This window comes from Odontesthes bonariensis, chromosome 1 (assembly GCF_027942865.1).
Source record: "Odontesthes bonariensis isolate fOdoBon6 chromosome 1, fOdoBon6.hap1, whole genome shotgun sequence".
Classification (NCBI taxonomy): domain Eukaryota; kingdom Metazoa; phylum Chordata; class Actinopteri; order Atheriniformes; family Atherinopsidae; genus Odontesthes; species Odontesthes bonariensis.
Window position 1 is genome coordinate 38701936 of NC_134506.1, and position 128307 is coordinate 38830242.

The following is a 128307-nucleotide window of genomic DNA, read 5'->3' on the forward strand; positions in this document are numbered from 1 at the left end:
CTCTAGAGTACATGAACGCGCACGAGCACGAAGGTGCACGAGCGCTGTTCTGACAGCAAGCATCGATCGTTGCCGTATTTAGTATTTAGTATATGCTAACTATACGTTTAATAATGCTAGGTGCTAGCCAAGCTGGCTCTAGTTTAGCTTCCTGCCAAGCTTCGTTCACGGAGCAGGGTACGCGCACAGGGGGAAGGAGGGGGAGGGAGGGGGAGGGAGGAGCAGGTTGCAGTTTGATAGACGCATCAGAATCCAATCCTTGTGAACGGTCCGTTCACAAGGATTGGATACTGTTTTTCCTAGATTGTACATTCTAGAGGCCACTAAAACTTTCCATATTTGTGTCAAAACTTTTAATTAATTGGTTGCAATGGGGGTGTGAAGAGTATTTCAAGCAATATGTAAAAAAATGCTTCAGAAAAAGATCCCCTACCCCACCTTTAAATTCCACCCAGTAAAAGGTTACTGTCAAAGCGAGGATGAGGTGGTTACATTAAATGATCAAAGCATATAAGCCTGTCGCTTCACAGCTTCATTGTTAAGTTAATCAAGGCTATGTATAGATATACATTAGGGATGCAGCGATACCACTTTTTTTCAAACCAATACGATACCAATACTTGGATCTGAGTACTTGCCGATACCGAGGACCGATGCCGATACTTCTACCACAAATAAATGCAATGAATTAGAAGACAGGTTTCGGTCTCACTAGCCCAGTGGTTCCCAAACTTTTTGTGCCCAAGGCACACCAAAGGACAAGTAAAAATCTCAAGGCACACCTATTATGCCAAATAGCCCTTATAACACGTGTTATCCCTCATATCATGTAAAATATCTGTAAATGTGCATAATTATTTACTAATGCCAAATACAATGTGACAAAGACAACTATATTACTCATGAAATATTTATTAATAAAATATTTAAAAAAAATAATTTGAAACTTTATCAAATTAGGCTTCATCAAAGCAGCAACACACTCATTTAAACCAGACAGGTCACAAAATTAAATTGTGAACAAGAGTAGAGAACGCCAACTCACACAGGCAGGTAGTGGAGAACAGAAGAAGTTGCTCAAGGTGGGAGATGCTTGGGTAGTTCAATGCAGAAGAATTAACTTAACTTAGCAGTTAATTAGTTAGCATTAGCTAACTTCTCCCGACAGGACGTACTCGGGCTGAGGATTGTTGACAACCCCGGTCCAACTGAAGCCATAGGACGGGTAAAGCCGGAGTTATAGTTGACGCGTCTGTCACGGCGGTGGCGGACCGTGACGTTTCAGGCCTGGCGCTTCCCTTGAAAAGACGGCGCAGCGCGGTGTCGTGCACCATTCGATTTTTGTAACTTGGCTGCGCCGAGAACAACGAACGGGATGGACCGATGTGAGACCGGCTCAGTCAGGAGGTGGCTTTGTACAGGCACCTGTACGAAACTGCAGTGAAACAGCACAGGGAGCACGTAAAGAGATTGGCAGAACTTTGGGGAAAGAGGGAGAGTTCTGTAAAAATGTGTGGAAGAATCTACGGGACAGATACGTGAAGGCAAAGAAGAGGGCAGACACTCTGTTGATGCCGGGGGCTTCAAACCTTCACCTATATTAACTGAATTAAAAAATTAAAATGATCCAAATACAGCAGCAGTATCATTAATTACAGTATTCCTGCTCTTGACAGTGGCATTGTTTTCTTCTCCACTTTGGCGGTTGTAGAATAGCGGTAACCTTCACGTAGCACCGCCACCTCTGTGACGGAGAAAATTGCAACTACTGGCGCATCGACTTGTGCCACTATATATTGCGGGCACGAAATCGTGACGTCATCAACACCGCTCGCGCTAGCAGATGCGGCAACCATGCTAGAGCCTTAACGTTCATGATACGTTGTGTTGACAGTTTTTTCCTCTTTTCTTTCGGTGGTGGGTTGTCGGCAGTCTGCCCTGGTGGTTGGTGGTTTGCTCCGCACCAGAAAGCGCTCCATTTTCCCTCTTGCGTGTTTCTCTGTTTTAATGTTGTCCTTCAGCCTTTGATGTGTCACAGTCTCATAATTCCCATCTGCGCAACTGCGTTAACAGCGAAATATGGGGTTCTCTGAGGATTTTTTTTTTTTAATAATTTTTTTAGGAATAGAGTTTTCCTCTGTTTTGTGAAATGAGTGCATACAAAGTACTAATATGGTTAATAAAAAAATAATTGTTTTTGTGTAGTTGTATATTGCAATAATAACTTATGGTTTTCACAAAATCCCATGGCACACCACGACTTGGACACCCAATGATCGCAGTCTTCATGCAATAAATTGGTATGGTTCATGGTATCGGTTAACTTTAACGAGTATATTAGAATAGTATCGGCCCGATACCAGTATCGGTACATCCCTAATATACATATCTTTATTTATGTGTATATATCCGTTAACACGTTAAATTTGACATATTTCTAGAACGTGCGCACATTAATCTTGCCTAAAAAGCTATGTTTGCATTGAATAGTTAAATTTCAGTTAATTCCTCAGTTAATTTCAGTTAACTTTCAGTTAACCCCGTAGCGTAACTAACGGAAATTTCATTTCCAGTTGCGCGTTTGCGGAAATTACTTTTCCGTTCCGTAACTAATTTGACTGTGACTGAAATCGACCAGGCAGCGTTTTTCCAATCTTCTATTTTCCAGTTTTGGTGAGCCTGTGTGAATTGTAGTCTCAGTTTCTTGTTGTTTCAGACCATTCTCTGTATACCCTAGAGATGGTTGTGTGTGAAAATCCCAGCAGATAAACAGTTTCTGAAACACTCAAACCAGCCCGTCTTGCACGAACAACCATGCCACGTTCAAAGTCACTTATATCCCCTTTCTGATGCTCGGTTTGCACTTCATTAGGTTCTATTGGAAATCTCTACATGCCTTAATGCATTGAGTTGCGGCCATGCGATTGGCTGATTAGCTATTTGTGTTAACAAACAATTGAACAGGTGTTCCTAATAAAGTGACCGGTGCGTGTATATATGTATGAAATATATGTAAATACATATATATGCTCTGAAACAGTTAATGTGGCCTAAAACAGCAAATACTCATTTTAAAGCTTGTCCCTGCTGACCTGTAAAGATTTAAGATAAAAAAAAAAAAGAATATTTTTTTTTCCATTTATGAAAATCATGGCTTAAGAATAGCCTTTTCCTCAAATAGTGTACAGCTGTGTAGGGTATTAAACTACATCAAACAATGTAAGTTTATATTCATATCTACATCCATTTTATACAATGTAAAAAAAATTATAATCACTGCACAACTAAGACTATTTCTGTTTAGCATTTTAGAGCCTGTGCCATGGAAAAGGTTTCTCTTTTATATGACACAAAAAGCATATAAAACATCTATCAATGCATCTGACGCAATAAGACCAAAGTTTTCTCACGTGCCTCAGGTTTAGGCTTCACTTGGAGCACATTCATTTAACAAAAATGCCCAATTGGCATATTTACCTGTGCTTTGATGATATTGGTCAGTTGAACAATTTATGCATTCATGCAATCACATAATAAGTTTTTTTTTTATTCAGCTTTTCTTCCTACTTGGTTGCATCAGCTGTGTTGCTTTTCAGCCAGCCAGAAATATGAAATTGCACACACCTTAAAACACACCTCTTTTCTTTGGCTTTTACCACTGTCTAGGTTGTTTATTTTATGCGCACAGTTTTGTTTTTATGTTTTTATTTTGTTTATTTTAATGTACAGCACTTTGGTAACCTTTGTGTTCATTTAAAATGTGCTTAATAAATAAATTGATTGATTGATTGATTGATTTGTTCCTGACCATCTGATGCCAACTCTGCCAGTTCTGCATGAACATTTCCAGTGATGGAAAACCTGGGTTGCCTTACTGAGTTTATAACAAGCATCATTGTACCTCTCAGTGAGATCTCCCTTGTCAGGGTTAGTTAAGCCAGATAACCAGAAGATATCCTGGATATGTTCAACCTGCTTTATGGTTGAGGTCCCTAGATGTTTTGTTGTTCTTCACATGTTGCCTCTCATACCTTCCATTCAGCTACACTCACAGCCGAGCAACCTTATTCTACGTCATCACATGTATATTTTATTTAATACAGGTATATTACATATTGGGTAGTCTTTTTTTTTCCGATTGTTTCTGACAAAATGAATCAAAACAAAGCATTTCTGCTGTTAGATAACATTTATTAAAAGTGAGTGATGTCAGGCACCATCCCTCATCTGCTCAACAGCTGTCAGATCAGTAATGTTAATGATATACAACAGGACGCTGCCTAAAGACTGCTGCCTGACCCTATTAGACTGACTGACTGTCCACCCACTAAAACCTGTTCTGAAATCTGCTGAAACACATGATAGACTAACCTTGCTCTGAAGGGCATTAGAGCTTGTGAAATTTGCAATCAAATCCTGTCCATGATGTTAGACAGTCACAGTTACTTCACCAAGTTAATGAGATGTTAGTCCTGCCTGGGGTTCCAAAAATGTCGAATAACGTGATAGATTGTGTACGCTCAGATTATTGGCTGTATTTACTTACTGATAAATAATCAAAGAAAGCACTGTTCATGAATCAGCACCTATTTCTCTCACATAGAATAAAGCTGATAAAGTGTACCACTCGGGCTCTTTTTCTGTGTATGACTTTTAGAGAAGTGTGAAGTCCCCAACTGAATCAAACTGAAAAACACTTTTTAATTTCTATGGTGTAAGAAAAACATTGCTGAAAATATTGTACAGGCAGAAGAGTCTTCTTTAGTTTTAACACAGTGGAGAGTGAATTTGCGTTTTTTTCTGGGCAAAGCTCGAGAGTTTGAAGAAAAACAAGAAAAAAATATTGGAGGATTCTGCTAGCTATTCAGCTAAAGTATGCAAGCAATTGGAATCACTAGCACTATTCTAAATTAAGTTGTCTAGAGATGATTTATACTATAATGGATAATCCATCCAACCATCTTCTACACCCGCTTTATACAATTCAGGGCTGTGGGGGACACTGGAGCCTATCCCAGCTGCCATTGGGTGAGAGACAGGGTCCACCAAAGGGCCAACACTAAGACAAACAGCCAGCCATGTGTGCTCAGACTCACTGCTAGGGATAATTAACCTTTCACGCAGAAGTCAGAGTTTCCGAAGAGAACCCAGGCATGCATGGCAAGAACATACATGCAGAACAACCCCTGCTGGTAACCTTCCAGCTGTGAGGTGACAGGCTAACAAATAACACCACCGTGCAGCTGTTTCATGTTTTTATCATATTAAGACACCAAGCTCATAACTTTGAATCCTAGAGATGTGGCTCGCCTCCTATGTGTTTGTTCTCAACTTCACCAGATTAAATGGCAAAAGAATAAAAAGTCACATTTAAGCTTTAAGGCCGTACCTCAATGCTTCAATGCTAGAATTTATTTTTAAAAGAAGGTTAATGTGAATCTCATTTGGTTTTTGTCAGGATGTTGGTTTTAAGGGAGGACACGGATGCGGATATTCAAAAAACAAGGTAGATTTATTAACAAAAACAAAGTATCAAAAAGAAAGCGCGGCTGAGCCGGATAGAAAAAACCTGAACTGTGGAAAAAGGTATAACAAAATAAAACACTTGGCATATCATGGGAAAAAGACTTGACTTAGCTTAGCTTAGCTTAGCTTAGCGTAGCGTAGCTTAGCGTAGCGTGGCGTGGCGTGGCGTGGCGTGGCGTGGCGTGGCGTGGCGTGGCGGGTGACGGGAAAGGATCTCACAAGAAATGAAAGGAAACCTGGAAACTAAATACTGTGGAGGGTGATTAAGGATGGAGTGCAGCTGAAGGGGAAAACACAGGTGACGTGAATGAAACTAATTACAGGGAAACTAAAACATGGAAAAGCTAAGAACTAAACTAAGGCATGACTAAAAACGTGATCTAAAACATAGTCCATGACAGTTTTCTGGTTTGGTGATGGCAGTTAATTGTGGATTCAATTAACTTGAAAATTCTAATTTGTCCTTTTGGATATTTCAATTAAATTAATGATTTATTATCTATTTAAATTATTTCCAGTTGAAACAATTCACTTAAGTTGGATTTAATGCAGTTTAAGTGGTTTCAAAAAGACTTCTCATCATATCAGGCTAATTGATATTTATATTTAGGGTATATGAAGATTTTTAATCAACTAATTAAGTGTAATATTGGATTTTATTTAAGATTCAAACTTCTATCACAAAATACCCTGACTTTGACAGCTGCTTCGGGCTCAAAAGTTATAGATAAGAAGCATTTCTTTTTTATATATCCTGGAGAGCAGATATTCTTCACAGAACTCTTTATTTTGGACAGGAAAATCACTGCAGACGCCGCACCGATCCGTCTGTCAATCTCCTGCTTCATTCGTCCCTCACTCGTGAACAAGACCCCGAGATACTTGAACTCCTCAACTTGGGGAAGGATCTCATTCCCGACCCGAAGAGAGCATTCCACCCTTTTCCGGCCGAAGACCATGGTCTCAGATTTGGAGGTGCTGATGGTCATCCCAGCCGCTTCACACTCGGCTGCGAACCGCTCCAGTGAGAGCTGAAGGTCACGGCCTGACGACGCCAACAGAACCAAATCGTCCGCAAAAATCCCAGTCTCATAAATTTCAGTAAAATGGAGGGTAAGGTCAGAGTGTAGGTATTGGGATCGGGCCATAGAGGTTTATGCTTCTTCTTAAACACTGCATTGCCCTAAGGTACATTGTCTGGCACAATGCACAAAACAGCACCAATCCAGACTGTTTTCATTTATGGTTGCACAATTATAAAGATACATTTTGTCAAAGAAATTCCCTCCTAACACCTGACGTACCTAACCTGCACTTTTGTTGCACTTCTGTACCTGTTCTACTCATACACTGTCATTTAGATATATGTAGCACTTCATTCTTTGGCCAGGGTTTCTTACTGTACTGAAGCTTGTATGTTGTTCCTACCTTGAAATAAACTTTGGATAAATAAGCCTGAAACTTACTAAATTCAATGTAACAAAATACATGAGAGACTTGTCACTTAATTAAGTGTATCTGCAACCAAACACATGTTGTGTTCTTCAAAAAGTTCAAATAGATTAGTTGCAAATGGAGGCCTTAATATAAATAGCACACTGCAAGATTGTCCTCTTCACTTTTTGCTACCTTTTCAGTTTCCATCTTTTTATTTTATTCAGTCCATACTTTTATTTGATTTTTACGATCTTACACTTCAAATCTTCCTTCAATTTAGCTTTCTTTTTCAATATGCTACATTCTATGCCTCTTTAATTAACTGCAAAACCAGAACTTTATGCCTCTGTATCTAATTTGTGGATCACTGTTATTGTGTTTTTAGCAATTCAGATCCATGACTGTTATGAATTCTAGTCACAAGTTCTGTCAGCTTCTATGTTTGTGTGTTTCAGCTCTTTTCCAACTAAACAAATTTTATATTTCAGCTTTCAGATTTCCGCAGTGCAACTGGGTTTCCAGCTCACTTCACTACAATAGCAAGAGCCCTTCATCTTGAAGATACTTGATCAAAGCTGTTTGTCTGTCAGCAAGATTACTTTCAAAATCTTATGAAACCTGGTGAAGAGATAAAGCCTGAGCCAGCGAAGGTCTTATTAAATGTTGCTGGATTTGATTCACCTGTTAAATTGTGGAACACAGTGGTGATTTTGGCAGTGGGTGATTTATCTGGGTGGCTTTTCAGTTTAGATACAGCATTCCAGCCAATGTCAACAAGTATTTGATTTCTTTATTTCAAGAATGCTTGCTTCAGTTTTTTCCAGTGTTTTTAAAAAAATTTGGCAGAAAATGCGATTTCTATATATTTTTTAAATTAAATTTACTTTCTCTTCTCAGTTTATCAGTGTGTGCTCTGTGTTAAGTAAGAACACTCACATAGGTAGTTACTAAACATATTAGACCGTAAACGCAAACTAATTAAATATGGATTGTCTGGATCGTAAAGGAGGACCAAATTAATTAAGCCATTTATAACTTATTCTAACATAACTATCAATAAAAAAGTGCAGCTTCAAACATGGTTTAGCTTTTCACAGTTTTACTGTCACAGAGGAACTTCCTCTGTTTTTAAAAGACAATGAACATGAAAAATGTATTAATTTATAAATATATTTCATATTAATCCTAGGTCACCAATCCATTCTAAGCTTAACACGAAAACTAACGACCATGCAAGCTTGCACTCAGACCCACAGTCAATTTAGAACCACCAATTAACCTAACCTGAATGTTTTTTAATTGTGGAAAGCAAGAGAAAATTCAAGCAGAACAGGAACAACATGCAAACTCCATTCAGAAATTTGAACCAGTTATCAGGCAACAGCGACAACCAACACACCACCGAGGTATAGTAGTATAGCTATTCTGTATTTCAGCAGGACAGTTCTTTGGCAAAGTCTACCATGGAAAAGTCAGTGTAAATGTTATTTTCCTTTCTACATATTCATATTCTTGTCTTCATTTCATGACTATCACATTTTCTTCTCATTTTTATCTTTTGATTTATCATTTACATTTATTGTCATATTTCTCTGTCCCTTCCCTATCTCCATGAAAATTACAGTTAACTAGAAATATGTGCAATGTGAGAATTCTACACAAAGGTATTTTACATTTTTTAAATACATTTGTTCCACATGTGCATGATGTTTTTCCTGGATATTGGACTAGTCATTATCCAAGCCATGTATTTTTTCTTATCCCTAAAAATGTACTTTAGGTCCTAAATTTCACCAGGTGAGTTGAATGGTGCTTTATTTTTCCATACAGGAAAATTATATTGTTGCAATACCAACAAACAAATAATAGCCTTAGTCAGTAGTTGTTATTATCAATCTGGGCTGTTACTGTTGGCTGGAATGACTTCCTATACTGCTCTTTGCTGCAATAGACCCAAAGAAGCCTCTGAATGTCCTGCTTGGTTAAGTCCTAACATTAACCATCTATCAATCCATCTTCTATACTCGCTTAATTCAATTCAGGGTTACAGGTCCGCTGGAGCCTATCCCAGCTGCCATTGGGTGAGAGACAGGGTACACCCTGGACGGTTTGTCAGTCCATCACAGGGCCGCACAGAGACAAACAACCATTCATACTCACTCCTAGTCACTCCTAGGGTCAATTTACAATCAGTGTATTAAGACAGTGGGAGGAAGATGGAGTACCCAGAGAGAACCCATGCATGCACAAGGATAACATGCAAACTAAACATAGAAGGACCACAACTGGGATTCGAACCAGGAACTTTTTGAGGCTAACCACCACACATGTGCAGCCCCTTACCAAAACAAAGTACTACATTTTCTAAAGATAACCAAGTTCTCAATTTCATCAAGTAGCCTTAGGCTGCATATAAAACTGAAGATAATTTTAAAAAGGCTGACTTTCCACTTACTTGGATTAATAACTCAATTCCTCTCCCATGCGTGTATAGTGGGACAAGGAAGGCAAGCTGCAACCATAGCTGAACTCTAAGATGCATGTAACCGTGCTAAGTGATACGAATGAAAAAAAAGGGGGAAAGGAGAGTTTCCTGCTGAAGTGGAACATGGGTCTGTCAGATTAAATGTTGGATTTGTACCATCCCCCTCCCCAGCCCACTTGCCAAAAAGGTTCTTTTTATTGGTTGATGAGGCTGCATGACTCCAAAGTTTTTTGTTATGTGTCCAAAAAGTTAATTAAGCTGGTATGTGAGGCATGAAGACATTGTGCATACATGTGTGTGTGTGTGGGGGGGGGGGGTTTGAAATACCTACGTGTTTTTGTTTCCAGAAATGTAATATAGCAATGTATTTTTTTTAGTGACTGGTTTGTTTGCTGTTTCAGTCTTACCTCCCAGATGTCCAAATCTTACTGTGAATCACCTGAATCTCAAAAATAAAAACAATATTTTTAGAATATCTCCCCCTCACTCATTAATGCAATCACAACATAGACACAACCCAGCTACACACATTTATTACTCCACTACTTTGGTTTTGAAATAAGTTAAAATAAGTTGTACCTCTGGTCCGAATAAATAAAATGAATCATTTCCATTTTCCCCTCTTTTAGCTTTATGTCTCATCTTGTGTGCTCATCACTGGAACATGGATGCCATATGCCACAACGCAATGAGAAAAAAAAGAAAATGTACTACGCCAACCACCTTTTCCACCAGGAACTTGAAAGGACACATAGTGGAATATTGCCAGACTTGCACAGAATAAGGACACAAGGTCCATAAACATTCATTATACCTGAAGCTGACACACACATTATTAGGAAGGAGAGTAATTTTTCACACTTTCAGATAAACGAAGAAAGCACAAAGCCATTCTTCTGCTTGTCTAATTAACACCTCCACAGACATGTGTATACCAGAGCTCACACCGAACACAAAATATCCTACACAAGGGTTCATCAAGTTTATGAAGCCAGTCTGCATATTTATCATCTCTTTGATTAGTTACTGTGGCTTTTTATCTATTTTGCAACAGTCCTGTATCGTCTCTGCCGTTGGACACATGCCAGTACATCCATCTTCATGCTTATGTCACACCGACAAGGTGAAACTGGCTTATTTTAAAATGTAATTTATCTTGTGCTCTCTTTTGCAAAGCGCAAAACATCAAACTTAAAAGCATGATATCATTAATGATATAGCTATGGCGGGCAGTCATGGTAAATTTCCTTTGTTAGGTTAATGGGGTGTTCAACAAAGCTGCAAACAAATTACAAGATGCTGAAAGTTATTATTCCACTCCCCTTCATTGTTTGAAATCTCAAAGTTTGGATTACTAAAGGGTAATGTATTAGTTTTCCAAGCCGGCATGGCCAGGCTCAGCAGGCACTACAAGGTGAAAGAGATGACATTGCAGGTGGAAATCAAAACCAATTACAGCTTTGGCGTATTGGTTTTAGGGGTTAAACAGGTGGTGGCAGTAAGTGGGGAAAAGACTGTAAAAAAGGAGGTTGGATAGAGGGAGCAAGTGATGATGTAGATGACAGAAGAGGAGTGAGCGCCTGTGAAAATCAGAAGCCCCCTGGGAGACCAGCTGAGCTCAATTACCAGGAGAATACAGTTGCAAGGGGAAGCCGAAAGGATACAGCATCGATCTGTCACACTGTGACAGCGGGGAAGAGAGTGCATTCATAGAGGGAGGAGTGGGTGGCAGACTAGAAACAGGGTGAGAAAAAAAATTTAATTGGAAAAAGGAGCAAGTCAGAATTAATAGTGAGGTAAGGGAAGACTTAGAAAGAAGCTCTTATCAAGTTTTGGTGCTTAATGGTGGATAATACAAGCTAATTATGCTCATAGTCTCACAACTAAACATGAAATAATCACAAAATCTTCAGTTATTGATTACTGTCCACAGACACAACTTTCGCTTGCTTCTTTGTTTTGTTTTTTGAGCTATTAAACATGATGATAACTGTACAGAGGAACAAAGTGTCTCTGCATTTGGAAGTTAAAGAGGTTGGGTGGTGGAGCTTCCCGCACAGCTGTTATCAAGTTATCAAGTTTTTTATCAAGTTATCAGTTTCTGCTTTCTTGCCCTTTCAATTCCTGTTTCATTGCTCTTTTACGCATTACAAACTACTTGGTTAAGGGTTAGGCAAAAGAAGGCTAATTTATTTAGGTTAGACACTGAAAATCATTGCTTGCATTAACACTGTTTCAAAATATCCCATTCCATGATTACTGGCTGCTGACAACACAAAACTTGTTGGACACACACACAAAGATGTCCTACTGAAGTGCTTTGAAAACAATCCTTTTTTTTTTTACACAAATTCATGTTCATCAGCTCAACTACAAAGCTTTTTCTCACTGTGCTTTGACACTGGGCTTTGAGTATCTGCATACTTTATGCTGAATTTAGTCTCGGACAGTGTAGTTTAAGTAGTGGTTTTGGTTATCAGATTGCACAATAAGAAAAGTATTGCTAACTTGTTAAGTCCTTTTCCATACTAGCTTTATCTTGTTCAGGGTCATGGAGGGCTGGAGTTTATTCCAGCTGTCATGGCGCAAGAGGTAGATCATGGATAGGTCACTGGTCCATGACAGGGCAGATAGAGCATGCTTACACTTTTAGTCAATTTTGGACTATTGGAAGAGGCCATATTACCTGGAGAAAACACAGGGAATACACAACAACTCCACAGAAAGGCCCCAGCTGGGATTTGAACCGGGGACCTTTTCGGAGTGTAATGACGTGTGCACTATGCCACCTATATCTAACTGTGTAAAATCTCATGAAGTTTTTTTACGGTTTCACAGTCTAAGCATATCATCACAAATCCTGCCCAATAAATTTCCATAACTCAAAGGTTTGAAGACTTATATACAGCTGGGTGTTTCAGTTATCACACATGGGAAATAACCACAGTTAAGATAATTAAATGACTGAAAGCTGGCTCAGAAGCAGCAAAAAGGCAGAGGGTATGTGATTATTGATGTTGTTTTTTCTGTCTGAGTTTGCCTGATTTTCCAACAGTGTTAAACAAACAGAATCCCAAGAAAATTGGTGGACAGATGGCGCATGGACAAAGGAAGAAATCATTAAATTACGTTGCCGACTCATGTTACCTTCTTCCAAACTAAAAAGTGGGGCACTGACCTTGGCTAAGGATCTGCGTGCCTTTCTTGTTTGTTAAATCTGATCTGCAAGGTTGAAAAGAGGAAATTATATAAATTATGTGAGAGAGGAGCCAGAATCAAATCCAAAGAAATTCAAGACTGCAAATGAGAGACAAGAAAATCTCATAGGTAATAGTTAAAAAACAGACATGTAGATGAGCACTGGTAAGGGAAGGGAAGAAATATAGGCATGTACGCCACCTGCATTCACATATGTTAGTCAATTTGCACTACTTGAATCAATGCAGCACTCAGAAGACAAGATATAAAAGGCATTTTGTGTTCAATAAACATTACTTCTACCTCAAAGGTACAGGATCCATTTTTATTTCAGTGCTAAAATATACATTTAGCAGCTTCATTCTGTTATTTTCCTGCTTTCACAAAGGCACCTGTGCAGTATGAAAGTTTTAGACCTACATGTACTCGTAGAGAAGCAATAAAATCTTAAATTCAACCTCACAGTGAAAGAGAGCTATGGTATACACATGATATTTGCCATTTGCCAGAGCAGACATACAACAAGTGAAATACAATGCCAATCTTTTTTGAGTCAGAACTTTCGAACAAAGGCATGTTATGTTGCCATAGCAATTTCTAACAAATATCAGTTTAAAAACTGGACAGCCTAGTTTTCAGTGAAGGATCTCACTCTCAATAGCAAGAAGACTAAGAGACTGTGTGAGACCTCAGGAGGAATAGGAAAACAAACGTGTGTGTTTTGTCATCTCTACCATGAAGGACCAGACGTCTCTACACATGGTTATTAAGATGGCTTAGAAGATTATCAGGACTCAGCTGCAGGCTTGTGGGGACATTAATCAGGCCCAGTGTAGGAGCAAGGCCTCAGATATCATCTCTGACCCAACACACCCACCACCTCTTCCAGGCAGTCCTCTCTGTCAGTTGATACAGGGCAGCAAACACACACAAACACGCACAAAACGACACCAAAAAGACAGCTTTTTTCAAGTGGGTGGGCTGTTGAACATGGATGAACCCCCCCCACGTTAATGTTTGACAACTACACTCACAAAAATATTGCACTGTTTACACTTGCACTGTTTTTGTGATCAGCACAACGTACACTTTATTTAATATTCTCTGCTTTTACACCTGCCATTTGAAGCTTTGGGTCTTTTACATAATTTCCAGGTTTTTAAATTTTCCATTCCGTTTTGAATTTATTCTTTTTTTATTGTCTTTTTTTAAAAACTTTTTTTTAACTCAGGGAGAGCCATCAGAATTTTGTTGTATTGCTGTATTGCTCTGTAGTATAATGACTATAATGCTTTGAATGTACACTTAAAGGTTTGACTGACAAGTGTGCTGTGGCTGTATAAAACATACCAGAGTTGTATATTATAAAAAAAACATGGATTGACTATAGAGTCACTGTATAGTGATTTCTTCTTATTTATGTGATGGTTGGTAAACATCACTGTGTTACATTACAGTACCACCATCAGCTGCAAGGATTGTAGATAAATAGTTATACATTAACTTGCATTCGCACATTTTTTAAACTTTGTTAAAGTGGCAATGTTTTAAAACAATATTGCATCACTTGACAGCTTTGAAAGTAGTTTAATTTTTTACCAAAGACAGCTGATCGGTGAATGACAATGCATCTGCTATTAACCATCAGTTTGGACCAAAGTGGACAATCCGCAGCAGATCAACGCCGCCATGCACAGAAGCACGCTGCTTGTTTAAAGATTCATGTAAAAAAAATTCAACTGCCAAATATACAAACAAAACTGTTTTTTGTAGAATTTTCTTTTTTAATCATGATGCAGGTCTCTTCGGTCCTTGCTACAGTCTTGCATATGAATATGAATGACGTGGGTTTTTTTTAAGCCCCAAGGCGACAGAATGGCTGCTCACCAGGGCTGAGTTACAGCTGTCTGACTCACTGCTGAGCGTCAACTCACTGCCCTCCAAGAACTGTGGGTGACTTCTGTCTGCATTTACCTGGTACGAGTGATATATTCTAAGGGGAAATTTAATTGTTGTCTAATTCAATTGCAAAGATAAACAAAGTCAAAGACACAGGAATAACATGTTAACAAGGACTTAAACACTAGAAATATATAATGGACTAAATAAATTGATATTGCTTTTCTAAAATCAAAAGAAGTCTCACATGAAAATGTTGGCTAACGCTCATTCTCCAAAGCAATTATTATATCAGGAGGGTTTCTGAGTAATCATTTGCGGAAAATCAAATTTCATAGGGTTTTGATAGCACCCACTGTCGCAGCTTCCTAAAGCAGCAGATTTTTAAACACTCACTACTGTGTTTGAGGAGGAGACAGTCACACTTGAGTGGTGACTGATCCCCTGCAGCATGTTTTTCTAGCTCTAATGAGGTTGTCTGCCATGCAGTAATTGTCTAAACGGTCTTATTATTCAAGGTTCTTAAAGTTTTAGAAATGCATGATTTAGTTGTAAAAGCCTTCAATAAACACTGACAACAAGGACCAGTTGCATAAAACTCTACTTTTATAACTAAAAACGTGCGTAGGCAGAAATGTATATATGCCTTCAAGATTTATAAAGCCATGCTTTGATATGGTTCTGTTTTATAAATCTCAACCATCTCGACAATTTTAAAGCATGTACACAAGCATAATTTGAACCACCATTTTTAGCCGTGAATAAATGTGCACACCATCCTCCTTTCTGATTTAATCTTCATTAAAACCCTGCTCCACAACCAAGGAGACGTGACAATGAAAGCTGCAGCAAAGAAGATGCCAGATGTGAAACAGAAACCCCTGAGAAGTAGAGAATAGGAAATATTTACCTTATTCAGTGATCCCAGTTCTGGAATCACACACACAAAAAAAGTAACAGAAGTGATCAGCTAATTCTGTTATGATAATATATATATATATTTTTATTCATAAAGCACTTTACATTTGTAAAACAAATCTCAAAATGCTACACAACAGCAACAATAAAAACACACAACGTGCTTCATAGTAAGTAAGTTTTCAGAGTTTTACCAGACAAGGTGTTTCCATTCCTATTCAAATTATATTCATTTACAGGTATTTTCTTTTCCCAACCAAATAGATGACAAAAAGAGATAGCCGACCAACAACTAAAAGTAAGAAAAGCATACACAAAAAAAAATGAAGTTCTTGTTAACCTGGCACTGTTCCAATTTGATCATTCAGATTTCCAACAGAGGAGGCTAAGCGCTAGCTTGGGCGAAAGCCGACTGTTGACTCTGTCAAACAGTCTGGGAAAACCGAAGAGGAATCCGTTTCCATGGAGGGCGGGACCTTACCCAGCAACTTAAATTCATTGGAGTAACGGAGTTCCCTTAACCAATCATAATGTTTAGAAATGACGTTGGTTATGCGCCGAGGTTCATGCTTACTCTCGCGAGGCTCTAGCTCGCGAATCACGCTTCCCACATCCGCTTTCATTATACCGGTACCATTTGATAAATCAAACTTTTCCCAAAGCCAGTTGGAAGGAGAGCTTCGACATCCTTGCCACTAACAAAATTGACGAGGCATTCCTCTTGCTCTCGTTTTAATTGTGTAATGCTCTCCAGAGTTGAGACAACTTCATGGATAGCTTCTAGCGTTCTTCCGTCGCCATGTTTATTTCCGCTGCGGTTGAACTACAATTACATGGACTACAATGGACTCCGCGCGTGAGTTCTGCGTCACCACTTGCAACTGTTTGCTGATTGGCAAAACACTGAGCGAACCGAGGTAGGGGGATTTGGCCAGACTATGTGCGGAGCCAAAATCTTTGGGCGGAAGTACGTAGGATGGCGTCGCCAGGCTAGCTAAGCGCCACATCAATACTAATAGTGAGCCAGCACCTTGGAATCAGCTGAGAATAGTTACAGCTGCAATATAAGCTGCATCCACAATATTTATGGTACCATCTTTTTCTTTACTAGTTTAGAAAAGGACCTGCAGGTTTTGCATCAGATTTCAATCTCTTACTGTCCAAAAGCTAGAAAAGAAACACAACACCAACATTTATTCTTGTTTCGGCTCATTTTCTGGCATCTTCTGTCTTTGCTGCTGAAAATAGTTTCTTTGTGCTCATGGGTAGTGGTGAAGATAATGTTTACTCGTCAGGAGCTTTTGCTACGGTTGTAATTATTGTGCTTTTCACTTTCATGGCCATTATATACCTTGACATAGGTATCCATCTGTGTCGCTTCTCTGGCGCTGATGGACAGATGTGCAATCCTCCAAAAAGCTAACAACGCATGGGCTCTGGAGATGATGCTAAGCACGGATCGAATGCTGATTAGCTATAAAGTAGTCGGAGGTGTGCAAAACCAGGAGGGGCCAACAACTGATTTCAAAACAAAGGGATGAGGTCCCAAAAACCATATATAGCAAAGAAGCATATGAAAAAGCACAGACAACAGTCACTAAACAATTTTATTTGTCTTAAGTAAAGTAAAAGTAAGCAGCCTAAATAACATTTTATTCGTATGGCACCTCTCTAGATAAATATCACAAAGTGCTTAGTTTCACTTTGTCGCAAAGCAGCTCTATGTCCACTTTTATTTCCCCTATTCCACAGCACACCTAAGCTAAAGGAACAACGGCACTAACACAACAAAGAGTAGCCCACAGCTCAGATTGGTCAGCATATTCATGAAACTGCCACCGAGTGTAAAAAACGCTTTAACATGGACATGTGCATTTGCAAGGCCAGCAGTTTGTTCATTTGCTACTTCCAGTGCCAGTTACTGCTTCCTCTTCTTCTAATGTTGACTCAAGGGTAGACTAAGCACTGTGGTGACTCGTGTCCCATCTACTCATACAAAGTGGTAATAAAGGAATGTCCGTTCCGCTTTTTGTTTGTCAGTTGTATATCACAGCTGCACAGTATATTGCCGGTTTTTTATATATATATCTATATATATAGATTTATAATGTCATAGGTATACCTTTTCGAATGTTTTTATAGCTGTAGTTTTACTGTTAAAGTTTCAAGTTTGTTTTGTCTGCCAAGAGCCATTTAAACAACCTTTGGAAGCCTAAAGCAGTATATAAGCCAACAATCATCTTCTGCCAGAAAAATAAGTACAATCTCTAAATACTTACTGTATTTTTAAATTTGCATGAGCAAAGTCTTCTGAGACTTTCAAAGCAACCCTAATTGATGCATGGGTGCAGTATTTTAAGCACTGGCAGCTAAATGAGAGTATATCATAAAAAAAATAAAAAGCTTGTCAACATACACTATGATCTTGTTCATTGATCATTTTCACATCACTTCATCACGCTTCATTGTTCAAAAAAAGTGTGCATGCATAATGCATTCACTCTCAAAGCACATTCTTTCTTTAGAAATACCAGTTTTTGTAGGCAAGGTTGTGCACATAATCTTTTTCTACATGAATGTCCTCATTCATGTGGAATTTTATGACCGAACTGTCAATAACTCTTTCCTGCAGGTTTCATTTCAACCTTGAGGGTAGGGTTTTACCCACCAATATAAATTAAGATTTTAAACTGTTTGAAAAGTAGTAGAACGATTCCATTTTGGATCTGCTTCAAATTGGTAAAATACCTGATGCCACTGAATCCCTTGTTGCGCCTCCTGTTCATGGATTTAGTCTCATTTGCCTCTCTTTCTAATGCTATGGGCAGTGACAAAGAAAAACAAATCTGATTTATTGAGGGTTCATCTTAAATATTCCATAGTCAACAGAACACTGTAAAGCTGCTGCGACAATGCACTCTGTTGTACCGATGTGTTGTTTGCGGTACACGTACTCTTTATTGTTTACAACAAAAGAAATAAGTGCAAAATAAGCATGAGCCATACAGCAGTGGTAACCTTTGCGTCCACTTTGTTTCCTGACTGTGCCTCTGTAGTTCTACTTTTGGGTGTTCTATTATGCACTCTATGCAAAACTTTAAAGATTAGAATTCCTCACACAGGCAGGAGTCACACTTTGAAGCGGTTATATAATTTATTTGCTCACCTTTGTCTATTTTTCCCCCTGGTTGGAAAGACAACATTTGTCTTCGGCTCCAACCAACACAACAAAAGCAGCAACTATCAGGGATGCACACCATATGTTGGAGGTTCACTTGTGGTTTACATCACTGATTTGTGACAAGCTTCTGATGCATTTTTTGAATTTATGATGAGGTAATATGTGGAATCTCACTGCCAATTCATTAACCTCCTCCCCCTGAAGCCACCTTTGTTATGAAAACACTGTTTGACAGTTTCCAAGCATTGCAGATTCAGATAGATAGAAGAGGCTGCATACTATTGTCCAATTCAGGGTTCTGCTTGTGAGGGGAATGGCTGGAGCCTATCTCACCTGTCAATAGACAAGTGGCAGGGTACATTCTGGACAGATCACCAATTCATCCATTAATTCAAACTACTACAGGGCCCTGCCATTTATTACTATGATTAATATGAATGTAGCTTTTGTTATTGTTTGTTAGGTAGCAACATATGACAGGCATGCATATGTTTTTAATTCAAGAGCTTTAGTAGCATCAGTATTACTGACTCACAATTACTAGGTTGTTGTTTTCTCTCTTCATTTAAAGTTTTGATTAGGTGTAAGTAGAAGTCCAATTTCTAGGTGTTTTTCAAATCTCTTCCTAGCCTTTTGATGCAAATAAGGAGCAGAACCATCTCATGGTATAGTCCAAGTGTTCAACCACACATGGCCTTGTGCCTTTTGGGCCACACTTGGCAAGTTCTGAGTACATCTGAATCTCAGGAATGCACTGTGCATTTTTAACAAATTGAGGATACTTAAACAGATTATTCCAAAGGGAAGAACTACAGCACTTCACTTTGTTTACTAAAGAAACTAAGGGACCCTCGACAAACTGCGAGATTAGCTAAGAAGAGGAAAACATTTCAAAGCGTATTTATGCACCTCTGTGTCACAGGACAGACTAAGACGCTGTACACATAAACGGCTACCATTATAAACGCAGTTCTTCTACTCTTTTGCACCTATCGTCCACATGCAAATGCAGTTTCGGACGCTGAAGCCAAACTCTTCGAAAAAACACCTTCCATTGCGAAGAAAATGTGACACTCTTCCATTCGTTTACATGTCAGTGGCGGAGCTGTCCAGGACAGCACTGCTGCTATACTTGTTAACAACACTTTTTACACATACATTTACAGTTCCCCACCAACTATATTTAGTAGCGGAGGCATCAGAATAAGTAATGAAGAACACTGTCACAACAAACATCTCTCCAACAACACAGAACTTGACACCAATATTGCTAGATTTGGACTAAACCGGAAAACAGGTTTTCACTGAAGAATATGTTCATCTGTGCATAGCCTAAGTAGACTTGCCCTTCCATCAGTCGTAATGGGTCCTGCATTCAACCTGGATTGCAAGGATTTTTTAATTTGCCTCCAAGAATGTAAGAATAATGACTTTCACTTAACGCATGATGAGTCGGACTGATTTTAAATTTTTGTTCAACTGACAGAGATCATTGATAATTACATTATTTTTTTGTATAATTATTGCCTAATTGTTTGAAATGTTCCGTCTCTTGTCCAAAACATGCTTGTTAGGTGAATTGGTTATTCTAAATTGGCCCTGGACGTGACAGTGAGAGAATATGGTAGTTTATCTCTGCGTGGCCCTGTGATGGACTGGTGATTTGTCCACGGTGTGCCCTGCCTCTCGCCCATTGGCAGCTGGGATGGACTCCAGCCCCGTGACCCTGAATCGGATGAAGTGAGTCTAGAAAAGGGATGGATGTTTGAAATGTAGCCTATTCTGTATTAAACAGCCTGCAGTTGCTCTAGAGTAGCTACACAGATATATAAATATAACTGTAGGTCACGTTTCAAATATTTAAACATGTTTAGAAACATAAAAAGTCTGAATTCAAATCTGAAGTAAACTGCAACAGACTGGGCAGCTATGACAAAATTCAATACCTCATTTTATATTACAAAAAAAAATACAATTTGACTTTCAACCTTTTTATCTGACATCATGGCACACCCATGTCCTTACTCAGATCAGCTTAACGTAGCATATGCATCAACTACCAGAAGCAATCCAGTCTGACTTTCATTAGTATCCTCAGAACAGAAGTGATTGTTTGAAAGCCTACTCAACTAGTTTGAAATGATGTATTCTTAATCTGGACAGCAGGCTGTTCAGGTTCATCCAAACACAATTTATCATCAACGTACATGAACACCCCGCAAGACTGTGACTTAAACAAATTCAAAATCTGTATGTGCTACAACAATGTGAATATTGTGCATGTGCGTGTACATCCAAGCAAACGTTCCTCCTGCCTTAATTGAGAGTGCATATTTTCTAATGTGTTTGCCTTAAATACGACACAGACCAAAAAATATGAAAGAAGGAGAGATAGTTGACTATAAAACACAGAATAATGTAAATTAAAATTGAATGCTGCCATAATTCGCATTATTTGCTCTGAGTTATTTGTCTCTAATTTCATTGCAGTGCTAGACAGTTTAAGAAAGTTTACCTAGTTTGCCTTATATACAACATATAGAATTTGTGTTGTGAATGTCATAATCTCTATGTATTTATTTATTCGTTGACTGCAGGCTGGACAAAGAAATGCCCGTCAGGCCTTTTAAAGTTTATCTTACCTTACCATCACTGATTGCTCAGATGTTGCTCTAATCCCAGCCAACATTCCAGACATTTGTCAGCAGTAAAGTGTCACTATAAAGGCTATAGATTTGTGGAATTGCAGTGTTTTAGTTTTCGTGTTGTTCTGATGGAGTGGATGTTTCTGCTTCATCTGCCATTTTAAAAACACACCAGTCAGCTGTTTGCACCGTTGTAGGTGTTGTTCACGTGGTGACAGAGACACGGGCCTCGTGTATAAACCTTGAGCATGTAGGAAAAGGTCTCTAAGTTTAGAGCTCACTAAGTCTTGAGCAGTCGTGAAAGTGTGAAGGCCATCCCGCAAACTCTGAACTCTGTAAGTTGCTGACACCTAAATACAAAACACTGTCAATCGCAAAAGTCTCCAAAATAGCATTGACACTCTGGTTACTGTGCCATGTCTATGAAAATTCTGTATTATGCATTCAGATATGTGATAATAAATTAAAAACAAAATAGCAAAAACCCACCTGGTGTCAAACTTTCCAGTTTACAGTTACTTTATTTTAAAGTGTCTTTACTTTGAAAGTTGTGGAGGGCATGAAAAACATACAGATTTCATCTTCATCAGCACAAACATACTTTCATCTGACTCAGATGGGCCCGTAGTGGGGTCTACCTGGCACTGGACTCCCCAGTTTCTGCTTCACAATCTTTGACAATCATTATCATTAGATTGAGTTACTTTCTATAGCCTGGTTACTGTGCATGACTTTGATTTTTTTTTTTTTGTGATCAAATTTTTCTTTATTCAAGAAATTTTTATGCAAAAGGAAAAAAAAAGAGGACATGTCATAAAATGAAAAGCAAGTACATTAGCAAGTAGTAAATAAGGTAATCACCAAGATCAAATAAACAGAAAACAATAATGAAATCCATGGAAATAATCAACCACTTAAACTAAATCTGAAATCATATAAATTAACCCTTCCTCCCTCCCACCCACCCCCTACCTCAGGGAGCTGGTCGAAAAACACAATACAGCTTCAGTGACCTTCAGTGTAACACATTCTTAAGTTTCATAGAAAGAGAATTCCACATTTCGATAGTAGTCTCCTGTGCTCCATGTACACGGGCTGCGGATAGTTCTAAGTATACAATTTCCATATACATAAGAACCTTTCCCGAAGTGAAAGACAATGCGGTGGCTTCCACCTTGTGGCAACCAGCTTTTTGGCCGCCGTGAACCCAGCCAGCAGGGCACGGCTATTAGACAGTGACAACCCCAGGGTAGACAGATCATTGAGAATGAATATGATAGGTGACGGTGGTACCACAATCCCAAATAACTTAGAGAGACTGGAGGCAACCATCCCCCAGAACACTGACACTGGGGGGCAGTCCCAGATCATGTGAAAGAAGGTGCCAACAGCATCCAAAGAGCACAGTTTACAGTGGGGATCCGAAATTAGCTTCATGGAGCAAAGCTTCTTTGGTGTCATATATGTTCTGTGAACAAAATTAAAGTGTATCTGCTGGTGATCCGGGTTTCTGGAGGCCAGCAAAATGTTAGACCAGACTTTCAGCCAATCATAATCTGTATTAAGATTTGGGATATCGGCTCTCCATGAAATTTATAATATATATAAATTAAAATATATATATATTTAAAAAATATATAAAAAATAATATGTGGTGTGAGAGGAGACGGAAGTCTGCAATCTCCCAAAACAGATCTTAATTGAAGATAGAAATAAAAGGAAGAACGTGGAATATCAAATTGTGTGCACAAATCTTGAAAGGAGTGCAAACCCATGTCTCCAAAAATATCCCTCTCCCGCCAATGATGATATTGTATGGGGCGACCATCTATCAACAGTTTGGAGTTATCAAATATAGGTGAACGAGGATGCCACTCAGCGGGGAACCCACTCATCTTCTCTATAGCCCTCCAGACAGCGATCATCTGACAGACTACTGGGCCGTACGTTTCTCTGCGTTGTGCTAAAGGCACGTTAGAATACAGGAAGTCTTGAAGAGAGTAAGGATGTACAAAACTCTCTTCTACAGCCCGCCAAGACACTGCGGCACTAGGCTCAAACCAGGTTATTAAAGGTCTAAGAGCAACGGCCCAATAATAAAACTTAAAGTTCAGCAAAGATAGCCCACCTGTCAGTCTATCTCGTTGCATCGTGGTGAGCCTTATACGAGGGCGTTTGCCTTGCCAGACAAATTTAGTCACTGCAGTCTGTATCTTGCTCCAGTACTGGGCTGGGGGCGTGAGAGGAAGCTGTGCATGACTTTGATTTCTATATGTAGAATCGCAGCCAACCTCTCTCAATGTGCCTTTTGCCACACTCCGTAGAATTTACAATTGTTGATTGGACAATAGGTGACAGGAGGGGCCTGTTATAGTGCATAGTAATTTTTGTGAAGAGCCAAAGTGGGGTAATTAAATTATGTGTGTACGCTAAATTTCGTATTCAGTGAAATTTATAAAAGAAAGGTGTGCAGGATCAGGTATGCACATAGTTTTATACATGAGGACATTTCTGGGCGTACATACAGATTTTGTAACTAAATTCTCTTTCAGTATAAAACACTGTGCAGTCATTCATACATGAGGCTCCTGGTTCCTTTGGCTGAGAAATATACAAACACATTCATGCTTTCCAGAAAGCATAAAATGGCTACATCATTGTCAGGAGGCTGAGCTGACTATGCATACGTATGAATCCTACAGGCCACTGAATGGCTCTGCTTATGACATCAGGGACAATGATTGAAAATTTGATTTGGTTTTAAGCCATGATAGCAGCTCCAGCAGTGTCATTGTCATTGTGCCAGTTGGTCAACAACTATTAGACAGGCTGCCAAGAAAGTTTGTGCAAACCTTTGCGATTGGTGGATAGATCCTACTGACCTTCTGATCCTTTTACAGCTTCACATTTCTTAGCATTTTAATTATTTATTTGTCTTACAAGCAGGACTCTTGGAAAAAGGCAGGTAAAAGTAAACAAAAAACTATTTACTTAATTCAGGCAGGGACAGTAGCAGAAAAACAATCAAAGAAATCGGATTTAGGAGCCAAAGAGCAGAGAGGGAAAACTTTGTTGGGCAGGAATTCCACTGCAGTACAAAGACAGTCTGGTAATTGGCTATAGTTAAAGGTCAGACATATATAAGGGAATGACCAGAGGATTAGGATGAAGATGAATTATATCAACATCTAATAAAGGCGCAGGGGCATAATTTTATGCAGACCTTTGTGGATCCTAATGCCTCTTGTGATCACAGTGACCACATTGTGATTGTTAAATAGAAAAAAAAAAAACATATATACATATATATATATATATAGTTTATTTGAGGTTAAGACTGACACAGAATTTTAAGACATTTTGAGTCACTTTCCACACAAAAGTAAAATCTGATAATGTTCAATACTATGTTTTTTAAAGAGCATAAAAGAGAAATTTTTGTTTTTGAAATAAACAAACCCCCCAGCCTCTGTTTTTTGTAACCTTTTTATTTTACCATTCTAAGCACCCGGAACAAAGGCACAGGACAGCAATTACAAATCAAAATTCTTTACAAGCCACCAAGCATCTGGACAGCAGCAGATAAAACAAGGGTTCTGGATTGCATAATAGGATTAACCCCTTGTATACTGTTCCCTAAAAGCAATGTCATTTACAGAAACTGCAAAAGAGTGACTTTCATATTTCATATTCATATTTTGTAAACGGTCTTCATTTGCTGACAGCAATAAGACAATCTGTGAAAAAACAAGTTCACAATAATAATATGTTCTGGTTCCCCATGTTCCTCTTTGTTCCTCCAATGTGATTTGCTAGAATAAACTTTACCTAAGTTAACACCCCCAGGAAGAGCACGTAGGAGTCCCTGTTTGTTTCGCCAGCTTCACACTGGGAGCAGGGCATGTGGGGAACATGATGATTTTCATTTGGGCTCCCATGTTAATAGGTTAGAGCGTCCACACCAGCTGCTTGAACCTGGCATCCCGGCTGCAGCTCAACTGCACTGCAGCATTAAGACATTTAGAGTTTCAGGGTAACTGTCATAAAGCAGTTTTCAGCAAAATAGATAATAAAAATATTGTAAAACAAGAAAAATGTTAATGAATTAATAAAAAATGGCATGAAATAGAATTAAATCATCAGAATATGTGGTGACTGTAATAACTGCTTGAATAGTGCAGACAAGACGCCGCAGGCTTTTGCCATATGGACAGTGCTAGAACTGTTCTAAAAAATATATATGTTTGTTGAAACCACTAGAGAAGTACAGATATGTACAGAGCTTAGTAATAATACTGTTATTACACCGACATTTGTTCCCCATTCTCTTAGGCTTTGTTTTCAAGTAAATTTCAGCAGGGTGTTGGATGGTCAACATTTGCTGGAACCAAAAATAGGACTGTCTCTGTGACCTTCATCACTGACCCAGAAGCTCTTTCTAGAGACAAAGGACATGATTTACAGATAACAACCATGATCGCACACACACTGCTGTCCTTTCTGTCTGATTAACCATGAAGTCGATATTCACCAGTGCATGTCACTGTGTCTGGGGAAAGGAGACAAAGGTTAATGAGAGGGTAAAGGGGTAAAACGTCCCTCCCCTCGTGTGTGGTTTTGTGACCATTAAGTCCAGGGCAGAAAACAGGCAACACACCACAGATGGCCAAACAGGGCCAACAATTGATGTGCAGAGGCCGTGTGTGGATTTCCCTTTCATAATTATAAATACATTTTGTAATGATGCAAATGTAAATCTGTGCTGCATGAATGTATTCGTAGTTTTTGCTTTCACACTCCAAAGTGTTCAAGTAAAAATGTACTCAAAACTTCCTTGAAACTATAATGAAATTCCAGCTTTTCTCTACAAACTACTACTTTGTTCCAAATATATAAAATACTGTTGAGCGATACCAAAACAAATGTTATCATTATCGCACAATGTTATTTCTAACAGTGAAACAGAAGACAAATGAGGTGCAGGTGCAGAATCTCTACAAATGGTGGAATAATTAGCTGCTGGTGTAAAATATTTCTTTTGCCCTCCCTAATTACTTTTTACATGGTATGTCACATGAAAATGGGCATGCTACAAAGTAGCACTGGGAAATATGAATAATCAGTATCACTGCATGAGGTGACGCTCACTATAAGGCCATTTCATTGCAGCTATATTCTGAATTATTAAGCTATTTTGGCTACAGCAGTGTTTTCAAGATTCAAAGGAACCGTCCGAACTACAAAAAGCAGACCCGTCTTGAATCAAATTGGCTTTTTAAATGATGTCTGTTGACATTAAAGTTCTAACTAGTTTTTGTTAATTATTGCAAGTAGCTAAAATTATGCTGAACTTTTTGTATAATTTTGAGACCTCTATAGTAATACTCTTTCAAAGTACAGCTTTATAGTCATGTAAAATTTCTGTAATCAAATGAAAATTACACTACCCTGGAAAAAAGTCAAATATGGATTGCTGGCACATAATTGGTCAAGGTAGGTAGATAATATCTCTATTTGTGTGAGTTCTGGAAAGGAATTAGCTTTTAAAAACTCCTTTGAATATTTTACTGTGACATGTCTGTTCCAGGATAAAGACTCCAGCACTACAGTGAAAGCAGACTCCAGTTAGAAGCCCTGGTGGCTTTAATCCTCTTTAACTGCATCCTGCTTCACTCGGTCGATTAGAAACTAGCAGCAGCAAACCATTTTTCTACTCCAGAGCTCATCCACAAAGTCTTAAATTTGTCTCACAACTTTAATCAATTTAATCTTCGAGAGCATTAATTAGTAAAATGGAGACACAGAAAATAGCAGAAGAGAAAATAACATATTAACGGCTGAGCACAAAAAAATAGTGTGAAATGGCCACGCTTAAGGTCATGGGAAAATTTTAATCAAAACAAAAATGATTTCCTGAAGCATAGTTGTTGCTCTGTTATTGTGTGTTATTGTGTTGAAAATGGCAATAGTGACTATGATAATTAAGATGCAAATACAGGGGTAGACTTTCTGTTTCAATTAAAGGCAGTTTAAAGCTGCAGTCTGCAGGATTTGTTGTTGTCATACGTAAAGTCCTACTTTTTGGCATTTTAAGAGTTTACATGATATATCAGAACGCTTGAAGTTGAAAACGGTGACCTCCATAGTCGCAAAATGCAAGAAATGCTTATTTTTTAACCGAAAAATAAAAAGTTATTCAACTTCCTGTCCCGCCCCTTCAAAACACATGAGAACTCGTGCACGTCTACTTGCACGCCAGATGCGCCTACACGACTCCTCATTCATCAACTCACCTGTCATTTGCGATCATGGAAGACACAGTAAGTAGACTAGCCCGTAATGAAGTTCAATAGTCCAGATAAATAAGCGTGGGGACGAGCCTACCTTGTATCGCGCGTGCACAATCGGTGATTGACAGGCAGCAGAGCCCAGCTCGTAACCTGATTGGTTACCTTTTACCGGTCCGGTCTGCAATTTTGTAAACAAACCTGCTGGCTTTGGAGGGACCTAGCGGGACAAATAGGGGACCTAGAGAACTCTTTTTTTTTTTGTATTGGGGTATTTAATGTACTACTTTCAGAATCCCCGGACAGTTCCAGGCATTATGCTTGAAAAAGAGTTGCAGACTGCAGCTTTAACAGAAATATTGCATATAGTAGAATTACAGTCATGTTTAGAGCAGTCCCTCCATTTTCATCGACACAATATGCAGGCCAATGGACTAATAAGCAGTTTGACAGATTAAGGTGAGAAAGTATCTGGAAGTGAATCCAAGTATTGACTTTGCATTCGATGGCTGTTTCGTGGGAACTCTATGCAGTTTGAAGAGGTGTACGTGCAAGGAGAGAAGCTGTTATTAGACTGAGAAAAATAAGTTATCCGATCATAGAAATACCAGAATTCTTCAAAATAAATGATCCAACACCAAAAGGACTAATGGAAGGAAAGAATCCAATTAAAAGGAAGAAGTCAAGTGTTGAGGAAAATAAAAGCTCCACAACATCCTGTGTCTTTGTAAATAGTCGAGGCACCTTAATACATGTGCACGATGGGTTTGCCTTGACATGCAGACCCCTGGTAACACACAAGGATGAAAGACGACCAGGATAACCTTTTATCAAAATGACTGTCAGACAATGCTCATGGTTCAAAGCAGCACATCATCTCTCAAACATGGTGAAGGAAAGTAGCCATGTCAAATAGACCATATCAGACTGATCCAAAGGAATGAGTGAAACTGATGATACCATTGCAAATTGTAAGAAAAAATTGTATATTTTATAAGCATGCACCAACTGTGAAATTATGAGTCGATATCATTGTGAAAGATGATTTGTTTGACTGTCTATACAAATTACAAATCATTTTTGTTATTTATTTTCTCTTCACTGCCGGGGAGATTATTAAAAACAGCCAAACTGTTTAAAAGTATATCAGCCAATGTTCACATTATCTTTGGGTGAGCACAAATTCATTCACGCAAATATATCAAAAAACTTTGTTATAACCTTTTCTCATTGCCAACTGAATTAGATATTAACATTTCTCGTCAGTTTCAACGCAAAGTCAATGCAACACAAACCAGGACACACCAGATGAATATCTGCCACTGCTATCAGTCGATGTTATCCTATTTGCCGATAGGCTGATTCCAGTCAACAAGGTCAATATCGGCAAATATATGTCAGACTGCTATATCTGTGCATCCCTAATCTTTGTATACAGTCTATGCCAAAATCCCATCTGTGTTACTCTTATTTTTGCATCACATGAACTGTGACTGTGTACAGAGCCAAAATCTATGGAAACTCTTCCACTTACAAATATTTGTGAACCTGAATTATAAGGAGCTTTAGCTTTTAGTTCCCATTTATCAATATTCAGTCTACAAAGAATTTGACTGTATTTACAGTATATTTTAGTTGAATTTGAATCATTCTAAATCTTGTCTTGAGCTCTGTTAATCAGCCACTGCTTTATATATTTTTCAAATGACAAAGATTACTAATCTAAAGGGATAATTCATGGAGCATCAGAGGAATAATCCATCCATCCATCTTCCATACCTGCTTAATCCGTCGGTTGGGTCGCTAGAGCCAATCCCAGCAGTCATCGGGTGAGAGGCGGGGTACACCCTGGTTGCTAGTCCATCACAGGGCCACACAGAGACAAACCTCACACACACTCACTCCTAGGGACAATTTAGAGACACCAATTAACCTAACATGCATGTTTTTTAGCCAGAGGACCCATGCATACACAGGGAGAACATGCAAACTCCACACAGAAAAGCCCCAGCTGGGAGTTGAACCTAGAACCCTCTCGCTGTGAGGCGATGGTGCGAACCACCACACCACCGTGCAGCCTTGGATGGAATGAATTTAATCCATATGTAATATACCCTTCAAGCAACGCATTATGTTGCAAAGTTGTTCAGCTCTCTCCAGTGTTTTCTGCTACAGTGCTGCATGGTTTTGTCTCTCTGTAGCCAATTCCAAGCACCTATGGGTGTTTTCTTACTTTAGCTGTGTTGTTTTGCTGGGATCAAACTGTATAAATGATTCAGAATTTTCTATAGCCCTCAGCCAAATCCATGCCTTTTATCCCTTCAACGTCCCTTTGCACAAAACACGAGGTTACAACACCACCAAAAATAACTGTATTCATCATTTAAAAGTATTAAATGTGTTTGAAGGCCAGAAACTCTCAATTGGAAATAGAAGTAAAGCAAGCTTCAACTAGCTTTTCGTTGTTGTTCTGGTTACCTACCACTGTGAGAACATCATCTGGCCATTTTGAGAAATCCACATCTTGAGAAGACTGCCATGACAAGGTACTGTTGCTGTATTATAATTAGACAGTCACAGGGCAGCTCAGAAAACGGATTTGTTACTAATAAACACAAACCACTTGTGCACATTCATCCTCTGTTGTGAAAGAAATCCATTCTACCATCAGACCACAAATTTACTCTCTTGGTGTGACTTTTCCATCATACATGATGACAGTGTTGCCAGTAAATGTAATGGCCAGCTGGGGATATGATTACACCTCAGTGAACTATACTGAGTTTTTAATCATTAAGTATTTAATTTTTTGTGTGAGCATGATAAATATAACTGAAGATCATTTCTATTTATCAAGAATAGATAGGAGACTGGAGAAGGACCAAGGAACCCAGGTAAAAAAGAGAAACATCTGCCCTGTCCTTGAGAAATCCTTTGAATGGGTGTGTGTGCCTCTAAAATAGATTAAAGACACATTAGGATTATATGTTGACAGAGTAGTGTGAAGAAAAAGTACAAATCAATGTGTCCTCCTCTCATCTGTGTTACTGACCTCTGAAGATTGTTCATCATAAGATGTCAAGGGACATAGAGAGACTCAAAAATACAGATTCAACCTTGAATTTTTTCCTTTTTTTTAAATGAAAAAGACGAAGCTGGCCACTGAGGAAAAATAAGAAATTAGCATTTGTCGCTTTTGAGACCTAACCAAGAAAAAATAATCAACCATCTCCTCATCTGAAATTTGATGGAGAATTGAATACCTGCTCCGTGTCATTTCAGGATGTCCCTTTCAATGGTGATTACTAAGAAAAGGGATTATAACTCATTCTATGCAGTTATATAATAGAGAAGAGGATTTGGGCCGTTCTGCATTTGTGCGGCTGAGGACCTGAACAACACACTGAAAAAAAAACATTGTTCCTTCTTCATCCAGACTGGTAACAATATAAAGATGAGTAATAATAATAATAATAATAAATTTATTTGTATAGCACCTTTCACAGAAAATAAAATTCACAAAGTGCTTCACAATACGATGCAAGTCAACATTTCATATACACATCATATACACACATAAGAAAACACAGTAATAGCAGAAAAGCACGAGGCTACAGAGCAGATGGGCACTTTAAGAACGGATAAAAGCTATTTTAAATAGGTGGGTCTTCAGATTCTTTTTGAAAATGTCTAAAGAAGTTGCAGACCGTAGACATAGGGGAAGAGAGTTCCAAAGAGTTGGAGCCACTACCTCAAAGGCACGATCACCCTTTGTCTTTAGACAAGAGCGGGGGACAGTCAATAAGCTCTGGTCTGAGGACCTAAGAGACCTGGTAGTAGTATAGTCAATGAATACAATGAATACCCGGAGAGGGACAGGCTCTCTGCATTGAGATGTATCATCCAGCATGCCAATGATCCTGCAGTCTATTCTGTATCATACAGTCTAAACTGAAGATTTAACCAACAGCAGGAGCTTCTTTTCAGGCCAGTAAATAAAAAGTAAAACAGTAAACTAAAGAACAGTGATGACATTTATTACTTCTGTTTGCCTTGTGGTGGTTTCTAATGGCTAAATTTGTGTTTGTCTTGGTGTGGCCACACAGCACAATAAGCTGAACTTGGAGAGAAGAGCAAAAAATATGTAATGTAAAGTATATGCATTACAATAATTGTAAGCAAATTATATCGGTCAGAAAAGTAAAGATCTGATAGATTTTGTTTTTACAAAGCCATGATATCTCAATTGTTATAAATTATTATTCTCCGTTGCTGTAGAAATATTATCAAATGCTTGTGTAGATTTTGATGAAACCTCTCTTCTGTATCCATAAACCTGGATTCAAAGCCACTTATTAGCCTCAGTACTGCTATCTCAGTTCTACAATGTATCAGCTCTCTAGACAACCCTTGCACTATTAGTTATCCTGACCAAAAACCAGGCATCTATTTAGCATTGTTGGTCAAACAATTTGTCTTTATTGTGTTTGTTGTTTCTTTGAGTTAGTGTCACCACTTTTTCTGGATTTATTGCTTTAGTTCATTAGTATTAGTTTTTAGTAAGTAGATACTTCTGTTTAAATCAGTTTTAGTTGTTATCACTAAGTCACTCTTGCTCATTTGTTCTAAAGAAAAGCAATAGCCAACAGACAGTTGAGGATTCACGTGTTTATATGCCCTGAACTATGCACCCCTGGTTGCTTATTGATTAAAAAAATACACTTATTTCAGAAAACGTGACTTTCCAGCTCTTCTGCAAATCACTGTTGAATGTTAAAAAAAAGTAAATAGTCAAATGTTTATTGTACTTTCAGGAAATGGTTTTGAGAAGTACAAGCATGTCTGCTGAGGTGTATATTTTAAATCATAACTGAAGGTTCATGTTCTTGTTCTCTCAAATTCACCAATACATGAGCCACACAGTGTCATTGGCCCACATCTCACAACATGTTTGAGTTATTTTATTATTGAGGGGGGGGGGAGAGCCCAGTATTCAATGATGGCAGAATTATGCAAAAAGTAACACAAGCAAGAAAGCTCTTATGAGATATGAGGAATGGAGCTTAAAGAAAGATTTATTACTGGAGCCCTGGTGCAGCCTTTGGTGTGATATTTTGTCACCATCTAGTGGACATTAAAGTGTAGACAAATCTGGAATTTGCCAAAAGCATGAAGCATCCAGGTGTTTAAACACATCTTTGTAGGTATACATGAACAACTCAGCTTAGCCTTTACTAAATACTTTCGCCATTCTAATAACATTTGGTTTCGACACACAGAAAATGGCATGACTGCATTAAAAATGTTTTATTTTCAAAGATATGGCAAAAATCCCTGTTATTATATGAGTAAAAGTCTTTACTAATAAAGCTTTGGGAAAAGCTAGTTAGTTGATAGTAACATAGCTTTCTTTAGCAGTTTTTCATAATTCAGAAAGATGCATGGCTTTGATTAAGCATTTGTGTTTGTGTATTATAATGTGAGTATCTGTGTTATCTTACACATGGAAGGAGAACATGACTATTACACAGTTTTATCCTGCCGTTTTACCTCTCAGTGTGCCTTAAACAGGCCTTGTGATGGACTGGTGACATGTCTAGGGTGTACCATACCTCCTTCCCAATACAGCTGGGACAGGCTCCAGCTGCCACTCGACTCTGAATTGGATTAAGCAGGTTTAGAAAATGGATGGATGGGTTCCTTATACAAAGGGACATGCTTTACTTTCTAATTATATTTTTCTCACCTAAGACCTCAACTCGATTAAAGTTAAAACCCAAGAAGTATAAGCCTCCGTAAAACAAATCGCTTAATCTAACTCAGGGCCGCATAGAGACAAGCATCCAGCCATGCTACCACTCACTCCCTGGGCTAATTTAGAATCACCAGTTAAAGGTGAGGTATGAGATGCTTGCAGGAACCGTTTTTCCAAGATCTCAGACCCCACCTTTAACCTAACATGCATGTTTTTGGAAGGTGGGAGGAAGCCAGAGAACCCACGCACTTCAGTTTTATTCTACTTAAATTCTTGGGATTGCTTAAACAAGACTTGATGATAACATGCTTAAAGCGGCAGTCGGCAACTTTTTTTTAGTCATATTAGCTTGAACTGTCATGGGATTCTGGAAGTAGAATATTAAATAGGCTGTTTAGGAAAAATAACGAAATCTGTAGCTCCCTCTGAAGCCTGTAATCATGCTTACGAAAACCGAGCGCTCCCAGCTGTTTTTAACCAAACAAGTAAGGGTGGAGGAATCCTACCTGTCAATCACAGCTTGTGCACACGCTGCTGAGCGTGAGTCTGCCCCAGCTTGTGTGCGCTCACACTGGTGTGAACTCATGTGCACAACCTCGTCCACAGAGGGGGAGGGGTTTGGGGGGCGATTCGGAGCTTGTTAGAGGTTGGGGGAGGGACATGAAAGTTGTGTCAGTTCGAATTTTCCGACTTTAGACTCGCAATTTTGAAAACTTGCCGACTGCAGCTTTAAATATTTTTAAATGAGCATCTCATCACTTTCAGAATGAATCAGTCCAGCAGAAAGTCCATTATAAAAGAAAAAATCTCAACTTTGAATTTGTTGACTTGCTTTATTGCAGTTGTGTAATGGACACTTGTGTAATTATTTGTTCATGTATATAGTTCCCCAGTATAATTTCAATGGAATCACACTCCATAATATGTAGCCCGACCTCTCAGATAGTGTGCCAGTGTCACCATCTAGAGGATATAATCTGACATGGTAAATATACAGTGTTTCTATAGCAGCACAAACCAAAATATATTTTAAATCACTGGACATCTGTAACCTCCCAAATTGCCATTTCTTCTTTAAAATTATCTAGATTTGGAGTGCCGATATCTTACACAATAACCAATAAGAAATTATTCAGCTTTCTGAGTGACTCATAGCATGCCCAGGGTATGCTTCTGCCTCTTGCCTACTGTTAGTCATTTTAGATGTCTCCACCTTCACCCCATCCGGCTGTAATCACACTACTGTTAAAGGTTTGTCCTCAAAGCACTCTGCCCCAAAGCCTCACTACTTGCAGGGTGCCAAGGCACTATAAGAACATCAAATCCAGTTTGGAAAAGGGGGTCAAACACAGGTCTTGTGTTTATTTCTAGTTTTCAGTTAGTTTGGTAATGGTTAGGCATGGTTATCTCTTTTTTTTTTGTCATTTCAGGCCACCCTTTGCAAGTTGTTGCAAATGTGACAAATTTAAGGGCATTCAGTGTCCATCCATGAGATGTGTGCCATAATCACTGGTAACAGTAACAAAGCTACTTGGTTTGATATAGGCAAAACCACCTGATATAGTTTAAGGATTATGGTAGACACTTAACCTCATTAACCACGTCATCTCAAACTATTCTTGCTGAGAGGTTTCAAGGCAAACCTTTATTTACAAAGTGTGACAGAAGATTCCCTTTCTCTCACAGGTAATCTTGTTATTGGCTTTTCTGACTCGGTTGGGCTCAACATAATTGAGGACTGCCAGCCAAACACAACAACTACGTATGCCTAATTACCCTTCATGTTGGTTACCAGATCTGTTGCTTTTTCTTATTTTTTCAGTAACTGATATAGATATTTGAGAGTGTATATATTTTTCACATCTGACTTTTATAGTTATTGAAACAAATAGTACTTTCCTGTCAGAGGTTTGCACATTTGGAAAATGAAATTCTATTTTATGATTATTCATAATAATCATTCTACAACATACATTTGTAATGGTATTATTTTCTTGTATTAAAAATAAATATTGCCTTAAAATTCAAACATTGTGAAGTAGCCTAGGCTATTTTACACTGTTTCATGCAGTTTCCTGTAGAAAATTATTATAAAAATAAAATTGCCCACACAAATACAGCCAAAAAAAATGTTTAAATTTCAATTACTGAATTTAGTTTTTCTTACTTTTTTGTTGTTGACAACTTTGACGGGGAAGTTCGTTTTTTTTAAACTTGGACCTTATTTCTGGCAGAAAATACGTTCATCTACTCACCGATAACAGTTTGGTGAAAGTTGGCGTCCTTTGGACGCTATTTAGATCATTCAAGAGCCGTTTATATCCATATAACGAGAGAGAACAGGGCAGAGACAATACAGCCTCTAAATAAGGCATTATCTGTCTTTATTTCACCAATACTTTAAGACCAATGAATGAATGAACACGTACTATTTCACTGTTAGTTCAGAGCTGCCGTGTTGTTGTTATCCGGGGCTATCGGGGGCTTATAGGGGGCTTTCTACACACGTGTCTAGTGCGATGACGTCATCGACGTGCGCCGCTGCAGCACAGCTCATTCACTAGCCCAGACATTGGCATCATTCTTGTGGCCCTCCTTTGTCAGATAAGATAGATTAGCCTCCCTTCACCTTGAGGATTTAAGTGTGAATCACACAGTTAATAAAGTGCCTACAATCCAATTAGCGATCAGCATGAAAAGATTCACAGACTAAGCACAGTTAGGTTCAGAAATATTTCAACACATATTATGTTTGTGTTTGCACAACTGACACATTTATTTTGTCATTTAATATGGTTTTAACCAGAAAAAAATTATATTTTAATCAATTAATTAATATTTTACAGTAGTTTTCTGGCTTGAAGCACAATGAACAGGGTTACAGATACATGTATTCAGTTCAAATGAAAATGAAAAAATTAAACATAGAACAATTATGTCTTCTACAGAAACGAAGAATTAATCCCAGCTCATCAGTCAAAGCATCTACAGCCATATATTTCCCTCCAAGTCATTTAAAGCTTCTTTAAATAATTTCTTCAGCTCAGCTTTGCCATTCAGCTAATTTTCCATCTGACATCAGAGAGAACAGACAGACTGAATGACATCTTCTACAGATGGAGTGTTTTGGGACAACAGGAGTAAGTCCTGGGAACAGAAAGTAATACCATGCTCTGTTGGAGGATGTAGATCTGAAGGTAAGCTGGAACACTGGCATGTTTAAGTATAAAGGAGGACGAGGTATAGCTGTACCCTGCTAGCTTGCAGAGGTACCCTCTAAGATTTAAAACAGTGATAAATGTGTCTCTGCCGCTCCAAAAAAGGAAAACGTTGATAAAATACATAGTCAGTGTAGTAATCGATGCACATTACTGGTCAATATTTACCAAAAATGGCGTCGTAAATGTTAAAGTTGTTGTTTTTGTGCTCCGTCCCGCTAAGACCTGTTGAAACAGCGCTGTGACGTTTGGAACTATTGAGACTTACATGAACCATGTGACAGCCCTAGCGGCGACATCAAAGCGTGTCGTAATTCTGTATTACTCTATAGCTCTGGGCCCAAACCTAAAATTAGAAAAACAAGTGTCTTCTGAGACCTAATTTTGTATACTTGTTGATTGCTTTTTGGTCAGTTATAAATAGCACATTTTTACGTGGTATGACAAAGTATTTCTTTATTACTATTTTTCAAAGACTTTAAAGTTGTAAACCCTTTCCCCTAAGTTGATGTCAGTTCTCTCAAATTCAAAGTGTGAGTCTGCACTTTAAGCACTCTTTCATTATAAAACTTGAACTTAACCGCATCCCCAACAAAATCACAAGTTTAATGTTGTTTCCTGATGTTATCAAATCTGCAACAGTTTAGCAGCTAAATTGGTAAGTAGTGTGAACCAGCTCCTTCATGTAAGAGGTTACAGTTCTGTGCTATGTTCTTCTACTCTGCAGCTAAAGCTAACTGACGGGGGCAAACTCATGCAGAAGGTGCTTAATATTTCCAGGCCTACTTCATCTTAAGATGCAGGACATGACATTTCTACTTAAATCAACAGAACCGAAAAAAAACTTTTTTTTAACAAATTCAATAGACTCAAAATGAGTAGAGGTTAAACTCTGTAACATACACAGCAATAATGAAAAAATAGCTTAGTTGCTTCTGTAATTCATTACTATTACCATCTATACTACTATCTTTTAGTTCAAAGGCGGGACAAACTAATAAAACCATGCTGACTCCAACAAGTAACCGTTAACTATTTATCAGACGGTTGTTGTGGACCACAGCGAGAGCCCTGTCATTGCCCAATCATTTGTTTGTTTTCCTAGCCTATCTAATGCAATCTACTTAAAAGAGATTGATATAGCAATTCCTGATTAACATGACCTTGAGCACCTTAACTTCTTAGCTTATTTTCAAGAGCAACACTGAAACTGATTAGGAACAGCAAAAGACTTTGGCATAAGCTGTTAGGCTGATACCACTGATCTGTGGTTATAAAACATTGTGCCTGAGTAGGAGTTATAAGAAATTAGCACTTTTTACGACATAAAAATCAAAGCACACAGTAAGTGAGCTGGAATTATCATTCATTCTTTTAGATCAAGTATATAGCAAAGCTTTTGTCTAAATACTTAAGAATTGGACAAAATTTTACAAAATGATAGGAGGACATTTTACAGATCACAAAATTATGAAAGAGAACCAAAAAGGTGATCCCAATTCTGGCTCTCAGGAACAACCCCATGGTAAAATTAAATGTTTAAGCCTTCTTCTGGTTCCAGTATTACCTCTCAAGCAGGAAACAATACATCACTCTGAAAGGTTCCAACTCCATCGCTGCAGCAGTTAACCATGGCGTCCCCCAGGGGTCTGTCCTGGGTCCCCTTCTCTTCACCATCTACATGCTCCCCCTAGGACAAATTATCCGTAACCATGGACTCAGTTTTCACTGCTATGCTGATGAAACTCAGATGTACATCAGCACAAACCCCTCCTCTCAGCTCCCACCCATGTAACTCAACAACTGCCTGCAGCAAATCAAAGCTTGATTGACCTCTAACCTCCTCAAACTTAACAGCAGCAAAGCGGAGCTCATGGTGGTGGCCCCGGCACCTCTGCTGAAGAAGGTTGGTGATCTGGCCCTGGTCATAGATGGCTGTTCCATCTCTCCATCACCAGAGGTACGGAACCTGGGTGTCATCCTGGACTCCACTCTCTCATTTCGGTCCCACATCAAGAGTATCAGTAAATCTGCCTTTTTTCACCTCAGAAACATTTCAAGACTCCGGCCCTCATACTCAGTAACAGAGACCCTCATCCACTCATTTATCTCCTCCCGTCTGGACTACTGCAGTGCTGTCCTGTCTGGGCTACCCAGTAAGGCCCTTGACAGGTTGCAGTATGTTCAAAACTCAGCTGCCAGGGTGCTAACTCACACCAAGCCCTGGCAGCACATCACCCCCATCCTAAAGCAACTTCACTGGCTCCCAGTCAAAGCACGCCTCACCTATAAAATCCTTCTCTTGACCTACAAATCTCTCCACTCACCCGCACCTAAGTACATCTCTGATCTCCTCCACCCCTACTCCCAGTCGCGGCTTCTGCGCTCCTCAGACAAGGACCTACTTTCCGTTCCTCGCACCAGACTAAAAACATATGGAGATAGGGCCTTCTGTTCAACGGCCCCTACCCTATGGAACAATCTGCCACTTCACATCCGTTCTGCCCCCTCTCTACTACAGTTCAAAAAGAATCTAAAAACACATCTCTTCTCCATGTCCTACTCTTCTTAAACCCACCCCCCCAGCCCTACCCTTCCCCCCAGCCCTACCCTTCCCCCTTCTTTTCTCTTGTTAAGCGACCTTGGGTACCCTGAAAGGCGCTATATAAGTCCAAGTTATTATTATTATTATTATTATTATTATTATTATTATTATTATTATTATTATGCAGTTTGTATTTTATTGCAAATCATTGCCATGAAGGAATAAACTCAAGCTTAGGGACTAAATCATAAATCCAAATTTTCCAAATAACTGTAGTAGATAACTAAAAAATATATATCTATATTCTTTTAACTCTTGGTGACACAAAAAAGGACCCAGAATGGCAAGTCATGTGCATGTCCAAAAAGGTCCGTAAAAGCACCATAAACGTCCGTTTTCAAAATCATCAACTCACCGGAGTGGTTACTGGTGTGCACTGGTAATCCATATCAAATTTCGTTGCGAAAAGTTGCTTCTGTCGTGTTTTATTTGGCAGCTCGTTCATGCTCGTACTATTTTCTTAGCCACCTCACAGCAGTGGATAAACTTCCGCTCAGCAGTTGAATCTGACTTGCTATACTCCACACCACTAGATGGCGGAGTAATATCAACGAACATCCAGTCTTCAATAGAACTCAATGGGATTTACATAATATCAAATAAAACACGACAGAAGCAACTTTTCGCAACGAAATTTGATATGGATTACCAGTGCACACCAGTAACCACTCCGGTGAGTTGATGATTTTGAAAACGGACGTTTATGGTGCTTTTACGGACCTTTTTGGACATGCACATGACTTGCCATTCTGAAGAAGGTTGAGATGAATCAAAATTAGGCAAATACCGGAGACAGCAGTAAACATAAAAAAAGCGGTGAGGGGGGTTCTAAAACATTGCTGACGACTCAAAAAAGAGGCTTAATGTTGAAAATACCGCAGTTAAGTTGATGCAGACTCTCTAGAGGCACTTATGCTTAGACACAGACACTAAAATATGACATCTTACTTTATACACTTTTATCACTTACTTAACTTCATACATTGTGGAATAAAGAAGGGGGAATATTAGTCTACTTCTTCTATTCAAAAGCACAAATTCTGACTAGAAGACACTTTTTCAGGACAGGTACAGTAACCTGTCGGTTGTTACCAATATCTTGGTGAAGTGAACACACTCCTTCTTTGGATTTAGTTTTCTCTCTCATTGCATAAGTAATGTTGTCCTTAGTCATACCTGGCAATTGGAGTGCACTTGTTCTTATTTTTAGTTTGGCTTCGACCCACATTTGAGCAGTCCAATGTGAGGAACACCTACCTACATAACACCATGGTAATCCTGAGGCTTCAGTAATCACTTGGCTCATGCACAAACGGGAGGATTTCAGGAGGGGATTCCAGAGGATTATTTTAAAAGAAAAACCTAAGAGTAAGAGAAGCCTCATTTCAAGTCGGGCCGCTCTGTGATGGAGATTATTGTCTAACGGACTATGGACTGTTGTTTTAGTCATGGGGCAGACACAGCAAACAGAGAGCTGTGAGGAGATTGATGTCAAAGCCCTTCAAGATATGTATAAAAAATTTGTCACTGAGTGCCCAAGTGGCGTACTTTTTCTGCACGAGTTCAAGCGTTTCTTTGGCGTGGACCCGACAGGAGAAGCGGCTGAATATGCGGAGAATATGTTTCGAGCTTTTGACAAAAATGGGGTGAGAAAACAAAACTGTCACAGCCTGTTTCGCTGTACTTCTTCACGAGTGTTGAAATGTGACCAAAATGTTCCCTTTCAATCTACTTTGTAGGACAATACCATTGATTTCCTGGAGTTTGTGGCAGCACTGAATCTTGTTTTTCGGGGTGATCTGGAGCATAAACTGCGTTGGTCATTCAAGGTGTACGACAAAGATGGCAATGGCTATATTGACAGGACGGAGTTAAAGTCAATAATTGATGTAAGTCAAAGAGTCAGCTGCAAAAAATATTTAATGGCTGCTGCAATCGTGAAGAAAGGATTCTTTTTTTTTCAGAATGCAAGTTTCAGGTTTGAATTTAAGCAGCAAATTATGCAGTTCAGTATATATTTCATTGAATGAACAAGGACTTTGACATGTCTTCACCTGATTGTGCTTCCATTTTTGACGGCCACTATCTAAAATGCCGAAATGACTTAAATGTTGATATTACACCACATTGCTAAGCTTAACTGGAGTTAAAACTGTTAACATTTTGATTTTGTCATGTGGGAAAAAAATAATTGTATTACATACACAAGCACTTTTAAAACCATCACGTCAATATTGTTGCTTCAGTCAAATAATAATTCAAATTTTTTACAAGCATGTCTATTCTTTAAGTGGAGTACATATGTAGTATTAACTGTAGGACAACTTTTCATCTTCATCATGCTGTTGTGAGTATAAACTGGTGGTGCTGTTGCTAATCTAAAGAACATGATATCCCTGGTTCAAGTTTAAAACTTTTAAAGCATCATTTTTTCTACTTTTACACTCCTGGGGATCTTTTTTTCAACAGCAGTTTTCAAATGTTAAAATTTAAAGCTTATTTCAAATTTGAATATGTAACGTGATGGATAATCATCATAAGGAGATTTTCCCAGTGTGAGTTTCTTTGATGATAAATGATAAAAATAATATTGTTCCTCTTCCCCTTATCAAAAAGTGATGTATTCTAGTTTTACATTAAAAGTCAAAGTTAAAGCTATGGTAGGTAATCCTAGAGAGCTAGCAAGAGAGCTAGCAAGATTCGAAAGTGTCCCCTCCTCTAAGCTCCACCCCCCCCTCCCCATTCCGTCAGTGCTTCATCCAAAGCCGGTGGAACCGCATGCGCACATGGAGCAGGGAGCCGGCAGAGGGGGACATAGGCAGAAAGCAGAGGCATCTGATTGGTTTTTTGTAGGCGACAGCTTTTTCTCAGTCCTGCAGCTGCCACAGAGGTCTGATTATTTTCGTCCCTTTTTCTAAATACATCTTGTATAGATTTCTCTCAGGATAGACGGACCATTTCACCCAGTATTACAAAATGTGTTTCTGAACAGGATTACCAACCATGTCTTTAACATAACGCTCAAGTTGAAATTCCCACCTATTTAATCAAACCTTGCACTGCATCAGTTTAAAGCCAGGGCAGTTGTCTAGTGTGTAATGCTTAATCATACAGTGGATGACTTGATACCGAAGGAGTTATTGAAATCCAATATAATGTCTTCTATATCTTTTTTCTAGAGCATTTCTCGAATTAGGAAATGCTCAAAACCAAACTCGAATGATTCACAGCTTACAATTGATGAAGTGGTTGATCGAATATTAAAAGCTATGGACACTGACGGAGATGGTGAGTATGTAGTGTTGTGATGCTTACAAGATAGAGAAAAAAACTGTGAAGAGACTTCTGATCAACGGAATACATCAATCCTGTTTTGCTGTTGTTCTGCCTGCACAGGTATCATCAGCATGGAAGAGTTCATTAAAGGTGCCCAGCAGGACCCGTGGGTGCTTAACATGTTGACGTTAGACATGAACCCTGCCGCATGGGTGCAGGAGCACAGGAGAAAGAGTGCACACTTCTGAAGAGTCAAAGCACATTGGCCTTTTGAATATGTTTAGATATGTCTATTCAGCATATTCACCAAACCTTCACAATACTTGATTTGAGCATGCACGCTTTATATTCTCCCAAGCCACACCTGGAGCCATCTTTTGGCATTTTGTTCTGTAAAGGGATAAAAACAGTTTACAGTGATGACGAACATTATTTATGGCTGAATGTCATTATGTTTTTGTGACTATCATTCAAGCAAAATCCTTCCTTTGTTTTCAAGTGATCCGTAAATTCTACATATTGTTTGCTAATGCACCTCAGCAGCCTTCTTGTCATAAAGTGTCATTTTGTAAATAATTTATCGTTTCAATAGTTTTTTATTGGTCTTATGACAAATTATGTCATTACTATGTGTCTGAATCAAAGTATTATAGAATAATATTTATTTACTTCCATGTTGTTAAAGGCAGATTTTAAGTTCAATTAAAAGAAAAATTTATTTTTATATTGTAGTTATGTCATTTTTCGCACTAGTTAATAGAATGCTGGAGCATTACTATTTCTATGTGTGCACAGACACACTTAAGTCCTGAATTCTTCATTAAGTGACTGCATGTGAATCCTGAAAATCTCAATTGAGCCAGTTTATAATTGACAAAGCAACACATGGAATTTTCATGACTATCACCAACTATGTGTGCTGATAATTGGTGCATCTTGGTAATCTTCCTGTAAGATCCTTTCCACTTCTTTGCTCATGCTGCAGACATGTACATTATTACAGATAAAGAGAGAGACAGATGAACTCATCTAGGGTTATTTGGGGACACATATAAACTGGGGAAGCCTGTGATTGACCCTCTGACCTTCAGACTGACAGATGAACAGTCCGTGTCTTGAGCCATAATCTGTTTTATTTTTTTTAGAGAGAGTGAGAATGAGCTGAAATTTCACTGTAACTCATCTTAAGATCCTCACACTGAATAAAAGAAAAGGAAAAGGCCCAAGGTAATCAACTGCATAATCTTTGAGTTGACTCAAATTAGAGATCTTGTACTGTGTAAACTTGGATTAGAAAGTTCAAAGCACCACTTTGTAAAATTTGTAAAGTTTGTCAGATTTAGGATTAGAAAGTAGAAAATCTACTCGTGTGTTTAACTTGATATCTGTAATTTAATCAAACATGCTCTGTCCTCCTATAGCTAAACAGGAACAGTGTGCCCTAAACAGCAGGCAAACCTCTAATGAATTAAGTGTACACACAGCTGGTTGTGTTGTTTCAACCTTCGTTACCACTCCCAAAAATACACATACATACATGTAAAAAAAATACAAAACAAAGTCGAAAATGTATGGAGTCAGTGGCTACAAGGTTCAGTAGTTTCTAGCAGATGCCAATAGAGCTATTCTTTGTCATCTGGCAGTGTGTTCAATTTAGTGTGGCTTATGAAGACAGCTGACAAAATTATTATTTTTTTTAAAACACCAAATTTTCAACTAGAGCTATCAGCAGCAGAAATGGAAAAACCAACACCGATGACATCATATACAGAACCCTCATCTACTATGTGTCTGGAGCACGCAGCTGAGGTACTTTGAGGTCAGATCGATTTTTCTGTCATGCTACTTTGTACCACAAGATGAATCATGAGTCATCGTAGAGTCTGGTCTGTCCCAGAGCCAAAACAGGAAGAATGGGAAGCAGTAGCAGATGAACAAACTGGTGGCAAAGAGAGCGTAAAAATGAGAGGAAATTAGTGAAAAGCATAATAATTACATTAATGGTGGAGGTTTCTGACAAGCAAGCATTACGTGTGCAAAAAAACCATGTTCAGCAGCAAAATTATACGATTGTTTGGGAACAAAACTCATAATGTAGGTGTGGGTCAACCCACACAAAAAAAGTCCCTTTTGAGAAGTTTAGAGCTCTCAGAGTTAGAAGATTATGTCCCTAAAGAGTGCAGTAAACACATTTAATTGGCCTTTTATTAAGGATTCCTTATACATTGTATGCAGTGTTTGAATACCACTTCGTGTCTGACATGTGAGGAAGGCTCACCCCATGTTTTAGTGCTTCTCATTTCATCATGATGAGGTATCACTACTGTAAGTAATTACATAAAGTCACTTGGAGACAGGGTCACATAAGGTTCTGAAGAGATTAGGCATTAATTACTGGTTTAAAGCTCTTGCCAAAGCCTCAGGCTAAGAATAAGCTTCTTGGTTGGAGTCAAACGTCACTTTAACTAGTAATTACTGATGACTCGGGTCCGGAACCTGAACCTGCCAGTTGAAGAGTCAGTAAACTGCAGCAATAGACAGTAATTTATGTGTTGCAGGTAGTGCAGGCAGTCTGCAGACTGGTACGGAGTAATCAAAGTAAAATGACAACGTTTTGCAACCATTTGAAATGAATCATGTGAATTTCAAAGCTGCTTTGAATTAAAAAATATTTCAGCCTTAAATTAAAGTCCAAACAATATAAGAAACAATAGTTTGATACTTGACTTGTGTTGAAGAAAAATAAGAAAATAAATAAAGACATGTCACAGAAAATGTCTATCAAATGTTAAATTTCTACCACTATGTACAGGATGTATTTGTTTGATATATAAACATGCTTCTGGCTTGGTTTTTAGTTTTCTTTGGTAAATTTTTCCTGATTTATGTATTGATATGACTTCCCATCCCTTTTCCCCACCACTGCCCCGCCGAACATTTTTTATGCTTACTTATGTTTCAACATGTCTTCTCTTCACCTTACCAACCACTGTTTCAATTCTTTAAAGGTTAAATATACCATATTGTTCCTCCCATGTGTACATGTTAGTGCATACAAATCTCTGCCTTGCATCCCTGAGTGTGCAAACTTCAAGATTTCCCCTCACTAATTTAGCAATGGTCTTTGGCTAATACGCTTTCTATCAGGAGGGGGATAAGACCAGTGTCATTAATTCTCTCGTTTTCCAAACATAGAAAAATCTTCTGTAGGGGATTCTTGAAGGGCTGCAAGTTCTGCTTTCTGTTTTATCTCCATTTATTTTGAACTGACATGATATAGCTTTGGTGTGATTAGCAGTTATTTTCCAAGGTCTGTCTAATGTACCTTTACATGCCCTCTGGCCTTCAAATGGCAGTGGAACAATCTTACATGGTGCATGGACTTCAATGACCACATTTATGTGATCAAGTCTAATTCTTTGTTCAGCTGAAGATTACGATGCATGTTTTTTAAACTTATCTCCTAGATTTGAACTTCTTCCCATTCTAAATTAAAGACAAAACCCCTCTGTTGCCTTGCCCTTAAGTCTTTAGACTTAAAAGATAAGGAGGAAATGGAAATACACATTGGGCCTCATGCAAGAACATTTTCGTATTTTTATTCTAAATTTCTCTTACTTTTTTCGTAAGAACGTCTCGTACGAACACGCCACGTCAGATTCAACAAACGCTCTTAACTTCGGAAAAAGTGTGTAAACGACCTGCGTAAATGATGAATCCCACCCGTGCGTATTTAAGTGCACGTGCACGAGGATAGTAGATTTGCATACTCCACGCCCAAAATAATACAAAATAAGGCAGTGCTTCCTTTCTCCTGTGCCAGGAAGTGTTGAGTGTTGAGTCATGAGAATGGCATCAAGGCGCAAAAAGAACAATTTTAGGAGCTCTGAGACTGAAGTTCTGCTTTCAGAGATCCAAAAAGGAAAATCTGTCATTTTTAGCAGTGTCAGCAGTAGAATTACGGGACCTGCAAAAGCGAAGAAATGGGAAGCAATTACGAGTGTTGTTTATTCTGTTTCACCTGCAGTTCGTAATGTCACCAAAATAAAAAAGAAATGGTTTAATATGAAAATAGCTTAAAAAAAAAGACATGGCCAGGCGATCGATGACTGCAACTAAAGCCGTGCAATCAGTTGTTGCCTCATCATGATGGCACTTTGATGGGGCGGTTAATGAGGGGGGTCTCCTGGCACCACACCTTCTGGTCTGCCTGTGCTGGTTCAGGTTGTAGGAGACCCTCGTTCATGGCAATATTGTGCAAATCTGGCATGCCTTCTCTGGGCTATAGCGCAAATATTTGGTTGCTGAAGAGGGGTTGAGGTTTGAGTATGCCTAATTATTTCAGCACAGTTTCCTTTAAGCCTAGATACAGCTTCATCCAATTTTAAGGAGTTCAAAAATCCTAGCTTTTTGAATCTTGGGTCTAGGAGATTGGGCATGGTCATAACCGTTATTGCCTGCTTTTAAAGATCTGTCTCTTACCCGGCGTACCAGATTGGCACCTAGTTGCCTTGCCTTGTTGCCTTGCTGAGCATATTGAGCAATGGGATAACTTTTGATGCACTCACCCATTTCTCCCCTGAGAGCTCTACCGTAGCCTGTTGAAATGGAGCTAGAACCTGAATGGCCTCTTTAATGATGGCATACTCCAATGATGTTGGTGGTGATATTTTGGTCCTTAAAGAGGCCAGAGCTGCTCCAACTGGTTCTCTTACTTTATAAAGGCGCTGCAGCATGTTCAATGTGCTGTTCCATCTTGTGTCCACCTCTATCATCATCTTTAGGTCTTCCCATCTGCTTCTGCTTCATCAAAAGACTTTTTCACAATTAAATTGAGTGAATGTGCAATGCAAAGTGCATGTCTGACATTCAACATATTTACACAAGCAATCATGTTGACAGCAGCATCTGTAACTAGGCACTTTGCTTTTTCCTGAATGCCCCACTCCTCCATGAACTTTGTGTGTGCCAAAGCCAGGTTTTCAGCAGTATGGGTGCTAGGAAAATGCTCTACACCAAGTAGAATGGTCCCAAGCTTGTCCTCTTCATCAATGAAATGGCAGGTCAGGGCAAGGTAGGCCTCCATATTCATTGATATCCACATGTCAGATGTGAGGCTAACGGACACAACCCTTTGGAGTTTCTCCTTGGCCTTCTCCTTAGCTTCCTCATAGCGTTTGACCACCATGCCCTTTAAAGTCTGTAAACATAAATATGTATAGTTAGCTTATATTCAAAAGATGTACACATAGCAAATGAAATGTACTCTATATACCATGCACACCAGTACATGAATGAGCTCCTTAAAACCCACATCTTCTACAATGGAAAATGGTTGGGAGTCTTTGTGTCAGGCTGGGGTTTAGGGAAGGACACGGATGCGGACTTAAGAAAGAAAACTAGGTTTATTCACCAAAAAACAAAGTATCAACACAAAGCACAGCTAAGCCGGAATAAAAAAACGTAGCTGAGGAAAAAACAAACAAAAACACTTGGCATGGCATAGAATATATAAATACTTAACTTGGGCAAAACTGGTAGCATAGGTGAGTAGACATGAAGGGCAAGAGACGAAAGAGATCCAACCAACTGACAGGGGAGGCAGGAAACTAAATAGGGAGAGAGTGATTTTGTGACATTGTCTTTCTGCAATCTATAACAAAATGTAATGGGGGTATTAGGTCTATAAGAGTCAACCACATGATATAAATAATTAAAGATTATCTATTACTTTGACTGGTGTCTGGACCATTGCCAGCAGACTGAGCATTTTCATGGATAGCTCTGTAATGCCTGATCATGGAGGACGTGTTGTTGCTATAAGTGAGCTCTTTGTGGCACAGCAAGCACTTTACCTTCATTATGACAATTAAAGACAAAAGGAAAGATAATATATAGGTTATGGAGGAGATTATAATGACTTTGAAACTGAAATACAATTATGACCAACCTTGTTTTGAGCAATCAATTCAAAATGTTCGCAGATAGGAGAAGTCCTCCTTTTTCTGGCTCCATGGTGACAGGCAGAAACCTATCTAGCCTACAGGTAGCCTACACCCTAATATAGATAATAATAAGTATGTATTATATATATATATATATATATATATATCCTACTATGTCCTATCCTATATATATCCTATATAACTATTCTAACACTATTCTAACCTAATTACGATATATTCTAATGCAGTATAATAATAATAATAGATGATATAATGACTGATATAATAACTGAACTTAACCACTAAAGGCTCCTGTATACTTCGCAGCAGTGTGTCGCAGTGAGCTTGTCGCAGTGAGCTTGTCGCAGACACGACGCAGTTATTTTTTATTTATACCTTGAAGCGCTGTCTGCGCTATGTTAATCCCACGCCACAACGCAAGAGGGACAATCACGAACAAGCTAGGATTGTGGGTGTTACGGTTACGGAGGTCATTCAACAACAATGGCGACTGGACGAATGCGCACTTTGATTGAGATGCGGCTGATCGATCTAGAAATAGAAGAAATATTGCTACTACTGGAGCTGGCAGAGAGGCGAAAGAATCGTCACGGTTAGCACGGTTAGCATCAGCCGGTTAGCAAACCGGAAATACGCATAGTGTAGAGCGGATGTAGAGTTGACCAATCAGAGGCCTCCTTTCTCTCCTCCCTGCGGCGATGTCTGCGGCACTGTCTGCGGTGAGTTACAATTTTGAGGAGGTGCACCAGAGTGTCTGCGTAGTGTCTGCGTAGTGTCTGCGTAGTGTCTGCGTAGTGTGTGCGTAGTGTGTGCGTAGTGTCTGCGTTAACTGCGACACACACGCAGACGACCTGGTTTCCGAGTATAAATCAGGCTTAACTCTGATACAACCAACGCACACTCTACCTCTCACCAATACCAAACGCCAACTCAAAACCCTTGAAGTGCCGCGAGGTTCAAACCCTTTTTATGCGTAGTGACGCACAAAATGAATCAGTGACGTGAACACTGAATCCGAGGCCTCGTTTGTCATCAGTCACGTGATTTTTACGGAAACGATACAAGCCTCGAACCAACGCTTCATCTGGCTCGCCCCTTTTTGCTCGACACATGCTCCGAGGCCTTGCTTCAAATGCCACATCACTACACAGAACTGTTTCATGTCTTCGTGAACGAAAAGGATATAAGCTATCTATTAAAAGATGCGTCAGTAAAAGCATTAGTTTATGGCCAAAACCTATATTGAGCAGAGTAAATGTGTCGTGTCATAGATGCTTGTGTAAACTGAATTACTGAGCTAAGTGTTGAGTCAAGTTAAGCTAAAGGCTAAGTTATGGAACACACATGTGGGCATGTGTCTGTGCTGATCTAGTTATTAGGCCGTGATGAAAGTCTGTATTGTCCGAACAGGCATTTTTGGGTTAGACCAGCATTATATATTTTCTGGTAGATCAGAGGAAGTGTCAAATACTTTGTGTTCATTTCATTAAGATTGAATATGTTTAAAATAATTTATTTAAAAGGGTTTAGTTTGATATATAAATTTCAGAAGTGATCGATAAAAAGGATAAAATAGTGGTTAAAAACAGTTGTTAAAAGCACTATAAAACTGTAATCTGAGTTCATTATGGTATTTGTTAATACATTAAACTGCATTTTTGTGATTTAATCAGTAAATGAAAGTGATGTATGTGGATATAAAACTGTATAAATATGGAGAAAGTAATGCTATTGGTTATAATGGGAACTGTTTCAGTACTACTGTGGTATTGGGTTTTACAGTACAAGTATATGGTGTTACTGTTATTGTAAAAACGGCAGAAGAAGTTAGTACGTTACGAAGCAGACAAGAAGCAGCAGCAAGTACACTCCTGTAACCTGCTATTGTCTGTGATTTTCAGGGTATCCGCGCAGTGTCACTCCGTGCAGGGTCTTAAAAAGTCTAAAATCCAATCATTTGAATTAAAGGCCTTAAGATGTCTAAAATTCTCTTGAAATCTCTTAAAATGTCTTAAATACGATTTTGAAAGGTATTAAAAATGTATTGACATGACGTTTATTTAAAACAAATGTATAAACTTCAGCTTGTGGATAATGTGCATACTTAAAACAGACTTTAGAAAATTAGGGTCATATTGCTCCGACATATAAAAAAAGAAGTGACATAAGTGAAAATCTAGGGGATGCATCATAAAACAAAATGAATAAAGTCCAGAGTTCATTCATCATAGAAAGTCAGTGTCACTCCGTGCAGAGTATTGAGTCAACATGGACAGGTGTGCATGTGTGCATGCAGTCCTTCAAAAAGTTAACTGGAGATGCCAATTAGTTGAAAGTTAGCCTCAATAGGGAGAGGGCTGTTTACAACAGATTGAAAGAGGTCAAAGAGGATGTGGCATTTAAAAACTCAAGAACATAAGAAGCATGATTGAAAAGCCTCGCAAGGAAGTTCTAAAAAACAGTCAATCTCCTGATAACCTCAGACAATAGTTTTAAAGGTTAAAGCTTGTAATGTCATTTCTAAATCAATGTAAGGTAGTAATTCACTAAACTGAACTTACACTGTCACTGCCAGGCCAGTTGGGATGCAGAGGGATGTAACAGTGATATACTGCACCTTTAAATGCGCACTGGAGGAAATGAGGAGTGAGGAAACACAGATGGATCCCTTCCTTGCATCCCTTTATTACATCTGTGCTGTACATTCTACCTGCTTGTATTCCTTGGTATAAATCTTTAATATTTGATAATTTGCCTGAATTATTGTCACTATTTTTCTCATTGTTTTGTTTGGTTATTTTTTGCTGCACAAACAGCCTCTTAAATGAGGCTTGCTTCTTGTTCTTTGATTACTTCATGAACCTTGTTTTGTATTCTGTTTTTTTTTTTCTGTGTTTAGGGGTTTCCAATGTTTTGGCTTCCTTCCTGGTTTTTAGTTGCTTCCTGTTTTAGTCCCCTCCATGTTCATTCTGTCGAGTTTTACTTCCCTTCCCGTGTAACCTTTTTTTCATTACTGATTAGTGCTCAACTGTCTTTGATTCCTTCATCACTCATCGGGATATTTACACCTGGGTTTTCAGCTATTGCTTGTCGGATCATTCTTTCATGCAACTTCTTTTCTTTTGTCTGCATTATTTTCCTGTAGCTTCTTCGTTTGCTCCTTGTTTGTTCTCTGTTTAGTTTTTTAATAAATCTACCAAGACTATCTGCCGGCTGAGCCTCATCTATAGTCTGGCTCCTGGGTCCACTTCTCGAATCATTTGCTGCTTTCTGAACTGAAACACAGCAAACGCAATAGCAGGGGGTTTAAAGGGCAGTTGGAAGTCAGCAGAGAACAAAACATTCTGATTTTAAAGTTGAGCAATGAAATATCCATTTATAGCTAAATCTTATACCTGTATTTAAAGAAAAAAAAATAGTTATTTCAAAATGTTGAAGCTCATGCTAAGATAGCTGTATCTAATCTTAATGGCAGTTTTCAGCAATATTAAATACTTTCTGGGATACAACTTCTAACCTTTCACAGCACAACTGATGCAGAACCATTCAAATAATTATTGTTAATTGTGGTTCTCAACTCTTCTGATAAATTGTGCATTTTTTTTGGTGGCCGTGGGTTTAACTTTAGTTGGCAAAATGTGTTTAGAATTAGAATTGAATGGAACATCCACAACACCCTGTGCATACTGTGTGTAATGTGATAATACATCAAAAGTATGTGACAAGTATTGCAAATCATTACACTCCGTGCTAGCACAACACCTCTTGTTGTTTTTTTATTTGTTCATGTTTTATGGGTGCTAACCTCTTTAAAAAAAATGGGAATCTGCAGAACTTCTGCATCTGGGGAGGAAACGTCTGTTGCATCATGATTGGTCAGATTTCTCTGTTTCACATTTCCTGATGAAATCCCTTAACAGAAAACTCTACTGCACTGCACCAAATATTTGAAGAAGACATACGAAGAAAATGGCCATGTTAAATGGTAAGCAACATGAGATTTTGTACTTTAAATATTGAGAGGTCTGTGGTAATTCTCTGGAATGTTGCCATTCATATCTGTGGCACACAAATATCATTTGGAAAGATTTGTTGTGGGGGCAGTATTCTATGCTTTTATATATTGTTTTTAAATATGCCTTAAAAACTGTACAGGCATAGGATTATTTGAATTCCAAAGCGATAACCTTACTGCTGCCATCATAAGAACGTTATCTGTGCTATATTACAGGCTTGTAGTTCAGCTAATCTGAAATTGGATCATGTTTTTTGTAACAAATGCCAGCGATATGGACTGATCACCGGGTTTACAGGTTAATTCTTTGAAACAGTACCCAGATCTTTACTGATTTGCTGTCAACCCACTCATTCATCATACAGGGCACAGCTGGGAGGACTTGGATCTGTCAGGACAGAACCTGAAGACCATTCCTCAGGATCTCGTACCACATGTTAGTTTGTGTCCTTACAGAGGTGTGGATTTACAGAGGAACAAACTGAAACGTGTCGTCGGCATTTCGAAATTTACCAACCTGACAGAGCTTAATCTCTCCAGGAACAAGATAATTGAGTTTCCTCAGGAAATGCACAAAATGCACAAGCTAGAAACACTCTACATGAACCAGAACAAAATTAGATTGATTCCAGAGGGAATCTTTCCTCATCTTATAAAGTTAAAGTTCCTAAAACTCGGCACAAATCGTTTGGCCAAGCTTCCTTCAGATATAAGCCAGTGTACAAGCATACATTATCTAGACCTTTCTAAGAACTGCCTGCAAGATATCCAACCACTAGCTGGTCTACCAAAACTTAAGGTACTTTTGGTTGAAAGGAACCAACTTAGGGAGCTTCCTTCTCAGCTCTTTCAGAAAGATAGCTGTGAACTGACAGTGTTTAAAGCCACAGGGAACCCACTCAGGACCCCACCAGAGGAAGTCTGTGCTGGAGGGGTCATGGACATTCAGAGCTACTTCTTTCAAATAGAGGAGGACCCACACACACACACTGCCTGGACAATCAAGACCATGTTCCTGGGCTCTTCCATGGCAGGGAAATCCACACTGTGCCGCAGCCTTAGGGATGGGAAGCCTGTGGCAGTGGCAGCGAAGGACCGGACAGAGGGAATTGATATCAGTCAAATGTATGCTCAGGGGGTCCGTTTCCTCCTCTGGGACTTTGCAGGGCAGGAGGAGTACTACCTGACGCATCATGTCTTCATCACAACACGAGCACTCATCATCTTGACCATTGATTTAGCCAGGTGAGCGAATACAACTTTTAAACGGTCATCTTTTAAATCCGATTACTCAGAATCAGAGTGCATGCAACACAATAATGATTTGCGCAGAATGGAGCTATCTACAGTTGTGTCTGGCAGGAATTTCCCGTCATTGCACAACAGGAGAAATGATCAGTCAACAATCTCACTACTTTTAAAATGGTTTACCGGAATCAGATGTTTCATTGCAGTAAACTGCCTAACTTTTAATCATTCTTATATAATATATTCACCCATACTTATCCAATAATTAATTAATAATAAATATTACTGTAATATAGAAAGAATTCAGTGGGCTTCATATGTTGCGTTTATTACTACCATTGTTTCTTTAGTTTGAGAATCTTACACAAGTGAAAATCAGATATATTTGGACTGTTGGTTGTAAAAAGGCTGGTCAGAGGTGCCGTTGGTATTACATACCAAAAGCAAATGATGGAGATGGCTAAGCTAGCTTACCTTCATTTAATTTGGATACGATATTTGGTGGAAATGTGCTCTACCAAATGGTAGAACAGGATAGGGTTATGGTAACTCCAAAAGCCTTTAAAATGTGAGAGGGTTCTATGTTACAAGAAATCAGAAAACTAAAAAAATAACTAAATAAAATCTGAATAAAAAACACTTGATTCCAATGATAGATTATGGATGGGAGATAATAACTATACAAAGTCAACTGATGCTACCATGAAGCCAAACAGAAAGTACTACTAACAATCACTAAACACTGGTTCCAAAACATCTCAGGCCCAAAGAGTATTCCATCCAAAAAGACTTCTCTTATGTCATGAATTCATTTTAAAATTTTTTTTTTTTTGCTGATCGTTAAGGTGCCCTGATAGATTAACTCTTTCTGACCTGTGCGTGTGTGGTCTTTCTGAAATTATTTCCAGAATTATATACATAACAGATCTATATTACTGACTTACCTCCATGAACAGTATTTTGATGATAGGAATGTATTTTCAAAATCATGAATATAAGCATTTAAGCACTGAAGCCAAATACTGCTTCTTTGTGAAGTAAGTCGTTCTATTTGCACAAAAACAGCACCTTTTTTTTGCACACTGGAGTTTCCTTTGTAAGGTTTTCATTTACGATGAAAGCTATGATTTTGATTCTCCATCAGCTACAGCACTGTCGATCCACATTCGTTCAAAGACCAACTGTGGTTCTGGATTAACAACATACAGCTTCGTGTGCCAGACTCATTGGTTCTGCTAGTGGGAACACACTGTGACCAGTGCAGAGACCTGGATGAAGTGATGGAGAAGAAAAAAGACATTGAAGAGAAGGTCAAAACCATGCTGGAAAACAGGAGGATGGTTTTAATACAGCAGAAGAGAAATCTGGAAGAAAGCAAAAACCCCTCCCTCTTTATGGACCAGATGGATGAACTGGATTGCCTTTTGGACAACAATTTGAAAGTAGTAATGCATTTATGGATATGTAATATTGTTTAAAGAATGTTTTTTTTTTAATGTTATTGATTAATCTATTGTTACTTTTTAAATCATCCTACATTCATTTTCTGTTTTTGTTACTACCAATTTCAAAAGTTAAAAGTTTAGTTAGTTTTCCAAAGAACAAAAAAACTTTTCTTGCCTTTACTATATAGACTTTCATAGTTGCTCCTAACCTCCTCTTTAGGTTCTGGATCTTGTAACCCTTGACTGCACAAAGAGTGAGGAAATCGCAGATCTCAAACGTCACATTTTGGATTGCGTACAATCAGCGAATGCATATCTATGTTCTGAGAGTACCTTGCCAAACAGTTTTGAAGAAGTGGAACAAGCCATGTATAAACTTATTACAATAGAGGAAATTCCTAAACACGGTGAGTCAGTTTGCACCTTCAATGACTAAATACTCTATTGAAACTATTATGGGAAGTTTTCCCTATATATGAAGTAAAATGTGTCTTTTTTTTCTAATTTTAGGCATTGTTCTACTTGAAGAACTGGGTGATTTAATTCTAAACCATGTTACACAGACCCGAGAACATCTCCAGTCTATCTTGTATGTCCTCTTACGTTATCTGCATCGGATTGGGGTGATCATTTGGTATGAAGACATCGATGTACTAAGCGACAGAGTGTTTATTCATCCTTCATTCCTCATCTCAATGTTTAAGGTCAGCAATGGCTTTTTATTTTCATTAGAGTACAAATATCCTCTGTTCTCACTCATTGAAACACACTTGGGCATTTGGTCAAGAGGCAACTTTGGGAAAGTAAGCCTGTTTCTAACTCAAATAATATAGCTTTAAAGGTATTCAGGTACTTTTAGCTTACCCAAGGATTTTTTTTCTTTGTCTAAACCTAAAAAAATAACCGAACTGAAACAGGAACGAAGACTAAACTAAACAGAAAAAAACCTGTGTTGCCTTTAGTAACTTGGTATTTGCACTTCCCTCTAATAGTGTATTGTCCTGTAAATTACTGTATATATATCAGTGATTTTTTTTTTCTGGCTAGCAACAGCAACAAAGGAAATTGAAGTTTACCCTGACTCAAAGCGAGACACAGACCATGCAAGTTTAGCATTGATCATATCATCCCTGACTGATCCTAATAAATACAGAGGAAAATGGTATCAGACAGAAACAATCTGCAAAAATAAATAAATAACGCAAGCAGAATGAGGACGCAATGAGGGGAAAAGTTAAAGGGATAGTTCACCTCTTTTGACATGAAGCTGTATGACATCCCATATTAGCAATATCATTTATGAATCTAACGTTTTCTGGATGAACGATTTTGTGATGCAAATGTATTACTCTTTTGAACATATATTGTTTTGAGAAGCAAAACGCTTTATTTTTGAAAACCCAGCCAACTAGCCGGACCAGAACTCACAGGACGCAGCAGGGGGTAAGTCAAATTTAATAAATGATATTGCTGATATGGGATGTCCTACAGGTTCATGTCAAAAGAGGCGAACTATCCCTTTAAGATTCTTGGCCAAGGAACATCCCAGTTAATATATATTGATAGAAGGCCAGTTGGGTAACAGAGACCAAAACTGCAGCGCTTCACCGGTTTTTATAAGAGCTGCTGGACTTAATATCTATTCACCTAAAAAAGTTTTCACAATTCACACCCCAAATTCTCAGTCTGTCCACCTCTTTCTGTATATGCAGACCATTGTGAGACATGACCTGGTGCAGCAGCTGGAGAGCGTTTCCAGAGACCTTCTCATGCAGGAAGGGGCTCTGGTGAAACAGAAGTTCACCTGGCTGGATGACTTGAGGTGCAGGGGCACCCTGCACAATGCAGCAATGCGCATTTTGGTGCGCAGAGAGTTGGAGAAAACTGTTGATGACGACGATGACGATGACTTGGTCAGAGAAGTAGTGGGGACCAAGCAGGAGGAAGGTATAATCCTCACCCTACTGCAGTACTTTGAGGTTTGCCTCCCCACTCTTGTTAAAAGTTCCATGAATCCTAAAGCACCAGAGTTCATTCCTGGTAAAAAGAAGTGGCAGTCAACCAGAGAGGCCAAGAGAGATCCAGATGGAGCTTGTCTCTTTCCAGTCTATCTCCAGGATGACCTCCAAGTGTGTTACAAATGGGGGGAGGACAAGCAAGATGACATCACTGTTCACATGTACTTCCTTCCTGAGATTCCCCACGGTTTCTTCCACAGGTAGACGTATGGTTTCATCCTAGCAACAAAAAAAGAAAGAAAAGACAAAAAATGTCACTACATTTAATGAATAATCATGTTATTCTGCTGGAATTTTTTTTTTACACAAAGTCCATTTCTTTGTCAAATGTGACCTTTCATGTTTGTCATCTGTTCTATTGACTGCGCGCACTAAAGTTTATTTTTTTATTGAATGTGTGTACCCATCAGAATTATTATTAAGACATGCTCACTGTATCCAACTCACTGGGTGGGGAAAGAGCAGTGCCTCCTCTGCTGTGGAAACAGACTGGCTGTGATGAGGCAGAGGATAAAGGATGGAGATTCATTCATAGAGATACGCAGCAGGAGACCTGAGAAAAATGAGGGTAAAAAAATCGCATCATCTCTTTCATTGTGGCACCTCGTGATCTACATGGCAAAACTGCAGACCGCTGCTTTCTCTTCAGAGTTTCGACAGCTGTGGGATCTGATCTTGGCAGTGATGTCCAAGCTGTTTGTGTTGTCAAGGCAGTGGCCAGGACTGACCCAGCAGGTTCACACCCCCTGTCCAGAGAGAGGCTGTCCACATTACTTCACCTGGAGGGACTTGCAGGAGCTCAACAACACTGACTTCTACAACCTGTAAGTAAAGCATTACTGAAGGTTTCATGAAGCTCATTTACCGAGCAACACATCTATTTATTTTCGGAAAGTTACATCCCCCATGCCTTTCCAAAAGCCCAGAACAAAGATTAGTTATCCACATTAAGTTTTGTAAATGTTTCTGAGTGGCTTAATCCTCAAAAACCTCTTCTGTGCACTCAAGCCTAACCAGTGCCTGAGACAAAAACTCTAAAAGTCTAGTTTCAAGTGAAAAACCCGATAACTTATCGTGAATAAGACTCCAAGGAGCATAGCTGACATCAGCATAACATGGTGGTAAGAAATATAGAAAGAGAATAAATATTTGAAGTGCAAGACGTTTAAGGTGCAGATGGGGACAACATAGGTGACCGCAGAACTGATGATTAATAGGAACAGATGTGTGCATATGTGGGGGAGTCGGGGGAAGATGGTGTCGAAAAACGTGGTGAACATCTAAAAAAGGCAGATCTGGAAAGAATAAGTGGAAAAACACCCTGGGAGAAGTGAACAGGAGCTGGAGATGCAGATCGAAAGGAGAGGAGTAAATTGTGACAGATGGACTTGTGGCTTACTCAGATGTCCCCATGCCCTCACCCTTTTCCATCTCCATTTTGTTTTTTTTAACAGTGTGAAAGAGGAGAAACTCGTTTGTAAGGGGGGCCACACAAGAAGGACAGAACTGATTTTTCCGAAAGGTAAGTTAAAGTTGTATATATGCAAGTCAAGTGAAAGTGAAATTTAAAAAAAAAGATAATTTACTTTGACTTCTGATTTATCACAAATGTATTTTTACTTCAGTTACTACTTTCCAGTGATGAGCACTCCATCTTAGAATTTAGAAATGCAGCATCATGATGATGACGGACTCGATGCTTCACTTCTCCTCTCACGTACCACGGACCTGGCATTCAGTGGAATTGGATCCATGGATGGGCAGAACAAACAAACTCGCCCCTCATCTTGGTAGTGATGAAGTAGCACTTTCGTGAGCTATTATGTATGATTTGTGTAAGTGTGAATAAATTATTTGAGCTACCCAAATGAACTCGAAAGCTGACTTTGTAGTTTGAAGTTTTTGTTTTTTTAATGCTGAATCATTTGATGCAAACTCTGGGATTTTGCATTGACTTCAAGAGAAAAAGCTAATTTTATTTCTCTTTTTGTTGCGATAGTCAGAATAGCCACTTATAGTGGGAGAGCCTATGTATTTTCGTGGGATTTCAATGTTAATTTTTGGAGACTGGTTGAAATGTGTTCTAGGGTCATTGAACTTTGAGAAAAAATATGTCTCTATTTTTTTTCCCAGTTTCTTACCTTTTTCCACCTGATTTTGATATTTTACTGCAATTCACGCCTTAAATATGGCTTGTATTACTATTTTAATTAAAACAGTTAGCATATAATGTTTTTCTTCATGCATTATTGTTTTATAATTATTTTATATATTTTTCTTTTCTTTTTTTATTATTTTTTTTAATTTTTTTTGTAATTTTTATTTTGTAACATACAAGCTAAATAAATGCTTAACACAGGGAAATTAACATCCAAACTGTGGTATTGAAGAGCTGTTGCCTCTGTATCAGACGTAGGTTCAAAAACAGGAATTTGTTCATTTTCAGTCAACTGTGGAGTTATGACCACTGAACCTTCTGCGGCGTCTGGCTCAAGTCCCCCAGATGGAAGCATGTGGTCTGCTCTAAATTCCTGTTCATCTTCTGTCTCATCTGTTCGCATCATGGAACGTGAAAGGAGCCAGACCATGTCCTGTGCAAAGTAGGGTTTGATTATATCCAAGCTTGTACCAGGTTTAAAGTCAGGAAATGTGCTAATTTTGACTGTCTGCGTCTTGGGTGCACAACACGGGACAAAGTCTGGCATTGTCAGTGTCTTCAAGGAGCGATCTCTTGCTTTCTGGTTAAGCGGCCTTATCATGGTCCTGCTGGCTATGTCTGTGGACACTGTTTGCCGTTGGTAAAGCGCAGTAGCAGTAGCATGTAGAGTCCTTTTACCATCAGATGTGTCTTCATTGAAATCACTGTTGTCCACAGCAAAAAATATGAATGTTCCCACTCTCATGTTTGCAGGCAAGTAGGCACCCTGCTCCCTGGTCAGCTCCATGACTGAGTTTGCCAGCTGTGTCTCAAGTCTCAGGATCCGATCATAATCAACAGACAAACCAGAACCATGGAGGAAGTTAAGAAGCTTCTTACTTCTTGTTGATTGATGAACTGCTATGCCTACAGCTAGCTGCTGTGGCCATTCTAGGTGATGGCGGAACGGTGCGTTGGGATGTTTCTCTGTGTACATGACTTGACGCTTTGTCTTGGAAGAGAACATGAGATTCTGACTCAAAGCAAGGACATCTCTGTGAGCAGAAGTTGTGCGCACTGTCTCTTGTCTAATGCTTGAAGTTGGTCCTTCAAGTACCCAGCGGAGAAATGTGTACAACTCTTTGGGGACATTGTTTTCAGCATCAACGGTGCTTAGTTCTCCTTCAAATTTCCAAGGTTGTTTGATATGAGCAGCAATGGCATCTCGCAGAATAGATGCGGTCTCAAACAACTTGTGTATGTCATCATGAGTTGTTTTAGTTATCACTTCTTCCACGGCTGCATCACACACTTTAGACAAACATACAAGATCAGGAGCATTGCGACGCTTTGCCTAATGAACTGGACGTTCTGAATGTGAGAGGTAAGTTTCTGTTTAATGTCCTTTGTAGATGTCTGTATATTATGTACACCATTTGTTTCAAGAATGGTGGAATAGGCTGACTTGAGGTCAGTCATATTGATGACCTCTCCAGCCTGCAAGCCACATCGAACTAAGCCAATAAACTCAATATCTGATGCTACCACCCCAACATTATGTTCCAGCTTTTCAAACTCCTTACTTTCATCACATGCCCTTTTATTTCGTTGAACATTCTGGACCCAGCATTTTAGGTGATATTTCACATCAATTGCGCGCGCATCATCTGCACTGATGGCAGCACTTAGCTGTACTTTCCACTGTTCGTTGTTGCTCTTTTGCACAGCTTCTTTCAGTTGTTTGCCTGCATTAAAAGAGGACACCTCATGAAGAATATCTTTGGTCTGCTTCTGACAAAAGAAGCACTTTTCCTTACTGGCTGCAGCTGCTGCTGAGCGAGTGTACAATGTCTCGCTGGATGAGTATGAAGGCGTTGCAGCTGTTTCAGCTGGAGCTGTCGATGGCCTTCCAGGCCGTTTCTCGAGATTCTCTGGCTTACCCTCCTCACATGCTCTTTGGTAGCGAATCTTAGCACGCTGCAGATGCTGACTGTTACAGGTTGATTTGTAACAGTTCCTGTGCCATACAGCGTTATTCAGCTGCAGATCACTTGCACTGTATGGTTGTAGCTGTTTGCTTGTCTGTGGGTAATCGGCATCTCCATGTTTTCCTCTCTCATGGACAAAAGACAGAAATTTGGAATATGTTTCCAGTGAGGGCTGATGTACCAGTCCAGATATATTTGCTTTCTGACACTGGATACATAGCTGAAAATCGACTTCTGATCTTGCTTCAGAGAATATCTTGCTTGCCATCTCGAAACATGCAATGCATCAAACTGAAGGTCACTAACCCTTTAAATATCATATACTGTACCTCGAAACAAGAAAAAATACTAATGAAATTAATCTAAGCAAGTTAAATGCTAAACATGAAAACTTGAGAAAATGTATGCAATTTCGCCAAAAAAGAATAATCAGTCAATTATTTTTTTTGAAACCACATGTGACCATCCACAGCAAAACAAACCAGTCTTGTCGGTCAATTATGACTGGAACACTGGTAATGGTAGACTAAACATGAAACATAAATGTGTATGTCAGATAAAAAGTTATTTTATTGCAGACAGGTTGGAAATAATAGATCCCGAGTTTGCTTAGCTGGCAAGTAAAAGGATGCTAACATCATGTAAAGTTGGGGTGATCACTATATTTGGCCCTTGATTTTTTGTGCTCTCTGTTTCCAGAGCCAAGAATCTTCAATTTTAAGCTCTCCTGACAAACATTAGCCCTCTTTTTGAACAAAATGTTTGAATACTCGGGGGCCAAGCAGCGAAATTATACGGAGAATATATGTTTATAAATCTCACCTTTTGGCACTAAAAGCCAAAAGAAAAAATGGAGCCATGTTTTTTTTCATTCCTTAGACCCTATAGAATGAAGATATAAATGTCTTCAAAAATTAACATCCAAATCCAACGAGCACCCAAATCAGATACATAGGCTCCCACACTATTATCACAGGCTCTGTGTGTTTCTGAACACAACTTCTATGGTTTCTTTGTACAATGTTGACCTCTACTGGGTGTTGCAGAACACAACATACTGTATCCAATGTTACTGCTTTGATAGAATTCCACTGTCTCAATCTGATACCATGTTTAATAGTAAAAGGGCCTGTGCTATCTGGATTAGTTAACTACAGCTGGTATGAAAATATCTACAAGGAATAACCAAACAGATACTGCATATTAGTCCAGTCTGATTCTGGAATTGGTGCTGCCTTCAGAGTTTTCTTGTAAATGTCAGTACATTAATAGCATTTTTACTAGAGCTTGTAATCTTGGCTTTTCATTCATAATTCATAATTAGATGAATATTTTTTTTTAACACCAGTTGCAAAATGCTGCAGCTCATCTGTCAACAAGAAAATGTAAATCATACAGTATTACACCGGTGTTGAATTTAAGATTTTGTTAATAGTTTTTTTCATGGTATTTAACAGCCTTGAAGAACTTTGAAGAGGAAGCAATTAGATCTCTGAGGTTGAGCAACTAGTTGCTCTTGTTGATGCTCTAAGATTCAAACACAAAAAGGGAGGAAATTGCCGTTGCAGTGGCTGCTCATAATCAGTGGCAGTACTTACCTATCCTTATAAGAAGAGCTTGACACCTTCACCTTCTCCATTACATTTGTGTTTTTATGGAATGCTTTTAACTGTTTTTCGTCTGTTTATTTTTTATTAATTTATTCATTGTGTTTTTTTCTGCATTTGTGGGATGTTGTTTTATTGCTTTTGGTTGTTTTTCTGCAGCTCTTTTTTAAAAGTATTTTGTTCGTTAAATTTGCATTGACTAGTTGATTTGAAATTCATTCAGGCTGTCAATAAAGCTAACATTTAACTTCATCCTGATTCATCTGAGTTGTTTGTCCAAAAATACTGAATTGACTAAAGCAAATCATGAAATTCTAAAGTTACTTGTGTCACTAGTGTTGAAAAGGTGTAAATGGATAACGTTTGTATTCAACAAAGAACCCACACAAGCACCTGCGAAGACTACCTGTTTCTGTGTTTGGGTCCTCTTTTAATGGAAGTGTGATAGAGCAACACTGAATTACCGGGAAAAGAAACAGAATTGTGTACCGTTTCTGCTCCAAACGCTCACAGTTTAGACGGATTCAGAAAAAAGAACCCTCGCTCTCAGGTCTACTAAGTGGCCAGTTTTCCCACAGTCTGCGAAAGCAGCACGCTATCCCAGCATCTCAGGTGTCTCTGCCGGCGGAGCCTGAGGAGCCTGCGGAGCAATGCCAGCACGGCGGCATGGCGGACAGAGAGGAGAGGAAACCCACCCCACCGCCTGGCCGCAGCATCCAGGTGCAGTCTCCTGCCGGCTCCAGGTAAGAGGCCCGGCGGCGGGGGCCTGGGGAGGGTGTGTGACCGAGCTGCGTGTCTGCTTGCAAGGCTGTAGGGTGTGTATGAGCGACCATCGCGGCTCTGCAGATCTGAACGGTGCTGATGCTGATGCTGGCTGATGGGAGCAGCGGCAGCAGCAGCAGTTTCTGCTAAGCTGCCCTGTTTACTGTTGGAATAGCACGTTTTTTTGTTTTGGGGCGTTTCTGCTCCCAGAGGACTGAGCCGGAGCTATGAGCTCACTGCACCTCCACGGAATTAACAGCCTCCTTTTTCTAATCTGCTTTAACCCTAAATCCCTGTAGGTTTGTAAAACAGTGTAGCTTTACCAATGACTTAGCTTTGGGTTGTGAGACATTAGCAGATATTGATCTCTCTCCGCCAACTGTAGCTTTTTTATTTCTTTCCATCAAAATGCTGTCATTGTATGTAATCCCAAGAACTGCACCGCGTTAGTTGCTCGGCTTTACAATACCTCTAGTCAACTTTGGAGTTGAGCAGAATTGCACTGAAAAACATTAATTAGTGTACATCACAGCCAAATGGCAGCTCTTTCTTGCAATGGCAACTTTCTGCCTATTTGCATAATTTCAGGGCTACACGGAGCAGTCTGTTTTTGTCTGTGTCATAGTCTGATGTAAAGATCTTCTATTTCTGGTTCTCACTGAGAAGCAGAGGGACTAACCTCTCTGTGCCCAGGGACCTGGAGATGGGTCTTTCATTGTTCATAACTGACAATTAACTTCGTAAACAAACAAACTAACGAGATATGGCTCACAAAATTTACCAGTGAGAGTTGATCTAACATGCAAGTCAGAGAGGGAAGAGATTAACCGCATGCTGTGGTTTTTATACACTCAGTCTCTCACATAAACTCAGATGTTGCAGTGTTGCCTGAGGCTGTGGTCCCTTATTGCCGTGATGAGTGGATGAAGGCCTGGGATCAATATTCCCCCAGTGAGATGGCAACAGATACACACCCACCCTCCGGCTCAGTCTGTCCCTGATTCAGAGGCGGACCTGGCTAGATTTACGCCCTGGGCCAACCATCCCTTGTGCCCTCCCCCCAAAAAAAGACTTACCCCGCCATCAACACAACATCCATCCATCCATTATCTATACCGCTGAATCAGCTGGGTGTTGAACCTGGAACCTTCTTGCTGTGAGGTGACGGTGCTAACCACCACACCCCCGTGCAGCCCTCAACACAACATATTATATTATTTGTATTATTTTTTTTTTATTATATATAAATCTTAAATACAAAAAGGTACAAAAAGATACCTCATGTAGCTTACAAAATGCCATGTCAATGTATATTAGAAGTTGTTTCAGTTATTTAATTTAGCATTTAGCTTATACAATGAAAAAAATCCACAGTCAGGACTTCTGTGTGGATTTGCACTTGTTGTGTTGCAAACACAAACTAGACTAGGTTGCCTGGGTGGAATTAATTGCACGACATGATGCCTCAATTCTAATTCTAGTTCAGCAAAACTAAAAATCAAATACAGTCGTGGCCAATAGCAACATATTGGCAAGAGGCTAATAAATAGCCTACGTCACTCATAGAAATCTGCATCCCTTTATCTTTTGCCCGTTTCTCCTCTTCTTCTTTTCTTCTCCTCCTAAACTGGGCACCTGATGGCTTCTTTGGTCTTTCACCATGATGATGATCCATGATGACTCCACATTATTACCTTTGCTTTTCCCATTAACACCGTCCGTTCACCCGTCAATCAACCGGAGTTACAAATTCACGTAGATGACTGCACAGATTTATATTTTTCACATAACCCAATTAATTACATGAAGGTATATGAGTCTATGTTGAATTTAGGAATGAAATACAGTTTATTTGGATTGGAAGCAGTGTTGTGTTGTGGCCTGGGATCAGTCTACCCCCCCCCCACAACCTGTATGACTCTCAGCAGCAGGTTGACACGACAATGAGGGCGCCCCAGCGCCCACTCCTCTAACTTGACATGGAAATGAGCGGTAGTGTAGAAAACTGGCAAGTTTTTTGTGTTTTGTTTTTTTTAGGTCGCTCGTGCGCCCTCACATCGAGTGCGCCCTGGGCGGTCGCCTCACATGGCCCATAGCAAAAACCAGCCCTGCCCCGATTCATTTCTGTGCTGCACACAGCTGCATCTACAACCATCTATCTCAACACTGTCGTTACAGCAGCATCAGAGTTGCTCCAGTAGTATTTATTGTCTAGCATTTCCACATCCAGTCCTCGAGGGCCGCTGTCCTGCAGGTTTTAGATGCTTCAACACACCTGATTCAGATGAAATGGCTCTCTTCAAAAGATTGTAGAGTTCTGCACAAGCCTGCTCATGATGCATTGATCTGAATCAGGTGTGTTAAAGCAGGGAAACAACTAAAACCTGCAGGACAGCTGCCCTCGAAGGACCGGATGTGGACATCCCTATGCTCGCAGAAAATCGATAGATAAAGCAAAAACTAGCTTCGTACAGTCTCAAAATATCAGAAAACCAGCAACTGACACAAAAGCAGACTAAGTAGCACAAAAAGTCTGATGATTTAATACAGTGAGATAAGATGTTGGCAAACAGCTGAACAAAATGATGATTATCAAAGCGGAGGTGGCAATACAGATGAATAACCAAGTTACTTAGTTGAAAAAACTGAACTTGCTTTTTCTTTACATGTGCTATTTTTGATTGAACTATACCAGTTGAAATTTTAAAGTTGTGCCTGACAAGTGAAATGAGGCCAGATTATCCACAAGCTCAGGGTTGGCTCAGTCCCAGAGCAGCCATATGTTGGCATGTTTGTTTCTGTTTCCTTGCTGCCTCTCCACGCTGCCGTCGAATCCTCCATTTCTCCCCGACCTGCTGCAGTCGATCTGCTGCTGTTCTCTTTCTGTGGGGATATTCAGTGACTGGGAGCAGCTCCCCTTCAAATCTCGATTCAGCCCTCTGCTTCTCTAGCATTTTTAATTAGACCCCATTTTAAGGCACCCAAAGTCAAGTTGTATGAAGCAGATGGTATATATCAGTTTTGAACGGAATAAACGAAGATACCTAACGGCTGCAAATAATAATTTGGTAAGCATCTCAAGCAGAGCATCAAAAGAGAAAATTTAAGTTGTAAGAAAGTCAAGACTGTTATTATTATTATTATTTTTTTAAATCAAGAGTATTGTTGTTTCTCTCAACCATCCATCTCAGAACCATAATACACGGATATCTACATGAGAAAGATTTTTGATAAAAAGTTAGCATTTTATAAATCTTCATTATAATTTCTAGCCTGATTAACATAGACTTTCAAATCTCTTCGAGATTCTGGTCTGACGAAGACAATAACGAATACGATTCGAAATGGCCTGGTCAACCCGCCTCCCTCGGGTTGCTACTGGTTGTGGCCAGAAAAGGCTGTGCCTAAACTTAAGCCAATCACACCACTCTTTCCTCTGACGTATGATTTAGCTACCAGCGGGGCTAACTGGTAGATTAAACTCTTACCAAAGCCAGTAGGGAGCAAGGCGAAAACGTCTTTCCTGTCAAGAAATGATTCAAGGGCTGTTCTTTGCTCGATTTTTAACGAGAATCTCTCGTCAAACACTTTCATTACAGCATCTACAGCAGTGTCAAAAGCTTGACGCTGCTCCATGTTGATTCCGTGTACAATCCATGGGTTGAGTGGCAGTTCAACCACGTCACTACCTTGAACACGCCTCTACCCTGGGCCGTTGGCGCTGCTCAAAGTTGATTGCTTCCCGAAAAAGTGGGTGGAGTTCCCATTTTTTCGGGAACTCGAATCCACCTGAATGAGCAGTTTGCCTGAGTAAGTGTAGCAGAGCCGAAGGTGTTGCGTCACTGCGAGGGCGGAGCCTGGGTATATAATTTCATGATCGCAGCATTTCTGAAGCTTTGGTGACATGTACTATGACATGGTGTTTGTATTGAAGAGCAGCAGCAAAGTTCGCATTGGGAGGTTGGAGGGGTGATATTGGGAACATCGTCCTGAGGTTTTAATGAGTTTTTTTTAAACATTTGTGAGAGTGATGTGGATATGAATATGGATGTAAGGACGTCCATCGTACTCAAAGTTGTCGTCAAATTCTGATAAATATCCTGCCATGTTGCACAAAACTATAGTAAATAAGCTGTGCTGCAGCGGCGCCCGGCGATGACGTCATCCCAGTAGACGCGTGTGTAGAAAGCCCCCCAATAACAACAACGAGGCAGCTCTGAGCTAACAGTAATAGTACGCGTTCATTCATTCATTGGTCTTAAAGTATTGGTGAAATAAAGACGGATAATGTATTATTTAGAGGCTGTGTTGTCTCTGCCCTGTTCTCTCCCGTTATATGGATATACGCGGATTTCGAGTGATCTAAATATCGTCCGAAGGACGCCAACTTTCACCAAACTTTTATCGGTGAGTAGATGAACGTATTTTATGCCAGAAATAAGGTCCAGGTTTTAAAAAAAAAAAACTTTCCTTTAACATATGTTAATCTCTTATTTTGAAACCTAACCTGTTCCAAGTAGTTCTAGAGTGATGCTAAACTGGCACATTCACTTTGGTTTAAAGAGGTCTCGTTTTTCACACTGGAGGATCTTTTCTTTGACACCACTTAATCTGTTAAATTGTTGAATTACTGTTTAACCAGAAAAGGCTAATATTTCATGGTGGTAGCAGGGCTGCAGTTTGGCTGATGATTGATCGCTGATCACTTCTTAAAAACTTAACTAGTGGATGCAGTGGACTCAAAGGTGTGTTTTTTTCTGTACGTGTGCATTGGATGCTTTGAGTTTTCACATCACAATTGAGTAAATACAAATTTTGACCATGATTTGCTCTCAAATCTTTTGTGGTGCCACATAATTGTGCTGCCAAACCTGTTAAACTGTAATATGAGGCCTTGGAAACTTTTGTCTTCCACAGATGGATGTGAAAACAGCCTTCTGTTTCTGCACAGAAACCATTCTGCCCTGAGAATCCAAGTGAAGTAATTGTTAGCTAAGGCCTAAAAAAAAAAAAAGTTTGGTTCTTGTTGGTTGTCAGTTGATGTCACAGGTAGGTAGGGAATTTATTTTATTTTATTTATTTATTTTTTTTCGAGTGGCAGCGAGTGATAGGTAGATTTTTTTAATTTATTTTTTATTACAGTAGCAATGGATACTCCCAGCATGTTACACACACACACATTTTTATATGAACAACATATGTAGTCGATACAACCTGGACCATTGGCATTGAAGACATCTCAAGCAATATTTCATAAATAAATGTAATAGTTTAGTTAGTGTCACTGGTGTTCTGCGACTCATAGCCCTGTTGTCCAACATTACTGCCTGCTTCTGCTATTCTGCCTAACACAAAACAATTGAAATATTTTTTTATATATTATGTAGCCTATATATATTCATAACAATGATGATGATAGTATGATATGAAAAATATCTTATTTTTTGCAAAACATTATGGGCGTGAAAACGAAACTTAGAAAATCGGCTCGGCGCATGCGCAAAACCACAAAGTAGCAATTCTCGACAAGTAGGAGAAATCAACTGAATACCGGCTGCCGACACAAATTAAGAAGTGCACTGCTTGACTTCTTCAAGGACATTTTTGAAAGATTTCCTACCCAATCTTACAATTTTTTTTGTCACGCTATTGCATGGAGAAACAATGGAGACCACGCATATGTCCATCTTTCTCCCGCAACCATATAACACGCGCTACCGATCCAGTCTGCATGCAGAGCTCACGTGAAGTCGTTGTTTTCCCGAGAGCATGCGCTCATCCTTGTACAGGATGAAGAGGTGCTGTACAAAAACGTAATTATAGTTTGCATTAAAAAAAAAATTATTTTTGTTCTTTTTTTTTTTCTTCCCCAAGCTCATAAAATAATTTGGGTCGCACGTAAATTGACAGGGTCGGTCGGAAACCGGAACCAAAAAAATTTTTTTTTAGGCCTAAACATACTTTCCAGAGGATGGTGACTTTAAGTACAGGTGCTGTAAAGCTCAAAATACCCACTGTATTGAATGCCATTGCACAGCATCCATTCAGCATAATAACCATTCAGTGAGTTACAGCTGGGTAACCAAAATGAATGGCAGCTGTTGGCTGCAAACATAAACTTCAGCATTCTGATCAAGTCAAGTTTAAAATCTTCAGTCAGAGCAACATGTCCTCACACAGATTAAACATTTGGTCAGCAAATTAGGAAGGCCACAGGTTTCAAAGTAACATTCGTATGGATAACAGGATGCAGGTTTTCCAAGCAGAAGCATGAAGAGCCGTGTTACTCATTTTCTCTCAGTGGTTTTAATTGTATGCCTGATTGGTATATTTATGTTAACTGTTCCTTTAAATTCTCTCACACTGTGCCTGCACTAATCATCTGTGACACTAGAGAGCGTACCTGGAAATGAATATCTGTGTATGTGTTTAACTTTGCAGCATGTATGGAGCAACAAACATGAATGTTTAGGATTGCAGTGCATTAAAATAGGGAACTTACCATCATGATGACAGCAGCAACATGAAATAAGAGGGCCCTTTGCTTGTCCCTTTTGCTTGTTTTTAATTCATTTTAATTATGTTGATTTATCTACACTGTTGCTTGTTCCCACGACAGGTGTGAATTTGTACATAATCCGCAATAGCGATGCCACGTCAGGTGCACAGTATCTTTTACTGTTGCTTGTCTTTAATTCATTTTAATTATTTTATTTGTTTCTCTTTATATTCTTTTATGTATTTTTAATCCTTCTTCCACTCCCCGCTGCAATGTTTTTATTTTATGTAAAGCACTTTGAATTGTTTTGTACATGAAATGTGCTATACAAATAAATTTAACTTTGACTTTTGACTTTGACTTTGGAGACGAACTAAATACCACATAAGTATTTATTGTGTTTAAAATGGCAGTAGCCTTTACTCTAAGCAAGGACTCTGAAAAACTCATTTATAAGAGCTCTTGTTGTCAGTTGTCTTTTCTTACACTTATACATATACATTTAAGTTCATTTTGTTCAAGTATCAAGAGCCAACATTTTTCTTATTAGATTCTGTGATATCTTTTGTTATTTGGCTGTCTGTCTGAGCTGAAATGTAACAATTTATTTGCAGAAAATGGAGCTGAGATGATTATTTCAGTCAATTTGACTGTCCTTCATTGGATTTTGTATTGAAGTCTGATTATAGTAAATACACACTGGTGGAAATCACATGAGACCAACAAATCTTTTTCAGTTTCTGAAAAAAAAATAAAAAGTTCCCTTGTAATTTACACTATAGTTTGCTGTCATTTAGGCTATATTGCCAATGACTCCCTCGGTGAAATAGTTAGAGGGAACAAGCTATGTCTTACATAGCGTATATCTGCATGTGGAAACCGCTCATCACTCGTGCTACTGCTCAGTCACGTCTGCAACTGACTTAAGAGAGTAGAAACAAGATGTTGTCTTAACTGCTGACTGCTTGTCCAAAAAGTTGACAGATTTACCTTGCAACTATGTTGCAAAAAGGGTCCGAAAGTCACCTAATTTGCATTCAATTGGCAACATTGAGGTGAACTAAAGCATGATCCCCATGGTGTCAGAGTGTATGTGAGGAGCTGAGATAATATTTTTTTTTAAATAGATATTGAAATCCTTCTCTTCTTAAACACTCGGTCAGACTCGATTTCCTTTGGAGAGCTGCAGAGGATTGATGTGAATAGCCTGATAAACACAGGCCATTCTGTAGTTTGTGCAACTTAGAGTATCGAAAGAACCGAAATAGATAGAAAGTATCTGCCATCCGTAGACATTTGTTTGTTTACACTGTGCATTTGACATGCATTTATCTCTCATTCCTCCCTGAGTCACCATTTCTCCCTTATTCACACCTTATTCCTTCCTTTTCATCTTGTAACTTGCAGCTTCTGTGACTGGTGACGAGATCAGCTCAGACAGATGCGCTCTCAGGGTGTGGAGATGTATACGAGGCAGATATATGAGGGAGAGAGAGATGACAGCTATATGAGGAAGGATAAGCAGATTTTGAAGAGTCATTTTTCTAAATCTGTCTTTATTGAGTTTGATGTTTTCTTTTTTTTTTTTTTTTGTTAGCTTTTCTTATTTAGCTGTATAAGCTAGAAGCTTCCAGTTCTCTTTTATCTAAAGAGAGTGGGAACTTAAAGGGAGCTAATTTGAATTTTACCCCAGGAGAAGCTGACATAGTGGACAGTAATTGCTCCGGTTGCAGTTCCCCTCTGCTGATTATTTACTGCTGTCTCTCAGTTCTGCTGACAAGACACGTTCGAGTCGATGGCACCACCCCTCTGCAAAACCTACGCATGCCCCCCTTATTCGTCCCTCAGCTTAAGCAAAAAAAAATCAAGTTTTAAGTTTTACAGTGGGTTGTAATACCCAATAATGGAGCAACCGTGCTTTTTACATCTTTAAACAGATGATGATGAGGATATTGTGATTCGTTTCATCATATTGGACATGGAAACGTTGCTCTCAACTTAATCCGTCCTGTGAGCATTCTACAAAACGACAGGAAGCAGGTTGTTTTTTTATTTTGTTTTTCCAGTGTTGTGCTGCTTTCTGCAGATATTTCATAGTAAAAGCCCACAGGGAAATTTGGAAGTTAGTTACTACTGTACATGGCTTTTAATTTGGAAGTTCAATGCAAGGTGTATTGAATTTAAACAGAGAAAGACAGAGGAAGTTTTGAGTTTGCAGGAAAACGTGCGGTGTTTAATTTGGTTGTGTTTGGTTGGAGCCAACTATTGTTTCTATCACCCTATTGAAATGACCTTCAAATCAGTTATAGGGGGAGTTTACCTTTGCTGATAAGACAAGTGCTTACTCATTAGTAGAAATAAATCAAGCATCTTTAGTTTTGTAGCATTTTTTCTTCTTTTTTGTCATCCTGCAGGTCATTTTTTTCCTTCCCAAGGTCATTGTGACCATATGGCTTCAAGCTGGTGACTCAGTGTGGAACAAAAAAAGGCTGAAGTGTCTTTGATCTGTGTAAAGTCCAACAGTCCAACTTTAATCCCATATTTTTGCTAATGTGTGTTAAGCTGTAATGAGTGCATCTATGGCCACGTGGGTGAGTGATGTGCCTTCGTTGTCATTTCGAACATCTTGGGGGTTGAATAAACACTAAGCTGACAGAAAGCTGATATGTTAGCATATTAAAAAGTCATTTTAGATCATAACTGGAAACAAACAATAAAAGACGCAAAGGTAAAATAAATCTATTCTTTTTAGGTCTGCTTTGGCCTTCACACAATGACTCTCTTTACTGCTTGAAGTCCTTTTGTTGTTGATCAGGAGGTCCTCAGATAAACCCGTCTTTGGTTTGGTCCTAAAAGTCACATGTCACAGCTTAGACCTCTGACGTACTAACAGAAGGATTCATGATCATTGGGGTTAATGAGCTGCCCCTGTATAGACATGTGCACAATTCCACACACGTTCAAGTTGAGACTTTACCACCCAGCTTTAAAAAGCACAGACTCGAACATATTTTGGTAAGTGAACATTTTTTAGTTTTAGGGTTTTGTCATCATTTGGCAGGAACTGTCTGACATTTGGGATCACAGAGCAGTATTGGGCTTAACCACTTGATGCACCGACTGTGACTTTTGGTCCATTCGTTACGTTGCTTTTTGTCACGCATGGAGCATTTCAGAACGGTTCAAGCCTCATTCAGTGGGACAAATTTCTTTATTTCTTTGGTATTTAATTACCAAGTCATTGACCTTCTAATCCGAAAACTCCTGTATTTAATTTCCATGCATTGTTCTCTCTGGTATTGTCCTTTTTATTATATAAAAAAAAAAGATTGACCTGATTTGATTTTCTATGATGCTCCTGCGTCTGACTTCTTGCCGAGCTCATCTGCTCAGTATGAAGATACACATGTTTTTTTTAGAGGAGGGTTGAACAGGTTCTGGGATGCTTCTGAAACTGTGGAATCACAGGCATCGTTTGTGAGTGGGTGCCATCAACTCTGGCCGCTCTATTGGACGCCAGCGAAAGCATCTGGTGTGGTCCTGGCCCCTCATTGATCAACCTTGCTTGCTGATAGAGATCTCTCTTCTGATCCACACGGCATTAACCGCCCTTGTCACTTTCTCTAATTTTTTCTTTTGTTGATCCATTTGTTTGCACAGTATCTTGATGACCTACTATTACATAATAAATGTGCTGCATAAATAATAGTTACAAGGAACTGGATCTCTGTTTCAGTAAATGTTCTATTCTTTGCTCTCTTTGCCATGAACAAGAAGTTTTTCTCTGTTTTTAAAGAAATGGTTTGGTTAATTGAGGGTGTTTTTGAATGAAAATGACCAAGACGGGCACGATAATGGCGGTTTAAATTGTGCATGATTTATCAACTGCAGACTTTTCTAATGTGCATATAACTGGTGTGTTGTGTTGGATAAACACAGATTGTTTTTGTCCTGAAGCACATTCCAAATTTAATTTGCAAGACAGAGATTCAAACATCATCAATGCAAGATTAATAAATAAGGGCCTAGTGGTTAGAAACAGACCTCTAGTATGAGCAGTCAAATGATCAGGCAGGTTGTAAACAAAACCCTATTTGAGTTCAACTTATTTCCAAAGAAACACAGGAAGAATCTTCAGCTCAATGCTTTGGGTTGTTGTACCAACATGAAGTGGGTACTATTAAAGGTTTTCACTCAGGATTTATTTATATTTTTCTGCATCACAATGTTTTAATCTCTGGGGATGCTATTAATGAAGTGATGCTCACTGCCTAGTCTTCTCCACTCATAATGTTGGGAACTGTTAGTTATATCAGATGCTTTTGCTTCACTTCCTTTTGACAAACTCCCAGTTTGTCTTTTACCTTTTAAAAGGTGGTTTTCTCATCTCCTGTTAAAAACTAAGTCGTGGCTCCTGATTACTCAGTTTGACCAATCTGGGCATCTTGGCCATACTTATGAAGTTCCTCCATTTTAGGAGGATGGCTGCTGTGATTTTGAGCTCTTCAGATCCTGCAGGGATGTCCTTGTATTCTTCCCCATATCAGTGCCACATCACTATCCTGTGTCATAAGTCTTTGGATCTGACAGCTCTCTTCACTTTGAGTTAAATCAACTGTAAGACTTTATATGGACAGGTGTGTGCCTTCTTGAATAATTAGGCACTGTGGTCAAGTTGTAGTGGCATTGCAAGGAGGATACATTGAGCTAAAATGCAAGTATCAATATAAAGGATCCAAATATGTTGGTGATGTATGGGATCTTTCAAACTGTAACTGAACCATGATGGATTATAACCAACCGTTTAGATGGATAAAGTTATCTATGTAATCTGGATAAAGTGTAAGGCTTTTTACATGCTTTGATTTGGCCAGACCTCTTGGTGAATGCAGGACTGATACACGACGGCAAGCCAGAATATTCTGTTAGCTAAATGAATGGAGACACGGAGAGTGAACAAGGAAAATAAGAAGGCTGAACATGATCAAGAGCCTCATGAATAATTTAGCATTACTCTGTGTAGCAGAGAGGAAGTGAGAGAGGAGTGTCCTGTTGTGCTGATGTTTTTCCTGTTTGGGCTTCCCGTGTCTGTGGACGATCTGCTAACACCAGCAGTTTCTGCTGTGGTGTAGTAAATCTCATGCACACAGCACAGAGTAGATTATATAACAGTACTCCTCTCTGGCAGCTTCAGCTCCACAGCTTCAAACAGTCACCCCATCCATCTCTCTCCCCTCTGATGAGCGGCAGCAGCAGGGCTCTGAATCGGACGCCTCTCATCGACCTGGACGAGCTGCACCCCTCCTCCAGCTCTCTTCCTGCTCGCTCCTCCTTCTCTCCCACCCTCCTTCACTTTCTAACCCTTTTTGCGCCTTCCCATCTTTCTCTCCTCTTGGCTGTGGATGCCCTCCTCACTGACAGCATGGACTCGGGAGGGGAAGGAGAAGAGGGCTGGATGGAGGACCAGTGGGAGAAATGGTAGGGCATCTCTCTCGTTCTTCTCTCTGTGTTTTTTCTTCTCTCTTTTTTTTTTATTCTTACCCTCCTACTGAGCGGCAGCAGGGCTGTGTGCGACCTTGTGTGTGTGCAACTGCTAACATTCCCTTCTCTTGTTCTATGCCATCTCCATGCATCGTAAAGCTTTGGCAGGCATGCCCTTGAAGGAGACGGGATGCATATGGCTGTGTGTATGTTTATGCTTAAAGGGAGATAGAGCATGCAGCAGAGGTTTATATTGACCAGAAATGGCAGCAGAGAAGCCACAGAAGCGAACACACATAACATCCTTTGTTAGTGTTTGTATATTATTTTAGCAGTGGTTTTTTTTTCCAGGAGAAGCAGTATGTGGATGAGAGTGTGTGCTCTGGCAGTGGCTGATTGAGAGGGGCTTATTTTACTTGGATGTGTTGAATCTGACAGGACAGTCCTGATCCTGATGCTCGTCTTCACCCTGTCCTTGCAGGAGGGCGAAGCTGATGAATGAATGACAACGTGCAGTCTTGTAATCTCCAAACAGGACCATAAATGTGTGAACTACTGGGAAGAGATGGGGTTTGGGATAATAAGGGAATGCATTTGCATCTGCCATGACAAGTAAATGCTGGCTGAGATGCATTGATTGTGATTGTAATACAACATCACAGACTCTTGTCTGATTACCATTGTAACATGACTGGAAATGTGCAAGAAAATCTAGGGTAGTGTGGCTAGAATTCACCAGGTAATGTGTTAAATAACAGTCGGGCTCAGTTTTGTCTTTTATCGGTATTTTCTGCATGATTTTTTTCCAATCAAAATTGTTACCAAAAGTATTGTCTGCATGACATGTTTCCACCTACTGCAAAACTTTCTATTTTTAACAGGAAGTCCGATAACAACTTGTCATGACAACTCAGTTTAAGTGAAAATAGGGACCCTTATTTACCGGGTAGACCCTACATTTGACCTTGTGAGGTATTCGTGAACAAAAAGTTCACAATTTTTTCACAAGCTTTAGGTGAATACAGTTCTGCTGATATCATGGCGGTCAAAGCGGGATGCAGAGAGATACTAATGAGCTGTTCGGGCCCATCGTGGTTCGAGTGTGAGGTCGTGCTGTCCTTCACCAATACAAGCAGAAAGGCAGGCCAGGAAGACACAGAAAATGTCAGCAGGCTGCCCTATCATCTCCCGCTGTCAGAATAATGCACCAGCTTATCCCAAATCCTCAGCGATACAAGTAAAACATCAATCCTGCTGAGATGTTTTCATCTGAAGTCTTTCACAACATAAACCAGACAGAATGTGTTGCTGCGACATTTTGAAAGTAATGGCCAGTACATTCAAATGTATCCCTCTTTAAACATCTCTAAAACATGACTGAATTAGATTGAGCTTTAAGCAATTATTCTTACCTTAGTCCTTACAGAGGCAAGTCTTCCAACCTGTCAGCTATTCCAGCTATTTCAGGTGAAGAAGACCAGGTGATTATCTACATAAATGGGGGAATGAAAGGTGCCTGCAGTTTCAGTGGATACTGGGGCATAAGAACTACATGTATCAGCATGATACAAACTGCTTAAAAAAGTTTTTGTGACTTTGTTTCAGGGCAACGTCAGCATTGTTTCACTACACACACTCAGGGTTGCAGGACAGCAACCTAATTCGCAACCTGCTTCAGAGCATTGTGGCATGACCCGAGTGAACAATGTGAACACCAAGTGGTCCGTATTATATGCTTACTTTTCTTGGCAATCTTGTGCACAATATCATGCAGTATCTGCAGTACAGCTACTCTATTGGTTGGACATGCTTCCTTGTTCAGCTGGGATTGACTTTTGGGGGAGGGTTGGAATGTACCACACAATGTCCATCTTTAGCTAAATGGAAATCTCCTGTAGTTTTTTTTACATGTGGGCTTTTAAATACATGATTGTGAGCTACAGTTCTGATAACTGAAATTGATATGATCTTATTAAAATATTGTATGTGTTTTTACTTGTTTGTTGGGGGAAAAAGGTAAATTCCACATTTTTCAGTTGTGAAACAATTAGCTAAAAAACACCAGCGTGTCTCATTTTCAGTGATGATGACACTGAAAATGTGTCACGGGGATCGCTGAACTAGGAAGCCCAGTCAGTCTGCTGTGTCAGCTTTCATCGATCACTGCGAGTGTTCTGAGTGTGTTAGTGAGTTGATGGCTATATGTAGTACAGGAAAACAAAGGAAACTAATGAGGAACTCTATTCCTAGAATATTGATAGAACCATCCAGTGTTCTTCAGGGAAAATCAAGATAGTTTTACCTCAAATCTCCTTTTTGCTGTGTATTTTGAATGTCATATTTCCATTAGCATTTCCCTGTTGTTTTCCACCATTTGAGATTAGCCTGGCACTCTGTGAATGTTATTTATTTACACCCCTTCTTCTGCTGGAGTTTAGTTGCACCTGGTTGGAAAATCCTGTTTTTTTTTTGTTTCTTGAGGTCTCTAACCTGCAATATTTGCTCAGCTGCTTGCTGATGACTGTCTACTGATATTAGCTTTATATATTTAAATGTCAAAGCCAAACAACAGCCAAAACAGCGATCAGCAGGGGTTGTCAAAGCTGCTCATACGAAAAACAAAAAATGAGGAAAAAAACGACAGATAAAACATGCCACCTGCTACTTCTTTCAAAAGTGTATGCTTAGTGTTTTTATTTGTATGTGATGAGCTGTGATGTGAGCAGAGCAAAAGCAAAGTATTACAGTTTAACAGGACTAATAGGTGATGGATATGAAAATACTCACAACATTTTTCAGCAAAAAACAACTTTATTCAAATGCAGCTGAAAATAGGTGTGTCTTCAACCTGGACTTAAATACACTGAGCGTTTCAGCTGATCTGAGGCTTTCTGGGAATTTGGTCCAGACTTGTGGAGCATAGAAGCTGAATGCAGCTTCTCCATGTCTGGTTCTGACTCTGGGAACTGATAGAAGACCGGATCCAGATGACCTGAGGGGTCTGGAAGGTTCATACTGGGTCAGGAGGTCACTGATATATTTTGGTCCTAGACCATTCAGAGCTTTATAGACCAGCATCAGAACTGTAAAGTCTATCCTCTGTGGTCCACTTTTTTGGTCTTAGTGAGGACTCGAGCAGCAGAGTTCTGAATGAGCTGCAGTTGTCTAACTGACTTTTTAGGTAGACCTGTAAAGATGCTGTTACAATAATTAAGCCTACTAAAGATGAATGCATGGACTAGTTTTTTCCAGGTCCTCATGGGACTTCAGATCTTTTAACTTTGATATATTCTTAAGGTGATAGTAGGTTGACTTCGTTATTGCTTTGATGTGTTTTTCGAAATTTAGGTCTGAGTCCATCACTACATCCAGATTTCTGGCCTGGTTGGTAGTTTTTAGGTGTATAGATTGACGCTCTGTGGTAACCTGTAATCGTTTCTCTTTGGCTTCAAAGACAAATACCTCAGTTTTGTTTTTGTTTAGCTGGAGAAAGTTGTGGCACATCCAGTCATTAATCTCCTCAATGCATTTACCAAGAGCCTGTACAGGCCTTCGGTCTCCTGGTGACATTGTAATGTATATCTGTGTGTCATCTGCATAGCAATGGTAGCTTATTTTGTTGTTTTTTATAATCTGTGCCAGTGGGAGCATGTAGATGTTAAACAGAAGAGGTCCCAGGATGGAATCTTGGGGAACTCCCCATGTGATTCTTGTCTGCTCAGATGTAAAGTTACCTATTGACACAAAATACTTGCTGTGCTAACCCATGGAAAAATGTGAAGCTTTGAATCTGCTCTCCTTCAATACCACAATCAAAAAGGCCTTGTTTGACGCCACCTGTGTTTTTCCCCTCAGCTGCACTCATTCACCATTCACTTCCTCAGTATTTAGTTTCCGGTTTTTGTTTTGACAAGTTGTTTTTTTTATATTTTAGTTTTTTTTGTATTCCGGCTCAGCTGCGCTTTTTGTTCTCCTTAAAAATAAATCAAGTTTTGTTTGGAAGTATCTGCATCCGTGTCCAATTCTCCACACCTCGACACCCACCCATACTGACAGAAACTTTTGCTCTTGGATTGCTCTGCTCATTATATTTCAGTTTAATTCAGTTTTAACAATGCAGTGCCAACTCCCAATATAAGCAGTCCCAGGGTACTTAACAGAGAGAGTTCAGTTCTAAACACATTTTCTGTGTTTTATCTAATTTATTAGAATCCAGTTAAATTAATTCAATCCAATCAATGAAGATGTCACTTCTATTATCTGCTCTGAAGTAAAGTTGCACCTACGAGGAGAAGGTGCTGTTGGCAAAATATCTGGTATTCTGTTGGCTACCCCCATAGACCAGCAGTCCAAAGAGGAGCCAGCATTTATGCCAAATGCATTTGGCATTTGCTTTCCATGTTTGTAAAAAGAAGGCATATCATAGGTTTGACCAGAATTACGTTTTGTATTGATCAACAATCTATGGATATCGTTTTATAGATTTTATTGTGTCAGACTGGCAGATGATTCTGTTATTTTGCACCCAGGAACACTGGGTAATCACATTAGTTCACGAGACGTTTCGCGCTGAAACAGTCATGTGAATGTGCAGCCTGTTTTAATGTGCTCACCACCATTCACGTGATGTCTGAGCCTTTATACGTGACAGTGTAAGTTCCTCTGTATTATACACTCTGTTTCTTTTTTTTGGTGCCTGCATCCACCTTACCCACAATTCACTGCAACAAAGGGGTCACACTGTCCCGTCCAGGTGGTTTATCTTCTGTGCTTAATTTTCTTCACCCACCAATGGATTTTGTCCCCATTACACTCTCCATCCTTTCACCGTCCGCTGCCTCCATTTGCACTTGTCTTAGGGAATGATTTACAGTCACGACATAGATGTATTTGGCCTCTGGTTCATCACTGTAGCTTCCCCTCTTACTTTTGTCCTTGTGAAGACCCAGTTATGAGTTACAATCTAGAATTAAGGGGTCAAAAAAATATGTCACTCTGTGTCTGATTGGCATTCTTCCATTAAGACTGAGGATGTTTCTCCCCTCTATCCTTTCCCTTGTTTTCGCAGATTAAGTGATATTGATAACAAGGGTATATTCCTTTTACATTGTCGTAATGGATCATTAAGCATTTAGTTTTGTATGACAAAATCAGAAGAGTGTCCCGAAACCAAAGCCTGTCGACTGCAATCTGTCATCAAGCCAAAAATAAGTTCAAATGATGCTGTGATCCACATGTCATTTCTCAAGGGCAGGCTTGTCTGGTGGGTAAAAACATCAAGATCTTAAGACATATTGGCACGAATAATGAAAGATCAGGCTGTATTGAATTAGATTAGAAGAATTGGAAATTTTAGATTCCTCTTTCTGTAAACGTTCAATGATATCAGTTCAGATAGTTAAAGCATGTGTTATGTAATGGGAAAATTATCTATTTTGATTATACATTTAGTCTTTTGAATGTTGAGAGAGAATGCAGTAGCACGAATTAAAAAATATTTCGTTACTTGTTTTAAGTCATCAACTTGGTTTATGGTCGGTGACGCAAGACGCAACGCAAGCCCTTGCGCGGTTGCAAGCCCCCCCTTGCGTGCTTGCGTGTGTCACCTCAATTTTCTAAACTTCACGCAAGACGCAAGACGCAAGACGCGAGCAGAGCTATAGAGTAGCCACTCTGGACGCGAGCACAAGCCACTATCTACATCACATCCGGCAGCGTGTTCACCTTTCGGTTTCATCCCCTAATAAAAGACCGCATATATATAATATATTATGTCTATGATGAATCCACTCGAAGAGAGACTTGCCGAAGAGGTCCTGGCGGTGAATTTCCTTTCATCGTAGTAGGCTTGTCATTGAAAAAACGTGCTGCTCCACCTACTGTCCTGCACACGCAACCGCCGGCAAAGCAAAATGAAGCATAAACGTCTCGAGCCATTAACACAAGCGCAAGACGCAAGCGCAAGGGCAGTTAAAAGAAGTATAACTCAGCCTTTAACCTCATTTGTATTAGTTTGTGGAGAAAAAAAACCAGGGCCAGAATAGGCAGGTATAATGTGGGTAAAATGTTAATCAGTCTGTCAGCAGATGGCTTGGTGTGTTTCTAAATGTATTTGCAATGTAGTAGTTATGAAAAAGAGAAAAACACTTTCAAAGATGTAAGGCAATTATGTAAGCCAACAACAACCATGCTTGTAGTTATTTGTATTAGAAAGCACCCTCCTTACAGGATATACACAGGCAATAACTACATCCAAAGAGTATGCAACCTCTAGTGGTGAAGACAGCAACTACATGGTTAAAAATGACGTACATGATGATATACTGTAGTGATGATATAGTAAAAAGATTTAATTTTTCTTTTCTTTTTTTTTTATATTATGTTAGAAAGCCAGCCATAAACAACAATAATCAACAGTGTTTCTTCAGAACTTGTTGTGCTTATGTGTATCAAGGCAACTCTAACCAAGTAATGCTATCGCCTGAACCAGAACAGGCCCGGATGTGACGCAGGTGTTTTCATGTCACACAAAGATCCATTGTTGAAAGCACAGCACTTCACTGCTCCATCCAGTCACTTCTGTAACCAATCAATGCAGGAGCGTAGGAATTCCAAAATGGCACAGACAGCATGGTGGTAAATTGCTGAAGCCTTTAGACAAATTAGATGGAGAGAAAATCTGCAGTTAGCTGGTAAAACAACTTCTGTAATGACTTTGTGCTCCCTGTGCATCACTTCTTCTACTGCTAGTAGAACAAATGATCAAATGGTGTATCTTGCTTAGCAGTGGCATCTGTCACTAAAGAGAAAACTGCACCTTATTCTAAACCTGAAAGAGAGATTGATATAAGCATTTTAAAAAATTTGTCATGATAATCTTTGACTTTTTTTTATTTCCTGTCCACAAATCCTATAAAAGGGTCCAAAACGAGCAATGAGTTATCCTGTTTCCCAGTTCCTCCGAACGTTGCTACACCTGATACATTATTTCTTTACTAAGACGGGTAATAGATTATCATTTTTTAAAGTTTTTTAAAAAAAACTTATACCGTAAATTTGCTCAGATATACTGTATCAAACACCCTGGCTCAGTTGTACTTTATTTATTTTTCTTTAGAAAAACCATTCAAGCCTGATTAGGTCATTTGTCTGGAACTCACTACCTTGCAGCAGAACCCAAAGTAAGCTGTAGGGAACGTTTTCGGTTTGTTTTCATACCAACCACTGCAAAAGCGTACCATCCTGATGGTTGATAAATGAGGTCTCTCGCTTAAAGCCATAATGTGTAATATTTCACGTTGTCTATTAACAAATTTGAGTCTTATCATTCACAAGTAATACCTCAATCGTTATTAATTACCTCCATCACAAAAGTGCAGTGTTCTTATATTCTTTATATTCAGCATACGAATGTACATAAGAGTGTTACACCCCAATGATGACATGTCCTTCTACAAATCCCGTAGTTTTAAAATGGCGGAGCGACATGGAGACATTCATTGTCCGTGAAATATTACACATTATAGCTTTAATACTGTTGCTTTAAAAAAGATGAGGCAGTCAGTGCTTTAGCTCTAACTGGCTATAGTCATTTCTTCTTCTGTGGAAAAGAGAATCAAGCTGCAAACACATGTATTACATCCCAACATTTGTTTGGTCTTTTCATGGGATTTTTTGATCAGAAAAAAATATGTCATCAGTCTGTGCAAAGCCATTTAATTACAGTTGTAAGAGTAAATTAAATCAAATCCTTCCACTTTTCATGCATGTTGGATGCTACAGAGCATTTGGTTGCTGGTTTAGTTTTGGCTCTATTGTAGAAAATCAACCCCAGATGGAAAATGACCAAATCCAAAAAGTCCCATGGTGAGATTTTTTCAATCAGATGAACATGTTCATTCTCCTAAATCCCTCAAATATACAGGCTAATTTCTCTTTTTTTTTCTTTTCTGTCTTTCACTTTCCTCCTTCCTCTTTGCCATCCTCAACTTTCTTTCGTTTACCCTCATTATGGAGGGAAACAGATGCTTTTATTCAGGCTATTTAGCTCCCATACACATCCCCTGACACGTGATGGCTAAAGACTGTCGCAGCTGTGCGTACATTTGTGTGATGAGGAAGTTGCAATGTTGTTGTAGCCAGAAAAGAATACGATGCCCAGAACCCTGCAGGGTGAAGAGATAACAAGCAGGCGTAATTGTAGATGAGGAAAATTGAAGCATTGTTTGCTGAAAGTTAATTGAATCCCACTGCAGACAGCGGGCAAGTTGATTTCCCTGCCTGACAACACAAGGCTGTTAAAGGTTGTAAATGCAAGAGCAATGAGACCTTAATATCCTCTTGCAAATATAAAAGTGCTTTTTCATATTCCCTTTTTTATTAATATCCTTAAAAAAATTAGGATGGAAAAAGCAATTGGAGAGGAATCACTGTTATATCTAAAGTAATATAAAATGTTTATCAACACATTTATCCCACTGATAGTCGATTATCTGGGCTCTGGTTGATATTGATGCTTTATAACAACTGGGCTGTTCAGCTTGGACAAAACTTTGCACTCCTGTCTGAAGTTGTGTTTCTGCTGGTTTATTTACAGAAACATTTTTTTTATGTTTTCCTGAGCCAACCACAGCCCTGCTTGGCTCTACGGTGAAGTGGCTATTCATGGTACCAGATTATTAGTCTAACTGATTTAGTCTACGTTGTTCATTTTCTTGGGCTATTGCACCTTTTTTCTGCATCTGTGTCTCATTGAAATTTCCTGCCTTCTCTTTCTACTCTACAATGATTCAGTATTTTCTTCTGTCGGTGTGTTACTTCATGCATGCTGGTAATACTAAACCGGGTGACTTTTTGTTGTCACTAACTCTGGAAGGAAAGCTGAAATGTTTTAGAACAAAATGCAAGAAGAGGAAAGCTTTATTGCTGATGTGAAGAGCAAAAATCTTTCTGTCTTTGTGAGAAAAAATGACTCAAATCATTTTGTAAACAAGAGATGTTGAGTTATGATGTGGCTCGCAGAGGAGTGACGAGGGATTAACAGTTTTTTTTTTTTTCCACATCATCTCTCTCATTCCCCTCCTCACCCTAATCCTCCCCTTTAACCAGGTTGACTCATGACATCAGTCTGGATGAGTTTGAGGATGACGACCTGTCTGAGATTACAGAGATCACTGATGAACGCGGAATGAGTCTCAACTGCAATGGCCCAGATATAAAGGTAAGATGGCCCCACAAAGACCAGCTCTATTCATATCTGAATGACATGAGAAAGTCTTTCCTTGTTACTAATGATGGTGTGTGTTTTAAGCGGAACAGCTCTTCAGCCATAGCTTTAGTTTTAGATTCAACTGTTTTAAGTCCACGAAAAAAATCGTATAAATCAACAGTTCTTTTTAAGAGCTCTACAAGAGGAAAGTTGAGTTTTGGGGTATTCTGTTATCAAAGTGCTCCATATAGAAGCTCTGTGTTATCTTTTACAAAGTCTCTGTTCTCCCTCCTCAGTTTTGTGCAGGTGCTGTGGCCCTTTTGTATAGGTATTAGTGGCGTACTTATGTAAAGTTTAAGACTTGAATACCTGCACTGCATGAAGCAGCAAGCTTCTCCACTATTGTCTTGGCTGACAAGGTAAACGAGTCCCCCACCATCTGATTGTGACTGCATTATCACTTTTGTGAAAAGGCTGAAGATTTTTCATCTGCATTCACACAACTGTAGAAATTCACTGCTAATGTCTTTTCCTAAACCTAACAAAAGAGTGTTGATCCTTAAACCGAAAAAAATGCAAACAAGCACCAAAAAAAATATAATTTTGTAAAAAAAAACAAAAAACACAAAGTTATAAGACATCTACATCTAAAGATAATAGTGTCAATTAGTAGTTCAATTTGCATTCATTTGGGAAACTAGGTCAGGTTGTGTTGCTACAAAGTGTAGCATCTATACTCTGGCCATTGGAAAAGTACAAGAAGGCAAACTGGTCGTATATGCTTGCACACAACAGTTGTTTTATCCAGTTGCAGTGGGCTCCAGCTTTTGAATTTTACAATTAATGTTGTCCTCTTGTGCTATTACTACAATACCATGTAAGTTGCGCACATTATCTCCAGTCTTAGTGGTAAATCCTCATTGTGTACATTTTTGTGAGGAGAGTAGGAGTTTCCTCTCTTTATTGTCCTTTTTTCAGAGGTAAAAAAACAGAAACACAGAGGCCTGACAGACATAGAAACATTCCATTATAGCTCCATACCTTGTTTCTGAGAGCATATTATTGCTGTGCTCTGTGACAGCTAATGAAATAATTAAGTCTTAGCAGTTTACTGTTAGTTGAATTCCTTTTTTTTTATCCTTATGCACCTATTAGCAATGTTAGTGTTGAAATGATTGGGTCATTGTTAGAACTCAAGTAAGTGGCAAAGGCAATTATCAAGGACAGATGTGGAGTGGTATGGTGGGAGAAAATAGGCAGAGGTACATTTATTATTCTGTCAGATCTCTCCTGCTCTGTTCCCAGAGAAACCATCATCTCCTCCTACTCCAGTCAGCTTTGCTACAGTATCCTAGGCAACAGAAGGGGTGAGGGTCTTTTTTCTGTGGCTTTTTTCTCTTTCTCTTGTATGTGTGAATGTATTCTCTGATCATTTTGTGAGGCAATGACCTAATTGTTGTATATCACAGATATAGCAGAGGTCTGGGAATATTTTTGAAGCTCAGAAGTGAGTTCTCTTTTTGTCTTTCAAAAGCTAATTATAGTTCAGATTACTAAATGTGAGGATTTTCTGCTGGAGGTGTGTTTAAACAGTGATGACTCATCCCTTCACAGGGACCTTGCAAAGATCAGAATCTGAAAAGGGACCTTGAATGGCAAAAATAAGACAGCTCTGACACCAGCAACAACAACAAACCTTTTTTTTAAGTGTCTCTATCCATCTGCCTTTTGTATTTGTGGTGAGAGGAATCTTTCAGTTAAAGGGTTTTTGAAACCCTTTAGTGGTTTGTAGGCAAAGAGCAAGCTCTGCTGGTTGGTTTTAATAGTTTGTTTAACTTTCATATCTTGTGTGTCCTTTTCTTGTGTGTTTTTTGTAAATTTTGTCCTTTTTGTTTCATTGCCCATCACAATTTGGATGTGACAGCTGAGTAGGGTGATCAGTTATTTTAGTTTGTTGTGGTGTTTCTAGAGATTCTGTTATCCAACGGTGTGTATTATAAAGGTATAGTAATCAAAATCTTCCTGAAAAAAAACTAAGAAATGTTTTTTTTTTTTTTTTTATTTCATTTTATGATCCGTTAGAGGTGTGGGGTGGTGTATTTTGACTGCAGTTACTATCTTTTCAAGCATTTTTCTTGTGTTGTTGTTTTTTGGGTGTAAACCATGGGCAGAGGGTGAGTGTAGTTACAGTAGACACCAGGTAATGAAAGCCTTGGGTACAGAGACATGATGCTAACATGGTACCAGTTCTCAAACAATTATTGTCAAATTGTCTAAATAAAGAAAGCATATTTTGGTACGACATTTTGATGCCACTCAAGTATAGCGCTGTAAAAGAGCCAAATATAAGACTATAGACCTCTTGGCAGAGGCATAAACTTGTTGCAGGAGCTTATATTCCTGCAGCTACTGATCCGACCAATAATAAGCCGGCACTGGTCACTGAGCAGCCAGTTACCTGTGGTGGCAAATAAGATGGCAACAAATCATACAACCTGAGTGGTAACCAATGTGTCTAATGCAGCTACTCATTGGATGATGTCATCTCGGTTGTGCATTCGCTTCATTAGCCTCTCAAAGCTGGTGACCCACTTTATTAGAGACTGCCTCAGCTGGGTATTAGCATTATTCAGCTAGCAACCATCATACTAAGGCTGGCAACTTAAAAATAAACTGTCCACTACTTTGTTTGCTAGTATGCCAAAGCTAACTAGATTTGCTGCTCTTTTCTGTTCTAGCTAGCTCTTTTCAATTTAGCGGTAGATTGTTAATTTTGCTACGAACAGCTACTTTTGGAAGCTTTTCAGATAAGAAATGTCTTCAAGATCCAAAAACAAGTCCAGTTGTCCTTATTCAGTTTTAGGATTACCAGCACCTGTTGTTGACTTGGTTGTTACAACAGTCTCTGGCTCTCACATACTGCAGATCATTCTTGTAAAAGACATACTTGATCTCAGTGTGACTTCTTGGAAAAACAAACTGACACTGTGGAATGTGTTTCTTGGTGCAGGCATGAAAAAAGTAAATAAATAAGCTTCATAACAGGGCTCTCAAGTCTCACGCAATGAGCGTGAGACACACGCATTTCAACAAGTTCACACCCTCACACACCACACATGCCATTTCTCACGCTGAGAAATGATCAACTTCGTCGCACAGAAATTATAATGGCCGATACTATAAACGAGTCAATGGCAGGTGCGCTCGTACAGCTCAGAACTATAGCTCTGGTACAGCTGTCTTGATTTAGCAACCCATCGGAAAATCACAAAACAGAATTTCTTAGCCATCAGAAAACAGAATTTCTTGTTGCCGGGTGAGGTCTGAAATAGCTTTAAGCTGCAAGCACAGGTTCCATGAATGCACAGCGGACATAACCTATTATGCTCTGAATGCGTGCAGAAGTTGTAGAGGAGCTGGAGGTGGAAGAGAACCGTCAGGATCTTCAGCAGGTGATATCTTCATTTATTTTAATCTTTTGTTAGTTACTATAGTTTTCCTACTCCTTGTAAAAGACCAATACTTGCCGATTAAAGTGTTCATTGGAGTAGTAGACCTAAATATTCAGCACACACCCTTTGACATGAGCAACTTAATGAAAAATGAAAAATATGTAGGAGTGTAATTAGGCTTCCGTGGTTAATTCTTTTCAAAGGTGACTGGTATGAACAGATTCCCAATAAGGCTATCTACAATTGCCAAGCTGGTATTAGTTCTGCCGCACTGAAATGCTGATGCAGAGAGGGTTTTTCCATGGTGGGGCTCAATAAAACCAAGACCAGGAACACGTTGGCTCTGAATGGAACTCTGTCATCCATCATGACTGTGAAAATGGCTGACATTGAGCCACAGTGCTTTAAATGGGAGCCCCCAATATCAGTCATCAAGCATCAAAATCTGCCACAAACACTTACAACAACACTCATAAAATTTTTTTGTTTGTTAAGACTTTGCATACCTAAAACAATTTATTTTAAAATATAGCAGAATTTAGTGTAAAAGTGAAGATTTGTGATTTTGGTATAAATAAAACAATTGTTCTTTAGCTAGTTTATGGTGATGGAATACTGCAAGGGACCAGCCCCCCCCCCCAAAAAAAAACGAAAGAACCCCCCCCCCCAAAGTACTGATATAAAGGTTTACAGACAATGGAAAAAGCATTTTGCTACCACCTGGCAGCAATCTCAGAAATATCTGGAACAATCTTAGGTTGCTTGCTTGTGTTGTTTTTGGTCATTTCGCTTTAGAGTTGTCATTTAGAGGACAATTATCTGCTTTGTAATGGGAGGAAACTAAGTTTTAAAATTCAGTCATGAAGACTGTCCAGTGCAGCTGTCATCTGAGTTTTGTCATGCAAATTTAGGCTGTGTATAAAAACAAGGTGAGGATTTAAGCCCAATCCCAGTTCCTTCCCTTGGTGCTACTTTTTGGCCCTATCCCTTTAAGTTTCAGGGGAAATTTGGCCCCATTCGTTTTAGGAAGTGGTCATTTAGCCCCCTCAACCATTGTTAGAGGTAATTTGGATCACTAGATGAATAATAAAAGAATTATGGCTAGGGCCAAGGGAAGAAACTGGGGTTGGGCTTTCATTAGTTGGCTTCTTAGTTTTCCTCTCCGTCAAAATCCAGCCATAATCCCCCGCCTTAGAGTCTGTTCTTTAACAATGCTCACTGTTTTGAATGAAGCCATGCATGATTAAAAATTTATGAAAAGTCAGTTCAAATGCAGAGCACCGGGAATTGGCCCCTAGTTTATGTACAAGCAGCTAGTGGTGACCTCGTCATCAGGGTGGAGTCGCAGGATGTATCTTGTATCATCAATAATGAATAAATACATAGACAGAGGATCCCACAGTGCAGACGGGTATTGTGCCTGCCTCAGCCGGGGGGGGGGGGGGGGGGGTGGGGTGGTGGGGGGGTGGGGGGGGGGGGTGGTATGTGTGGTCTTTAAGAATAGAAATATTCAAATTCAAATTAGTCAAGTAGCTCAAAAAAATTATTAATATTTACAATGATTGTATGTTAACAACAACAATAATAATACCAATTCTAATAAAAATACTACTTCTAACTAATAATAATAATAAATGACTAAAAAAATAAAAAAAAAATCAATCAATCAATTTGAGAAGAACTCAGCAGTCACTGTTAAAAAGCCTTATGGCTGTGGGAACAAAGGACCTATAAGGAGGACTCAGAGTGCATATTCAAACTGATGCACATTTTATTTCAATGGTGTTACAGCTCCGAGTCAGACTTTATTCCAGTCAAATATTTACATTAATAACACAGCAAAAACAATGTTTTAAATCTCCTCTTTTCATGCAGATGCATCACTGTCACCCTCCCCTCAGTTTCCTCCAATTTTCAAAGTGGAACGTGGTACCTTCATTTAAAGAGAACTTTTGTCACTTTTTCTGAAATTGTCAGTGTGCCCTAACAGTAGTCCATGAAAAAATCTGTGAAAAGCATCCGGTTCCTGTGGCTCCTTCTAGTTCTTCTGATGCAGGTTACAACAATCCATTTGTCACTTCTACCGGTATTTCTACAACTTTTATGGTTTCTAGCTTGTGAGTGCATGACAAACACCTTTGTAAGGAGCTGCTGAAGCAGAACTAAAGCTCAACAGAGAAGAAGGTGGAGGAATCTGTAAGTTGCATCTTTTAGGCTTTCTGACTTCTTTTCAAAGATATTGAGTGTATTAGTGTTCAACTGGGACTACTACTACTACTACTTGTGGACTTTTTCAGTCACAAAACATGTTTCCAAAATTGTCTTAAGGTGGTCAAAAGCAAAACTTGATTTCAACCACCAGGTTATTGAAAAGAAAAAAAAACTTGATATTCAAGGCACACTACCCAAAATCTTCACTGCTTTTTCTTTCTTTGTGCTGGAAAATTTTAACTGTCCTATGATTCAAATAACTTATTTAGAATTTCTAATAAAAGAAGCGAGTAAATTTAATTCATATCTCACAAAATAGCTAACTCTAGAGGTAGCACTATCCTCGAGTCAAGATCTAGAAATGGCTGTTCTGAGCTTCTCTTACTTATTCAACACTTACTTATGTGACCGACTTGATAAATGATTCCTATCATTTGTTATTATTGTTCATTAAAACACTTTATTAAGTGTTGCCACGTTCCATAAGAATATGACCACAGTGTTGCACCTAAGTGCTCCATATTTTCTTTATTTTGCCTTATTATCACCACCAGAAAAGGTAGTTCAGTCATTGGATTAAATTCAAAAGACCCTCATTTCAGCCAGACGTATCAGCTTAACATCAACTATACACAAACCCACACCTAGAACCCTTTCACCCGACTTCCACCGGCATGTCAACGTCCCTACCAGAAGAAAAAAACACCCTGGACATCCCTGGAAGGTTCAAACCCCTCCTACATTATGATCTCTTGGGCCAATGTTTACTGGCTTCTCCATCCAATTTTTTTTTTCTTGTTTTGTTTTTATTCTGTTACTATTTTCATAACAAGTTTATGTAATGCAATGCAGCGAAAGGTTGTGCAATGATATATACATTTAATCGTGAACTTGATGTTGAAGCTCGTTATATATTTTTATATAATGGAAACAAGGCACACATCAATTTCAGTATAACAGAATTGCACATTTCTCAGTTGTGGTGAAAATTAGTTTTTGTGGTCAGAAGCCTAAAACAAATCGAATCAGTGGCTGTTGTCATGAAGGGTTAATGTGGGGTTGCTCTAGTCCAGACAAAACATAAAGAGATTTGATGTTCCTCAGAGACATGAAATGACAACATGCATCATCATCACAACCACTCAGGGGCAGGGAGGGAGAGGAGAGTGCTTCCAAGTACATATGTGTGTAAGGGTGAATGGATTCAATGAGCATTCATTTGTTGAGTGTGAAAGGTTGGGGAGAACATGTTATGGTGGGGTCAGAGAGAAGGAGTAATTACATTTAAGTGATTGCATAGACACATATAACTACAGCATCTATACACTGTCACGTTCATGGGGTTTTCCCCCGTGTTTTTGGTTTTGTGTTTTCATGTCTTCGTTTAAGTTCATGTTTAGTTCATTTTTGCCATTTGCTTTTCCCTCACTTCCCATGCCAGGTCATCAGTTCACTCACGTCACCTGTTCATAGTCTTCAGCTGCACCCATTTACCAATCACCCAGTTCAGTATTTAGTTTCCAGATTGCCCTTTTATTTTGTGAATTCCTTCTCTGCATTCACCCTCCAGCCACGGTCATAGTAAGTTTAAGCAAAGTTAAAGGGATAGTTTGCCTCTTTTGACAGGAAGCTGTATGACATCCCATATTAGCAATATTATTTATGAACATTTTCTTACCCCCTGCTGCGTCCTGTGAGCCGAGTTCTAGCCTCGTTTTGGCGTTGACAAAGGTAGTCCGGCTAGTTGCCTAAGGTCCCGAAAATAAAGCGTTTTGCTCTTCAAAACAATATGCGTACAAAAGAGTAATACATTTGCTTCACAAAATCGTACATCCAGAAAAAGTCAGACCTCACAATCGCTTGCCCCTATTTTACCTCCCTTCATGTCAATGCGTTCAGCCACCTAGCGACAGCTGCACCTGTTACAGTGTTTACTGATCGGTCTGCACTTCGGTCTGCACGGTTTGCACAGCACGCAGTGATACGAAGGGAGAGAGAAATAGCACCAAGCAGTTATGCCAAGCCCATAACTGACATGCACAGATTTAATATGGGAGAAGGATCGAAGCTTTCTATTCCATCTATAGAGTGTCCTCTGTTGTCACTTCACTTAAGGGAAGGATTGAAAATAAGCCACTGTCTCCATGTTAACTAAAAAGTCTCTTTGTATTATCATCATCTTGCATTTTGAAGCTGTTTTCTGCTTATTTATCCACTATGTAGTCCTGTGGTTTATAACAGTTTTTAAAACCAGAATATATCAAATTGAAATATACATCATTGTATGTAAACCTTTGTTTTGGGTATTTTTTCTGAAAATGATCTTATTAACTTTGTGACAGAATCCTATGATTGAATTTACAGGTATTTCTTATGTACGGTACACATTTTGCAAACACATTTATGACTATTTAAACATAGTCATACTCTTCAAAGCATAATTATGACATTGCTGACTAGAGGAAAGGAGATCTATTTCCATGGCAACAGTGTTTCTCTCACCCACCGCACGTGTCAAAGCTGAAAATACATGCACTGTTTGTGCACACACACACACGACCCCCATAGATACTGCCCTCGTCATCTCCTCCGCACATGTCAACAGTGGAGAGGAAGCTGCTTCATCAACAAAGATGGACACAGGAGAAGCCCTTTCTATCTAGGGTCCTATTTAGATCACAAAATAATTTAATTAAATCATTTTCGATTTTTTTTTATTTTCAAAAATGCCAATACTCGTAATACTGAGACTGATCGGTTTGATTAGCAGTAAAACTAAGCCTGGTTGTATGATTTGGGATTTTCTCAGAGTCACTGAAAGATTTGAATTAAATAAATTGAAAAAAAAAAAGCATTTATATATTTATTCATTTTAAACAACACTATACAAAAATGCTTGCAAACACCGACACAACAGATTTAGCTGGCATTCAGTTGGGGCTGTGTCCTCTCAACATGTAAAAATATTAGTATCAGGGTATCAATATTTTTTCAGTGTTTCTTGCTGCTTCTTTACATGCTAATAATGCTCTTCACAACATTAATCCACAGCGTGTAACTCCATTACATACACATACAGTCCGTAGCAACTGTAGTACAAGATGGTTAGCTTGGCTCTTCAGTCCACCGAGCAGCATTAATGAGATTCCCAGAGCTGAGACACTGAGACTGGCCTCTGAGCTGGCGTGTTGCGAGGTCCACGATGGTACAGCATTTTTGCTTAGCTATTCACAGAATTAATCAAGTTTTTCTTATTCTCATTATTCCTCATCAGTTTAACGCAGCCTAAATTTAGCAAGTCTTGGCATCCAGGAAGACCTATTTCTGTGATGAAGGCAGAACAGTTAGCTAGCTAGTCGCTGGTCTGAGGCTACTGCATCATATAATAGGCCTATTTATGACGTTTGAGAACTAGGAGTGGGGTCAGCTTTTACTCGCTCAATCCCACTCATCATGGTATTGTGATTTTTAGACCTGCAATAAACATTCTGTTCAGAAAATCTATTTAAAAAGAAACACAGTTCTGGGCCTTTCCACATGTTTCAATCAACTATTGTTTAACACATATAACATGTTTTCATTCTGAATTTAGATGACTGATTGGATGCTGATTTTGAACAAAAAAAAGTTTATTCTAAATTGTTTGTGTATATGATTGAGATTTCACAGCCTCACCAATTTACACCACATTATTAAATTTGATATTTTTAGACATGTCTCTATAGCTCAGCAGCAGGTTTGGAGTGTTTACAGAGTTTCAATCTTCTCTTGTGGTGTTCTCTTTGGCCCGTTGGCTACATTTTCCCTGTTTAGACTGCTCTGATTGGAAGAGACTCGAGCGTCACAGCATCTTCAGGGCAGCAGCATCTTCTTCGTCACTGAGCCCCTTGTCTCCTAGCAACAGGGGGCAGGGCTCTCTTAAAGGGGCCTGCCATAATTTGTTGCTGTGTGTGTGACAGAGGAGGCCACTGCAATAACAGGTATTGATTTCCTTAGTGAGTGAAAAGGTGAACAGAGGAGCAGAGGGGAGACAAAAGGAGAAACTTAAAGGTGGGAGGATGACTGCGATTAGGAACACGGACCGGAGTTTGTGGTGGCGGAACTGAAAATACAGCAGAACAAAGAAAGAGTGACGGAATAATCTCAGCTCATCACATAGGGGAGTTACTTAAGGGTACATTTAGGATAGAGGGTTTGAGGGATGGAATGATTAGATGTGACAGATATATGGATGGATGACTGATAAACAAGATGAGCAGGACAGACGGATAACTGAACAGATGAAAGCAAGATTGATAGACAAATTAATAGACAGGTGGATGGATGGATAGACAGATGGATTTCTGATGATAAATGGTGGTAAATTAATGGTTGGATGATGGATGGAATTTAAGCAGACAGTTGGATGATGGGATAGACAACAGATGGATGGATAGAAGAATGTTTGGAAAAAATTATAAAAAATTGAAAAGAAGTTGCTAAATGACCTCAGAGGGATTGACATTTTGAATTTGGTAAAATCCAAGATCATGGCAGTTCTACATATGTATTTTTTTTTTTCCGTGTATTCATTCAAGTATTTTATCTTCATAGTAAACACATAGCTTAATGCATTGATACAAAATGCCTACCTTCATACATAAACATCATCAAAAAAGAAAGATAATGACACCAGTTTATAACAGGAGCAAATAACTCTTAACTCCTTCTGTCATACACACAGGCTTCCTTCTTTCTTCAGAGAAAGAAAGACCCTTAGATATCTGGGATGTGTGTCTCACTGCATACAAATGGGCTTGAAGGCAACACTTAGCCAATAGAAGTGGATTAACCTCCACTCTGAGTTAGCTTTCTTTCTGCGGCTGCACACACATATGTTGATAACCACTAAGCTTCTGCTTTTGTTGACTTTGTAGATTTCCTATCATGGATTTTCTCCTCCTTTTTCTTGATTAGGACTGGTACAAGAAGAATAAAGATTTTCTTAAAATATACATGAATTTCACATTATATTATCATAAACTGTTTATATGTTGATATTGTCGTAGATATATTTATGTTTTAAGTACAGTCACGCCTTCATGGGTTTTAGATGCAATATTAATGCTTCATATTGATATGCTTCTGCTTCCAAGTGACTGTAACCATTGTTTTTTCTTCATTCGTTTTAATTTAATCTCACAGTATGCATCAGTTGTGGTTGTGAAGGCTTGTGCACATTGCAGATTTTATTTGTGCTCTGTAACCGTAATGTTATCCAGAACTTGTAAAGTAAAAAGAGAGTTGGACTATAATAGGCTTATTATTGTGACTCTGGTGTTGATGTCAAAGCCGGCCAAAGGATTTGGCATTTGTGCAACTGCAGCAATAGTGATGGTAAGTGAGGTAGACTTTACTAGCTCTTTGCTCTTTGAGCTACTGCATGATGCTCATGCGTGTTGATTCTTTTGTTTTGGAGGGTGAAATGTCCAAGACAATCAAAGTGAGTCTCATCACTATACTTAAAACAAAAAAAAAAAAAAACAAGAACTCTGCAGAGTTTTTGTCTAAATATCCCGACAATTTATTATTGCACTTCTTAGCATTTTGTTGGGTGAATGTGTTGAATTAACAGGATCCCAAAGTTGGAAAAATGAGAGCATGTTTAGGATTGCATTTGTTTTAGAGAGTGTTAAATGTCATAAATGAGATGAAATGCTGGCAGAGTAAAAGCCAGGGGAATGCTGAAGTCAGTAGGATTCGTGCAGTTAAGCAACCATTAATGCATGAAGAACATAACTTCTCTGTAGATCTTTTACTGAATACATGGGGAGGGAAAAACAAAAAAGGGCCATTTCCTCATAGTGTGAGTTGACAGATGGACACCCTGGTCTATTAGTGGCTATGATGAGGTCATTTAGTGGCTGTAGTTTTCTTTACTAAAGAGATTTGGAGTTCAAAGTCAGAAGGACCAACATATTTAGGATTGAAATGGCAGTACACATTGATAAGATAAACACACTTACAACAACTAGTCTAACATGATGAACATTTGGTTTACTGCTCCTAGCAACAAACCCCTGCTGCTGATACTACGTCTGTCATTACTGATTGGTTAAGTAAACTGGTTAACATGAATGAAAAAATATCTGACTCCGCAAAAAAATAATAATGTTAAGGCAATTTTATTATCAGGAAAGGTGAGAGTCCTCCAACAGAAAGAAACTGAGTTAAAAAGCCAAGACAGTGAAACCTGAGAATCAGAGCAGAGGGAGCTATGATTCTCACTTTATTAGTCCAGGTAAATACTATCATGTAGAGAAGCGAATCCCATAAATAGTCTGTCTGTTTTCTTCTTTAAGCAGCCAACTGTTAGCAGTGACAGTGTTGTTGCTGGAGACAGAGCCGCTTCTAATTGGCCGGCTCAATCTCCTCATCCCATGCACACACACACACACACACTCTCTGTGTCTGTCTGGCTTTCTCCTTCCCTGCTTTGACTGATGGCGTGCTCGCTCCCATCCCTGCAGGGCCGTGTGAAGCGAGGAACCAATGGCATATCGGGGAGGGCGGAACTGGGAGCAGTCAGCCAGCTTCAGGCAGAGATGCTGCATTTGGACCTTATCGACGGTGCTGACGGTTACCTCAGTGATAAAGAGTCCTCGAAGGCGTCTGCCATCGCAATCCCACCAGTCACCAAGGACCCCGCAGCACCTGTTACCATGGATACTTACCGACCCAAGAGACCCACGACCCTTAACCTCTTTCCAATTGTGCCACGCACGCAGGTAGAGGCTGAATTAACCTTATCTACACACACACATATATGTATACACAGAGTCCGGGCATATAGCTGAATATTGATAAGATTGCCTCAGTGAATAAGATTATATCTCTTTGGGTTTCTCCTCACTTGCAAAAATGACATTTTGAAATCGCAATAGGAATGAACATCCTGCTTGACATGACGGCTGAATTTACGACAATTGTTTCTCTGAAAGGATGTGTTTTCTGGATTGAACAAGGGCTTCAATTGTTAAGACACATTTTTCTACTCCCTTGGTGCCCGTCTCTGTTTGTGCTTGGATGCTGCTCAAGCTCGTGACTGTGTGCGTGTGTGTGTCCACTATGTGTGTGTCCCACTTTGTGAGAACCAGTCTCAAAAGGGAAGATATGTTAGGTTCATGTTCAAAATGTAAATGTTAGGTTCATTTTTAAGCTTCAGTTTAGGCTTAGGGTTACATGCTGCATAATGTGGAGTGTTTTAAAGGGTTCTTGGACTGGTAGATATACAAACATGTGGGTGAGACAATGTAGAGTAGGTATGCATGAAAACATGTTTGTGTCGGTTCTGTGGAAGAACACCCTGAAGCATTCTCTCCTTTCTGAATATATTTGTGTCTACAAACATGCAATGTTTTGGAGATCAGTTTTAAAGTGTGATGATGTTCAGGCCCCAAAGCCATCCTGTTTCTGTTAACACAGGTGCTTTGCTGAGATCAGTGAAAACGGCTGTCTGCCAATTGGGGATGCAAGGGTTCAATCCCCAGCACATCAATGTGTCAAAGTTTCCTTGAGCAAGACAATGACCCCCCAGTTGTTTTCAATGGATGGCTAGCACTTAACAGCTCTACCATTGGTGTGTGAGTGTGTGTTTGAATGAGAAATATAGAGTAAAGAGCTTCATACAGCCCAGCAAAGGCTTAAAAAGACACTATAAAGGTACAATGAGTCAAAAGTTTGGTCACATATACCCACTACGCGAGGCGATTACCATTGTGATTGGACTCTTTAGCTCCTGGGATGTTCCCCTTTCAGCCACACGGTTGCTAATTGTCCTTTTTGCTGGGCAGGTGATATAAAGTGGATTTATTAGACCTTGTTAGCTCAAAATTTCTATGTATTGTTGCAGAGATCAGTAATTGTAAGTAGTAAGTGAATCGAGCCATACATGTGCCATCTAATCTAAACCATGAGATAAAATAGTTGAGAATAATTCTATGTTAGTTTATCACTTTCATATTACTTATAGTTGTTTTAATACTCAAAACTATATGAATATTAGATTGAGAGAAGCCATTCAGTCAGACTACAGTCAAACTAAAACGGTAATCTTACTTTCATCACCCCTTAAGGGAATATTATTGAAATATTCAATACTCAGTGCATTAAGATTTAATTAAATGGAATGCATTCAATAATTTTAAGGCACATTTAAACATTTCATACCCATTTCTGTTCATTTAAAATTAGTAAAATTATCCTGTGATACTTTCAGGTTGAATTGAAATGTAAATGGTTGTATAGTGGTACTTTTGCTTTGCGACATAGACATTGATAAATGCGATGATGAGTTTTCCCATCACTCTGACACTCATGCACTCTCTCACAATGCTGGTTGTCAGTATGATCAACCAACGAAGCTATATTTGTGTGCTTTGATCTTTGTCTGGTTTCCAGGAGCTATAAATAAGCTTGTTGTCCTTTCTTGTGTCCCTTTGTCGATTCGTGTGTGTTGTTTTAGCTGTCAGAACTATATTACATTACAGTCATTTTGCAGACGCTTCTATCCAAAACTACTTACAATAAGTGTGTTCAACATCGGTAGGCAAAAGAACTTCAGGTCACAAGAAATCGTAAGTGCATTTCTTTCCAAAACCAAACAGCTAAGAGCATAACTAGTGCTAGAGTAAGTGCAGTAAGTTAGGTACCTAGACAGATGGGAAAAAAAGACAATTTAGAAAACAAATAAGTGCGTAGGAAGCTGGGAAGAAACAGGTGATGAACTAGATTGTAGAACTAACGACGATATTCAAACATTTCTTTTTTTACTTTTGGGTCTTCCTGTCTCTCATTACCCAGGTTATTGTTCTGTCATCTTAACCAGCAAATGCGAGAAGAAACAAAAAAAACAGATATAGATTGTTGGTGTAAAATGTGTGAAGATGTCCGTGATGAATATCTGCAGACAAACTGTGAAGACATTAAGAAGCAAACCACATCTGCTTAGCAATTACTGGTATAAAATGCGTATTTTTTACTTTATTGCTTCTGCTTTAGCTTGTCGTATTTATAATTATTGTTTTAGTGTTTCTTTCATGCCGTTATCAAATTTTCTCTCAGGCTGAAAACCCCTAAGCTAACCGAATGACCACCGTTTTAATTAACACGTTTTATAAATCTTTAATTTTGGTAAAACTATATCAATAATGTTCATGTATATAGTGAATAATGGGCAAATAGTCTTTGAAATGATCGTTAGTGATTGGTGGTTCATTTTACACCATGTGATGAACCAGGAACATCTACAGCTACCTAGCTACTGGTAGGCAAGGCCACAATAGAGAGTTCCAGTATGTTTCAATAAGATTAAATCAACTGAAGTACAAAGTAGATTCGTAGAGCATGGGCATTAAAGGGATAGTTTGCCTCTTTTGACATGAAGCTGTATGACATTCCATATTAGCAATATCATTTATTAAATTTGACTTACCTCCCGCTGCGTCCTGTGAGCTGAGTTCCGGCCTCGTTTTCGTGTTGACGAAGGTAGTCCGGCTTCATGTCAAAAGAGGCGAACTATCCCTTTACGTATGATAACAAAATGAATATATTCAGAAGATCTTCTATCTGTGTCCAACATGATATATTTGGATTGAAAAGACAATAGACTTTTTCATTTTTACCTGCCTCATTTTCAGTTTATTGTTGTTTTTGTCTCCCTAGGTAGGCTCGTGTCCCGATATTTTTCTGATTACTTTCTGAGATGGTGAAAAGAGTGAAGCCAAGAATTATTTAATTTTTAGAGAATCAAGTGTATGGTAAATTGGCTTCAAAATGTGAAACATTTATCACATAAGTGGGCCCCAGCTCTGCTATTCATACGGTCATACCCTGATACAGATAGATAAATCAAATGTGAATGAGGTGTCACAAAGATAATCTGATATGCCTTATTTTCTGCAGTACATTTAAAATTGAGAAGCTACAACGGTTCAAACAGTGACATAGTTGATTCCTGAACATGTCCAGGCAGATTTTCTCACAATGATTGCTGTAAAGAGATAGAGAGATATGGCACGCTGGCTTGCACTGTTTCCAGGTCAGTGGATCTGTAAAAATGCAAAATTCACATTTAGCTCTGCATCAACTGGCAGCAAGCAAGCGTTCGGTAGTTGAATAAAAGCAGTTAACTAATTAGGGCTAGAGCAAGATTGTTTGATCCACAACTGTACATGAATCTTGTGGCACTTTGTCACATGTCTCCTCTGAATCTGCTCTGGTAAAGTGACTGAATAGACAGACTCCAGGTCAGAAGGGATTCAAATGTCTTAATCGGAGACTGACTCGTCTTGCTAAGAAATGCTCATCACTTTGAGGTACATGTGTTTTAGTTTGTCATCTGCTAGATATATACGCTTCTTTTCAAGTAGGTATTTTCAAATCTAATAGACCAGACAAACAAGCAAGAGTTGACAATCCAGTATCTTATCGTACGCATAACCCACATGAAACCAGTGTCAAGGTGCGGGTTGGCAGGACACGGATGAAAGAAATCACAAACAGAAAGCCTGGAAACTAAATAGTGAACTGAGAGGGAGTGCAGCTGTGGACAATGAATACAGGTGACGTGAGTGAACTAATGATCAGAACATGGGGACTGAGGGGAAAAACAATGGCAAGACTAAAACAAAACATGAACTCAAAAACCAAGACATGACACAACATAAAACTAAAAACAAGGAGACAACCCCATGGACGTGACAATGGTTAATACATAATAAACACGACAGTTTATCTAGCCTAATTTATTAAAAAAAAATAAAAAATAAAAAATCCTTCTTTTCACATCATCGGTTTTTACTGTAACTATATCTCAGTTTTGTCAGGATGGTGTAGGGAAGGTGAAGGTAGGACACGGATGCAGACTTATAAAGGAGAACTGGGTTTATTTAACAAAACAATAAATCAAACCGAAGGCGCGGCTGAGCCGGAGGCAAAATTAATAAAGAACTTGGCATGGCTTAGAAATAAATAAATACTCAACTTGGTGAGGAACGAGGAACATGGGGGAAAAACAGGTGAGACCGATGGCAAGGCTGGGTTAAACAAACAGGGCATGAGTAACAAAGTTAGTGATTGAGTGAGTGGGTGCAGCTGGTGGGGAATGAACAGGTGAGGGGAATGGACTAATGGCAAAACCTAAAACTCAAAACCTGGACATGAACTGAACACAAAAAACATAACCTAAACATAAAACTAAAAACAAGAGTCCCATGGTGTGACAAGTTATATTTGATAAACAACTTAACCAATAGCTGACTGTCATTGTAGCCATTACTTTTTTTGTAATAGCTGCCTTTTTGGAAAGTGAAGAGTGATTATAACATAAACCTGCATTGAAACTGTTTGAAACCTTCTTAGGGGAGCCCCCGGCCATTAACACACCCATGCATTTTCCTACATGTAACCTCAGAACTGAGGACAACATGGACGACAATATGGATAGTGCATTCCAGCAACAGATGAGGGGTTGAGAAAAATGCTAAATAAAGAGGGAAAATAATGATTTGTACATGTCTAAAAGTTCTCATAAAGTCTTCTTCAGACATTCCAAATAAAACAGATTAAGTTGCATGAATGATTGTGTCCATACTTCGTAGGCGCTAACTTATAAGTGCGCATATGCTTTTATTTGCTTATTATTTGCTGGGTGATTTACCTTCTTAATGGAAATGTATGGAATGCATATTAAGAGATGAGGGGTTTCGAATCTTATTCTATGTTTATCTTTCACCTCCATTTTTATATATGCTGCTTAAGGAAAATCCAAATTGGCAATGTTCATTGGTTGAAGCTGAGGTTAGACAAGAAAAGAACTGCCATCACAGCTGAGTTTCATACTCTTAAGACATCTTTTCGTTGAAGAAAACACTGCACCAAGTAACTCCAGTTTATTATCAGATATGACAACACTCGACTTTTTTTATGTCTATATAAGGTCATGTGTTATCAGAGTCATGTCCATGCACACCATGGTTATTAACACACACACAGAATATTTAAATATATCTGAGTAACTGCTCTGAGCAACAATCTGCTTGTCACTACGGTGAAATATTTTCCCACCTGCTGATTCACTCGTTACCACGGCAACAGCTCAGTCTGGTAGTCGCCTGGTGCGTGTGGATGGGAAGTGAGTCATGTGTGGTGGGTCGAGCGAGGAGGAAGATTTGATCTTATTTGGGACACATTGTCGTCATAGGAGTTCCTGTTGTCCTCCAAAGTGTTGAAATCAAAACATCAACTTTTCCTGTTGTACTGAATCACTGAGCCACATAAGGTTTTGGGTACAGACAGGTGCTCTGAAATGGCAGTTAGATTGACCATTTTGTTTGACAGGTAGGTTTCACACACTGTTTATTTTGAAGATAATGAAATGGGGTCAAATGTCAATGTTGATTTGAGCTTGTATTTACTTGATTTTAAGACCTGGTAAGGACCAGGTGGTTTTTTTATTGTGTCATGATACTTAAAACCTTAGAAGTGTATTTTATGTTTCACACCATTGCATTACAATGTGGCACAGTTTGCTGTTTCTTTTATTTGATGATTATGAATAACCCACTTACGATTATTTCCTTTTAAATGTGACTCATTTAAAAAGTTGTAATCGTAAGGTACATAAACAAAGAATCGCTTTACACCAAGCTCACACTGGATGTGGTTGGGTGTGTTCAGAAATGTACTGACCACACCATATTCCACACTTATACATCACTGCTTGATAACTCTGTAACTTTGTGGTGCAAATTTTTGGTCCACAAAATGTTTGAACTTTTTATCTCATTATTCCAATAAACTGATTGTCAAAACCTTGGTGTTATTTTGGTGTCCCATTGACCTTTGTTTGTTTGACAATTCCTGGGGTTCGGTGTGATGATCGCTGACTCGTGCAAAACAGTTGAGGAGTCGAAAATAAAGTTGATTGTGGTTTAATAACTGAAATAACATAAATTACACACTTCAAGGGTTCAAGTGGCTTTCTAAGTTTCTAAAGTTCTAGATTCCAATGTCCATTCATGCTTCCTCTCTTTGCCACAGTCTTTGATGGTGTGCGCATCACCGAACCCTCCCATTGGCATCCGGATGGCACACCTGTATACCTGTCGGTGTATTTCCCCCTTTGCCTGTAGGGGGCGTACTATTTCATTCACACTCACTCATTCGCTCACTCTTACTCATACATACTCAAAACAGGAATGATATTAGATGTAGAGAAACAAATTAAGTTCTGAATGTAAAAAAATGGAATTTGTAAATAATAATATTTAAAGACAATAAATGATAAACATAAACTATTCAAATGGTTCCTACACTGACATTTTAATAAGCTCGAAGACAGTAAAGAACTGCCTAAGCTCCATGATTATGATATCATGATCATGACCAACCACACCAAATGAGGTTAAAGGGACTGCGAGTGTGAGTGAGCACTCCCAGCAGCTTGCATAAAAGGTCTGGTCCCTTTAAATGCACACCACGGAGCACAGACAAAAGAAAACCCTGCTCATTCATCAGAATAAAAGGTTTTTGTGTGTGTGTGTGTGTGTGTGTGTGAGTGAGAGAGAGAGAGAGAGACACACACACATTTGTCTGTTTTTTGTTAGGATCCAGAATTCAGGAACTAAACTTCTCCCTGATCTTCCCCTGTTCCCCCCCTCCTCTTGACCACTTCCTATTTTTTTCAGGATACATTAAACAACAACTCATTTGGGAAAAAATACAGCTGGCAGGATAAGGTTTCGGGCTCATCGTCACCTCTTAAAACAGGTGAGCTTTTCTCTCACACCAGATACATTTTAGCTTTGACTGTCTGAATTTTCAGGTTGAGTTGATGATAACTGTGTTTTACAAGCCAGAATGTAGTTCCTGATATTGGTCATCGTTGTGCGGCTGACATAGTTGCAAAATACTGCTGTGATTCACATTCAGTTTGGCAGGCTGTGTGTATCTCTGGTCTTTAGGAACAGGGTTGTGGCTTGGATTAGGGAATGAGGGGAAGGGAGCTAGCAGAAGGAATGCAATGTGTTGTGGATAGTAGCTGGCAGGGTGCTGTCATAGCACATTGCTGCGACTCTTTTCAGAGCCCCATGTGAGACACAACTGACTTCACCGTCAACATTTGGCAAAAGTGAATTATTACTTATCTCTACTTTTTTTTTAAAACTAATCAGTTAGTGTTTTCTGATACTTAATTTGCTCTGAAATTGTGACACCATTGCTAGCCTTCTATTTGTACCACTTCATTAAGATAAAGTAAAACGCAAAGCAAGAGTTAGCTGTTTTAGGCAGGTCTTTCTTTTGATCTCTTTTAGTTGTGAATGGTAGCTTTGCAGTTATTTTGTCAGGTGATATCTGAGATTCAGAATTATGTAAAAAGGTATGAGGCTAACATTTGTTCAGCACCTGTATCCGCTATTGTTTTTGAGTTTGGGGAATTAAATTGAAAAAAGGTGTACTGGGAGAAAACAATGTACAATTTACACAAATGACCAATGACATAGAATGCCCTTACAAGAACTAAAGACTTATTTCAAGTTAGATTTGTTTCTTCTAACCGTACATTTAAATCTCAGATATGTATGGTATAGTAGAGAAAATGTTCATCTCCACAAGGAATCCCTGAATATGAGAGAATACAAGAACGGCATCATTCACAGTAAAATACATCCCATGCAGTCTGGAGAAGTATGGAAAAGTATGGAATTATTTTTGGTATTTTCCAGGCCTGGATACGAATAAAAGAAGAAAGTATGAAAAAAACACGTGTTTCCAGACTACTTTCCCTATTCTATTTTCTAAAAGATAAAATCAAATGAATTGATTAAACGAGCAGGGTGCTTGTTTATACTTAAAACTTTTATAGTATTTTATATAAAAAGGAGAGATTATAGATATATTGTACATATCAATTAGACACCATTGTGTCTCCTCTTGAATTAACTACAATTTTGAAAACCTTTGGACAAGACGCTGAGCCCAGGTTTCTCCAGATGGCAGCAACTTGCATATTCACAGTACTACCTTGCATGGCAGCTATGTAGTACTGGCTGAATATCCATGTTTACATGGTGAACCAAATGTTTATATCATAATGGTTGGAGCAGACTACCAGACCCACAAACTGTGTAGGAGAGGTGGGTCAGAATGAGCCTGATCTGATCAAAAGCTTTATAGTTGAGTATTTGGGGATTGTGTGGACACCCTGACTTAATAAGACTGATCAGACACAATGAAGATGTGAATATTTATTTTTTTTAGGTTCTTACTTATTGAAGTGACTTGTGGCGGAACCAAAATATAATACTGTACATTCTTTATGTTGAGGGGAGGTCACAGGAGAATATGTAGCACCAGTTAGTTTTCTGCCTTCCATCCAAAAACATGCATGTTGGGTTAATTTAGGGTTCAGAGATGTTGCTGCTTTTCCATGGTGCCCATTGTTTTACCATTGCATCTTAAATGAAATGCTGTGCAATGGTTTGGCCAATATTGATTTGTTTGAGCTACAGCAACCACCCGCTTAATCCAATTCCTGGTCACAGGTGGCTGGAGTCTATCCCAGCTGCCACTGGGAAAGAGGCGGTTTTTGGATGGTGGGAGGAAGCTAGAGAGAAGCCACATATGCACAGGGAGAATGTGCAAACTCAAACATGTAGAGCTTTAATCTTCTAGCATACATTTGGCAACAAAAATGCATACAAGGTCAAAATAAAGCATACTTGTTCACCATTAGTTTTTAGAACCATTTTATAAAACATCTACAAGAACATCCCCTCAGATGTTAAAAATGGAATAATCAACTGTTAAATCTGGGCATTTTAAGTCCGGAAAAGTGCAGCTTATTGAAAAGGGAGATGTGTAAGAACTCTAAAAAATAATATGATGGCTTGCTTTTCCAGCAATGGATTATGATGCAACGCATGACATAACTCGGCCGTCACCTCATCCTGACTGCACTCTGAATTTGGATGAGTAATAGGGATTTAACTGTGTAATCCTGACGTTACCTAACCATTTCTACTTGTCTCTCTTCCTCTTTTGTGCTTTACTTTATGGATCTGTGCATTTGCCGTCATGTTCGTCTTCCTGTCTGTCATCTTTCTGTGCTGGCCACATCTGCATCATGTACATTTACTCTGCTGTGTGTGTGTCTGGCCTTTGCTTGTGCTTCTGTGTCTGTATGTTTGTTTGTGTTGCTGCCTGCATGGTCCTGCTCGCCTCCGCTCCTCCTGTAGGTGACCTCACCCCTCCACGTGAGCACAGCTGTTTGAGCGACGAGGACAAGGTGCACGGTGGTGGAGCGCATACCAAAGACCGCGGAACTTCGACTGACGCCCCCTGCAGACACAGCCAGACCTCGGGCCATTCGCACAGCTCATGTGCAGGGACTGTGACACGCTCGAAGCAACAGGAGAAGCCTCCAGCACCCCCACCACCCCAGAACTATACACCAGCTCCTCTGTACCCGACCGGTAAGGCGGATGGCAGTGGGCACCACAGGGAGAGGATTCGTTACCACACGGATGTTCGTTTAGAGCCCACAGAGGAGATTTATCTGACTCCTGTGCAGCGTTCTGCTGACCCTCTGGAACTCCCCAATGTGCAGGACCGGCCTTTCCTCTCCCAGCAGACTGAGCAAGGCCGCATGTCCATAAGCTCTGATACAGAAGGACCACCTCCTTATCAGCCTCTTCCAGACCGGACCAACCCCTCAATCTATGAAGAGGACGAAGTTTATGTGCCCCCACCTTCGTATGCTTCTTGCGTGGAGTCTCTCATCACACCACCAAGCATGGCCGTCTCAGGTTGCTCATCCCTTGTGCTAGACCTCAGCCTGAAGGGGTCGGGGACAGGGGCAGGGGCCATGCTGAGAGCCGGTTCATCTGTAGAGTATGTGGATGCCACGGATGAAAGCCTCTGTGGGGAGGATGAGGATGTGGACAGAATAATAATGGACAGAAGGATGGTAAAGGGGGGGCGGAAGGGAGACGGGGGTGGCAGCAAACCTGTCCCACTCAGGACTTCCATGAGCTCAGAGGCCAGCGGCCTATCATACGACTCGGTCAAATACACACTAGTGGTGGACGAGCACGCTCAGCTCGAACTTGTCAGTCTCAGACAGTGTTACCAAGGCTACAGCGATGACAGCGACTCAGCAACTGTCTACGACAACTGTGTCTCCTCGCCGTACGAGTCAGCCATTGGGGAGGAGTATGAAGAAGAGGATGAGGACGAGGAGCACGGCGCTCGGTTAGGAGGAGTACGGAGGGAGGCCACAGCTTGTCTCTCTGAGGACTCCACGCCTGAGGCAGACCTGCACTTCTCCAAGAAGTTCCTTAACGTCTTCCTGAATGGTCGCTCTCGCTCCTCCAGTAAGTCTCTTCCATGACAACACGTCATTACACACTGAAATAAAATCCTTCAAAGTTTGTAATCAGCGGCGAAAGAAAAAATTCAACTAAGTGATTGGGCTGCAAAGTGTTTGGTCTTAGTTGGGACTTTCATTTGACAAAGGATGCAAAGACACTCTGGTTTGCTTATAGAGAAGCTTCATTATACATTTTTTACAGCTGGCTTTAAAGTATTTTCTTTTTTACTCATTTAGAACGTTTCTGAAACTTGATTCTATTTTTTGAGGAGAAGTTTTTGAATTTATGACAATAAATTCAACTTGACATCATGCATGTAACAGCCAGGAAGTAAATGTTGTAAATTTTAACTACAATACCACCACAGTGAATACTGCCGATGGTGTTCTCGCCAGAGCCACAGAGATATTCAGGGATTAGAATTTGCTCATGCGGCGTAAATAATCATCTACATGGCTGCTTTAACTTTAATATTTTGAGATTCTGAAGGTTAACAATGGGCTTAGATTCATCTTAAAGCTAAGAATGGAGGAACCAATGATGACTTGTGCAATAATGTATCATTTTTTTTATATACTTTCGAGAGCATTATTTGAATTTTATTGCAAGGTCATTTCTGCTCTTAACGCTGGTCAATAAAAGCTGGATATTTGCTGCCTTTTTGATGTTGTTATCAACATTCTGCACCGCATTCAGGGCACAAACCCAGCTGGACATTCAAAGAGCCTGCTGAATGCAAGGACGCTGAGCCAAAAACAGCTTGCAGTTTCTAAGAGTTGCCTTCTCACCCTCTCCTCTCCACATTCAAAGACCCGTAAATTAAGTCTTTCTCTTGGCATTTGCAGTTCTGGAGATGGTATTTGGAAGTACTGAGGAGAAAAAGAGGCAATGACACAAGCAGCAAGTAGATTTCTTAATATTTTTCTTCATTTCCACCTTGATGAACCATGTAAATATTAGCACTACTGTGCATGTTTTAGTTGCTTAAAGTTATAATACTGAGGAGTTTGGGTAAATCGGATTTTAGTAGTGGTAGTCCTGAAGGTTGCGGTAGTCCTGCAATGCTGAGCGCATGTGTGCAAGCAAAAGGCCGTATGGAATCGGATATGAGCATCATATCCAGCATCATACCACATATAAACCTAGTACCACATACTGAAGTTACACTAATCGGATATGAAAATAACAATTGATCATCAATTTTTGTGTTCATACATTCATGAAAAGATAAGTCGCATCAATAGAAAAAAAATAGATTTGAGCCATTTCAGTCTGGTAATGGGAATTTAGTTATGCAGTATATGTTGTAAATATGCAAACACGGATGAAGCAGAACCATGAGTAACCTTCTTTATTCTATTCATCACCCACAAATGCACTGCTGACATGGAATAGGGTTTATTGTTGGAGTGGTAATGAATGCAATCTGGAGGTAATAGCTTCAAGCAGAGGTGTGGAGTGAGCTACAGAGATCAATTGAAAGTATGGTGCAACATGTATTGATGTACAGAAAAGTGGATTGCTATTTTTTTGTTGATTAGACTCTGATTTAGTATCATTGTAGCGCATGACTTGATGGAGAAAAAGGACGGGACAGGACTCCCAAAGCCTAGATGCTGGTGGTAGAGTACAGAGTTGGGAAATGACAGACTTCCAATGAGGCTTCCTGGGGATCAGAAAGAGGTGGAGCTGGGGTGGAGGCCGGTCATTTGGGAGTGAGTCTTGGGAGTGAGAGAGAGGTAAAAAAAGAAATTAGATTGAAAAGGACAAGCAGCATATTCATTGGCTCAAAGAGTAGTGGACAGTGAAGAAGATCGGAAGTGGTGAAGAGTAGCAGAGGAAAAGCGAGGGCACACATATGCCTTATTGAATGTATGTAAAAATCCATATTGGTACTCAAAGTCTGTAAAATAAGTATGCAGAATCAGCAGGATCCCCTTTAAAACAACCCTCAGACATTCAAACTTTTCAGATTTAAGAAACTAGTTTGGGTTAATGTCAGTTTCAAAGATCAGTCAGTCACCAAAATTAGAGACCCTCTGGTAACTTTAATATCTCATTGGGTGTGGTCACATACAACAAGCAAGAGCTTGTGCTGATAGACAGTAAGGAGAGGAGAGTCCTTTGATGGCACATTGACATACCTTTATTTGAGAGATCGTAGCTCAGGAAAACTACAGGAAGTGGCATAATTCAAACACTAATCCATATCATGCTGTGTATTGTGTTTTTAAAGCATGAGTATTTATATAAAAGACATGGCGAATGAGCAGTTTGCAGATCCTGGAATGGAAGTCATGTTTACTGTAATTCTGGCTGTTCTCTTTAGTGTCTTTCCCGTATTTTCCAGACTTGTTAGAAACACCAGCAGTTTGTCTGCGTGTTGCAGAGGGGAGTCGGAGATCTCATGGGAATGTTGGTAGAAATGCGCAATGCTCATCTATTTCACATATAACTAAAGCATGATTAATGGGACCTAAAGAGTGCCATTGTGCTTTTAAGTAAACCAGCTATGCCTTAATTGTTTGAATTTGTTGTAATTTGAATTCAACTTCATTAATCTTTTTGCCAACCTGATACAGAAGCTGACATTTAGTGCTGTTTATCTTTTTTATTTCAGTTTTTCCCATCTTTTGTTCTCTTTTGTGGTACTGAAGGTGCAGAGTCCTTTGGCTTGTACTCCTGTGTCATAAATGGAGAGGAGAAGGATCAGACCCACAGAGCCGTATACAGGTGAAGAACTACACCCCCACGATCCCTCCATCCACACTCAAACCACAGAACTGGAGCTTATTTACAGTATAAATCCTATTTTCATACTTGAGCATGTGCAACACATTGCAAAGACTGTCTGAAATGCAGGTTTTGGTTTGTTTGTTTATATATTTAAGTTTGAAAACATAAATTCTGTTGTTGTTGTTTTTTTATTTGGTGGGTATGGAGTTTTAGCATTTGGGGTGCGTTTTAGCAGCATCCCTATTAAAGCAGAAAGACACTTCAGCATTATTCTATGACATTCGTGTCGTTGTCAGATTACTCAGCAATGGTATTGCAGATTTTCCTCAGTTTGCTATGCAATGACTTACTGTTCCTGTTAATGCCTTTTTGTTTCCCAGGCCATTAAATACAGTTTGTGGAAAGATGGCTTTTTACAGTTGAAACACTGATTTAAGGCTTAAAGCTTAAAGCATTCTTAAGCTTTCTCTAGTAGATTAATCTTATTGCTGCATCAGACTTTTTTGTTCTTTTTTTAGCAATACTGTTGCACCCGAACACCATTAATTCTGAACTTTGCATACCACTTAAATGCAGTCTTTGTATCCATCTTGAACCCTTTCATTTTTTCCTCCCGTTTCCTTGGTAACAGCCACACTCCAGTTGGCTGTGAGGACTTCCAACTGCTACCGAAGACCTCAGGCTGTTAGATGCATGTGGGAGCAGGGCAGTCATGAGAACAGGATCTTATGATGTTGTGGGATATTATCCATGCATAGCTGAAAGCAGAAGAAAGGTTACAGTGTGTTTCAGTAACACATATGAATGGACAGCACCAGGACAATAAGCCAGATTATATCGATTAATACTTTCTGTTGGACTTTAGAACCAAAAGTTGAATTCTTGAGTGAGTTCTGGACTGATTTGTGAGTCCATTTCTCTTATTACCTCACCTGTAATGTTCTGTCTGAATAAAAGATTGTTTTCTATTGAAAGCAAACACTGGTGAATTGTTTTGAGAGATGAGTATGAAGATGTGATATTGATAGAATTTATAATCTTCTAGATTCTAGAGGATAACTACTTTTAATTTCTGACTCATAAACAACTCCCAACATATGACTCAACAGGTTTGTCCCTCGACACGATGATGAGCTGGAGTTGGAGGTGGATGACCCATTGTTGGTGGAGGTCCAAGGAGAGGATTACTGGTATGAGGGTTACAACATGCGAACCGGTGCTCGAGGAATCTTTCCTGCCTACTATGCTGTCGAGGTGACCAAGGACACTGAGAGCTATAAAGGTACTGACACTTCCAGGGTTTTGTAGAGGTTTGAAAATGTTAGTTAAGGAGCCTTAAGTTTTCTTCCTGTTCAAATTATAAAAGTGTATATAGCAGTAATATAAGTGTTTGTTAATCTTTCTTATTTTTTGTGAAGAATTTTGCTTAATGTATGTGAAACACATGATTTGCAGAATCCAAGGAGGAAAACTGCTTGTTTTTCTCATGATCCCGCCATCCTTTTGTGTGTGCTGGTACCAGATCGTCAAAAAGAACTTTTCTGCAGCCAATTAAATTAAAACCACACTCTCTACAGCCGGTCTCCCTGCTCTTGGAGATGTATTTCTCCACAGTAATATGATTATTTTCCTGGGAGTAGTCATCCCTGTCAAAATGTTCACAGCAAACACGAAAGTGTGCAAGGCACCATGTACGGAGTTTTACAGATGTTATGTAGCAAATAGGGAGGCTCTCTAATATTGCTCCATGGGGTTTGTGTCTCTCTGTTCTCACACATATTTACAACTCGGCTCTCTTGCAACAACTCCCTTCCCACAAGATTTCAGATCAAGACATTTCCTTGAGCAAGACTTTACTCAACAGTCCATTGAAAGGGCGGTCTTTAAGCATGTCACAGATTACCTCTCACAAAACAACCTCCTTGACCCAAACCAATCTGGGTTTAAAAGTGGCCACTCCACCTTAAAAGAAGTCTGAGCGACAGCCAAGTCCTCAGTACTTATCCTGCTGCATTTGACACTGTCAACCACGGTATCCTCTTGTCCATACTCATGGCTATCACAGGGAGAGGACACTCCTGGTTCAAATCGTACCTTACTGGTCGGTCATTCAAGGTATCTTGGCTTGATCACACTTCTGCAGCGCACCACCTCGCCACAGGGGTCCCCCAAAGTTCAGTACTGGAACCTCTTCTCATTGCCATATACACCATCTCACGGGGCCAGATCATCCGATCCCATGCCTTCTCATACCTCTGCTATGCTGACGATACCCAGCTCTATCAGTCATTCCCACCTGACGACCACACGGTCTCAGCACAAATCTCAGACTGTCTCTCTGACGTATCGACATGGATGAAAGCCCATCACCTCCAACTAAACCTCTCTAAAACTGAACTGCTTGTCTTCCCAGCCAAACCAACTATACGCCACAGCATCTGCATCCAAACTGAATCCCTATCTCATGCTTTGTTGCACCCTGGCAGAGGTCTATCTCTTGTGACCTTTAAAGATCATGCCGCCTCCGTTGCTCGATCATGCCCCTTTGCATTGCTAAACATAAGAAAGATCAGGCCGTACCTCACCCAACACGCCACCCAGCTCCTGGTGCAGTCTATGGTCATCTCCCGCCTTGACTGCTGCAGTGCCCTCCTAACTGGTATCCCAACCTGTGCTGTGAAACTTCTGGAGATGGTCTTCAACCAGCCTAAAAGAGCACACGTCACTCGTCTGTTCGTTGAACTCCACTGACTACCCATAGCCGCCCGCATCAAATTCAAGTCACTGATGTTAGCCTGCAAAGTGCTTAATGGAACGGCTCCCATCTACTTGAATGCTCTTGCAAAGGCTTATGACACAACTCGGTCACTCCGGTCATCAAATTATTGTCGTCTAGCAGTGCCTACACCACGCTCAGAATAATCCAGATTCTTATCATGTGTCATTCCACGATGGTGGAATGAGCTACCGACCGCTACCAGAACAGCGACTTCCCTGAATATCTTCAAAAAACTCTTGAAGACCCAGCTCTTCAGAGAGCATCTCCTATCCTAGCACTCACCCTGTACTTCCCTACTCCATCTAATGCACTTTCTCTTTCTATACTTCCCTCTGTGCCTGCAGATCTATCTATCTTTCTCTACACTGTCACCTCTGAGAGAGCCTGGCTAGTGGTTTTCCTTCTCTGTAGCTTATTATTAGCTTTGATGTAGGCTGTAATGTTATACCCTCATTTGTAAGTCACTTTGGATAAAAGCGTCAAAAAGTGTCAAAGACATAAATATTATATTAACAATTAGAACATGTAAGTGGCACAAATAAGAATCTTCCTTGGGTTACGCTGCAGACCAACTCCATATTTGTTTGTCCCTATAAAGTATTTAAAACGCTAAAATATAGAAATATGCCGCTACGTCTAAAAAAAAATTACTTTTTTGTAAAGTAAAGTCCTGGAGTACTCCTAGAAGACCTGTTTACTGTTTTATTTAGGTTGTTAATGCTTTTATCACTTTTTGTGGTAGAAATAAATGACAATTTTCTGAGTATATGTTTAAGTGCATTCGTTCTTTTCAATTTGGCAATCTGGCAAAGGTTGAGGAAGTCGAGAGGGTTTTTGCAGTAGGAATAACTTTCAGATCGACACCACATAGATCTAGAGTTTCTAGGCTTAGTTCCCTGAAGCAGTAGCTCTGGTATTTTTGTGCTTTCTCACAAACACAGTTGGTCATTTTTGTGGGTGTCAGAGCCTGAGAGGGCTCGTATGTCCCCCGGTCCAAGTAAGGATATGCCCTGATCAGTGATGTGTGGAGTAACGAGAACCTGAAGGGCCATGCTGAAAGTCCTTTGCGTAATAAGGTGTAAGGGGTATAAATAAAAAATGTTTTAAAAATTAGGGTAAAAATTTAAAATCAAATGTATTGTTAACCCCATTGTGTCTTTTAAATAGCCACTCAAATCTCACTTTAGTTTAAGTGCTTCAACAAATAACTACTATATACTGTCATGTTGTTTGTCGCTTTTGGCTATTAATTCTTGTTTTGACTCTTATAACTTATTTTTCCATCTTCTTATTCCAGTGAAGAGCAGTGAATGGATGGACAGATACCGCCTGAAGTTCCTGGGATCGGTTCAAGTACCCTACCACAAGGGAAATGATGTTCTGTGTGCAGCTATGCAGAAGGTAGAATCCCCAAATGTTGTGCACATTTGTGATGACATGTATGTTTGGCTGTGTAGAACTTTTTTATGCAAAAGGACAAACAGATGCCACACGAATAAGAACATAAACAACATATTTCGCTGAAAGATTTAGCAGAAGACATAATGTAGTATTTAATGTTATCACCTAGTTATACACGGGCTGCCCGATGACAGCTGAGATAGGCTCCAGCCCCCGAAACGACGAGTTTGATTAAGCAGGTATAGAAAAAGGATGGATGGATCTTGATATACACAAACTGTATTATAGTTTAAAGCTATTTTTTTTAAGAGTTTTGAGCTTTTTGCATGTTAGTAATAATCTTGAATATTTGTTTTCCAGATCGCCACCAACAGAAGGATGACTGTGAAGTACAACCCACCATCCTCCTGCATCCTGGAGATCAGTGTCAAAGGCATCAAGCTTGAAGTCCAAGAGGACTACTATGCCTGTGACAGAGTAAGACTCAGATTACACCAAATGTGAAATTAGAAACATATAATTTGAAGTAGAAACAGAAGAAAATATTTGAGCACAACTGTAGACTGTAAGTCTGAAGAGTTCTAAACTCCAGCAGCATATGTAGTATAGAGAACAACTTGAGCGAGCAGATGGCCACCAGTATAGTTTTAGTAGTTATCATCTTAAAATCAACAGGTAGATATAGTAATAGTTGTCAAAAATGCTTACTGGAACTCCCTTAAACCAAAGGTATTGACAAAACTTGAAAATATAATCTCGATGATAAAAAATAATCGAGATTTATGTCTAAACAATTCCTCTCAATGTAAATATGAGATATTTACTCTGCCCCTGCTTTCTGCATTTTGTTGACAGAGTAACGAGTGCAGCCACTTCTTCCAGTTAAAAAACGTCTCCTTCTGCGGCTATCATCCCAAGAACACCAAGTAAGTAAATCAGAAAGCAAACAGCTTTTACTTTCTCCTATTTTCCAGCTGCAGAGATCCAAAATATCCAAAAATATCCACAAGGTGTCATGGAGAAGATGAAGCAAAGATAAAGCAAAGCAAAACTGCAGATATAATTATTATGTGACAGAGAGAATTAAAGTGTTGTGCTTGTCGTTCTGAGTGACCTCTTTTTTTCTCTACAGGTATTTTGGTTTTATTACTAAGCACCCAGCAGACCAGAGATTTGCCTGCCATGTGTTCGTGTCTGAAAACTCCACAAAACCTCTGGCAGAGTCTATAGGGTAAGTTGGTCATGAAGTGTTGGACATGACTGAAACACACTAGTTGTTGCAATAGCTACATGAAGTCGCTTAAATTGTTGTATTTGTTGGTGTTTTCTACAGTTTGCCCATCTGCATTTGTAGCTTGCTCCTACTGTTGATGTGCTGTGTTTGCTTCTGTTGATGGATCATCTCATGGAAACAGGCATTTCAAAAGGTTCTTTTGTATGTTGACAAAGGAATTACGACGTTATGACTTTAACACACCTCACTGCTGGCTGGATTATTGACTCTCAGAAGTTGTTTTTTACAGCCAAATCTGGCATGTCAACTATATTTCAAAGTTGGCTTTTGTTTAGGAGAAAAATTGTGTATTGTATACCAAGTAGTTACTATGGATAAGGTTGAACAATGATCTCACTTTGTGCCTTTGTTTATTTCAGGAAAGCCTTCCAGTTGTACTACAAAGAGTTTGTGGAGTTCTCGTGCCCAACAGAGGACATCTATCTCGAATAACCCTGCCTTTAACCCCAGCCCTGTAAAGTACACTGTATCATAACATAATGTTGCATGAAGGACAGGCGTAATTCAATTTAAAAGACAAAAACTAACACATTTGACAAACAAGCGAAGACAGGAGTGTTGGACCCTTTTGTGAAAGCTTTGTGCAGCAAGAAGGAAAATGAGCCAAAGGAGGAGAGATTTTAGAAGGAAAATATATGCAAAAAAGCAAAGGTTGTGATTACAGACGTGTCTGGAACCTTGGCAACTCTACTTAGCTTGTGGCATTATTTCGGCAGTTGCAACACTGAAGGTATACTGGATTGCTTTATCTGGTACTTGTATCTGAGTGAAGAAAAACGTCAGCAAAGGTTTGGGAAAATGAACAACTGTTGAATTTACTTTGACTTTAGATACCTACTCTGAGCATGAAGGAGATGTATATTTACAAAGATAACATCCTCACACTAAAGATGCATACAAGCGAAATACACATGTTTTAGCACACAGGATTTAAAGGTGATATCCACATATTTGGACACTTTAAGAAACAGCTTTGAATCCAGATAAAGGTGTCTTTCTAATTTTGGGGTGGATTGTACTGTTTGACAGCAGTATGGGCTGTGCACACCGCAAAATGCAGGGCAGAAAAACAAGAACTGCTTAGGTTTGTGCTACAATACACCCCTGTGAGGTGACTGCCATTCATCTGAGATGATCCATCATATAGATGCTAGCTGGTTAGTCTGAAACTAATTTAAAAGTGGTTTAATTGATCGAGCCAATTTCTACATCCAGCGTCACACTTCCCATGCTACCAGGTATCACAGTTATAGTAGATGTAGACAAGTTGTGGTAGAATAAAAGGATTTAATCTTGAATCACTATAAAACTCCTGAAGTGCAATGTGCAGTACTTTTCCATGCTAAAAAAAAAAGAAGTGTGGCTTATTCTTCTCAAACGTTTCAGCTGCTTCTGCTGGCACTGCAGTGCAATGAAGGCTAAACAGCCCCCACCATGTGCCAAGTGTAATCCCAGACACACTTTGCTTCTATATTGTGTGGTCTAGCTAAATGTTAAATCAGTCACAAAGATGTTAAATGAGGGTGGGAAAACATATGTTGGGCTGCGTAGTGGTAGAGGATGAGGTCTGATGTACAGAATCTCCTTCACAAGCTGTTTTAGAGAACAGTTCATCAGTTTTCACATCAGAAATATTTTAATGCTCTCTTTGTAGCAGTGATAATTTAATGAGACTGATTCTTGGTATAGAAGATAAAGGTGCTAACAAGAGAGCAAAGACAAAACTCTGGTGTCTTCAGATCTTCACTAGTAGTGCCTCTTTTTCATCAAATCGTTGTAACCCCCCTCAGTGAGTATCATCACAGGATTTATAGGGATTGCCGTTGAGTATGTGTTACTTTTAAAGAGTTTGAATGCAGATGAAGATGCAGGAATGTTTTGCTGTGATTTGCTCTTTATTCCGCTACATTCAGTGTGCTGAGCTGTATCCACGCTGTTTAATTCAAGGCTATTGTTCTCTTAACTTAAAAAGAAAGCATGGAGATGGCACCAAGACGGTGAATGTGCACAACACACAGAGAATTCTGCATATTCAGCATGGGTACAGCACAGTGGTTCTGCAGTGAAAAACTACCGCCATCGTGTATCACTAACACGGATTTCTAACAGAATGATTTATCTGATGGATATTTACCAGAAGGTAAAATGTCTGTAAAAGAGAAGATGAGCTGATGAAAGGAAATGTCATTTTCTATTTAGCCATCTCACCTACAGTTCTCACACCTTGTCCTTAAAAAAGAAAACGTTCATCCGCTGTTGTTAAAAAAGCCATCGTGTTTGCATCAAAAGATAAAAACATACTTTTATAGGAATTATCTCCTCAAGAGCTGAAAGATGTACTGCAGTGGGGGCGATACAAAGAGTGTACAGATATGCCATATATGAATAATAACTATGAATCTGTAATTATAGATATTACATTGTATTGATTCAGTGTGTAGTATGTGAAATTTCTCTTTGTTTTGAATTTTTTTTAGTTGTGAACTATTCTTAATTTAAACATTTTTAATGCAGATTAACTGGTGTTCTGTCATTATTATGCTGGTGTCATTTGCACGCATTCATACACACAAACATCCATTTAATAAACACTGTATTGCTCCTACTGTCTGGATCAAACTCCAGTGATAATGTCAAATTGGCAGCTAATTTTGTGACTGAAATGTAGAACTGAGTTTATTTTAAAACTCACTGCTATATCTGTGATTTTAGTACACATTCATTTTTACACTGTTTTACTGATGACATGCACCACTGAATGATGGAGTACAGGTGAACAATAAGTATGATAAAGAGTTGTTGGCCAACTTTTAGGAGAGATTTCACAATTTTGGTAATTCTGTTGTTGATCCCTTATCTCTGTGTTGTCTCTGTATGAGAGACAGAAGTGGTATGTTAGGAGGTGAAAGGAAGTGACACATGTATTTCGTCGCCATTTTGGAATGTCTTCACTGGTGCAAGGGACAACAAAAGAGAATCAGTTCCTCAGGTAGTTCACCTACATCTGAAGGAGATGGGACATTCCTTGGGGATCGTAATGTTTACATTCTGGACAGAGAACACAGATGGTTTGAGAGAGGAGTCAATGAAGCAATCTATTTTAAACTAGAAAATCCAGATGAGGTGGCTCAGGTCTCACATTATGCTGAGGTTTTAATATTACCTTTGTGTGTACATATTTATGCAATGTGCTTATACAGACACTCTTTTTTGAAGGGAACAAGCATTGGCCCCAGGGTGTGAAGGGTTAAAACAGGAAAGACACTGAGTTGAGTGTTGAGAGAAACTGCTACATGCTTACAGGGAGAGTCAAAACAGGTATGATGAAACCTAAGTACCAGACACAGGAATATAGGGGGGAGTTTTCCCACACAGGGAGAAGACATCTGACAGGCGCCAAGATGGGGTACAAGGCTGATATCGGACCAAGGATCAAGGAGCAAGGAGGTGTATAGAAAGAAGCTTGAGAGTAAACTGCAGAGGAACAATATCAGAGATGTGTGGTCAGGAATGAAGAAGATCACAGGCCTCAAGCAGAGGGAGGATCGGATGGATGGAAGTCTGGACAGAGCAAATGAGCTGAACACATTCTTCAACAGGTTCAGTTCAGGAACAAGCTCACCATCCTCCCCTCCTGTTCCCAGCCAAAGAGACATCCCATCCTCCTCTGACCCTGTCATGGTTTTCTCTGGTTATCAGACCCAAATGCAGAAAACTCTCAAGAGTCCAGATAGTTTGAAGTGTTTTATTTTCAATGTGAGGAGAATGTCGTAGATGGAGTGGATCTTTCCAGAAAGTGAAGTCGGTCAGTGGTGGGCCCCGCAGTGGTTGCAGGAATAACTGGGACTGAAACAGATGGACAGGTGAGTCTGGATAAGGTTTTCTGAGCAGGATGCAGATGATAGGGAACTTACAGTTTCTGAGATGCGGTTCCACTTGGGAGGGGGCAGATGAGCACTGAGGGGTTTCTGGAGGTTGAGGGTTTGAATCCAGGTGGGTGTTTCCGGAGCACGGTGGAGAGCGGACTGGGTTCGACCGGGAGCAGTAAGGAGAGCACGGCTGCCAGTAGTTATAAGGTCCAGGTCTTGGGAGAGTCTTCAGGTATGTGTACAGGATACAATGGTCCGAGCTTGGTTTCAGGAAAACTGGAAAATCTTGGAAGCCAAAAAACACAACTGGTTAGTTTTACATGGAATCTCGACAGGTTCGTGGAAAGATAATACACAAGCTTGAAGTACCACTTATGGCAACAATCAGGCGCCGAAGGACTGACAGCGATCTCCTTAAATGCTCCTCCTTGCTGATGGTAAGTAGCTGCAGGTGTGCCTTGTCAGATGCCAGCCTCAGCCACCGTGCTCCTGACTACCACCTGGTGGAAGGAAAAAAGAACCACACTCCCAGACCCCAACAGTACCCCCCTCTCAACGACCGCCTCCTGGCGGTCCAGACGAAGTGGATGGAAGAGAAGCCTCATAGTCGGTAATTAAGGAGGGATCACAAATGAATGAACGGGGCACCCAGGAACGGTCCTCAGGACCGTAACCCTCCCAATCGACGAGGTACTGCCAGCCCCGACCCCGCCGACGGGAGTTCACAATCCGTCGGACCGAATACACTGGGTGCCCCTCAAAGACCCGGGCGGGAGGAGGGGGTTTGGCTGGAGGGCAAAGGGAACTGGTCTGGACGGGTTTAATTTGGGAAACATGAAAAGATGGATGGATACGGAGTGCAGGGGGCAAACGGAGACGAACCGCAGCGGGACTGATGACTGATTCTATTTCATAAGGACCAATATAGCGAGGGGCAAGTTTCCTGGAAACGGACTTGAAAGGGATGTCACGTGAGGACAGCCAAACCCTTTGTCCCGGGGAATAGTGAGGCGCTGGGACTCGTCTTCGGTCAGCGAAGCGACGATTCTGTTCTGTGGTACGTTGTAATGTGGTGATGGTATTCCTCCAGACATTTTTGCAGCGACGGATGTGATGATGCACAGAGGTTACTGAAATGTCCTTTTCTTCAGATGGGAAAAGTGGTGGTTGGTATCCAATAGATATTTCAAACGGTGATAGGCCGGTAGCTGAGGAAACATGCGAGTTGTGGGCATATTCTACCCATGATAGGTATTTGTTCCAATCAGACGGGTTGTTATGGGAAAGGCATCGAAGGGTGGACTCCAGCTCCTGATTCATTCTTTCGGATTGTCCGTTAGACTGGGGATGGTAACCAGAAGTGAGAGAAGCTTTAGCACCAAGAGCAAAACAAAACTGTTTCCATACCTGGGATATGAACTGTGGGCCTCGATCAGATAGGACTTCCTGAGGAATGCCATGAAGACGGAATACGTGTTTCACGAGGAGCTGGGCAGTCTGGAAGGCAGATGGCAGTTTCCTGAGGGAGATCAGGTGACAGGCTTTAGAGAAACGGTCAATTATGGTGAGAATAGTGGTCATGTTCTGGGATAACGGAAGTCCGGTGACGAAATCGACAGCGATGTGAGACCATGGTCGTTTGGGAATGGGCAGTGGTTGTAATAAACCTGCTGGGGGACGGTGAGAAGGCTTGTTGCGAGCACACACGGGGCAAGCCGCTACGTACTCCTTGACATCTTTGTGTAAAGATGGCCACCAATATTTTCGTGAGATGAGGGCTATAGTTCGACTGGAGCCTGGGTGAGCTGAGAACTTGGAACTATGAGACCAGTGTATCAATTTAGAGCGGGCAGCAGAAGGTACGTACGTTCTCTTAGGTGGGCCATTACCGGGATCAGGTTCAGACTGGACTGCTTTCTGTATCATGTTTTCGATCTCCCAGGTTAGATAACCGATGGTACAAGTAGGGGGAAGGATGGGAGCAGGAACCTTGTTGGAGTCATCTGGAGAATACTGACGAGACAGAGCATCGGGTTTGGTATTCTTTGATCCTGGGCGATAAGATATAGAAAAGTTGAAACGAGAGAAAAACAAAGACCAACGGGACTGACGTGAGTTCAAACGTTTAGCTGACTGAAGATAGGATAAGTTTTTATGATCTGTCCAGACCAGAATGGGATGTTCAGCACCCTCCAGCCAATGACGCCATTCCTCTAGTGCTGATTTAATAGCTAGGAGTTCGCGGTCACCCACATCATAGTTCTTCTCTGCAGAGGACAATTTGGTTGAGAAAAAAGCACATGGGTGCAATTTTCCGTCAGGGTCTGATCGTTGGGACAGGACTGCCCCAACTCCAGTGTCTGAAGCATCCACCTCCAAAACGAACTGTTTTAATGGGTCGGGTTGGATTAGGATGGGTGCGTGGGCGAATCTTTGTTTTAATGTGGAGAAGGCCAAGTTTGCTTCTGGGGTCCAAGTGAACGGTATTTTGGTAGAGGTTAGTGCTGTTAGGTGGGCGACGGTTTGACTGTAATTCTTGATGAATCGCCGATAGAAATTGGCAAAGCCCAGAAACCTTTGCAATTGTTTACGTGACTCTGGGATGGGCCAATCCACGACTGCTCTGATCTTTTCAGGGTCTGATCGAACCTGTCCGCTCTCGAGAATGTAACCCAGGAAGGAGACGGAGGACTTGTGGAACTCACACTTCTCGGCTTTGACGTATAGTCGATTTTTGAGCAGGCGTTGTAAAACTTGCCGAACGTGGTTCCGATGTTCGGACATGGTCTTCGAGTAGACAAGTATATCATCTAGATATACAAAAACGAAAACATTCAGGAAATCTCGGAGGACGTCATTGACTAAGGCTTGAAAAACGGCGGGTGCATTAGAAAGGCCAAATGGCATAACTTGGTACTCAAAGTGTCCAAGGGGAGTCTTGAAGGCAGTCTTCCATTCATCCCCTTGACGGATACGGACGAGATGGTAAGCATTTCGCAGGTCAAGTTTTGAGAAAATGGTTGCGCCTTGGACATGTTCAAAAGCTGAGGACAACAGTGGTAATGGGTATTTGTTCTTAACAGTGATTAGATTTAGTCCTCTATAGTCTATGCATGGTCGGAGTGTTCCATCTTTCTTACTTACAAAGAAAAACCCAGCTCCCAATGGGGAGGATGAGTGTCGAATGAGTCCAGCAGCTAGTGATTCATTTATATATTTCTCCATAGCTTGACGTTCAGGGCGCGAGATGTTATACAGTCTGCTAGAGGGTAGGGGAGCTCCTGGAAGAAGATCAACAGCACAGTCGTATGGCCTGTGAGGTGGAAGAGATAAGGCTCTGTTTTTACTGAATACTTGACTTAGATCATGGTATTCCCCTGGGACGGAAGCCAGATTACTGGGGTCCACCTCATCCTGGACGGCCGGAGACTGGTTGGATGGAACTGCTGACTGCAAACAGGTAGAGAGACAGTTAGTGGACCATGATTTGACACTTAGCCCAGCCCAATCAAGATGGGGATTATGCATTTGGAGCCAATTGAATCCTAGAATTATGGAGGGATCAGAAGTGGGAAAGACGAAGAAAGAGATCATTTCATGATGGTTACCTGAAATAATTAGCTGGACTGGTTTGGTTTGGTGAGTGATTCTGGGTAACTCTTTCCCATCTAGGGCTGAGACTTTCAGTGGTGTAGGGAGTCTGAAAGTTTCTATCCTCGCTTGTTCCACCAACGTCTTGTCTATGAGATTCTGCTCGCAACCAGAGTCAATCAGGGCGGTGAGATGTAGTGAGTCCTTGTTTAACTGGATGACGGCCGGGAGTGTAAGGCGGGGAGATGAAGTCGGGAATTTTTGGCCCGTCAGGTTCCCCATATCTACTGACGGGCCCTCTCTTTTGGGCGGATGGGGCATGAAGCAATGTAATGTCCAACTTCGCCACAGTAAAGACACAGATTTGAGTTCCTTCGTCTTTGTCGTTCTTCTGGAGTTAATTGGGTTCTACCTAATTGCATGGGTTCTGATCCAAGGGATGAAACTAATGGACTAGTGGTCCTGGAGAAGGAAGATAACTTAGCTGGTCCAAGATTCTGTTTCTCGCCCCTCTGCTTCCTTCGTTCACGTAAGCGATTATCTATTTTTGTGGTTAGAGAAATCAAATCATTTAGTGTCTTGGGTTCCTCAAGGACAGTCAATTCGTCCTTCAAAGAGTCGTTGAGCGACTGGAAGAAAGCTGTCTTTAGGGCTCGGGTGTCCCACCCGGACGCTGCTGCGAGAGTGCGAAAAGCTACGGAGAATTCAGCCACTGATTTGGAGCCTTGTTTTAAGTTCCATAACTTTCTGGAAACTGAGGTCTCGTCTGATTCCTCGGAAAAGGTGAGTTTAAACTCATCTATAAACTCTTGAAATGAGCAGCCGAAGCGGGTCGGATTTTGGAACCGAGCCTCGGCCCATTTTAAAGCTTCGCCAGTAAGAAGACCCAAAACATGGGCGATCTTGGACTCATCGGTCGGAAATGACTGCGGGGATCTATTAAAAACCAGAGAGCATTGAAAAAGGAATCCACCACAACTAACCTCACCAGAGAACTTTTCCGGGTTGGGAGAGGTGACATCACGGGAAACCATTTGTTGAACAGCTGGTGGAATGACTGGTTGAGCAGAGGCGCCGTCTGCTGGTAAAGTTGACTGGTTAGGCTGCAGGTTTTGAATCAAACTGGTTAGTCGTTCCAGACGTTGATCAACGGTTCTGCAGTGATCGTGTAGAGCATGAAGCATATTGTCATGTGACTGAATCTTTCGGTGCTGTTCTGTTAAGGTTCTATTGAGAGCCTCTGCTGGGTCAGAATGGCCTGATTGTTCTGTCATGGTTTTCTCTGGTTATCAGACCCAAATGCAGAAAACTCTCAAGAGTCCAGATAGTTTGAAGTGTTTTATTTTCAATGTGAGGAGAATGTCGTAGATGGAGTGGATCTTTCCAGAAAGTGAAGTCGGTCAGTGGTGGGCCCCGCAGTGGTTGCAGGAATAACTGGGACTGAAACAGATGGACAGGTGAGTCTGGATAAGGTTTTCTGAGCAGGATGCAGATGATAGGGAACTTACAGTTTCTGAGATGCGGTTCCACTTGGGAGGGGGCAGATGAGCACTGAGGGGTTTCTGGAGGTTGAGGGTTTGAATCCAGGTGGGTGTTTCCGGAGCACGGTGGAGAGCGGACTGGGTTCGACCGGGAGCAGTAAGGAGAGCACGGCTGCCAGTAGTTATAAGGTCCAGGTCTTGGGAGAGTCTTCAGGTATGTGTACAGGATACAATGGTCCGAGCTTGGTTTCAGGAAAACTGGAAAATCTTGGAAGCCAAAAAACACAACTGGTTAGTTTTACATGGAATCTCGACAGGTTCGTGGAAAGATAATACACAAGCTTGAAGTACCACTTATGGCAACAGTCAGGCGCCGAAGGACTGACAGCGATCTCCTTAAATGCTCCTCCTTGCTGATGGTAAGTAGCTGCAGGTGTGCCTTGTCAGATGCCAGCCTCAGCCACCGTGCTCCTGACTACCACCTGGTGGAAGGAAAAAAGAACCACACTCCCAGACCCCAACAGACCCACAGCTTTCCTGTAACATCTCCACCTCCACCTCAGTCATGGATTCTTCTGCTTCCACTAGTTTGTCATCAACCCAATCAGGAGATGCTGCTGTCCCCTTTGCCTCCCCCTCCCACTTTTCTGTTTCTAGAAGTCAGGTGAAGAGGCAGTTGGAGAGACTGAACCGGAACAAGGCTGCAGGTCCAGATGGTGTCAGCCCCCGAGTCCTGAAGGCCTGTGCAGAGCAGCTCTGTGGGATTCTGCAACACCTTTTCAACCTTAGCTTGACCCAAGAGAAGGTACCACTGTTGTGGAGGACATCCTGTCTGGTTCCGGTACCAAAGAAAACTCACCCTTCAGACATCAATGACTACAGACCTGTTGCCCTGACATCCCACATCATGAAGGTCCTGGAGAGACTCCTGTTGACCCACCTGTGTAAGCAAACCAGCACATATCAGGACCCCCTGCAGTTTGCTTATCGCCATGGAGTTGGAGTTGAAGACGCTATCATACACCTGCTTCAACAAACCCACTGTCATCTGGATAAAGCAGGCAGCACTGTGAGGATCATGTTCTTTGATTTCTCCAGTGCATTTAACACAATTCAGCCTGATCTGCTTCGTCTGAAACTCCAGAAGACTCAGGTGGAGGCCTCAACAATCACCTGGATTAATGACTACCTGACAAACAGACCACAGTTTGTCAGACTGAAGAATTGTGTGTCTAACCAGGTGATCAGCAGCACAGGAGCACCACAGGGGACTGTTCTCTCACCATTCCTTTTCACTCTGTACACTTCAGACTTCCAGTACAAGTCAGACTCCTGTCATCTACAGAAATATTCAGATGACTCTGCAGTGGTCGGGTGTATCAGAGATGGACAAGAAGCTGAGTACAGAGAGCTGGTGGACCGCTTTGTGGCATGGTGTGGGAACAATCATCTCATCTTGAATGTTAACAAAACAAAGGAGATGATTGTAGATTTCAGGAGAAACAAGGTCAGATCAAACCCTGTTTCCATCATGGGAGAAGAAGTGGAGGTGGTTGAGGAATATAAATACCTTGGTGTTCATGTGGACAACAGACTGGACTGGAGACACAACAGTGAAGCAATCTACAAGAAAGGACAGAGCAGACTGTACTTCTTGAGGAAGCTAAGGTTCTTCAAGGTTTGCAACAAGATGTTGCAGATCTTCTACAAGTCTGTTGTTGAGAGCGTCATTTCCTCTTGCGTCATCTGTTGGGGCAGCAGCATCAGAACCAGGGACCTAAAAATACTCAACAACCTGATAAGGAAGGCTGGTTCTGTTCTGGGGACGACTGTGGAACCTCTGGAGACAATAATGCAAAGAAGGATTTTGCATAAAATCAAGAGAATTATGGACAACCCTGAACATCCTCTCCATGAGACTGTTATCAGAAAACAGAGTCTCTTCAGTCAAAGGCTTCTTCAGTTTGGATGCAAAACAGACCGCTACAGGAAATCTTTCCTGCCCACAGCCATCAGCATCTATAATAACTCCTTGATTTAATTGAGCTACATCAACATTTAATTTCCCTCTGGGATAAATAAAGTATTTTTGAATTGAATTGAATTGAATCCGGGCAGCCAAGTCCACGTCACAGCTTCTCCCTAACTTTTGGACAAATAATATTTACATCATGTTTGTTTGATGGACTGGGGGGCTGTCCAGGGTGTACCCTGCCCCTCACCCATTGACCGCTGGGATAGGCTCCAGCCCCCCCCCCGCGACCCGACCGACAGATTCAGCGGTATAGAAAATGGATGGATGTTTATATCAGAGGGGGAGAGGATGGGAGTATAAAATTAATGGGTTTTGATAAATAAACAAAATATTTGATTTAATTTGGCAGAAATTGTCAATAATACTTTTTTAGGTAATATATATATTATACTCGACCATAACCACTAGTATTCGTGCCCTTCGTGTAACAAAGCATGGAGTGGAGACCATAAACGTGATAAGTCGAGTTCAGGCAGACTATATTTGACTGAATGTCCAACTGAAACTTGTTACTTGCAAAGTGAGCGCTCACAGTGGTAGCCCCTCCCAGAAGCATGCAGATTCTTTAGGGGAAGTTTAATTCAGGACCGTTGAGCTTTACACAAGGGACAAGGCGTTCTCATTAAAGGATTTTTACTTGTTAATGTTTGAGTTTGCTGGGGGAAAAAAAAAACCAAAGGTGAGTCCTCAATAAGTCTTCTACCAGAAGAAAATTAAGCTTATTTTAACTGTTTTTATCGGTATTTGTTTTCCACGGGAAACGCAAAATATATTTAAAAAGTTCGTATTTTGTTCAAAGTATGTTGCAAAGGATATAATTGTCTGGCTTTAGAGGTTGATTTTTCAAAGACAGACAGAAAAACTATGTTTGCTCTTAAACTGTAACCAGTGCGTAACTGTTCAGGTGGCACAAAGATCAACCTGCCTAGGCAATAAAAAAAAAATTAAAAAAAAGATAGCGCTCCCTATCTATTGTTAAATTTGCCCCGTTGTAGATATTTCACGAATTTCATCACGAAATATATAATTAATGTAAAACTATTGCAGATCATCGGAACTGTAATCTAAGAAGGAAGACTTGGTTTCAAGTACAGGTAGTGGTCGCTATGTGCGTCTGCGGGTGGAAGAGACGATCACCGTAAAAAGTGATATGTAAGCACGGCCAGTGTATTTGTGTAAAATCAGGTACAAAAACTGGTAGAAATCCCAACTAACGGTGGTACTTTGAGAATAGATTTTCAGT

The 128307-nt window shown here is 39.8% G+C and overlaps 3 protein-coding genes across 5 annotated transcripts; all 3 read left to right on the forward strand.

The window, feature by feature from the left end:
- Positions 1 to 40602: 40602 nt before the first annotated feature.
- On the forward strand, positions 40603 to 42678 carry LOC142385540 (guanylyl cyclase-activating protein 2-like). The gene is made up of 4 exons (XM_075472160.1): positions 40603 to 40800; positions 40894 to 41043; positions 42334 to 42442; positions 42551 to 42678. Exons 1-4 carry the CDS (start codon positions 40603 to 40605, stop codon positions 42676 to 42678), a joined length of 585 nt encoding a protein of 194 aa, XP_075328275.1.
- A 9674-nt stretch (positions 42679 to 52352) lies between these two features.
- Positions 52353 to 59307, forward strand: LOC142385545 (malignant fibrous histiocytoma-amplified sequence 1 homolog). 2 transcript variants are annotated; one of them, XM_075472180.1, is made up of 10 exons: positions 52353 to 52381; positions 52777 to 53656; positions 54804 to 55101; positions 55325 to 55511; positions 55615 to 55808; positions 56817 to 57322; positions 57533 to 57690; positions 57772 to 57946; positions 58577 to 58644; positions 58748 to 59307. In XM_075472180.1, the coding sequence occupies exons 1-10, from the start codon at positions 52366 to 52368 to the stop codon at positions 58762 to 58764; spliced, it is 2499 nt and encodes an 832-aa protein (XP_075328295.1). In that variant the 5' UTR covers positions 52353 to 52365; the 3' UTR covers positions 58765 to 59307. The 2 variants fall into 2 exon arrangements, with proteins under 2 accessions (XP_075328295.1, XP_075328289.1); XM_075472174.1 differs by having other exon boundaries at positions 57533 to 57946.
- Positions 59308 to 63471: 4164 nt separating this feature from the next.
- Positions 63472 to 118607, forward strand: mapk8ip1b (mitogen-activated protein kinase 8 interacting protein 1b). 2 transcript variants are annotated; one of them, XM_075466693.1, is made up of 12 exons: positions 63472 to 63597; positions 84705 to 84816; positions 96977 to 97234; positions 104195 to 104276; positions 106745 to 107881; positions 110536 to 110611; positions 111724 to 111896; positions 114691 to 114794; positions 115155 to 115271; positions 115650 to 115720; positions 115927 to 116025; positions 116448 to 118607. In XM_075466693.1, exons 1-12 carry the CDS (start codon positions 63521 to 63523, stop codon positions 116518 to 116520), a joined length of 2379 nt encoding a protein of 792 aa, XP_075322808.1. In that variant the 5' UTR covers positions 63472 to 63520; the 3' UTR covers positions 116521 to 118607. The 2 variants fall into 2 exon arrangements, with proteins under 2 accessions (XP_075322808.1, XP_075322800.1); XM_075466685.1 differs by lacking the exon at positions 63472 to 63597 and adding an exon at positions 75326 to 75593.
- The last annotated feature ends 9700 nt before the right edge of the window (positions 118608 to 128307 follow it).

Excerpts from the sequence above, each read along its gene's own strand:
- LOC142385540 (XM_075472160.1), top strand. The coding sequence starts at position 40,603 with ATGGGGCAGACACAGCAAACAGAGAGCTGTGAGGAGATTGATGTCAAA. Across the intron at positions 40,801-40,893 it reads GAGCTTTTGACAAAAATGGG|GACAATACCATTGATTTCCT; the intron begins GTGAGAAAACAA and ends TCTACTTTGTAG. Across the intron at positions 41,044-42,333 it reads AGTTAAAGTCAATAATTGAT|AGCATTTCTCGAATTAGGAA; the intron begins GTAAGTCAAAGA and ends TCTTTTTTCTAG.
- LOC142385545 (XM_075472174.1), top strand. Across the intron at positions 55,809-56,816 it reads TCCTCATCTCAATGTTTAAG|ACCATTGTGAGACATGACCT; the intron begins GTCAGCAATGGC and ends CTGTATATGCAG. Across the intron at positions 57,947-58,576 it reads AACACTGACTTCTACAACCT|TGTGAAAGAGGAGAAACTCG; the intron begins GTAAGTAAAGCA and ends TTTTTTTAACAG.
- mapk8ip1b (XM_075466685.1), top strand. The coding sequence starts at position 75,355 with ATGAGCGGCAGCAGCAGGGCTCTGAATCGGACGCCTCTCATCGACCTG. Across the intron at positions 110,612-111,723 it reads ACCCACAGAGCCGTATACAG|GTTTGTCCCTCGACACGATG; the intron begins GTGAAGAACTAC and ends ATGACTCAACAG. Across the intron at positions 115,272-115,649 it reads ACTACTATGCCTGTGACAGA|AGTAACGAGTGCAGCCACTT; the intron begins GTAAGACTCAGA and ends TTTTGTTGACAG.